Raw genomic sequence first — 135814 nt, forward strand, 5'->3', positions numbered from 1 at the left:
TCAAGGAATCATGATAACCTTGAAAGGAAAAAAATGAAAAAAAATGATAAGAGAGCAAGGACTTTTACCTGCATAAATTTCCTTCCCGGGCAAGAGGACAAAAGAAAGGGTCAGGAGGTAGTGAAAATGGCCATGAGGTGGAGTCAAACCAAAGGTTGGAACAACCCAAAACCAAGTGTCAGTGTGTACCCGAGGCAGTAGCAGTAGCAGGAGCGTCCTGGAAACCGCGTCAGCAAAGGTTAATGGGCTTCCCTGAACCTCCTTGTCCCCTCTCCGAGAGACGAAGGCCTTGGGACCAGTGTGGTACTAAGGGCCTTCTGCTATTTTTTCTAAAATCGTCAGTACTAAGAACAACAAAAGCAGAATCTTAACGCAGTTGCTCCGTTCATCACTGTTCTCATCTCGATCAACTTCCTCAACCACAGAATCGTGAAGAAACATAATACATCGTAGGGTGAGAGGAAGAAGACCCCGAATACTCCCTCCCTGAAACTCTGCACAGGCTCTGTGACTGCATATGGGAACTCATTCATGTCAGGAGCTAATTTGCAAAGAGAAAAGATGTAGAGTTTTTCCTCATAGCACGGGGATCCTTACAGCAGAGCGAAGTCTAAAAAAGTGATGGAAGTGTGATATTTTTATATTTTTCGGGCAAATAATAATACTAAATTTGTGAAGGAAAAGCAGGCCAAATAAGTAACTGGACTAGGCAGTAAGTTCTAGGAACGTTACTCAGAGATGGGTGAGGAGGGTTAGAGGCTGGGGGAAGATAAGGGCCACTTCAGAGCTTGTTTATTTATATCTGTTGCCGTCCCAGTCATAATCTCCGGTGCTCACAGCCATTTTTCACCCTGGCTGTGGGAAGGACATCTCATGCAAAAGAATTTTTATGGTTACTACCACAGGGAAAGTCAGGCCAAATAACCTTGCCTGAAGTTATAACAGCATAGGGGATACCAGCTGGGAAAAAAATCAATTTGGCAATTTCATCTATTTTGTCCTAATGTTGCCAATCCTTTATACATAAATACATACCCATGTATGCACTCCTATGCATGTACATATCACAGCATGTCTCTGGAAAATATAAAGGTTAATATAGTAGCATTTATATAGATAGGAACTGCTACATATAGCAAAAAGAAAAAGCAATATATACTCCCTCACATTGTTATTTTATACAAATGCAAAATTATATGCCTTATTTTTCCCTTAAGCTAGCTTTTAAAAATTATTTTTTAGTAATACCTATAAAATGACTTAGTTAATTGGCTGCATAGTGGTCAACTGAAAAGATGTCCCATAAATTAACTAGTTCTTTTTTGCTAGTCACTTGAGAGGGCCTGAACCTCCATCATAACTATACTGTTGTGATGATTGCTTAACAGGTTTCTGTTTCCTTAGCCAAGGGAAACAGAGCTGGGGAGATGACTCTCTTAATAAAATGCTCTGACTTGAAGTGATGTCAGAACTAGGTCTTAAAAGAAATAGAAACCTATAGGTTTAGGAGAAGAATGGGCCATTTTAGTCTGGTATAGTAGCATGAAAACTTTAATCTAAAGAATCCCCAAGAGACAAGGGATGCTGGTTTAGAGAAGGAGCTAAAGAGATAGAGACGGGATCAGTTACTACTCTCATTGGGTTGATAGATACCTGTCAACTGTAACTTAAGGAAGGAAGGGTTTAACTGAGCTCTGGTGCAGGAGAATTATCTGTATTCTGTCAATCATGTATTTTAATAAAACACTGATTGGTGAGTCAGGAAGTATAGGCAGGTAAACCAGACAGGAAGTAGAACAGGAGAATGCTGGAAAGGAGGAGGCCCATTGCTCCCATTCCAGCCCGACCACCGAGAAGCAAGATGTAACTTGCCCTACTGAAAGGTACCGAGAGCCATGTGGCTAACATAGATAAGGTACAAGAGCTAATAAGAAGACTGAGCTAATGGGCCAATCAGTTTATAATCTTATGGAGATCTCTGTGTGATTTTCTTTGGGGCTTGCCGGTTGCAAGGTACCGGGCAGGACTGAAACCCCAACAAGCAGGCTGTCATGTTACAGAGCTTACAGTTTGAGGGTGCAGTCCATCATGTTTCATGTAGGAAGCATGGCAGTAGGAGCTGGAGACAGCTGGTCACACTGTTTCTACAGTCAGGGGGCAGAGACATGAATGTTCAAGCCAAGCTCTCTTACTTGGTTTTATGCCTTCTAGCACCCCAACCCACAAAGTAGAGTCACGTACATTTAGAGTAAGTCTTCCCAATTCAATTAATCCAATATAGATAATCTATCATAGACAAGCCCAGAGGTTTGTCTCCTAGGGAGTCTGGATCTAGTCAAGTTGATAATTGGTACTAAGTATCACAGGGTTTAAGATTATGTTTTCTAGAACTACACTGTAGAGCTTGGATAACAATTGAGAAGTGATGAAAACATTTACTGAGGGCATAAATGTGCCAGATACAAAAGTTTCATAAGAACAGAGGGTACTCTTTTGAGTCCTTCTTGGAGCCAGAACGCTTTGTCTCCAAACACTTAGATTTTTTTTCTTGTAAGACCCAGCTCAAATATCACAGCATATTGATATTATTGTGGCATGATTTAATGCCAGGTAGTTTTAAAATTCTGTTCCAAAGAACATTTTACTATAGTGAATTTCTACAATAGTAAGAAATATTTTCCCAAGGTGTAATCATCATTATCATTAGCTTTATAAATTATGGCACCCACCAAGTTTTTAAGAGGAAAACTTTTGACCCTAAAATAAATAAATAAATAAATAATTTTATTAAAATAAGCTTATATTTTCATTTAGTCTTTCCTTGAAAAAAAAGGGACAATTATTTTTCTATGTAAAATTATATACATCTTAAAAATCAAACTTTGGAAAGCATAATAAATATAAAATTCTAAATTTTAGTCATCAGTAGGTAGTTATAATTAATACTTTATTGATATCAAATTACTTGGCCATAAAAGATTTAATATAGCTATGATTTATATAACATTATATGTAAATATTTTTTAGTGTTTTTGAGGTAATTTTTAAGTGCGTTCTTACTATATATCCCAGATTGACCTTGAACTTTCATCCTCCTGTCTCAGTCTTCCTCCCAAGGGCTGAGATTACAGGTATGCATTACCAAGCTCCAGGACATTACACATAGAGGTCAAAAGTAAAAAAAATTATATCTAATAGTTCCTCAGGTACTGGAAGCATCCCAGCTTACACTATGACTAAATCTAGTGAAGAATAAGCTTTGAACGACTTACTTGGTAGCATACTCATCAATGCTGTTAACTTAATTAGCATAGTGTTGAATCACTTTTTCTTAGCAATATTTGAACTTGAACTTTTAAAAAGTATTTTTATTTTGAATGCTATTTAAATGGCAAAAATTTTAATGTAAGCTACATGATCAGATATATTCATTAATCAATTTAAAACTCTTAAAAGAATAAAGAATTCTATTTTTTAAGAACATTGTACAAATGGCAATACTTTTTGTTTGAGAAATAAAGTCATGTTTGGTTATATTAGTCTTTTTTATTGCTATGAAATGCCTGAGGCAGGCTAAATTTGTATGTAAAATGTTTATCTAGATCATAGTTCTGGAGGTTCAAAGTTGGAGACAAAGTGGGCCGCTCTGGTTCAGCCTTTAGGGAGGACTTGGCTGTAGAAGGCATTACAGAGAAGGATTATCTCAGAACAAGAAGCAGAGAGATATCTCTCTAACTCAAGAGAGACTTGCAAAAGGGTGTGAAGTGTGGGATAATTTATAATTTTAGGATCAAACAAGTAAGATTAATTTTTTAAAGAAGAAAACAGCTCCAATGTTTTACATGATTATTAAGATTCTGAATAAATAAAAAGGTTAAATCTATCTTTTGTTGATATTTGAAGCTAATCTGGGGAATTTAAAAATGGGTAAAGTTGGAAGATGGTCAAGAGATGATGTAAATGCCATCTTCTTCATAACCCCAAAAGGGCTATGGATAACAAAAATGCTCTTTTGGATGTTGCATTAGCTTATAACTTCTTACCATTCTGTGCTTGGTAAGTTATGGTCCTAGGTATCTTGGTAAGCTAGACCATATAGTATCCCATCAAGTGTCAGTGGGACCAGTGATTCATCTTTAACTGATACGGTGTAGACATTACTCCAATTAGATTCCATCATATGCTAACACTCGTGTGAGCTTGAAAGGGGACCCCCATTTAGGCAAGTCTTAAAAAATAAGCACAGCTCTGGCTGAAAACATTACAACTTGTGACATATTCTGAAGCAAAGGATTCCTGACCCACATGGCAAGGTAAGTCATGCATCTTGTGAATTGTTTCAGGTTAATTTGTCATACAGAAACTCAGAACAGGCCTTGTTTAGATAGAGACTCATTCCTAGTGACTCAGAGTGTAGCTGTGAAATTGAAGGCACCCACTACTTCTCCTAATTTAGTTTTCTGTTTTTATTAGTTTCTCCCTTGATAATGTTTCTTGAAGAAACAGCATTGTAAAAAGAGGGAACGACATATTTTTCTGAACATATCAAGCTGAACTTAGGTTGATATTTGACTCAAATCAGTGAAAAACCTGAAAGTGCTTTCACAGAAATGGGATTTTGTTGATCTTACCATAAACCCAAAAGATGACAGACAGCAACTTAATGAGTGACAAAAATAGTGTATTTTATTTCAATTTTCTGAGAAGTAAACTTTCAGGATGACAAATATGTATCTTACAAGATAAAGCAGATACAAGTCTAACAAGATTGATATGATTCTGTAGATAAACAGTGAACTCATAAATAGATATATAATAGAAATTACATTAAAAGAATAAAGAGTGAATGTAGGGTAAAAAGGACCAGTGAAAGAACACCCTGGCCCTGAGACCAGACCCAAGAAAACACACCTTGATTCTAACCAATTCAAAACTTGAAATCTAACCATAAAAGCCAATCAGTCCCTGAAAACAAAATAACAACCAATCCCTGAGTATGAAATCTAACCAATCTCTGAGCTTATACCAAGCTCAGGATTTGAGATCCTACCAACCCCCACCCTGAAAATCTTCACTCTGGAAAACTCCATCCCTTAGAAACCCTATATAAGTTCTATACCTGTTCAGTTTTGGTTGGTTTTTTTTTCCACCCTTGCAGAGGCAGCCACTCTGCCTGGATTCCTCCCTCTCAATAAATCTCTTGAGTGAGGTTTGTTGTAACAACTTTCTTTCGCTGGAATGGAACGAAGCTATAACAACTTTCACTGAAACAGAGCTGTAATGGCTCTTGCCAAAGCAGAGCAGAACTGATAGCTACACATCCATCGGGAAGCTTTCCCTTAGCGGAGAAGAATTGGAGCAGAGCTGGAGCAGAGAAGAGCTGCAACATTTTGGAAGAGGAAACTTTTTGTTGTTGGAGCAGAGTTGTTGCACTTTGGGAGAGCTGAGCAGAGCTGTAACACTTCTCTGCAGCAGAGCAGAGCTGTTAGCAACCTCACCGGGAAACCCTCTCCCGCTGGGACAGAGTTGTTATATGATGGGGGAGAGTCTTTTGGCTTGTGTTAATTCATTGGTTAAATAAAGAGACTGCCTTGGCCCTTTAATAGGACATAAAATTAGGTAGGCGGAGTAAACAGAACAGAATGCTGGGAGAAAGAAGCTGAGTCAAGGAGTCGCCATGATTCTCCTACCGGACACAGACGCAAGTTAAGATCTTCCCTAGTAAGACACCTCGTGGTGTTATAGGGATATAGAAATGGGTTAGATCAATATGTAAGAGCTAGCCAATAAGAGGCTGGAACTAATGGGCCAGGCAGTGTTTAAAAGAATACAGTTTCCGTGTAATTATTTTGCGTAAAGCTAGCCTGGTGGCAGGATGCAGCCCAGCCCTGCTGCTCCTATTACAACAGTTATACTTGCATTAGGGAAACCTTTCCTGAAGCTTGCTGGGGAAACTCTTCCCTGATGGAACAGAGCTGTAACACTTTTGTTGGAATAACTTTCCCTTTGAAGACTGCCAGGATACCTTTCTATCAGAGCTGCAGCACTTACAGTGAGAACCCAAACTATTGAAGATAATATCTTTTATCTTTATTTTTATCTTTGTCGAATAATTGATGGTTTTAACCTACTCATTTTTTTTTTAGAAATTTTAATTTGTAACCATGCTAATTTCTACATGACAAAGAAACACTGTTGGAAGGTCACATATAAAATCCATAGCTTTATAATTTACTATCAGCTTTGAAAGGAAATGCAATTCACAAGGCAAAATTCAATATATCTTGATGTGTTTCTAAGTATTGGAAATACTATAACTTTACAATGTCACAGAGAAGTATATGTGACTGGTCCCTACCTATGGGCACTTTCTGTTTGGATAGTCCACCACTCCATTATAGCCTGGAATGGTTATAAAGTTTCCTAAGAAGGCATGGTTCACAGCTGACAGTACCAATGAGATGTAACTGGGTGATGAATATGCTAACCTCATCAGTGGATTGTTCTATTGGGTTCATGGCTGGGTAGGGCTATCAGGAAGTAGAGCTGGCTGGCAAAAGTAGGTAAATAAAGGTGTGTCTTTAGAGGGTATATTTTGTATTCTCTCTCTTCCTCTTCCTTCCTTCTTCCTGTGCACCATGATGTAAGCTGCTTTCCATGCTTCCTGTTGCAATGTTCTACCTTGCTACTTGCAGGCCCAGAAACAGTGGAGCCAAGATAACCATGGACCAAGATCTCTGAAACTGTGAGATAAAATAAACCTTTTATCTCTTTTTTAAAAAATATTTATTTGCTTATTATGTATACAATATTCTGTCTGTGTGTCTACTCTTGATTATGGTATTTGTTTGTTCAACTCTTTAAAAATGGAATGTATAATGAAGAAATACAGGTTAATAGATAATCATCTATAATAGTTAAACTTGTAGTCATATTAGTTATGTTTTCTAGATATACAGAGATGTATTTCAGATAGGTATACTTCAAATCTTTCAGAGACCTTCAGAATATGGCATTTAAAATGTTTTAATGACTTAGGACTTTTTATGACAATGAGACACATCTGCTCCTGGCAGCACCAATCTACTTCAAGGGGAAGAGGCACTAACGTGGCTTCTTATGGAGTTTGCTAGCCCTTTTGGCAAGAAATTGATCTTGTCTGGACTGCTTGATGCTATGCCATATGAGCTGGACATGCAGGACTCAGAGAAATGACTGATGAACTTGCCTAAAGGTGAGATGGTTCTTCGGGGTTCCTGCTACAGAAAAGAGTCTGCCAGACATTCTCCAGGACACAGAAAAATGTTACAGACAAACTGCCAATATAGGTGCAACTGTATTTGAAATTCCCTGCCTTATGGAAAAGTCTGCTAGATACTATGGACCTGCAGGCTGAAGATGGATGCCCCAACAGAACAGAAGAACTTTGGGTGACCGTCCAGACAGCGAGATGTCTCTGTCAATTCTAGAATTTCAGAAGTTGTTTACAATGTACTTTGTGTTTACTTAGGCAATATTACATCCTTCTGGAGTCTTTGGTGGAGTTGAAGAATAGATAGATAGTTATAGTTTCCTTAGTATGACAAAAGATAAAGTAAATATAAATATTGTAACTGTAATTCTTACTTGATACCTGTTTTGTTATATGTAATTTTACTATGTTAAAGTTAAAACCTTCCTTTTTATTTAAACAGAAAAGGGGAGGTGATGTGGGATTCCCCTCTGTATTCTTGAATACCATTGGTTAATAAAGTAACTGCCTTGGCCTGTTGCTATGGTAGAGAATGACTAGGTGGGGAAAACTAAACTGAGTGCTGGAAGAAAGGAGGTAGAGTGAGGGAGAAGCCATGTAGTCCCCACCAGAGACAGGTGCTGGAAACTTTACCCAGTAAGCCACAGCCACGAGACAATACACAGATTAATAAAAATGGGTTATATTAAGAAGCTAGAGCCAATGGGCCAAACAGTGATTTAAACAATATAGTTTCTATGTGATTATTTCAGGAGTCTGAGCTTCCAGGCAGCTGAGAAACAAACAAGTGGCCCCCTTACAACATCTTAGCATTTTTGATGCTGTGAAGAAACACCATGATCATGCCAATTCTTGGAAAGAAAACATTATTTAGGGTGGCTCACTTACAGTTTCAGAGTTTCAGTTAATTTTTATTATGATGGGGAACATGGCAGCATGAAGGCAGATAACTATCCATAACTCCAGTTCCAGGGGATCTGATTCCTGTTGTGGAACAATCTTTGTACATTATAAATATGTATTGCTCCCATTGGTTAATAAAGAACTGGCTGGCCTATACCTGGGCAAGAGAGATTGGACAAAAGAGACAGACTAGGAGAATTCTTGGAAGATGAAGGGTAGAGTCAGAGGAGTCATCAGGAGATACAGAGGGAACAAGACATGCTGGAGGACAGTAAAGCCATGAACCATGTGGCAGCACATAGATTAATAAAACTGAGTTAACTTAAGGTGTAGGAGCTAATTAGTAATACGCCTGAAATTTTGGCTGAGCAATTTATAAATAATATGTTTTCATGTGGTTATTTGGGAACAACTGCGGAGACCCAGAGAGACTCCACCTACAAATGATGTTCCAATGTGGGGCTATAGTTTCCACATCAGACCTGACAAAGCTTAAAAAATTATTCTAAGCACACAAAAAATGGAGTCAAGCTTGGCTTCTTGGTGACTACCCTTTCTCAGGTGGGATCTGTTTGCTGACTGCAAGCAGAGGCATGGGTCCTCTAAGAGACAGCTTCCAGCTTCCAGGCTCAATGCTAGCAGCATAAACAGGCCTGACTCTTTGAAGAGGCCCTGCTTCTGAACACTTAAATGGGATTTATAAGTATCAGGCAGTGCCTTACTTGGTGGCCCTTGACAGCATGTACTCAAAACTCCCCAGAGTTGGGACAGTAGTGAAGCTAGGCGCTCAGGAAACCAAGCAGGATAGAGTAAGCCACCAAAACAGAGACAGAGGTTTTAAGTATATTGCTTAGCAGTTTAAAGGCTGATGCAATCAGAAAAAGATTACAGATATGCAATAAAGACAGATTTAAAAGGAAAAATCTTTAAATGTATTACAATGTATTTATAAATATACATAGGTTTTGGAGAACAAAGAAAAATGATATAGACAGTCATAGATTAAAAATAGTTTAAAATATTAAAATAAAGTTTTTAAAAAGAATATGGTAAAAAATAGAATAAGTTGTGTAAAAATGGAAAATACATAAATGGCCTGGATTCTGTATGTTATTGTGTTGTCTTTAGATTTTCTGATTGCTAATGAAGGAACAACAACTGCTAAAATACACTGGATTATGACAACTGCTGATTAAGCCAACTCATATATTTTTAAAATGTCTTGACTTCAAAATGGAAGTCAAAAATATGTTTCTTTGGAGACGAGGTTATACCTTTATTTCCACAGGATATAAGCCTGTGGATTCATTCTCGAATAAAGAAAACTAGGTGTGATTGGGAAAGACCCATGAAATCCTAGCTACAGACATAAAAATAAACCTCGAAAAGCTGAAAATATATGTGTTAAACAGGTTTATTTTGATAGGTAGATAATCTTCAAATATTTCAAAGGCCTACAAAATATGGCATTTAAAATGTTTTATTAGCATAAGACTTTTCTTGACAGTGAGATATATCTGCTCTTTGCAGCACCAATCTACTTCAAAGAAGATGATAGGCATCAGAGAAACTCCATATAGAGTTTACAATTTTTTGCAAATGTTAACTATAGGCAAGAAACTGCCCTTGCCTCAACTGCTGACAGTATGCTGTCCAAATTGGACAAGCAGGCACAGAAGAAAGAGACTGCAAAACTTTGCCAAGACAAGGTAGGAACTCCTTCAAAATTCCTGCTTTGTTGTAAATTGTGTCAAATATACTAGGCCTGGCAGGACAAAGTTGAATGCCCAATATTACAGAACTTGGAGTGACTGTCCAGACAGCCAGATGTCCCTTTTCTCTAATTTTGCCAAATATAAATGGACTGGATATTGTAACTGTAATTCTTACTTGATAACTGTTTTTTGTTTTATATAATTTTGCTGTGTTAAAGTTAAAACCTTTCTTTTTAACTAGACAAAGGGGGGAATGCTGTGGAACAATCTTTGTACTCTGTAAATATATATTACTCTCCTTTGATTGATAAAGAGCTGTCTGGCCTATAGCTGTGCAGGAGAGCCACACTAGAACTCTGGGAAGAAGAAGGATGGAGTCAAAGGAGTTACCAGGAGAAACAGAGGGAGCAAGACATGCTGGAAGACAGATAAAGCCATGAGTCACTTGGTAGCACATAGAAATGAGTTAATTTAAGTTGTAAGAGCTAGTTAGTAATATGCCTGAGATAGTAGCTGAGCATTTATAAATAATAATAGCTTACCATGTGCCTACTTGGGAGTGACTGCCAAGACTCTGACTACAGATGCCCTCTTCTGGCCTCTATGGCATCTGCACACACGTGGTTCACATACATATCATCAGGTAGGCACACACACACACAAATGAATCTTAAAAAAACAAACAAGCCATGGGTCACATGACAACCAGTAGTTGCTTGGCAGGGCATGGACTAACTCTGGTGCAGACAGGTTTAGAATTCTGGCAACTCAAGCTAAATGTGTGACCCTGAGCGTTCTCGAATAGTATAGTGAGGATTTTTGAACATTTATCATATTTTCATGATGAAAGTACTGGTGTGATACTTAAACACAAATGGATGCTTAAAAAAGTCAAGAGACACTGTTACAAATGACATCTAGAAGGGATAGAATTTTAGAAAAAAGGAAGGAGTCAGCACAGGAATATGGGGGGAAATGCCAGAGATACCTCTGTAGGGACAACTGAGTGCCCAGGAAGAGAAACGTCTTCTGCCACAGCATTAAATCAAAATGTACAATGCGTGAATTATCAGAAGGCTCAAGACATTTACATGTCTTAAAAATCTGTCATAATGCATACAGAAATTCAGGATTATTATGGAAGTGAGACTCAATCCCTAGAGTGGCTTACAAGGATGACTACATGGTACCTCAGGATTGTACCTCCAGGATGTCTCAAGTCTTGTTTGAGTCTCATCTTAAATCACCATTCTTTTACATTTTAAGAGGTCCCTTTAAGTCCTATCTTGTTTACAGAACATGTGTAAATACACTGTATGGCAGAATTTGAAGTTCAGGACAGATGAATAAGCAAAGAACTGAGTGAAAGAAAACTAGTCAGCAAGACTCAGCCCCCGCTCCACTGCAGCTTCCTATGTCAGCACAAACAAGCTCCTCTAAGTTAGGAAATACCGCATCAGATACTGCATGGGTGAGATGTGTCACAAATGTGAGCCAAATATCTCACATTTTTCAATCAAAAGTAAAACATCTCCTTTATGTAGCTAATAAACACATGAAGTTAACTTCTTGGAAATTATTCTGGATTCCCCCCCCCAAAAAAAAACAAAAACAAAACACCTTTAAGCCAAGTAGTGGTGGCATACACCTTTAGACAGAGGCAAGCGGATCTCTGTGATTTCAAGACCAGTCTTGTCTATAGAGTGAGTTCCAGAACAACCAAGGTGACACAGAGAATCTCTGACTCAAAGAAAAAAATTAAAAATAAATAAAAACCAAACAAGAACAAAACAAACAAACCCCAAAAACAAACAAAAAGGAAAATCAAAACACATTTAAGAAAGATTAACTTCAAGTTTGCCGGGAAAACGGGAAGGGTGAACATAATGGCTGTCAACTACAGCCTGAGTCAGAGAACCAGAGACCATGCATGACTTTCAGTATGTATGACTGTCAACTATAGCCCTGAGTCAGAGAACCAGAGACCATGCATGACTTTCAGTATGTATGACTGTCAACTACAGCCCTGAGTCAGAGAACCAGAGACCATGCATGACTTTCAGTATGTATGACTGTCAACTACAGCCCTGAGTCAGAGAACCAGAGACCATGTATGACTTTCAGTATGTATGACTGTCAACTACAGCCCTGAGTCAGAGAACCAGAGACCATGTATGACTTTCAGTATGTATGACTGTCAACTACAGCCCTGAGTCAGAGAACCAGAGACCATGCATGACTTTCAGTATGTATGACTGTCAACTACAGCCCTGAGTCAGAGAACCAGAGACCATGTATGACTTTCAGTATGTATGACTGTCAACTACAGCCCTGAGTCAGAGAACCAGAGACCATGCATGACTTTCAGGCCGGACAATGGCAAAAAGGAACTAGGGAGCAGGTGAAAATGCTCTAGAGAGGCCAGAGTCTTGAGAGTACTCGTCAGAACAAAGCAGAAACTAGTCTTGGAGCAATGGGAGTTGGTGTACTTGTGGTTCTGTTCCTTATAACTTAATTAATGAGGAGATTAAGACCAGCTAATTTATTGCGTAAGTAGTAAACTATTATTTTTTTAGTGGCTTTTTCTTTTCTTTTTTTACAGGCTTTTGAGAGTCGGTAGACCAAGACTTTACAGGGTGGTTCCTCCTGCCGGGACAGCCCTCTAGAGGTGAGCATATGATGTTAGGGAGTTTTGGTCCAATGCTCTGTAGTCTGAAGCCCACAGCCTGCCAGTTCTTCAGCCCTTTCTGGACCCTCAGATTGAAAGTCTTTGGCCTAACTCCTTGTTTCTTGGCTGAGTCCAGCCTTTAATTCCAGTTAATACCACTATGGTGCTCATGAGAAAAAGGCCAGGTCCTTTCTTTGACATTTGAGACAAAACCATGTACACAGTGGATAGCTTAACAGAACCGTCATGTTTTCTGAGCCGTTCATGCCAAGTCCATCGCCCCACAAACTTTCTTTTGTGAACATCTCACATCCATGTGCCCAGTTTTCATATTCAATGAGTAATTAGAATGAGTTCCCCATTTGTAAGACTAACACTGCTTTTGAAGTCCTAACATCGTGTAAACATTTGCAGCTTGTGAACTGAAGTTTTAAAGGGCCAGTCTTTCCGGCAACTTTTGGTTTAAGCAAAAGTGAAAGAGCGATCAGCTGGACAGACTACCTTATCGAACACTAATCTCTTTCACTTTGCAGTGTGGAAGTTTTTGACCTAGATTCTGTCCCTTGAAAGGCAAATGACTGTAGATAATTCTAAAACACTGTGCTAACTGTTAATATAAAAGGTTATTTCCCTAACCACATTTTGTCAGCCCGAAACTGTCCGCTTTTATCCACCTTCGTTTTTACCTTCTGAGCAGCCCTCTCCATAGCAACTAGAAATGTCTCTGGGCTGAAATAATCCTCTCCAGCTCCCAGTGCACAGTCAAAGAATTTTAAAAACAGAACTTGGGAACCGCAAAAGGCTCTCCGAGATTTAAAGGCCCAGGGAGCTCAAGATAAATATCCATTTCTCTTTCTTGAGGTAAGTGCTGGGGTTACAAAGTTTTGTGTCACCCTCTAACTTTATTTTAAATACTAACATAAGAGTCTGAAACTGTTTTGTAAACCATGAAAATAATTTCAGAATCTTGTTCTTACCCTCAAGGTCATTATTGGCTCATTTCTGGATCCTACAGGAGCTGCTGCTAACATGTTGTACTCCTTGAACAGTCAACTGAGTGGTTTTTTCTCCATAAATTCTGATTGATTCGGAAATCTCTTCCCTTGCTCTCAGAGACTCTTGCTTGCACAGATTTATCATTCTCCTGGAGTCTTGAAATGCTCTCGTTTTTTTCTAAGATACTTCATTCTCCAGAGTCTTGGTTTCTATTAGGCTAGAAACTAACAAGTGGTTCCCAAATGTAACTTGTTTTTTCTAGTAAATTGTCCTCTTGAAAGATTCTAATTCGGTGTGAGACTGGAAATTTATTGGAAGTCATTTTCTCTTGAATTTTCTTCACCGACTTCACAGGACTTGTTTCACAGTGGTGTGTCTCTCTCCAGGTCCTGTGCCGGGCACTGCCTGCAGACAAAGGAAATGCGCCTCTTCTCAGCATTTGCCTCTTTGTGTATTTAGTTCAGTCCAGTTTCCTGGCTGGTCTTTGGGGTTACATGCTATATACAGACCCCTGTTGCTGCCACTGCAAATCAGCTTAGCCTTCAAATGTGTTTCAGGCACAATAATTGAAGGTTTTTCTTCTCCTTTCCACCACAGAAATTCCTCTGGTTGTAAGGTCTCCTATGCACAGCCCTCACCGCAGGCCAGCTCAAGCCAAAGGAAGAGTGGACATGTGTACCCCGACAGATCTTTCAGTGGTGATGGTGCTACTACTGTCCTACCTCCTCGGCCTTGTTTCCTCTACTGAGGCGGACAAGGCCCTCACTCAGGATACCAGCAGTACTGGGAGTCAAGGCCTGCTAGAAGTCCTAAGGGGCCTCTCTGTTGGTGCCAACCAGTCCCTCAACCATCCACGAAGCCTCATCAAAATTCTGCTTGAGAAGACTGGGTGTCCACAGAGGACAAATGGAAAACAAGTCTGCAAGCTGGTTAGTAAAATAAAGTGGGATTGGGTGCTAAGAATGGCCAGAATGGGAACAATGGATTTCACAGAGATTCTTTATCACAGTGAATGGCAGGCATGCAAATCTCTTCATATGCACGAGGGAAGTTCAGCCTGGTATGATAATGTCTGGGTTACTACAACTCATTCAGCATCCCGCAGGGAGCTCATCAAGAAGAGGGCTTGTTTTATCTTTGGGAGAATAATTTGTAGGCTGTCTACACCCGATCTCCTTCTTTAGAGCTGCTAACTTGCTGGCACGCATGCTCAGTCCTTCCTCCTTTCTGCTTTGCTGAGATCGTTTTTGTTTTTATTTTGTAAGCTTGCAGTGAACATGCACAGATGTTAGGCAGAGGCAATTGCCTCTTCCACGAGATAACCACAGCATTCTGACATCTGTCTAACATTCAGTTCCTGGGTGCCCTCTCCTAGGTGCCAATGGTGTTTTCTGACTTTGTGCGTGCGTGTGTGTGTGTGTGTGCGTGTGTGTGTGTGTGTGTGTGTGTGAGTGTGTGTGTGTGTGTGTATGTGTGTGTGTGTGTGTATGTGTGTGTGTGTGTGTGTGTGTGTGTATGTGTGTGTGTGTGTGTGTGTGTGTATGTGTGTGTGTGTGTGTGCGTGCGTGCGTGCGTGCGTGCGTGCATGCGTGTGTGTGTGTGTGTCTGTGGAAGGTAGTCAACACCTCGATAATCACTAGCAGTAAGGATCAGCTGCGGGAGAGCAATGCTGCAGCCAGAGTTGAAACTGGACCACGCCTCCGGAAGCCTGGTCCACATCCTCTCAGGCAGCCTTTCATTCTTCTCATCTGTCAAGTGAACCGGACCTGTCTACTCACAGAGGCGGTGGTGCAGGCCTCATGGCTACTCCATCAAGACTTCCCTCTCCCCAGACTGAATCTTGACTTGCCTAGGATGGGTTTTTGTTGTTGCTTGCCCCCCCCCCCCGCCCCAGACAAGGTTTTCTGTGTAGCTCTTACTGTCTTACTCTCGGTTGGCCTTGAGCTCACAGAGAACTACCTGCCTCTGTTTCCCAAATGCTGGGATTAAAAGTGTGTACCACCTCCCCGCCCCCACTCCCAAGGATATTTTTAAAAAATCTCCAGATTGCTGTAGCATGAAGTTGGTGGAAATTGGTGGGGACTGAGTCTGTCCCCCATTAAGGTGTTTGGGGGGTCATGGGAGAAGACCCATCAGATTGCACTGTGGGTCTGTGCATGTCACAGGAGAAGGTCCATCAAGTCCCACTGTGGAGGAGAAGCTGGGTTTTAAAAAACTGCTAACAAAATCCCTTTTTGTCTCCCCATTCTAGACCAATAAATTTTTTTAATTTTTATTTTTTTAAAAGAAAACAAACTATATTTTTTCATTATACATACCCAATCCAAGTTCCCACTCTCTCTTCTCCTCCCATTCACTCCACTTACCCCACCCCCACCCATATCCACTCAGAGAAGGTAAGGCACATTGCTTTGGGGAAGGTCCAAGGCCCTCCCTACTGTATCTAGGCTGAGCAAGGTATCCATCCAAAGAGAATGGGTTCCCAAAAAGCCAGTACAAGCAGTTGGGATAAATCCTGGTGCCAATTCCAATGGCCCCTCAGCCTGCCCCAGCCTTGCAACTGTCAACCACATTCAGAGGGACGAGTTTCATCTCATGCTTGTTCCTTCCCAGTCTGGCTGGTGTTGGTGACCTCCCATTCAAATACATGGATAAGTAAAACCATAAACAAGTAAAAAAAGAAGCACATAACTTCTTTCAAAGTAAGTTTTGACTGGGTTTCTCAATCCACCAGAGTTCCTGGCTAAGGGTGGGGTGAGGCAACGCATTTCCCAGCCAAATGTTTTCTGGTTTTGCCCCTCTTGTGACAGAAAGGGTCTTGCACAGATGGAATTTTCCCTCTGCTCTTTGCAAATGATAAATAACTCTATAATTATGAAAATGCCCAATGGCTCCCAGAGGAGATGTGTTATAATAATAGGCAGCTCGTCTGTGATGACATTAATAGATATAGATAGTAACAACAGACATCCCACTGGAAATAACCAGGAGCCATATCTTATTAATGTCCTCTGAGAATCTGCTCTAGGGCCATGTTCTCCTCTAATAATATGACACGCGCCTTATTAAGGTGGTGGAATATTAATTTTGCTGGGTGAAGATAAACAGGCAAGACTGTTCTCCATGTTTGAGGCTGAGGAGCGAGTGGTTGTTTTATGTTGTATTTTAGTAATATTATCAAGGGTTTGGCTAGTTTTCCTCCACTTGAATTTTATCTGTTCCCAGGCTCAGTCCAAGAGGATTGTGTGCTCATAGCTGCTTTTCTTCGCCCCTGGGAAACTAAGGGGAAGGGAATGTGATAGGAGGGGTTTGATCCCCCTGAATGTTGCTTCTGTAAGGAGCCTAAGAAATGTTTTCTTGTCCTTCATGAGAAGCCAGAGGAAAAAAAATCATCCACAGACACTCATGTTCTTGCCCCAACTGCAGGGTCTGGCTTGTTGTTGAGACTCTTCACTAATTTTAGATGTATTCTTTAGATTTAGATATTAGGTGTGGCTTGCGTTAGATGCTCTGTGGTGATGCATAGGAGCAAGAGGGTTGGTTTGAATCTCTCAGTGTCTAGGAAAAGAAAGACGGAAGTTGGTGGTGCTGTTGAATATGTGAGGAGGAAAAATGTAAACTAAAACTAGAAAAATCACTATGAGGTATCTGAGAACTGAGGCATTTAACACTAAATTCATTTCCATTGTATTCTTTAAAAATGAATTTTGGTCCTGATCCTGGATTTCTTTCTTTTTTTTTAAATGAGAAAAGTTGCAATGTTTTTGCTGGGAAGAATTGAACCTAGGACTTCATGCATGCTAGGCAAGAGCTCTGCCAACTACCATATATTCCCAGCCCCTAGGATGGAATTTTAGGAGACTAACAGAGTGGTTAAGTAGCCCCCATAGAACAAGCCCTCTCACAGTGGAAATCAGAGCCCTGCATACCTTCTTGGAGGGGAAATATCTCTATTCTGGAAACTTCTGGCTATTGAAACATATTGAACTTCCTTTCCTAATCCTTAGTCAAAGGTAATGAGTCTCCTCTGGGATACCACTATAGCCGTGGTTCTCAACCTTGCTAATGCTGCAGCCTTTAATACAGTGACCCCAACCAGAAACTATTTTCACTGCTACTTCATAACTGTAATTTTGCTACTGATATGACTCATAATGTAAATATCCATGTTTTCCGATGATCTTTGGCAATTCCTGTGAAAGGGTTGTGGCCTCCAAAGGGGTTGTGACCCAGAGGCTGCTAACTACAGCTCTATAGGATCACATGGACGCAGATGTATGTGCTGATACATAGAGCTTCCAATGCCTTCAGGCCCTTACAGTTTCTAGTTCCCAAGGCAATGAATGCCCCTTTTCCAGAGACTGTGGAACAGAGCCATTCCTCATAAACTCCCTCCTGTCTATTCCAGATATTCCCCTCATCTGTTTCAGATGCTTAGGGTTTTAACTCGATTTGTCAGGCAGTTTTCCAGCCTTAGCTAGGTTATATCCTGAGGAACATCTGAGTGTGTGAAGTGCTTAGCATGGTGTTAGACACAGAGTTGTCCCTCAGTTATAAGTGTGCGTGGGCAACTATTTAGTACACAGATTAGTTTTATCATGATAGTTTCAGTCCAGCTACTTTGATGTCTTGCTTTCAGCCCTATCATCAGTCACCGATGCGCACACTCACTGTGGGACACGGGCTACTTACGCTGTGCAAAACGGCTGCTGTGGATTCACATAGAACGTTGATTTTTCATGTGAACTCCGTGTATCCCCAGAAGTTGAGCTGGTGAGGAAGTAGACTACAGTGTATGAGGCTTTGGGAAGAACACCTTTGTGCTCTGCTTTGAAGATGGATGTCTGTAGGTTTTTCCTGATGTGTATGGCATATACCATCTGTTACCCAGCCTGTCACGTGAGTCATGTCATTAGACCCTCCCATTCTTACAGTTCAGAGAACATATTAAAAGATCCTAGGGTAATTATTCCCACAGTAGGCTGAGCCTCCCTGAAATTTGAGACTGTCTCCAATGCTTCAGCCTGGGGTTGTTGCTAGGCAACAGAGTTGCTTCTCAGATACTGAAAGAACTCCCTAGCTATCCCTGACTGTAGTTTTTCTCTTATTGAGAAAACCTTCTAGCCACAATTTCTGTCATTTTTTCCCACTATCCAGTGATGTTACGTTGAACTCCTCGCGTCACGTGACTTTCTCAATGAGAGGATCTGCATCTCTCTATGGCTTGTGGCACAGTGCACCGGAGTGTTGGGTCTTTCCAACCAGTATTGAAGTGTTCTGAAACCAAGTGACTTTAACAGAAAAAAGAGAAATTATTAGGAGAAAAGTGTGTAAGTTTTATTCATATTGATAATTTATATGGTGAAGGCAGCTGCCACAAAAGACAAGGATGCCCTCAAATAAGTAGGGCACATATACTGTTGTATCAACATAACAACAACAACAACAACCCAAAACAATGAATTGTGGGGATGTGACAAGAGGAAGGAAAATGGCTTAGGGGTAGTAAACTGTGAGGACTTATTAGGAAATATAAAAAGGAAGCTAAAAGATGCTAGGGATAATTTAGAAAGCCCATGAAGTTTAATAGGATTGTATCAGTTCCCTGGGATAGGGATGTTCTGTTCTTGGTACAGGAAGGACACGCTTCTCAATGGAATTTTCATCCTCGCTTTTAGGAAGAAAGGAAGAGGGCAGAGTGCACTTCCATACTTACTGTTTCCCATTTGCCCTTAGCTCAAAATTGTCAACACGCCACTGTGATATGTTTGGGGATGATATGTTCTGATTCCTTCCAATGGGCACATTTTTGGCAACTCAGAATAGAGGAGGGCCAGGGGATCATTGAATTTTTAATACCTCCTAAGTACCAGGTTTTGTGCCAAGTGCTGAATGTAAGGCCAAAAAAACTTGGCCAAATAAACACTTGTTCTTGTTGTTGAAAGACAAAACACGCGGGCCAACAAAAGAGTTTTATAATAGAGCGCTGTGAAGAAAATGCGATTCTAGAGGTATGTGGCCCAACACTGTATCTTTAGCTACATGTAACTGCTGAGTACTTGGTAAGGGGCTGTATGAAGTAAGATGTGCTAGCAATTGTTCTCTAGACTTCAAAAACCTGGGCTTACAATAAAACCTCATAAAGTATCTCATTAGTCATTTTTGGCTTTTTGATTGCATGCTCAAATAATTATATCTGTAATATGTAAAATTTTTATAAAGTATTAAAATTAATCTCATGTGTTTATTTTATCTATTGAAAATGTGGCTGTCTAGAAAATTTCAAAGTCATATGTGTCTTGCAAGCTGTTTCTACAGGCCAACACTGTGAGGGACAATACAGGTTGAGAGCCTTGTGCAAGGCCTCCAGAAGAGTGACATTTCTGTCTCTATGCTTCCTTTTTTTGTCTTTTGATTTTTCCTGTGTATTCCTGGATGTCCTGGAACTCACTTTGTGGAGCAGGCTGGCCTTGAACTCACAGAGATCAGCCTGCCTCTGCTTTCTGCATGCTGGGCTTAAAGGCATGTGCCATCACATCTGACTAAGAGTGACATTTTAAGATCTGAAAAATGAGGGCAACAAGGAGACCTCTAAGTCAGTGGAAAGAGATTGGTGTAATGTCGCAGAAATGAAATCACAAGAGCAGAGTTTAGAGAGATAGCAGAGAAAGAAGAAAACAAGGTAGAAGGGACAGTATAGGTGGAGAGTCAGTCCAGGAGAAATCGGAGGGTTTGGGTTGAATGCTATGGAGAATGGGGCCTCTCTCTCTCTCTCTCTCTCTCTCTCTCTCTCTCTCTCTCTCTCTCTCTCCCTCCCTCCCTCCCTCCCCCTCTCTCTTTCTTTTTCTTTTTTCTTCTTTTTTTCATTGTTTTTCAGACAGGGTTTTTCTGTATGGCCCTGACTGTCCTGTAACTCACTTTGTAGACCATGCTGGCCTCGAACTCATAGATCCACCTGCCTCTGCTTTCCAAGTGTTGGGAATAAAGGTGTGCACCACCATGCCTGGCCAAGAAGTTGATTGGTTTAATGCAAAAGAGTAAATCAACAGCTTGAGGACCCAAAGGCCACTTGTACAAAAGGAGTCCTTAGGAAGAGATGATGGTCAGATAAAAGTCTCACCACGACTCAATCTTTGAGTGAAGCTGCTAGGACTGCCCGCCTTGCCCTGTATTCACACAGCACAAGCGCTTGATCATTTATGTGGTGGTAATGCTATGGAACTGTGTGTAAAACTCGCCTTTGTCTTCCTTACTGTCCCCAACAGTGCTTGGAGCCGGATGAACTGTTACTCACGGCTGGAGGAGATTTTGAGGATGAGCTTAGAGAGGAAGAGATCCAGAGAGTTTCTCTCCTCCTCCTCTATTACATCGTTCACCAGGAAGAGAACTGTTCATCAAAGTTCAACATGAGCGAGAGAGAGTATGCATTTTACCTTCATAGCCTCCTGGGCCTCCGGCAGGATGAAGACTCCCATTTCCTTTCACAGAAGGAAACTGATGACATCTTGGCGCGCACTAGGAAGTATTTTGGCACTTCTGGTGGCCAGGTAAGAGGCAAGGAACTGCTGTCTGTGCTTGTGTTGAGGTGTGGGCTTGACCTTGCTTAAATCACTTAGTCCTAGGACATGAGTGAACTTCTAAGAGAGATAGGTATTTCTGGTTTGAACTACAGGATAGTAGATAGTAAGTGACGTAATTTAAAATTACACGTGGAAATGAGATGATTAAATGGAGGATGACTTTTAGACAGAAGTTGGGTGGGTGGACAGGTAGGTAGGCAGGCCAGGTGACAGGGCAGTTTTCATCTCCTGAATAACTATGAGTCAAAAATTTGATCAGCATCCAAGAGATGAACTATCGTGGTGGAAGGCCATGTGTCTGCCTTGGCTTCTGGCCAGGGAAGAAGGCAGAAACAATTATGAGATGCATTTATCATCAGTGATTTGATTGATAAAAACACTACTTGCAATAGTCAACCCTAAACAGCAGCCACTCTGCTGCTTAGCGTTTTGTTCCAATGCATATACTTCTTAGCGCCCTCAGCTCCCCATCTCAGCTAATTGGCCCCTGATCTTCTCTCGCCTTCATTATTGTTCTCGGAAATCTGCCTTCCAAGCATGCTTTATGAATCAGTAGACAAAGGTGTCTGAACGTAAAGTTTATTCTTATTGTTCTCATCCTATGGAGCAGGTACACAGCTCACGGGTGAAGCACTTAAAGCACAAACAAGGACACCTGGGTTTGGATCTCTAGCATCTCTGTAAAAGCCAACTGTCTCAATCACTCTTGCAATCCTTGGAGTTAGAGGAAAATAGGCAGCTACCTGGGACTTGTTGTCAGCCAGTCTAGTCAAAATGGCAAGCTGCAGTTCAGTATCAGACACGGTCTCAACAAATAAAGGTAGAGAGTGACAGAGGATTACAACTGACATTGACCTCTGGCCTCCACATGAGTACACACAGGCCACATACAAATTACATACCTATGCATACACCACACACGCACATGCCCATCATCACCACCATCATCACTGTCATCATCATCATCGTATTAGGGACTGAACCTAGGCCTTTGTGCATGCTAGGTAAGCACTCTACCACTGAGCTATACTCTCCAACTCATAAATCTTGAGCCATATTTCAAGAAGAGTTGACTGAGGATTCATTCCACACCTTGAAGAGGTGTGAATATTATTTATGAAATAATGGCCATGACATTTCTATTTTTTGAATTATTCATTGATTTATGAAAACAAGCTTAATTCTTAGTCTCAATTCTGTTGTTCAAGAGCCAATGGTCTCTGCTGTCCTGTTCCAGCAAGCACCCTTTCAAAATGCTGCAAATGGGCTTACTATCTCTTCTTATTGGTACGCAATGAAGAACATATTTACTAAGCACCTTGCAAAGATCTTTATGGCACCTCCAATCCTGTGAATATCAATCTTCAGCCCATTGTTTCTGTTTCTATAAAGGTTCCTTGGTGGAATTCAATTTTTATCTTGAGTTAGGAGGTATCCCTATATGTAACAACTTCATTGCAAATTCTCTATGACATAATATTGACTTACATTACCCACTAGGATTTTAGGCATCTTTCACATTTTCTGTCTTTTGAGGCAGATGAAACAGAAATGGAAATCTAGTCCTTAAAGTCAGATGATGGGTAGCAGTGGGTTTCTGGTTTGCCGTTCATACGGTCAATGCTCAGACTTGCAGCGTTTGTAAGATCAAGTATTTTTAGAATATTACATAGAAAACTACTTTTACCATGGAGTTATCAAAAAGTAAACTACTTCATGAACCTTTTCTAGGTTTTAAGGCAGTCGTTTTCCAGAGATGCCAGTGTCTGTGACTCCTAGAAGGGTCCAATTTACCTACATCATCCAGGAAGTCAGTCAGTCCAGATTTGGCAGAAGGCTGATGACATCTTTCTGCAGGCTGCTGCTTTGTCCTAGACAGCATAGGAGCTACACACCACTCACTTTTCCAGCTCTTAATCTGCACAATCCTTGGCTCCCACAGGTCAGCCCCCCCTAGTGGCCATTTTAGTGGTCCTCCACACACTGGTAGGGGAGGTCTTTCCATTCCAGTCACACTCAAAGATCCGAATATAAACATCACCCTGTTCCTTCCCTCTCGTGTGCGTGAGAAACTGTGTCCTATCATCTTTAATAATAATATAAACATCACCCTGTTCCTTCCCTCTCGTGTGCATGAGAAACTGTGTCCTATCATCTTTAATCAGTTCCTAGGGCACTCATCACAGCAGTTCTTTTTGCTGTTTTCTGGGTTTATGGTAAATGTACCTGGATCTGCTCAGAGCTCATCCTAGCCCGAGTATCTCCTCATGAAATATAGGTATTCACTATAATCCTAAGGACTCCTTGGGTCAAAACAATGGCTGAAATTCTCCTCTATCCTCAATAAAACCTCATGACTATAATGTTTTCTTTTTTTAATAATCTCTCCAAAAATTCATTATAAGGATCATACTCAACTTGTTATATCTCAACTTGTTCCCTTCACTCACAGTACTTCCCAAATGCGTCAAAAATGAGGTAACACTGCTGGGGATGTAGCCCGGAGAAGAACTGCTGCTTAGCCTATAAAAGGTCTAATTTCCATCCCCATATTTTCACTCTGGCTATAAACAGACTCCTGTCTAGAGGCTACCACTAGACCTCAGAGAGAATAACCCCAATAGACTGTTTTATGCCTTCTCCAACATCACAAGAAATGAATGTTGGCACAATAATTTATGCTTGCATCCTCTTTATTGGACCAGATCACCCCAGTTCATTGACAGGGGACTTATTAGCATACATGGCACATAGCAGATATTTTAACCAATGAGAGAGAGTAACAATAGGTTTTAAAGCAAAATTCTGCCTTTCCATTTGTACACAATTTAATCAAAAAAAAAAACTAACACACACACACACACACACAAAAGGTCACATATCCTACATTCTGTAGAAATTCTAAGAACACAGGCACGATGCTCAAGGGTACCACACACTCACTATAGTGAACACATACTGAGCTTGGGACTCAAGGCGATGTAGATGTCAAGGTGGGGTCTTAGTTACTTCTCTGCTGATGTAACAAAACACCTCAACAATATCAACGTAAAGAAGAGTGGGTTTGTTTTGGCTTATAGTTCAAAGGGCAGCCATCATGACAGGAAAGTCAGAGTAGCAGGAGCTTGAATCACTTGGCCATACTGAGCCCAACAGTCAGAAAGAAGACAGCAATAAATACTTGTGATCAGGCTTTCTTCTCCTTTTTGTGCAGTGCAGAATCTCAGCCCCCAGAAGGGGTGCTGCCTTTAGTGGATGGATCTTTCTACTGAAGTTAACCCAATCAAGAAAATCTCCCACAAGCACACTTAGAAACCCTTCTCCTAGGTGATGGTAAACCATTTCAAGTTGACATTAAAATTAATCATTACAGGTTCCAGTGTGCCATCAAGGCTAGGATGCAGAGTTGAAAATCATACAAGAGTCCTTGAATCTGGGAGAAAATTCACCAAAGGAAAGAATTCAAGATGTAAGAGCAGGGGATCCCCTTGAAAACAATGTATTTTTAAGACAGCCATCAGGAAGTGTAGGCGACTGAGACCCAGGAGGGTGGGATTAGATTTGAAAAGGTCAGCTATTTCACAAATTGAGTTCCTTCTGGGATAGTAGAATGGCGACTGCCATTCCTACAACTAATTTTCTTTTAGATGAACAATTCCTCATGCATTGTGGGAAATTTTAGAGGAGACTTATACAGTGTAACTCCAGAAGCTAACATTTTCTCTGTGTCTTTGGCTTTAGTGTGTGGACACTAAGACTCTGCAGAGGCAATCCGGCATTCAGGGCAGCGATGGCGCCGATGAAAAGACACTTCCCCAGCTGGCTGCAGCCATCCTTGCCCTGTCACTCCAAGGAGTTTGCCTGGGGAGAAGAGACTTGCCTTCCCCAGATGACTTCACGGACTATATTTTCAGTTTCTTGAATAGGACCAGTTCCCTCCACCTATCCGGTAAGGTTGTTTTTCATGAATTTCATTTCCACCTCACATCTGTCTAATTAATTGTGTCAAAACACAAAGGCTAGAGCATTGTGTTGCCTGAATTTGCTCAGGTCTGTTTTAAACACTGTTTATCTTGGCATGTGAAGAGAGGACAGATGACTTCTCAGGGCAGAAGTCTATCGGCTGATGAAGCATAAACGTGAACTTGGCTCACTTGTGTCCGGATGGAAATCAGGGAAATAGAGTCAAATGGACAGATTTTAAACCTGCCTTGAGAACTAACTAAATAAAAACACTTTCTTATTGGATACATAACATTGGGCCTGAGATGGCAGAATAATGAAATGGTATTCAAAATGGTTCATGAGAGTCCATAGCAGCTTGAGTATAACCATAAAAGTAAACCGTTCGTGTTTAAACATTAGTAGCTTATGAACTATTCATTTAATTTATTTATGATAAGCAATATTTGGAGGCTCTGAGGTGAAATGATGTCAGGAAGGAAATGTGAATATTAATTTTTGTATGTTTCTTTGTATTTAGTATGGAAAATGGCTTGATAAGCGTCAGAAATGGTTTGACAGTTTCTATATCTGAATCCAAGTATCTGTCAGTAGATTTTCTTTCTAATCTCATTATATAATATCAACCAAAAATAATCACTTCTCAGTTTTGAAGAATGTTGGATCACATTTTCCTGAATTTTAAAAATATTTTTATTTTTTTAATTGAATCCGGATCCAGAAAAGATCCACAAAATGAGTAGGAAGTAGGATCAGTAGGTAACGTGCTTTCCATGAAAGCATGAGAAGCTGAGATCCCAGTATCCAAACAAAGCCAGGCACTGTATTGATCTGTGAGCCCAATGTTTCTATGGAAAGATACACAAACAGAAGAATCCCCCAGAAGCTCATGGGCCAGCTAGTCTGCCATACATAGTGAGAACAAGAGACCCGGTTTCTACCAAGGCAGAGAGCAAGGACTGGCACCTTAGACTTCCTCATGTATAACATGTATGTGTGTGCCTATACTGAAACAGACACACACACATGCATGCACACACATACACACAAACTAAAATCCATAAAATGTAAAATGTTGGTAGATTTCTTATTTCCTTTAAAAGTGGCATATCTCTCCCAGTCTGTCCATTTTATCACAAATAATTTTGTTGTAGGGAGTACAGGGTGTTTACCCTGGGGAATGCTGATTGCATTCAGAGTTAACTTGCACTTCTATGCATCACCTGTATGTTGGTGGTTTATGTGGTGGAGATTGTATTTATTTTCAGTTATTTAGTGAAGAGCACCTTTTTATGGTTGGTGACCACCATCCGAAGACTTGGAACATTTGCTTCTCTTTTGTATGAGATTCATAAGCTTCTGATGGATGTATAAATTGGCTATTTGAAGCTTATAAAATGATATTCTAATGCTCTCATTATGGCCTCCCCCTGCTCTCTTGTCTTTTGATCTCCAATGGAAGAATTTATAGGAGAAACACATAGTATAGAAGATAAGCAGAGTTCATTTTAGAGTAGAAGAAGGTACATCCTCAAGTGATGACAATAGACAGTAGACAAAGGAGCCATTGTGAACAGAACACCCACAGGGTGAGAGTAGATGATAACCAAAGATCATTGATGCAACCTACATTGTAGGTAGATTTTACATTATTATTTTTGCAATTCTTTTTATTATTGTTTTTATTGAGCTATATATTTTCTCTTCTTCGTTCCTTTCCTCACTTCCCTTCTACCCTCTTCCATGATCCCCATACTCCCAATTTACTCAGGGAATCTTGTCTTTTTCTACTTGTCATGTAGATTAGATCCATGTATGTCTCTCCTAGGGTTATCATTGTTGTCCAGGTTCTCTGGGCTTGTGAATTGTAGGCTTGTTTTCTTTGTTTTATATATAAAAGTCACTTTCTTTCCATTGTATACTTTTAGCTCCTTTATCGAAAATCAGGTGTTTATAGGTTTGTGGATTAAAGTCAGGGTCTTCTATTCGATTCCATTGGTCGACTTCTCTGTTTTTATGCCAATATCAAGCTGTTTTCAATACTGTAGCTCTGTAATAGAGTTTGAAGTCAGAGATGGTAATGCCTCCAGATGATCCTTTATTGTATAAGATTGTTTTGGCTATCCTGGGTTTTTTGTTTTTCCATATAAAGTTGATTATTGTCTTCTCCACATCTGTGAAGAATTTTGATGTGATTTTGATAGGGATTGCATTGAATCTATAGATTGCTTTTGGTAGAATTGCCATTTTTACTATGTTGATCCTCCTAATCCAAGAGCAAGGGAGATCCTTCCATTTTCTGGTGTCCTCTTCAATTTCTTTCTTCAAAGACTTAAAGTTCAATGGAAAAAAGAGAGCATCTTCAACAAATTGTGCTGGCAAAACTGGATGTCAATCTGTGGAAGAATGAAAATAGATCCATATCTATCACCATGCACAAAACTCAAGTCCAAGTGGATGAAAGACCTCAATATCAGTCCTAACACACTGAACCTGATAGAAGAGAAAGTGGGAAGTACTCTACAACACGTAGGCACAGGAGACCACTTCCTACGTATAACCCCAGCAGCACAGACATTAAGGACCTCATTGAATAAATGGGACCTCCTGAGACTGAGAAGCTTCTGTAAAGCAAAGGACACTGTCACTAAGACAGAAAGGCAACCCACTGACTGGGAGAAGTTCTTCACCAACCCCACAACTGACAAAGGTCTGATCTCCAAAATATATAAAGAACTCAAGAAACTAGACCGTAAAAGGCTAATCAACCCAATTATAAAATGGGGCACTGAACTAAGCAGAGAACTCTCAACAGAACTTCAAATGGCCAAAAGACACTTAAGGTCATGCTCAACTTCCTTAGCGATCAGGGAAATGCAAATCAAGACAACTTTAAGATACCATCTTACACCTGTCAGAATGGCTAAAATAAAAACACCAATGATAGCCTATGCTGGAGAGGCTATGGAGAAAGGGTACACTCATCCATTTTCGGTGGGAATGCAAACTTGTGCAACCACTTTGGAAAGCAGTGTGGTGGTTTCTCAGGAAATTTGGGATCAACCTACCCCGGGACCCAGCAATACCACTCTTGGGAATATACTCAAGAGAGGCCTTATCATACAACAAAAGTATATGCTTTACTATGTTCATAGCAGCATTGTTTGTAATAGCCAGAACCTGGAAACAACCTAGATGCCCTTCAATAGAAGAATGGATGAAGAAAGTATGGAATATATACATATTAGAGTACTACTCAGCAGTAAAAATCAAGGACTTCTTGAATTTTGCATGCAAATGGATGGAAATAGAAAACACTATCCTGAGTGAGGTAAGCCAGAACCAAAAAGAGGAATATGGGATGTACTCACTCATATTTGGTTTTTAGCCATAAAGAAAGGACATTGAGCCTATAATTCGTGATCCTAGAGAAGCTAAGGAGAACCCAAAGAAAAACATATAGGCATTCTCCTGAATATTAACCTTCATCAGGCGATGAAAGGAGACAGAGACAGAGACCCACATTGGAGCACCAGACAGAAATCTCAAGGTCAAAATCAGGAGCAGAAGGAGAGAGAGCACGAGCAACGAATTCAGGACCGCGAGGGTTGCACCCACACACTGAGACAATGGGGACGTTCTATGGAAAACTCACCAAGGCCAGCTGGCCTCGGTCTGAAAAAGCCTGGGATAAAACTGGACTCGCTGAACATAGCAGACAATGAGGACCACTGAGAACTCAAGAACAATGGCAATGGGTTTTTGATCCTACTGCATGTACTGGCTTTGTGGGAGTCTAGGCAGTTTGGATGCTCACCTTACTAGACCTGGATGGAGGTGGGTGGTCCTTGGACTTCCCACAGGGCAGGGAACCCTGATTGCTCTTTGGGCTGAAGAGGGAAGGTGACTTTATTGGGGGAGGGGGAGGGAAATGGGAGGCGGCGGTGGGGAAGAGACAGAAATCTTTAATAAATAAATAAATTTTTAAAAACTCACTTATGAGTGAGTAAATATGATATTTGTCCTGGGTCTGGGTTACCTCACTTAATATGATCTTTTCTAGATCCACCCATTTGCCTTAAAATTTTAAGATGTCAATATTTTTTCGTTTGTATAGTACTCCACTGTGTAAATGTGCCACCTCTTCATTATCCATTCTTTGGTTGAGGGGCAACTAGGTTGTTATTTCCTGCCATCTAGTTCTCTGGGTGAGTTTGCTTCTTTTTGTTCTAGAGTTTTCAGGTGTTCTGTTAACTCGAGTGGAATTTTTCCATTTCTTTTTGTAGGCATGTAGTGCTATGAACTTTCCTCTTAACACTGCTTTCATTGTATCCCATAAATTTGGGTATGCTGTGTGGTCATTTTCATTAAATTTTAGGAAGTCTTTAATTTCTTCTTTAATTTCTTCCTTGACCCATTGGTGACTCAGTTGAGCATTGCTTAATTTTCATGTGTTTATGGGCTTTCTGAAATTAGTATTGCTGTCAAATTCTAATTTTAGGCCATGATGATCTAATATATACATATATAACATGAGGTTATTCCAGTTTTTTGTATTTGTTGAGGTTTGCTTTGTTACCTAGTATGTGGTCATTTTTTTAGAAGGTTCCATGAGGTGCTGGGAAGAAGGTATATTCTTTTATGGTTATATCGAATGTTCTATAGATGTTTATTAAGTCCATTTGAGTCAAGACATCTGTTAATTCCCTTATTTCTTTGTTAAGTTTCTGTCTGGCAGACCTGTAGTGATTGTGGGTTGTTGACATCTCCTACTATTAGTGTGTGGGGTTTAATGTGTGATTTAAGCTTTAGAAGTGTTTCTTTTACATATGAAAGTGCTGTTGTATTTGGGATTTCCTCTTGATGAATTAATTTTTCCTGTAATTGATACAAAATATTCTTTTTTTGATTGATTTTAGTGTGAAGTGTATTTTGTTAGATATTAGGATGACTACACCAGCTTGTTTCTTAAGTCCATTTGATTGGAAATTTTTTCCCAACTCTTTACTCTGAGGCAATGTCTGTCTTTGAGTTTGAGGGTGGTAATCTAGCCTTGTTCTTTATCAGAATGCTTCCTGCCAGATGGTAAATTTAGGAGGTTTGGAGTTCATAGAATCAGTTATAGACTGTTATCAACTCATGACCTTCTCGGACCTTTGGAATGTCACACTCTTCTCCCAAGAATGACTCAGATTCATTCTTCTGGCCATGAATGAGAGTCTGTAGTTTTAAACCTTTCTGTTGGAAGCTGTTGTTTACAAGTGAGGCATACACCTATGGTATCCTTCAAGTCTGATTATATCTAGCTACCTATTTCTTGATATTATAATTCTATAATGAAAATATTTCCTTCCACATTAATTTTGTTTTGCTTGGGATCTTTATATTGCAATGTGTATCTGTGAGTGAAATGTGCATACATTCATGTTCACATGTGTATATACATATATGTGATATATATGTATATGTATATATACATACACACACACACACACACACACACACACACACACACACACACATATATATATAATGTTGAAGTCAGAGGTTGATGTTCGGTACCTTCCTTGATGACTTTCCATCTTAAATGTTGAGTCAGAGTCTGTTGCTTGAACCCAATATTCACAGATTCAGCTAGTCTACTTAGCTTGCTCTGGAGATTCCTTGAGTACTGGGATAATAGGTGAGCTACTACCCTGACTGGCATTTTCTTGGGTGCTGAGGATCTGAACTCTAGTCCTTATGCTTGCATGCACTGAACAATCTCTGCAGCTCTTTGCTGATGTTCTCAAAGGAAAACAACAAATTATTTTCAAGATTTTCCTGGCTTGTTTGTTGATCATAACTAACATGATTAAATTGTTGAGCCCCTCTTCAAAAAAAAGAAAACACTGTCATGCATGCATACTTATATGTGTGTGTTTATATAAATACTTAGAGAAAATGATATTTATAAAATGTTACACATTATATCCCATAATGAAACATATTTTTCAACTAGTTTGTGTTCTCATGTGTGTTTTATTATTTGTATGATAGAAGTTTCCAGATATCCCTTTTTGTGTTTATGTTTAGGCAGCTCACTTTCTTCCTGCCATCTTAAATGAGGTTTTCTTTTATGTATCTTCTGGTTGGTTCTTATATAAGTGAGAGCTACTGACTTTTAATAGATTAACTTTGTAACCTGCTCCATTAAGACTATTGTTTTTACATCACTTTTCTGAGGAGTGTCAGATATATATTTGCATCATTTCCAAGTAGTTATGGCTTTGCCTCTTTCCAGTTCCTGTAACTTTGCTTGCTCTCTTACATATGTGTTTTAGTTAATAACTGAGATACAATATTAAGTAGTATTGTGGGTAACTTGTGTTCCTATGGTTCTGAGTTTGAAAGAAAAGACTACAGTGTGTTCTCATTAAATATATATTTATAAATATAACTACAGAATTTCTTGTATTAATGTACAATTTCATGTTCTAAAGCTCTCCATTCCTTATAATAAAGTTGAATAACCTGAAATTTTTATCAAAAGGAAACTTTGAGTCATTTCTTTACTTCTGGTGTTGCCAAGATGGCTCAGTGGTAAATAGGTCTTGCTTGTTTTTCAGAAGACTGGAATTCTGACCCCAGCATCCATATCAGGAGGCTTGTAGCTTGCTTGAAAAACCAGCTTCAGGGAACTCAATGCCATCTTCTGACCTCTGTAGGCAACTGTATACACATATACATACTTAGACACACAGACACATATATGCATACAGATAAAAAAAACCACATTTAATTCTGTATTTTTTGTCATATATGGATATTAGCAAAAAATTTTATCATTCACTGTTTACCAGGATTTTAGTGGTTTTTTTTTTCTGATTCATTGTGAGGGACTGTTTTGCTGGGTATAAAACCATTGATTGACAACTGATTCTTTCAGTTCTTTGAATATGTCATCCTACTATTTGGAGGGGGGTGGAGCCTCCATTGTTCAGATAGGAAGTCAGCCGTCTGCTGCCACATATATATGAATCATTTTAGCTTGATGAAAATTTTGGATTTTCATCAGTTTGACTATAATGTGTCTGAACATGAATGTTGGCTTATTTAAATTGGTTGGTGTTTAATACGTTTCCTGAAATGCTAATGAAGATTCTTATGACACACTTGAGAAGTTCTTGGCCAGTCTTTTCATCAGTTTTTCATCATTATTCTTTGTCTCTCTTTCTGTGACTGTCAATCCATGTCTGTTGATAATAACTGTTCTTTTCTAAGCCTCTGAAACTTATTCCAGTTTTTCTTTCTCTATTCTTCAGGAAGGATTATTTCTGTTACCCACTTTAGATTATCAGTGAATTTTTTACCTTCTGCTTTCTCACATATATTGTTTAGTGCTTTTTGTGATTGTTTATCTTAAAACAATGTATTTTTTTATCTACTTATTGAAATTTTTTTTACTTATTGCCATTCTTCACTTTTATTATTTAAATATGATTTTCTTTAGTTCCTTAAACATACTTTTGCTAACTTCCTTGAGGACTTTGAAACTAAATCCAACATCTGGGATTACCCGCAGATGTATTTATCATTTGCTATTTCTCTTTAATACCTTTCACTCTTTTCCAGTTATTGAAAGCTCATATTATTTTTTGTCACTGAAAACTGGTCATTTATAATAAAATTGCTTGGTGTATTTTTATATAACTAATTATACTGTTTAAGAAAATTACAAAGCTATTTTATTCACAGATAAGAAGAAGAGTAATGCCATATAGACTGACTATTTTATTTAATCATTCTTTGTATATATAATTTTAAAAGTGTAGAAATGAATTGATGGAACTGAACTGCAATATATGTGTGCCATCAAGAGCAGAATTTTAAAAAATTAGAATCTAGTGAACCTCTCTAACCTTAGCTTGATTTCATTTATTTTATTTGTTCTGCATATACCTCTAAAAGGAAAGTATTTTCATTGGTTTATGTACAACAAAGAAATATATAATCTGATGAGGATGTAGAGTGCCTTCAGGGTGTAAATGTTCTGAAGATCAGGCCAGTTTCTACTTTACATTTTCTAGTTTGAGTTTTTAATTTCATTGTAGTTATTTTATGTGTATGTGTGTGCGAGTGTATGAGTATGTTTACATGTATATGGTTGTGCACATGAGTGTGCCACAGTTCATAAATGAAGGTCACAAGAAATCTTTCTAGAGTTGGTTCTCTCTTTTCACCATGTGGGACCTGGGAATCAAAGTGAATCATCAGGCTTGGCAGCAAATATCTTTATCCCTGAGACATTTCTCTCTCCCCTTCATTATATGATTTATAGCAAATAAAATACATGTGTCAATGAAATGTATGTTCTCTGGATGCTCACTTTTGTTATTTCTAGGGTATAAAAATGTAGGATTTTTCTGGAATGATTCACTTTTCATCCAAGTTTAATCAAGGTCTTTAGAGGGAATCAGCACCCATGTGAAGTACAAATACTCTTTAGCTTTGTTCCATTATAAACATAAACCAAGTTTACTTCGTAAAAAGTCTGAGCTGTGGACTTGGAAATTGTGACTACTCAAAATGTGACCTGTATATTTCATGTGACACCAGATTTTATTTGAAATTTCTAGAACTAGAACAACTCCTCAACACACTCTCAACCAGAAGGGCCTGTGCCAAAAAGGATGCCCTCCATCAACACCAAAGGAAAGAAAACATGACAATACACAGTTGGGGAAATCCTAAGTCAACTATAGCAATGGAAAAAGAGTCTGATGACCGTTCTGTTTCCTGGGATCAGGTATTTTCATTTTTTATGTTATCATTCTATATTGTTGAAGGACATTGATAGTTCTGTTACAATTATTGAAATCCTATGAAGATAATAAATATTTTTCTTTGTGGTATGTTTATAGTTTTCTTTTTCTGTACATTGATTTCTAAAGACATAGTAATAGACCTAAAATATTTAGGGTTTCTCTTAGGTCCATATTAAACATATGAATAATTAATTTAGAAAAGATACACTAAACATATATTAAGAGCTAGTAGTTACCTTGGCAGAAAGAATGCCATACTGGTTGAAGATAGGCCTAGCCCTTACAAATCATACAAATCAGTGAGGGATTTAAATATTACACAAGTGAAAATAATGATAAGCAGTCTAAATTTAAGATGGATTAGTACAAGATTCCTCTGTGCTTTGACTAATGGAAGCATATGTGTATAATAGATTGGTCCTTTCATATAGTTTTCGGGTTTGAACCTAGGCCTAGGTAAATACATCCTTTGGACTACATCCTTAGCCCTATTAAAATATTTATCTTTTTCCTTGACATATGTGTGCATGCATGCTTGTGTGTACACATGTGTACCCATGTGTGTAGAGGCCTGAGGGGGTAGTAGAGTCACCCTGATTGATTGGTACTTTATGTATTGGCATAGGGTCTTTGATTTGAACCCAGAACTCACTGATTCTGCCAGTCTAGCAAACCAGTTTGATCTTGCAATGCCCTCTGTTCTTGCAGTACACCAAGAGTACAAGCGGGTTGCCACAGCTGCTCAGATTTTATGTGTGTTCTGGGGATCCAAACTCTGTTTTTACACTTGACCTGAAATCCACTTAATATGCTGGGCCCTCTCTCCAACCCTAAATTTTTGTTTTGAGTGTCAGAGTGTCACTAATTTCCCCAGTCTGGTCTGAATTCTTTATCTAGTTCTGAAAGGCCTTGCCCTTCCAAGGCTCCTGTCACTGCCTCCTTAGTAACTGGGATCAAAGGCATTACTGCTCTTTGTAGTGACATGCCATGGTCAGCTCACAACTCTTCTTTAATATTTTGTTGATTTTATTGAGCTATACATTTTTCTTTGCTCCCGTATTTTCCTCTCCCCTCCTTCAACCCTCTCCCATCATCCCCATGCTCCCAATTTACTCAGGAGATCTTGTCTTTTTTTATTTCCCATGTAGATTAGAACCATGTATGTCTCTCTTAGGGTCTTCTTTGTTGTGTAGGTTCTCTGGGATTGTAAATTGTAGGCTAGTTTACTTTGATTTATGTCTAGAAGTCACTTATGAGTGAGTACATATAATATTTGTCTTTCTGAGTCTGGATTACCTCACTCAATATGATGTTTTCTAGTTCCATCCATTTGCCTGAAAATTTTAAGATGTCTTTTTTTTTTCTGCTGTGTAGAACTTCATTGTGTAAATGTACCACATTTTCTTTTGTTGAGGGACATTTAGGTTGTTTCCTGGTTCTGGCTATGACAAGCAAAGCTGATATGAACATAGTTGAGCACATGTCCTTGTGGTACAATTGAACATTTTGGGGGCATATACCCAAAAGTGGTATTGCTGGGTCTTGAGGAAGGTTATTTCCTAATTTTCTGAGAAATTACTGTACTGATATCCCAAAGGGGCTATACCAGTTTTCATTCCAACCAGCAATGGAGGAGTGTTCCCTTTACCCTACATCATCTCCAGAAGAAGGTATAATCAGTATTTTTGATGCTGGCCATTCTTAGAGGTGTAAAATGGAATCTTGGAGTAATTTTCGTTTGCATTTCTCTGATGGCTGAGGATGTTGAGCATTTCCTTAAGTGTCTTTCAGCCATTTTAGATTCCTCTGTTGAGAGTTCTCTGTTTAGGTCTGTACCCCATTTTTTATTGGATTATTTGTTGTTTTGATGACCAATTTCTTGACTTCTTTATAGATTTTGGAGATCAGACCTCTGTTTGATGTGGGGTTGGTGAAAATCTTTTCCCATTCAGTAGGCTGCCATTTTGTCTTGTTGACCATGTCCTCTGTTTTACAGAAACTTTTCAGTTTCAGGAGGTCTTATTTATTAATTGTTTCTCTCAGTGTCTGTGCTACTGGGGTTATATTTAAGAAGTGGTCTCCTGCCAGTGTATCCAAGTGTACTTCCCACTTTCTCTTCTATAAGGTTCAGTGTGGCTGGCTTTATGTTGAGGTCTTTGATTCATTTGGACATGGTGACAGATAGGGATCTATTTTCATATTTCTACATATTGATATCCAGTTATACCAGCACCATTTGTTGAACATGTTTTCTTTTTTCCATTTTATATTTTTTGCTTCTTTGTCAAATCAGGTGTTTGTAGGTCTGTGGTCTGATAGCTGTATCTTCAATTTGGTTCCATTGGTCATCCTGTCTGTTTTTATGCCGATACTAGACTGTTTTCAGTACTGTAGCTCTGTAGTAGAGTTTGAAGTCAGGGATTGTGATATTTCCACTTCATTTATTGTACAGGATTGTTTTGGCTATTCTGAGTTTTTTGCTTTTCCATATGAAGTTGAGTACTGTTTTTTCAAGGTCTGTGAAGAATTTTGCTGGGATTTTGATGGGCATTGGCTGCTCTGTTATTTCCCAGCTGCTCAGACCTGAATAACTACAGAAACAGTATTAATTACAACACTGCTTTGTCTAGTACCTTAGGATTCTTATTAACTAAGTCTTACATCTTAAATTAACTCATTTCTATTATTCTGTGTATTGCCACAAGATTGTGGCTTACCAGGTAAAGTTCTGGTGTCTCTCTCCTTCAACAGCTACATGTCATCTCTTTGACTCCTATTCTCTCTCTACGTCTCTTCCAGCCTGATTATATTCTGCCCTGCCATAGGCCAAAGCAGTTTCTTTATTAACCAATGGTAATAAAACATATTCACAACATACAGAGGGGAATCCCACATCATTGTCCTTTATGAGTTGACATGATCGGTGGTGTCTCTTCTCAGCAATAGAGACCCTAACTAAGACACGCTTAAAAGCTACTTCTGTGTCAGTGCAACACAGCACTGGTTCCCAACCAGAACAATAGCACCAGCTGTATTTCCTTGCAAAGCATGATCAGCACTATTGATCATTACTCTTGGCATTCTCACACAGAACGGGATTGTTTGGAGGGTGACTGGGCCCACACCTGAGTGTCTATCACCACTCTTCCCAGGCATCTGTGTGCTATGTTTCCATAACTGGATGTGTTCTGTGGCTTGGGGAAGGGGATAAAGCAAATAGGCTTTGGAAAATTAGGGGAAGGGCAAGGGCACTCCATCAGGTTATCCATGGGATAGTCATCGTCCAGGCAGGGTGCTATCATAGCCTTTTCCAAATCTTCTGACTTGTCACCATTTATTGTTTGTATTATAGTGCATATCAAAGCCCAAGTCACCTAAAATTGTACCTGAATATTGTTCTCGTCTATGGACTTTAACTAGATTTTCTTTCATTTGATACCATATTCTGGGAACTAGAGTACCCTTTTCAGGAAACTAAGGAACATATTCCATTATTAAATCTTAGTATTCTTGCAGCTGGGCTTTAGGCACTGTGGCACCACTCTTTTTTATGAAATGATATCAACTCAATACATGGTGATGGTTTTCCTGCTTTTAGCCACACAGTGATCCCTGATTATCTCCTTTTTCAGAGGTCCTTGCATCCTCTCTTAGCTTTTCATTCAGGTTCCCAATTCAGACTCCACTTGTTGACTTCTCGGACCTAAGTAGATCTGTCTGTGAGACCTGGGATTTGAAGACCTTAAAGAATGGGATGGAATACAGTCTAATGCTTTAGACAATGACTTCAGTTTCAGTGTACTGAATACACTAATGGAACAAGGAAATCAATGAGCCAAGAAGGTTGATTGAGTTTAGAAAAACATGATCAGAAAAACATGTAAATGTCAATAAGCACATACTAAATAATTACAGAGCAGCCCTTTCTCAGAACATTCTCAGGATTGATCAATTTAAACACAACTGTCTGGCATATACTAGAGATTATATCTGGGAAAGCATGAACGAAAGGCAGAGCCCATATCCAGATTCAGGGTACACTGAGAACAGCATTAAGCACATCCTTTCACCAGATTAGATTCTATAGCTGTGTTCTGACATCCAACAAGAATAAACATGTTTTATAAATTGAATGCAAATACTTGTCACAGAAGGCACGGAAACACATCCAAGAACAATCCTGGGAACAGAATGCACTGAGGTAAAATATCCTCTGCCTTTTTTCCTGGAGCCTCTCTCACAGTCCCCCAAGGCATTGCTCACCATGTGTCATCCTTGTGACTGTGTTTTATAGTGCTCTCCTAAAAGGTCACTTTGAAGTGGGCACTTACATGGCTATGTGTTTATAGACTAGGAGGACCATACTGGGAAAAGAAATACACACACACATTCACACATGTACATACACACACACGCACACACACACACATGCATACACGTACACACACACAAATGCACACACACAGAGAAGCATAAAGAAGAAGATCCTGGCATCCAGGGGCAGGCATGTGTGTACATCTTAATATTTTGGGATGCAGGGGCAGGCATGAATGTGCTTCTTTGGTTCTGAGTTTTCAGTTTAGACTTTGGATTTTTCTTTACACTCTAGGCTTTCCTTTTTGTATGCATAGGTGATATTTTGTCTCATTCTATTGTAGGCTCCTCTTGGTTTTCTTGTTTGTGTGGCTTTTCTTCCATGAAACCAAATATTTCCTGGCCATAGTAAAACTTTATTACCCACAAAGTCACCAGTAAAGATTTTAATATGGGGAGAAAAACACTAAGTGTTTCTTCATAATTTCTTGATTAACATGCTTTTACTGAAAACTTCCTATATCCTACACCATAGAAAAATCAGGCCAGACTTGTAAATCATTGATTTGCTTCCCTAAAAATCCTGTACTGGTTGTAATTAAAGTCCACAAGGGCACTGGTTTGTTATTTGAATAAAAGTTACTCATATCAGAACTATATTCTATCCTCATTAAAAGTTTTAGGGCATGAGAAGATGTACTATTGTGTAACACACCTATCCCACAAATCTGTGGACTCGTGCTCAGATACCCAGAACCCATGTAAAGCCTGTCGGCATGGTAACCCACCTGTAGTGTTGGAGAGATGGAGGTGAGGGATTCCCTGGCTATGCTGTCTGCTAGACTAAAATGAGGAGTTCAAGGTCAGAGAGAGATGAGAGACCCTGACTCAGTACTAAAGAAGAGCAATAGAGAAAAATACCCAATGTCAGCCTCAGGCATCCATATGTGCATGCATACAACATGTATACGCTCCCACATACGGACACGTGTCCCCACATTTAAACACAAATGCATTCATGCACAGCACACACATATAAATAGAAGCCCCAACTCTTTAAGTTGTGATTTTTGATGCATACAACCCTAGTTTTTACTTTTAAAGTGGACAGACACCTTATGACAGATTTTAAAGGCATGTTACATTTATTTGAGTTTTGTCTAAGCATGCCTATGTAACATAAAAAAAAACATAAAATTGTAGATAAGCCAGGTAAGGTCGAACAAAAACTAACAGTTATTGCTGCTATTTTTTGTAGAGAATGTTAATAGAGGTAAGTTACCCTACTGTTTAATATGCATACTGGCTACCTGGCTATCTGATATTGCATTCCCTTCTAAATTTAAATTTTTATTTTTTTGAAAAAAAAAAGCGTGTTTCTGGTTCAGGCTTGTTAAGTGAGATGGTACTAAAGCCAGAGATTTCATTACTCCCAGGCTCCTTTCCATCATGAAAAGTCACAGGTTTACACATATAAAGCTCCCCCATTTTTCAGTAGGAGAAAAGGAAGTTATGAAAACTTCTGAGGGATTGCTGGTTAGAACACCATACAACACGTTGAAAATAGTCTCTAGATACCAGAAAGAAAAGATGCATGCCAGGAATATGAAATGATTCTCGGAATAAAATAGACGTACTTCATATTTTTAAATAAACCTTGGAAGGTAGCAAAGAGTTAACAATGGACACGTAGCAAGGAAACTCGCGATAATGTTTCCATGAGCTGTTGCAGTCCTGTGCAGTTTGGACTCCTTGAGTGGCTGTTGTGTCTGTTTGAAGGCTAAGGTTTGTAACTGCGTATTTTCTTCATACAGGCTTGCTTCTCTGCTAGGCAGCTGGTGGAGATATTTCTACAGAACCGTAGTAGTCCATTGATTTCTAAGGAGGACTTTAAGCAGCTAAGTCCAGGGATTGTCCAGCAACTACTCAGCTGCTCTTGCCAAACACCCAAGGACCAGCAAGAAAAGCCCCCACCCACCACTCTGGAGAGTAAGTCTGGATTCCTCACCAGTGTGCACAGTGCATGTGGTAAGAGCAGGAAATGCAGAACACTTACTATGTAGAAAGAGCGGTCCTAAGCACTATGCATTTCCCAACTTGTTTAGTTCTCTATGTAGTGAGGAGGGATGATTGCTTTCTTTCTCATTTTACAGATGAAGAAGCACAGATATGCACATGCTAGGCCACAGCTTAGAATTTACAGACATGATCACATTGGAAGTCAAACCTGAGCAAGTCAGTCCTGGAGTCCTTGATTCTGTTTGCTCTGATGTTTTCCAGTGAATTTTTTTTGTCACCTTTGAGACAAAGTTTTTCTTTATAACCCAGGTGGGATTCCCCCTGCTTTGTTCTCCCAAATGCTTGCTGGAATTATAGATATGTACCAACATGTGAAACTGTTTTCGAAGAATATTTTGTATATAATTCATGTAAATTGTTTCTGTCCTTCATATTTGACTAAATCGTGAAGCAACTTAAAATTCAATGATTCTTAAGGGGCCTGAAGAAAGATGAACCAGTAAAGTTCTTACGAGGGAAGTAAGGGAACCTGACTTGGGTTCCTAGCACCCAAGCAAAAAAGCTGGTGTAGTGGCATGTGTCTGCAGCCCCAGTTCTGGGGAAGCAGAGACATGAGTATCCCAGGGGCTTGTAAGCTAGGCAGATTGATACATTCTAGATTTGGTGAGAAACTGCTTTAAAAAGTAATACAGAGCGGTTGAGGAAGACACTATGTTGATATCAGCCTCCACACTCATGAATGTACACACACACACACACACACACACACACACCTCTATAGTTCCTTCAGAGTTGAGAAGTGGCAGGGTAAAAGAGAAAACATATCACTATTGGAATTGGAAATGTATACCTGAGACAATTCCTTTATTCTCAGGAACTGTGTGATCTTAAGCAATTTCTACTTCGACTTCTCGGGATTGGCTCTTTTCAACTCACTGGGAAGTAGGTGATGCCTTACAGGGCTTTCAGCAATTCACACATCCTGGAACCTGTAAAACATTAAGGCATATTGGGGTAAATAAAGGCACATGAGCTGGTCTGTGTTGGAGGTGCCCAATTCAGGGAGATGGCCTTCTAGGAATGGTTGGTGGCCTTAGAAGTGCAGGGATCAATAACTACACTCCTGGCTCCCACTGAGTTACTATAGCAATGACTCATTGATTTTTATAAGGAACCTACAGGTTCAGATTGGATAGAGTTAAAAAATGTGTGAAATACCTTGAAGCGCTATATGTTTATGACCTTTCCCCAAAATGGTGACGGAGAATAGTTATGATATAGTGAAAATATAAACCTTCAATCACTTTTCATTAATATGATCGTACATTTGATATATATGAATATATATGAGTATACATATTTAGAAAATGGTCTCTGTGATAGACTGTAATGCCTACCATTTAAAAATTTAATTATTCAACTACTCATCTGTAAGCTACAGTGGATTCTTGAGCAGTAGTAGTTCATTTTGAAGGTTTATTGTGAACAAAACATGATATGTTTAAATACATAAAACTTCATAGTTACTAGGAGGAAAAACACTTCATGAAGGTGAGAAGCCCAGAAACTCAGCATGTGTACTCACTGAGGCTACTCAAGTGATGGGGACAGTAGTGTGATACTTATGAGCACCTGTGGGCATGTTCATACTCCCACCACCTGGCAGGGTGCCTGGTGTATACAAACCCCTTATAGAAAAGCTGTTTGAACCTAAGATCTATGAAAAATAAGGTGAATGATTTATGCTTTCTTTTTGAACTTCTAGGCTCTTCTAGGGAAATCTTCTTTAAAAATATACCATTGATAGCATACAGTAAAGAACACATTTTAATAGCTGTCTCTGCAATTTAAAATGTGGCCTTATGTAATTAACGAAGGCTTTAAAACTTAGAGCAATGTAAGATGCTGCATTAAAGTGGGAGGGACACAGGGAGTCATTAATAAGGAAACAGAGTTCAGTGAGTTTTAACGTATGCCTTTAAGTGCTACCCTCAACCTCATTTCTAGAAAGGACACTTGCTGCTCAGGCAAGGCCAATAATTTAGTGTGTAGTTCAAGTTCTGTCACAATGGGAAATGTTGAGCGAGAAACTATTGTTAAATTATCAGTCACCAATCAAGATACCATGCTTGGCCTGGTGCTGAGGATAACAGCAACCCTTTCACAACACATCAGAAAGTTTATCATTTCCAAGATATCCCACCTGCAAGAAAGAAGGCAAAATCTAACTCACTGAGGAACTAAACAGACTTTAAAAGCTCCAAAGTTATGGAAATGTCCACTTTCCCGGCAGCATCCCTTTGTTGCTGCCCACAAGACAAAGAGAAGAACAGGGGGATAGGATGTGAGATCCATCCAGACTCTAACATGCCTTATGAGGTTTTCTTGACACTTTAAGGTCTTTTTAAGGTACTATTAGAAACCTTGAGTTGCCCATGTCAAAATTCTAATAACTTTGTGTATTTAGGTGAGAACCATGGCACTTGCGAATAAAGTCCAATTGGAAATGGATGCTCTATGAAAATCTTCAAAGATGTTTTAATAGCATGGGAGTCCTTGTGTTCTTAATAAATTAAAAGAAATAAAACAGCTGTGTAGGTATATGACCATCCCAGCCATCCTTAAAGTTATTAAAATTAATTGTTGTAAAATATGCACATCATAAAATTTATCTCCACTCCTTTCTTAAGATACAGAGGAAGGGAGCCAGGCCCCATGAGTCCTCAGCACACGCTGTACTGCTTGGACTGTAATTCCAGCTCCTAATTGCTTTGCTTTGTATAATTCAGCAATGTTCTGTATATTCACATAATGATGAAACAACTAAGTTTTTGTATTTCCAAATCGAGAAAACCGGCTCTTCATAGTCCCCTAGGCCACTATGGAGAGGCTCCACAGTGAAGAGGTAGCAGAGGAGGTAAGAAGATTGATAACTGACAATTTCTTTCCTCTTCTTGGTATACTACCAACTCCCTTGATCCTGGTAAAGTGAGAACTAGAAATAAATAAAGCTCCCTCTTAAAACCTCAAGCTTATTGCTGTGTGCCCCTTTGCATCATTAAAATGATCTGATGTGAAGGGTGAGCCTCCTAGAAAACCTGAGTGTGATGGGAAAAGAACATTACTTTCTTAATAAATTTATATTTGTTCTTTGACAATTTCATGCTTATATGTAGAATGTATTTTGTTTAAAGTTACCTCTAATTCTCCTCTTCCACTAACCTGAATCCCCAACTTTTTGATTTCTTCTTTAAAAAAAAAACAACAACAAACAAACAAAACACAACCAGGGAGTTAAGTTAGTGGTGCCCACATGCTGATGAGCCATTCAGATGAGCTTGGGAAACCTACCAGCAGTCACATCCCTGATAGAAATGACTACCTCTCCATCCCCTCAGCTAGGAGTGGGGCCTCATGGACGCCTCCCACAAGATTCTTCTAATATAATAAACTTGAAGAGAATATTTTCTTTGAGAATACATTTGAGGGGGTAGAGATAGCTAGGCAGGAAGGACCATGCACAGCTCTTAGAGAGGAACCATATTTGGTTCCTCACATTCACATCACATGACTTACAACTGCCTGTAACAACAGCTCAGATAATCTAACACCTTTGACCTCTGTAGGCAACTACATAGTGACATGCACAAACATAGATGTAGTCACAGACTGCTCGTTCATTTCTTGGCCACCCAGACCTAAAATAATAACACAGAAGCTATATTAATTGCAATTCTGCTTGGTCAGCTAACTTAGGCATCTTATTAACTAACTCTAACATCTTAAATTAACCCATTTCTATTATTTTGTGTATCGCCGCAAGGCTGTGGCTTACCAGGTATAATTCTGGTGTCTGTCTACTTCGGCAGCTACATGGCGGTGACTACATGGCATCTCCTCGACTGCACCTACTCTCTCTATATATATCTGCTGTAGGCCCAAGGCAGATTCTTTATTACCAAAGGTAATAAAATATATTCAATGCATATAGAGGGGAATCCCACATCACTTCCCTTTTTATGTCTAAAAAAAGGTTTTAACTTTAACAGCAAAATTGCATACAATGAAACAGTTATCAAGCAAGAATTATAGTTACAACCTGGGACAATGAAACTCAGGGCAGTACAATAGCTATGGGGACTGGTTAAGACCCCTTAAAGACTGACCTCTTGGCTCTTTTTCTTACGTATTTAAATGTCGTAGAACTTGGGACCTGAGACCTTTACAATAAGAATGTATTCTATTGGCTGATGAACAGAGTTCAGGGCTAGGGCCTAGAGGAAAGATCTGTGATTAGCACAAGGAAAGATTGATTCTACTCTTGATCTTAGCAAAAGGCAGAGAAGCCATACAAGGATAGAGTCTCTTGGTGGGGGAGCAGAGTTCACTTACACAACGCTCAGGGTACTGGGGAATTCAGGTGGAGGCTGGCTGCTAATAGAATAGCAGAGAATCACCAAGTAGATTGATCACTTTTCGCTCTGGCATTCCAGGGGACTAGGAGTCATTCACTTGTTGAAGAAAACAGGCCCGTGTGGTTGACAATCTGGTTTCTTCAATGCTAAGCTGTACTTCCTACACATATGTGCACCACTAAAAACAATAAAAATAAAATCTTTAAAACTGCAATCAGTTTTAAGCACTATGATAGCTGAAGTATTCCATTTTTTTCTTGATTTTTTTCAAACACATATATTAATTTTTTAAAAAATAATCTTAGAATCTTACTGTATCGACTACTTTTATAGTTGCTGTGAGAAAATTCCCAAGGGTAGCATTTTAAAGAAGAAAGAGCTTGCTTTGACTCACAGATCCAGGGAACAGGCTGTCATGGAGGAGTCTGAGGCTCTGATCACATTACAGATGAAGTCAGAAATCAGGGAGCTCAGCTCACGGTCTCCTTTTTAATCAGTCTGGGATTTCATTCCATAAGATGGTGCTGTCTACACTTAAGATGGCTCTTTCCACCATGATTCACTTAAGCTAGAAAATCACTCAGAGTGTTGTTGCTTCTCAATGATTCAAGGTTCTGCAGGTGGATAACCAATTCAAACCACCACATTTACTTTGCTGATTATTAAAACAATATTTGGAGGCCTAAATACATGAAACAAATTTTAGAGGTTATAAGAATTCTTGTAAGAGTCTAAAACACAGATTGTTAAAATGTATATTATCAATTGTTCATATTGATGGGTCAGTTTTAAGCTATAAAACCATTCATTTTAGTTACTGAAAGTATCATTTTTTCCATATGCAATAGCTTTGGAAGCTTTAGGAGAAAGTTCTGCTGAAGGGTGTGCTCAATTTGTTCATAAACGCTGGTCCACAATGGAGCAACACTTCATGCTCCCTTGTCACAACTTCTTTGTCTCTGGAGTGTGTAAAATGAGATAGGAGCCAGTACTGTGTCTCTCTGGGATGTTGCACTGGGCAGCAGGAGACATGCCTTTCTCTGTGGGTGGTGGGAAAACTGGGAATTTGCTTGCTTTGGAGATTTGAAATAAAATATTGGGTAACTCTGCATGAACACCTGCATCCCAGAAGAGGGAATCAGATCCTCTATCAGATCACAACAGATGGTTATGACCAGCATGTAGTCGTTGGCGATTGCACGGCAGCACCTCTGGAAAAGCAGCTGCTAGTGCTCCCAACTGCTGAGCCATCTATAGGATCTCCATGGCTTGAGGCAACAGCAGGATGTCCAAGAGGAGTTTTGGTGAGGGTCTGGTGATGATGGTGTGCCAGAGGCCTTGAACCAGACCAGTAACTCATTGCAATCAGCGGGTGGGGTTGATTGGTCACAAGGGTACACTGTGTGACACCCTGCAGCTCCTGAAGCCATTAGATGAATGAAGAGATGTTGGAAAGAAAGAGGAGTGAGGTGGGTTTTTTGTTTGTTTTGTTTTGTTTTGAATTAACTTGGGGGGGATCGTGCTACGGGCAGATACAGAGGGACTGGGAGGTGAGTGGAGTTGGGGTACATGATATGAAGTTCCCAAAGAATCAATATAGAGTTATATTAAAATAAAACAAAGAAACATGGGGTAGCTTCAAAGCCACAGTGATAACTTAGTCTTTGTTGTAACGAAATAATCTTTTGACTCTTAAACAACAGAAATGTATCTCTCCCAGTTCTGAGAGGCCCAAGATCAATGTGTTGGTAAATTCTGTTTAGCCGTGGTGGTGATGGGGTCTAATTTCTGGTTTATACAATGGGACCACCTCACTGTCTCCCCCTGCTGGAAGTTAGTTATAAAGCACTTTACTCATTCTCTAGGACAGATTCCTCATGACCTAATGACCTCCCAAAGGCATCTCACTTACTTCATATTGTCACCTTTGGGGGCTGGGCTGAAAAAGGAAAGTAATCCTTTACTCCACACAAAACGTATAAAATCATTGTATGTCCCAGCAAGCTGTTATCGCAGGAAAGCGGATTTGGAATTTCTGCTAGTTGAGGCCCAAGTGGACAACAATGCACACTGACAGCCTTTGTCACCTCCTTTGACTAGAATATGGCTACAGCACGGTGGCTGTGACGATCCTCACGTTGGGCTCGATGCTTGGGACGGCGCTGGTCCTTTTTCACAGCTGCGAGAACTACGGCCTTGTTTTACAGCTGTTCGTGGGCTTGGCTGTGGGCACCCTCTCTGGAGATGCCCTGCTCCACCTCATCCCTCAGGTAATCTTCTCCTTTCTGTGGCAGATGGGTGCTGTCTGCTGTCTGGCTTTTCTTTCCATTCCACAACTTGAGATATGTATGCAAATTTTTGGTGTGAACCTCAGTGAACAAATACAATGGCTGGTTTTTTCTTGGAAAGAACACCTCTTGCCCCGAGTGACTTTGCACCCAGGGAAGAGAAGAGAGAGACAAGCAGATGTCGAGTCCAGTCCATTATCTTTGTTTTCGAAATGAAGGTGGTCAGATTACTGGTTTGGATTAAGAAAGACTCAGGAAGCAACTATCTCAGGAAGGACACACAAACGTGCGCGCAGTCTACAAGAGCAATGCTGGCTTTCTCAGATCCTTTCTTCCACCCGCATGCATCAGATCCGTTTTTCTCTGCTCTTGGGTTCTGACACAAAGTTTGCTTCTTCGCAGATTTCTCGCCGGTTGGATTTTTGCTCAGTTTCTGCCAAGGGGAAGCACCAGGGGAAAATCAGGAATGAAGGAAGAGGGGCAGTAGCTTTTCTTTCAGCTGGTCCTGACTGACTCTCACAGCTGCTTCAGAAGTAGTGGATATACTGTCAGGTTGTATCTGGAGGCTTCCTCCATAGCATCTCCTCTCTTGAGGTTTCAGCAATGTCATTTTGTACCTTTGCCTCGTTAGAGCTATGGTGGAAATGGGTTCTTGGATGGCGGGGATCTGGGTCCCTTGTTCCTTGGCGCTGCATGAGTCTCTGCCATAGTGTGTCATCGTTAGCATCATTGTCTTTGTGATTGAGCCCCCAGAATAAACTTCTTTTCTTCACTGTAATAATGGTATTTGGATTTCTTCTTCCTCTTTCTTCTTCTTCTTCTTCTTCTTCTTCTTCTTCTTCTTCTTCTTCTTCTTCTTCTTCTTCTTCTTCTTCTTCTTCTTCTTCTTCTCCTCCTCCTCCTCCTCCTCCTCCTCCTCCTCCTCCTCCTCCTCCCCTCCTCCTCCTCTTCTCCTACTTCTCCTTCTCTCTCTGTCTCTCTGTTTCTCTCTCTCTCCCTCTGGTGTGTGTGTGTGTGTGTGTGTGTGTGTGTGTGTGTGCGCGCGCGCGCACGCACGCACACGCATGCACCCACGTCACTTACATATATGAGTATGCATGCATGTGTTTGGGCATGACTGTGGTTGCTAGATATTACTACTAGTGTCTTCCTCAGCCAGTCCTCACCTCACTGTTTGAGGCAGGGTCTCTCACAGAACCTGGAGCTCATCATTTGGTCACACTGGCTGGCTGCTGAGTTCCAGGTATCCCCCTGCCTCAGCTGCCCCAGGCCTGGGATCGCAGATACATGCTGTGACACTCAGCTTTTCATGTGAATGCTAGAGATCTGAGGTCCGGCCCTTGCTTTTGTGAGATGAATCATTTACTGATAACCCCTGGAATTCTTTCCTTAAGAACTCAGAAGCAGCAGGCACATGGCTGTCTGTTAAAGTCTTCTGAGGCTTCTTTATGAGAAATGAAAGGACAATGACTTGAGATGGGATCCAGGTGAGGCAGGAGGCACTGCAAAGGAGGTCGGCTATTTGTTCTTAATAGAAATGGTGATGGCGGACTAATGATCATGCCTCCTGAGAAGTAGGAAATGGTAAAAAAAAAAAATCTACAGCTGCTGGCAATTTCCTTGGGATCACTGCTGTTGCTTAGAGATTCAACAATTATTTGATATTCAAAAAATTGTAAAGTGAGCTTTGGAGAAATTAAACAAGCCCCTATTGGTTTAATTTCCCTCATAATCTAATTTTCTGGAACTATTTCAAGACTCATGTGCTGGCTCTAGGCAATGGCCACAGCCGTTTTCTAGGTCACTGCAGCAGATATAGAGATGTTTGTTGCCTGGGATCCTGGGAAACAGCAGGAGGTTGCCTGGGTTTCCTCCAAGGAGTAGTGCACAGCTGGGGAGCAAGCCTGGACTTGGGGTGCATAGGAAATCCTGCATATCTGTGCAAAAAAGTTAGCTTGTATCTATGACAGTTGAAGGCCACAGTTTTGCCTTGAGGAAAGATATTAGGGCAGAGTTACTGAAAAGTGAATCTAGTGTAAAATGTGATAGAGTTAGAGAAATCTGTGGTCTCTGGATGCGATCTGCATTTTCAACCATCTTTACTCAAGTTAGAAAATACCACTGCTTGACTGACTTTAAAACTGATAAATTTGTTCACTGTGAAGTTCTATATTTTCACCTGAGATTGTATTGTTCTTTTATTTACTTGTATGGTATTATAATGCTCCTCACCTTATGAAATGTTGATCATATGAGTATGATACATACATCAGTGTTATTACCAAACACGTCAGTACAAGGAGATCAGCATATTCTGGTTTTTAGTTGTAACTACACATATGTGCTTACACATGTATACATGGTATCCACTGGGGATTGGTTCTAGGACTCCTGTGGATACAAAAGCCCACACACATTCAAGTCCCTTTGTAAAAAATTGTATAGAACTTGCATACATCCTATGTATAGCTTGTTACTTTAAGTCATTTATATCACTCACAATATGTAAAATAACTGCAATACTATAGTACTAAGAGAATAATTTAGTGAGGAGAAGTTTAGTTATTTTTTCCCTAATATTTTCATTCTATATTTGGTGGATATATATACCAAGACTATATTACATAAACATAAATGATCTATATGCATTTATAATTTCTATTTTCTTTATTTGACTCAGAAATATCCTGCTTCTACAAACCACTGAGCTATTTCACAAACTGATATCTTTTGGGAAAGGAATATACTAGGCGATAGTTACAAGCAGTCATAAAGTCATTCACAGACTGAGTGAATGGGATGAGTGAGTTAACCATAAGGAAGCTAACAATGCCTTTCAGAAGCTGATAGCATTCTTGGTCACACTGTAGGTGCAATTTCTCTGTGTTCAGGCAATTCTCTGTCCCTCCAGAAGGCTCCCAAATAACTACAGAGACGTTTTATTAATTATAACTGCTTGGTCGATGGCTTAGGCTTGTTTTTAGCTGGGTCTTATAACCTAAATTAACCTATTTCTATTAATCTACATGCTGCCCTGAGGCTCGTTTACCTCCTCTGCATCTTGCTCGCTCTGTGGCTTATGGTGTCTCCCTCAAGTCTCCACCTTCTTCTCCCCAGTATTCTCTCTGCCCCGAAAATACTGCCTAGCTACTGATAGTTTTTTTTTTAATTAAGCCAACCACAGTGACATATATTCACACAGTATAAAGGACTATTCCGCACATACGCAACATATACTCCGTGATGTGTTGACTTTCAGGTAGATTTTTCTATTCAGGTAGAATAGAATTAAAAGTTTAATTGTAGTGGGGTATTAGAACACATTGGCATGGGGCACACCTTGCTTGTGTTCCATGCAGAAAGCATATAGACATCTTATGAAACATTAATAGACACACACACACACAGAGAGAGAGAGAGAGAGAGAGAGAGAGAGAGAGAGAGAGAGAGAGAAAATAATGACGTCTTGAAATTTGTAGGCAAATGGATGAATCTAGAAAACATCATGTTGAGTGAGGTAACCAAGACCCAGAAAGACAAATATCATCTTTACTCTCTAATAAGTGACTTTTAGATATAAATCAAAGAAAAACCAGCCTACAAATCACAATCCCAGAGAACATAGACAACAAAGAGGAACCTAAGAGAGACATACATGGATCTAATCTACATGGAAAGTAGAAAAAGACAAGATCTCTTGAGTAAATTGGGAGCATGGGGACCATGGAAGAGGGTTGAAGGGGAGGGGAGAAGACGGGAAGAGAGGGGAGTGGAGAAAAATATATGGCTCAATAAAAAGAATTAAAAATGCATTATTAATAGTAAAGTATAATGATTAAAAACAGAAATGAACACATTTGAATTGAACAAAGCAAACAGAAGAAAAAGAACTAAAGAGAAGGCACAAGAAACAGACCTGATCATTTGTATACTTGGGAATCCCAAAAAAACACTAAACTGAAAGCCATATATGCAAACTAATGTAGGATAAAAAGAGAGAGGCAAATAAAAATAATAAGATAAAATTATATAAGACATGACATTATAAGACAAGGAACCTCAAAATGCCATTGAGTTCATTTTCAATTGACAATCTATTGCTAGGCATGTAGTCTTCTCTTAAGAGTAGTTTGCTTCTCCAGTGAGACATCCTTGGAGAAAACTAAATTTTTATTTGCAAGTGGTTATCAATTGGAGAAGCTTCTGGGTTGGGCCGTGTGACCACTTCTCCATTCAGCTCTAGGAACCCAAATGGTACAGACTTGAGTAAACCCTGTGCATCTGCTGCAGTCTCTGTGAGTTCATATGACATTGATCACGATGATTTAGAGAGCTTTGTTTTCTAGGTGTCCTCCATACCTCCTCCTAGCTCTTACACTTCTTCTGCCTCCTCTTCCAGAGGGTTTCCTGACCTTGAGAGGCGAGACTTGATGGAGACATCCAATTTAGAGCTCAGTGTTCTGAGGTCCCTCACTGCATAATGTCTGGCCATGGGTCTCTTGCATTTGCTCCCATCTGCTGCAGGTGGGAGCTTCTCTGATGATGGCTGAGTAGGGTTACTGATCTATGATATAGCACAACGTCAGTAGGAGTCAGTTTATTGCTACTCTTTTTCTTTTCTTTTCTTTTTTTCTTTCAGAACAATAGTATTTGGTTTTGCTTAAGGTCAATCCTGGGCTATCTAGTGTCAGGTTCTTTCTCACACAAGCACTATTGGGTGTGGGTTTCAGCTTATGGAGTGAGTGAGTCTTCTGTCAAATCAGATGGTGGTTGGTTCATCTCACAAGATTTGTGCCACCGCTGTTCTAGCATATCTTCCAGACAGAACATCATTGTAGATCAAAGCATTTGGGGATGGTTTGATGTTTACATTTCTCTCTTGTGGCATGGAAAGTACTTTCTTGTACCGAAGATGGTAGAACATAGAGATGAAGACTCTACAGAGGCACCATCTTGATTTCTCCATGTTCAATGAGTTATATAGGTATTGTCTTCAGCAATGGGGACTTGATATTTCTGTGTGGAGAGCAACCTACAGTCTAGGTAACATTGTTTGAGGATTCCCATGGGACATCTTTAGCCAACAACTCAATTAGATGTAACCCAATTCCAGCACTGGAAGCTTCATTTGGTGACAGAAGATGGCCAGTTGGGGCTATATCTCTCCCATTATTTGACAGATTCATTTAGATCACCTTCATATATGTATATGTTTTAGGAAGCTTCTTGTGTATTAGGTGTCCATTCTACCCTCAAACGACTCTTACTATTAGCTGTATCTTCACATATTTCCTCCTTTATTTCCTCTTAACCCCTTTCCACTTGATCCACCCATTCCAATTCCCTACATCCATCCATAACTATCTATTTTATTTCCCTTTCCTAGCCCGATCTATCTGCCTACCTTACCCCAACCAGTCCCTTACTCTATGGTTCCTAACTCTGTGGTTCTATAGATTATAGTTTGGTTATCTTGAGTTAATAGCTAATATCTACATATTGTGAATACAAACCATATTTGTCTTTCTGGATATAAATTACCTCACTTAGGATGATTTTTTTTATAGTTCCATCTACTTACCAGTCAATTTTATGTTTTTTTTAAATGGCTGAATGATGGTCCATTGTGTAAATGATGAACCATACTATATTTTCTTTATCCATTCTTCTGTTGAGGGACATATAGGTTGTTTCTACTTTCTGGCTATTATGAATAGGCCAGCAGTGATCATGGCTGAACAAGTATCTCTGTGATAGGATGAAGCATCCTTTGGGTATATGTCTGAGAGTGGTTGTGTTAGTCAGGGTTCTCAAGGGTAATAGCACTTATAGAATAAATCTCTCTATATAGAAAGAAGATTTAGTGGAATGACTTACAGGTTGCAATCCAACAGTGGCTGGCTGCAATCAGAAAGGTTAAGAATTTAGTAGTTTTTCCATCCAAAAGGCTGGATGTCTCAGCTGGTTTTCAGTATACACTGGAATTACAAAGAAGTAGGCTCTAATGCCAGTAAAGGAATGGAATTGCTAGCAAGATGAGGGCAAGAAGGCAAAGAACAAATTCTTTCTTCTTCCATGTCCTTATATAGTCTTCCTGATTAAAGGTTTGTCTTCCCTCCTCAAGATCCAGATTAAAGGCAAACCTTTTCCAGGCTCAAAAGATCTGGATTAAAAGTGTATCTCACTGTATTATATGTCTAATCAGATCCTAACATGCTGTAACTGTCCTTTGTATAACCATAACGCCTTATAAATTTAGAACAAGTGGCAGTGTCTCTTCGGGGATATTCTTTTAGTACCTTACACTTAAATATGGTAGCCATTGATATTTTCTTAATTGATATTATAGCACATGATAAAGAAATTGAGGGTAAAACACAAATATCTGCATGTAGTAGTAGGAGCGACAGGGCTGCGTCCCTGGCACCCAGCTGCCCACATGGCTAGCTTTAGCTTATGCCCCGAAATAATTACATGGAAACTGTATTCTTTTAAACACCGCTTGGCCCATTTCTATCTAGCCTCTTCTAGGCTAGCTCTCGCACCTGGACTAGCCCATTTCTAATAATCTGCTGTAGCCCACGAGCTGGCTTACCAGGAATGATCTTAACCTGCATCTGCCTGAAGTGGGAGAACCATGGCGACTCCCTGACTCAGCTTCTTTCTCCCAGCCTTCCGTTCTGTTTACTCCACCCACCTAAGGGTGGCCCTATCAAATGGGCCTAGCAGTTTCTTTATTGCTTAACCAATGAAATCAACAGATTGATATATGACACTCCCACATCATCTGCACAAACATATTCTTAAAAAAATAGAACAAACACACATGTCAACTATAACCCTCATTTCTGTAACTGTTTACATGGACTTAGCTGATATGTACAGCTACTTTCCTCTACTGCCCGCTGTGTATTTCTTCCACAATCTACAAACACCTCAGTATATCTTGGCTCTTTTCCTGGAGAAGGGACCCAGCTTTATTCCTCATGGGTCTGTGTCCTTGGTCATCCTGCTTGGGTTAGGCTGTCGTAGTTTCCTATTGATTTTAGTCATTGAACATGGTAGCACTAAGAGATGCCCTAAAACGTCTCCTGCACATGAGAAATAATTCCTTACCTCATTGTGAAAGGAAATCCAATTTCTCCATGGTAATCTGGATCAATCACCCTTCCTAAAACTGGTATTCCATTGTTAACTGTTGACAGAAGGGCTTCAGAAGCCCAAATCCAGGGGAAAGTCTGAGCTTCCAGTTCAGTGGAATGTTTGTTGTGGCCCCTGGAAGAAGTGTTCTCCTCTCTGGAACCCAAATCTAGGGCAACAGGATTTAGCATCCAGGAAACAGGAAATAAATATTTTCATAGTCGGCCACTAGGGGTGATAGTGAGTAAAATTATTCCCTTTTCCAGGCCTTCATTCCTGGATCCTTGGATCCCAGGAACCTATGCTAGAACTCATACCATGTATTGATGCTGATCCAATGCACAGACTGCTTCTGAAGAACCCTGTCCCAGACTCCTGAGCTGCTGCCACCTAATTGGTACTGTAATTGTGACTTCAAGAGTCCATTTCCTCTTTCTGTCAGGCCAGCTCCTTCAGAATGGTGAGGAACGTGATAAGACCAGTGGATTCCACGATCCTGGGCTCATCATTGCCCTTCTCTGTGTGTCAAGTGAGTTCCTTGATGAGGAGCAATACTTTGTGGAATACCATCATGGTGGATAAGGCTTTCTCTAAACTCACAGATGGTGGTTTTTAGCAGAAGCATCACATGAAGGAAGGGAACTCCACAACCAGAATAAGAATCTATTCTAGTAAGGACAAAATGTTATCCTTTCCATGGAGGAAGTGATCCAATACAGTCAGCCTGCTACCAAGTCTCTGGCTGACCACCCTGGGGAATGGTGCCATATCTGGGGCTCAGTGTTGGTCTCTGCTATTAGCAGATCTGGCATTGAACAGCAACTGTAGGCAGGTCATCCTTGGTGAGTGGAATACCATGCTGTTGGGCCCATGCATAACCTCCATCTCTACCACCATGGCCTCTTTGTTCATGAACCCATTGAGTAATGATAGGAATGACTGAGGAAAGAGACTGACTGCCCTCAGAACATCTTATCTATTTGATTTTTAAACTCCTCCTTAGCCGAAGTCACCTTTGGATGAGCACTGGTCATAAGCATCGTATCTTCATGTTCTTCACTCATTTGGAGAGATCTACCATGCACTTCTTCCCCAAATGTCTTTCTCATCAATTTTCCAATCATGCTCTTTCCAAGTTTCTGACCATCCAGCCAACCATTGACTTGAGCCCATGAATCAATGACCAATTGTGTGTCTGGTCATTTCTCCTTCCATACAAACTGTGACCATGTGTACCACTGGAAGTTCTGCCCAATGTGAAGATTTCACTTGACCAGTGTCTTTCAGCCATGTCTCCAGAAAAGGGTTGAAAGGCTGTAACTTTCCACATCTGAGTGATTCTTGCCTAATGTGTAGAACCATCAGTAAATCAGTCTTTTTCTCTGTCAGTAGATCATAGGGAACACTCCACGACACTATCAGTGTTTACTTGGCAGCAGATAACATTGTAGTGGGAGTAGAATCCATAGGCATTTGAGTGACTTCATGTAACTTATTTGTGCCTTTAGCACCTGCTCAGGACCAGTCATGTATACACCACTCACATTTATTAATAGATGGTTGCTGTGCATATCCTATTTTACAGCTTTGTGGGCCAGATAACACCTAGCTTATGATGTGTATCAGGTTGCATGATAACTTTTGGCTCATTGTGAAAGGATAAGTTTTCACTGTGTCCCAATACTAGACCAAGAGATGTCTCTTTCCAGGAGAGAAGAGCTGTCTGCAGATGATGGTAGAGCCTTACACCAAAATCCCAAATCTGGGTTGAGGTACATCAATTCTCATCTTCCTGAGGTACCAACACATTGATTTTCATAGTGCTGTACAACTTTGCAGTCCCACCAGCAATGGATAAGAGTTCCCTTTACTCCACATCTTTCCCATCATGGGCTGTCTTTGGTTTTATTGATCTTAGCCATTCTGACAGGTATTAGATGAAATCTCAACGTAGTTTTGATTTGCATTCAAGATAGCTAAGGACATCTTTAAGCATTCATTTAAACATTCTCTAAATGTTTCTTGGACATTTGAGTTTCCTTATTAAGACTCCTCTGTTTAGATATATATCCCATTTTTAAACTGGATTATTTGTTTTCTTTATATCTAGTGCTTTGAGTACTTTCTATATTTTAGATATTAACCCTCTCTCAAATTTGTAGTTGATAAAAAATTCTTTTTCCATTTTGTAGGCTGTTACTTTTTCCAAATGATGCTGTCCTTTCCTGTACAGAAGCTTTTCATTTTCATGACGTCCCATTAATTAATTGTTTATCTTAGTGCCTGTGTTAAAATGTTCTGTTTATAAAGTCTATTCAAGGCTATTTTCCACTTTCCCTTCTATCACATTCTATACATACAATTTTATGTTGAGGTGATCAATTGGGAGTTGAGTTTTGTGCAACATCATAAGTATGAGTCTATTTGGGTTCTTCAACATGTAGTCCTACAGTTTGGCCAGCATCATTTGTTGAAGATGCTGTCTTTTTTCCATTGTGTGTTTCTGGCTTCTTTATCAAAAATTAGGTGTCCATGGCTATGTAAATTTATGACCGGGTCTTCAGTTTGATTTTGTTATTTGACATGTTTGTTTTTGTGTTATGTTGTTTTACTGATATCATGCTTTATTTTTTCAAGACAGGGTTTCTATGTGGTTTTGGAGCCTGTCCTGGAACTAGCTCTTGTAGACCAGGCTGGTCTTGAACTCACAGAGATCCGCCTGCCTCTGCCTCCCAAGTGCTGGGATTAAAGACGTGCGCCACCACCGCCCGGCTTCATGCTTTTTATTGATATTACTTATAGTACTACTTGAAGTCTGGGATGGTGATACCTTCCATAGTTCTTTTATTATTCAAAATTGTTTTTAGCTATCCTGGTTTTCTTATGTTTCCACATGACACTGAAAATTGTCCTTTTAAGATCTGTGAAGACTTTTGTTGGAATTTTGATGGGGTTGCATTGAATCTGTACATTGTTTTTGGTAGAATGGCCATTTTTACTATGTTAATCTTACTGACTAATAAAGCATGGAGATATTTCCATTTTCTGATAGCTTCTTCAATTTCTTAAGGTTTTTATTATACCTGTCTTTCATTTGCCTGGTTAGAGTTACCCTAAGATATTTTATATTATTTGAGGCTGTTGTAAAAAGTGTTGATTCCCTGATTTCTTTCTCAGTCTATTTATCATTCGTATTTATGAGGGCTACTGATTTTTATGAGTTAATTTTGTATCCAGTTACTTTGCTGAAAGTGTTCATCAGCTGTAAGAGTTTTCCAGTGGAATTTCTAGGGTCACTTAGGTATAGTATCACGTCATCTACAAATAAAGATACTTTGACTTCTTCATTTCTAAGTTATATGCCCTTGATCTTCTTCAGTTGTCTTATTGTTCTAGCTAACAAACTCATTCTGAGGATTCCTGGAGGCAGGATCACTATTTCAGTCTGAGGCAGAGGTAAAGAGCCAGTAGCTGGCTGTTTCGCTTTCCTGACCTTTAGGTTGAACTACAATATCAGTCTCTGGGTTTTTATTAATTGTACTACACTTTAATTACTATATTAAATAGGTATGGGGAGAGAGTGGGCAACCTTCTCATGTGCCTAGTTTTAGTGGAATTGCTTTTAATTTCTGTCTATTTAAGTGGATATTGATTATGGGCCTGCTTTAAACTGCCTTTATAATTTAAGGTATGTCCATTGTATCCCTAATGTTTTACCATGAAGGGGCATTGGGTTTTATCAAAGGCTTTTTCTCTACCAAATGAGAATATCATGTTGGTTTTTTTTTCAGTTTTTTTTAATGTGGTGGATTACATTTATATGACATATGTTGAACCATCTGTGCACCTCTGCAATGAAGTCTACTTGGTCATGGCGAATGATCCTTTTGATCTGTTCTTGGATTCAATTTGCAAGTGTTATATTGAGAATATTTGCATTTATGTTCATAAGCGAAACTGGTCTGTAGTTCTTTCTTTCTTGGGTCTTTAAGTGGTCTGGTTATTGGGGTTACTGTGTTCTCATAAAATGAGATTTTATGCCAAAACATTGGCAATGTTCCTTCTGTTTCTGTTTTGTGGTATAATTTGAAGAGTATTGGCATTAACTCTTTGAAAGTTTGGTAAAATTCTGCACTGAAATCATCTGGATTTGGCTTTGGGGACTGAATAGGAGACTTTTAATTACTACTTCTATATCAATAGGGGTTATAGGTCTGTTTAAATTGCTTATCTGATCTTGATTTAACTTTGGCACCGTTGTGTTTGGTGCATAGATGTTAAGAATTTCAATGTCCTCCTGGTGGATTTTTCCTGAGTATGTGGTGTTATTTTTATAATAACAAATAATGAAAGTTTAACTTCTTCCTTTCCAATTTGAATCTCCTTGATATCCTTTGTTGTCTTATTGCTATTTCTAAAATTTTAAGAACTATGTTGAAGTGATATGGAGAGAATGGACAGCCTTGTCTTGTCCCTGATTTTAGTGAAATCATTTCTTTTTATTTAATTTGATGTTGGCTGTTGGCTTGCTGTATATTGCTTTTATTATATTTAGATATGTTCCTTGTATCCCTGATATCTCCAAGACCTTTATCATGAAGGAATGTTAGATTTTGTCAAATGCTTTCTCAATATCTAATGAAATGATCATATGTTTTTTTCTTTCAGTTTATTTATATGATGGATACATTGGTAGATTTTCCTATGTTGAACCAGCCCTGCATTTCTGGGATGAAGCCGACTTGATCATGGTGGATGATTTTTTGGTGTGTTCTTGGATTCAGTTTGCCAGAATTTTATTGAGTATTTTTGCATTCATGTTCATGAGTGAGACTGGTCCGTAATTCTCTTTCTTGGTTGAGTCTTGTGTAGTTTTTTTTTTTATCAAGGTAACTGTACCCTCATAAAAAGAGTTTGGAAATGTTCCTTTAGTTTCTATTATATGGAACACTTTGAGGAGTATAGGTATTAGCTCTTCCTTGAAGTTCTGGTAGAATTCTGCACAAAAACCATCTGGCCACGGGCTTTTATTGGTTGGGAGGTTTTTGATGACAACTTCTATTTCCTTACATTTTATAGGTCAATTTAAATTGCTCACCTGGTCTTGATTTAATTTTGGCATATGGTATCTAGCTAAAAAATTATCCATTTCTTTCACATTTTTCAATTTGTGGAGTACAGGTTTTTGTAGTATGACCTAATGATTCTCTGAATATCCTCAGGTTGTTATATCCCCCTTTTCATTTCTGATTTTGTTTATTCGGATGTTGTCTCTCTGCCTTTTGATTAGTTTGGATAAGTGTTTGTCTATCTTGCTGATTTTCTCAAAGAACACCTTTGTTTCATTGATTCTTTGTATTGTTTTCTTTGTTTCTATTTTGTTGTTCTCAGCTCTCAATTTGATTATTTCCCATCTTCTACTCCTCCTTGGTGAGTCTGCTTCATTTTGTTTTAGAGCTTTCAGGTGTACTGTTAAGTCACTAATGTGAGATTTCTCTGTTTTCTTTATGTGGGTACTTAGTGCTATGAATTTTCCTCTTAGCTTTCATAGTGTCCCATACTTTGGGTCCCTTCATTTTCATTGAATTCAAGAAATTCTTTAATTAGTCTTTAATTTCTTTCTTTATTTCTTTCTTGATCCGTGGGTGGTTCAGAAGTTCACTGTTCAATTTCCATGAGTTTATAGAATTTCTGAGAGTAGTAATGTTGTTAAATTCTAACTTTAATCCATGGTTATCTGATAAGACACAGGGTGTTACTCCAATTTTTTTTGTACCTGTGGAGGTTTGTTTTGTTACTAAGTATGTGATCAATTTTCGAGAAGGTTCCATGATGTGCTGAGAAGAAGGTATATTATTTTGTGTTTGGGTGGAATGTTCTATAGATGTCTATTAAGTCCATTTGGTTCATGACATCTGTTAGTTTTCTTATTTCTATGTTAAGTTACTGTTTGGTTGACCTGTCCATTGGCAAGAGTAGAGTGTTGAAGTCTCTTACTATTAGTGTGTGGGGTTTGATGTGTGACTTAAGTTTTAATAATGTTTCTTTTACATATGTGGGTGCTCTTGTATTAGGGGCATACATGTTCAGGACTGAGACTACATCTTGATGCATAGTTCCTGTTATGAGTATAAAGTGTCCTCTATCTCTTCAGACTGATTTTAGTTTGAAACCAATTGTGTTAGATATTATGATATCTATACCCACTTGTTGTTTAGGTCCATTTGATTGTGAAACCTTTTCCTTACCTTTTACTCTGATGTAGTATCAATCATGGAGGTTTAGATAGATATGTTTCTTGTATACGGCAGAAGGCTGGATCCTTTTTCATATCCATTTTCTTAGCCTGTGTCTTTTTATAGGTGAATTGAGTCTATTGATATTAAGCAATATTAATCATCGGTGGTTGTTAATTCCCATTATTTTTCAGTAGTAGTGTTTGTGTGTTTCCCTTCTTTGGGTTATGCTGGTGGGGGGGCATTATCTGTTGCCTGTGTTTTTCTGGGTGCAGTTAGCTTCCTTGGGTTGGGGTTTTTCTTCTAGAACTTTCTGTAGGCCTGAGTTTGTGGATACTTATTGTTTAAATCTGTTTTTGTCATGAAATGTCTTGTTTTCTCCATCTCCATTGAAAAATTTTCTGGGTATAGTAGTCTGTATAGTAGTATGGGCTTGCATCAGTGGTCTCTTAGTGTCTGTAGCACATCTATCTAGGACCTTCTGGCTTTCATGGCTTCCATTCAGAAGTGTAAGTGTAATTCTGATAGGTTTACTTTTATATGCCATTTGATTTTTTTCTTTGCAGCTCTTAATATTCTTTCTTTATTCTGTACGTTTTGTGTTTGGGTTATCATACAGTGAGGGCATTTTTTTTTTTTGATCTAGTCTGTTTGGTGTTCTGCAAGCTTTTTGTACCTTCATACAAATATCCTTCTTTAGATTGGGAGAGTTTTCTTCTATGATTTTGTTGAATATATTTTCTGTTCCTTTGAGCTGGCATTCGTCTCCCTCTTCTACCCCTATTATTCTTAGGTTTAGGGTTTGTATTTTCTTTCTTTTTTCTTTCTTTCTTTTTTTTTTTTTTTTTTTTGGTTTTTCGAGACAGGGTTTCTCTGTGGCTTTGGAGCCTGTCCTGGAACTAGCTCTGTAGACCAGGCTGGTCTTGAACTCACAGAGATCCGTCTGCCTCTGCCTCCCAAGTGCTGGGATTAAAGGCATGTGCCACCATCGCCCGGCCTAGGTTTTGTATTTTCATGGTGTCCCAGATTTCCTGAATGTTTTGTGTTAAGAATTTGTTGAATTTAATGTTTTCTTTGATTTAATGAGTCTATTTCCTCTATAGTATCTTCATCACCAGAGATTCTTTCTTTTATTTCTTGTATTCTGTTGGTTATACTTGTCTCTGTAGTTCCTGTTCATTTACTCAGAGTTTCCATATCTAGAATTGCCTTGGTTTGCATTTGCTTTATTATTTCTATTTCAGTCTTCAAGTCTTGAACTGTTTGCTTCACCTGTTTGATTGTTTTTTTTTTCTTCTTAGTTTTCTCAGTTTCTTTGAGGGATTTATTAATTTCTTCAGTTTTTGTTTGTCTTTTCCTCCATTTCTTTAAGGGAGTTTTTTATTTCTTCTTTAAAGGTCTCCATCATTTTCATAAAGTTACATTTAAAGTTGTTTTCTTTTACTTCTTCTGGGTTAGGATGATCAAGTCTTCCTGTTGTGTGACCACTGGGTTTTGGTGTTACCATGTTGCTTTTTAGGTTGTTGGAAGAATTCTTGAATTGGTGCCTACCCATCTCTTCCTTCAAATGAGGCCAGCAGTGTCTTTACATCTTGGCCCAATCCTTGCAGTGGCTGTCTGAGTGTTTGAGAGTTTTTCTTGGTATCTAAACATCTGGATTTTGAAGACTGTAATTCTAGGTGCTGATAGCTGGTTTTTGTTGGTTGAGTATTTTGTTCCTTGGTTTCTGTTGCCCTCTCTTTTTAAATTGTGGTGCTGTATGTTGCCTGGTAAGAAATCCTTCTGGGATATGACATGTGTGGCTTCTGTGGAATCTTGGTAAAATGTGTATTAGGAGGCAACACTTGGACAGGGAACTAGGGGGATTCACAGGAGAAAGGCAGGGTATTTCACCAGGATTTGCTTAGTCCCCTGGCAATGGGGATAGAGGGTAATTGAGGAGATGCTAAAAACAGCTAAGGATCTGAAGATGAGGTGGGGGACTGGATATGAAGGAGAAGATGGGGATAAAGATCTGAATCTTGCCTACCTGATTCTTTGGTAGGTTTGACTGGTGGATTCCTAGAGAAAGCCTGCTGGAGTCGGGGCTGGAATGACAGAACGAGTGGTGAGGAAGGTTAGAGGAAAAGATGATTTATCAGAGAGAGGAGGGACAGCAGATGGTTGACTACAGAGGTGGCAATGAAATTAAGAGTCCAGGGCATTGGGTTTGGAGGAGAGGATGAAACCATGAAGAGCTGCAGTTAGGTTACCTGCATTCCTGGCTGGAGGGAGGACTGGGATAAAGTGATAACTGGAATGAATAAAGGTTGGAGGAAAAGATCTGTGTGTTCAGGTGAAGATGGGGGCAGGGAGAAATGTAAGGATATGGCATGAGGTCTATTACAAAGCTGGGGGTGAAGAAGGAGGGTCGAATTTGGAGGAATGGGGAGAGAATAGAGATGTGCAGTTAGTCTACCTGCTTCCCTGGATGGAGCAGCTGTGGGTTCCCAGGTACTGTGTGCTGGAGTTGGGGGCTATGATAAAATAATGAGTAGGAGAGGGAAATTTGGAGTGGGAGATCTGCGTGGCCCATTGGAGATTGGGACAGGGGGAAAAGTGAGGCCATAAATGCCCTGCCATGAAGCTGTGGATAAGGCTGGTGGTTAGATTTGGAGGAGTAGAGAGAGAGGTGAAGCTCTGCTGTTAGCCTACCTGCTTTCCTGGCCTGAATCTTCTCTCAATTTTCTTTTTCTTTTTTTTAAGGTTCTTGGTTTACATAAGAAGGAAGCCCTAGATATTGGACATTTCCATGAAAGCCAAGGTCCTATTTGGAAACTGTTGGGATTGCTTGGAGGCATCCATGGGTTTTTCTTAATAGAAAAATGTTTTCTCCTCCTCATGTCACCAAATACCAAGGTATATGTCTCCTTTATCCTCTGTTTGAAGCTTTATTATATTCATATTGATTTTATAAATACTCAAATAACTTAAAAGTAAGCAGTACGTTGTAGTGCCTGCCTTTCGTCCCAGGTACTGGAGAGGCTCACCAAAAGGATCACAGTTTCAAAGCCAGCCTGGGCTGTAGAACAATACTCTTTCTCAAAATACAAACAAATAAATAAAAAAAGGGGACTAGGGATGTAGTTCAGCTTAAAGCGCTTGCAAAGCTTTGAGAGTCTAAGCATCAGTGTAGATAAAGTGGGCATGATGGTACAGGCCTGCAGTTCCAGCACTTGGAGACTGGAGGATAGAAGATCAGTTCAAGGTCATCCTCAGCTGTAGAGTTCAAAGCCAGCTTCAGATATCTATAACTAACTAAATTAATTCACTCTCTAATTAATTTAAGGATACAAAATTTTAAAAATGGCGATCAGTTTGGGGTTAATGTGTTTATCCTACATGTGCAAGAATCAGGATTCAGTCCCAGTACTGGGAAAAAATTCTTTCCAAAACTTTGATAAACAAAATAATGAATAGAGCATGGAGCTGGAAAAGTCTACGTATGTATGTTTCTGGATTCTGACTACTTTTGCACTGTACCCATCCTGCAGGGCCTGCCATTGGTTAATGGACATGTGGGACATGCCCACCATCTTGCACTCAACCCTGAATTAAATGACCAGTCAAGTGGAGGCAAGTCTATCTCGACCATCCAGCTGGTAGGTCTCAGGTCTAAAATGGTCTACAGTCTCAGCTGCTTTTACTTTACTCTTCCATGCACAGAGGACTCTCAGTGGGGGGAATGAGAAGGACTTACTCCCAATTTGCTTGCTCTTGACCACGAGAAACACTGTTTGGAAAAGTTTGTCAAGCACCTCAAATCTATTTTTCCTTTCCTTTCCTTTCCTTTCCTTTCCTTTCCTTTCCTTTCCTTTCCTTTCCTTTCCTTTCCTTTCCTTTCCTTTTCCTTCCTTCCTTCCTTCCTTCCTTCCTTCCTTCCTTCCTTCCTTCCTTCCTTTTTTGTACAAAACACATTATGGACAGATTTAAGTCACCACTGTCTGCATTGTTAAAGCCCAGTGATCAGACTGACATAATAATTTCCATCATTTCAGTTATTTGTTTTCACAATCCAGTTGCCCTATGGGTTTTCCATTTTGTTTAACCCTCAGTTATTTCTTGTTTAATGCAAATAAATGGTGGGCAAAAGATTTGTTAGTCTGTCTAGGTTGAGAATGTTTATTTTATAATCCAGGAGAGAACCAATTTTTTTCTAGTGCTGTGTGCCATAGTAACTACCTTTGATGCAAATGGATTTCTCACAGCATTTTCCATATTAATTTTTAAAATAAAATTCCAATCAGGTAAAAAAAAATTCCCATTTCTAGTTCTTAAACAAAAGCATGTAGGGACAGACCAAATGGGAAATAGCACACGAGTGTAAACTTGTGAGCATGACTTTCATATGGGGATGACGCTGAAGGAGAAGACCTAGGGAAAGAGATGTTACAACATGTGTAACAGACACACAGCATGAGAAATGCAGCAGGAGGCTGCAGATCTAATGTTAACTCCATGATAAGAAAATAAAAGAGTTCCCTTAAAAACGATTTTAATTCCCTCTGCGATTGTGTAGACAGCTGTGTAGCTTGGTCTATTTGTGGAACTCCTGGTAATTGGAGCAGGGAAAGTCCCTGGTGTTTTGGCTGGCTCTTGGGAATCTTGTCCTCATGCTGGATTGCCTTGCCCAGACTGAATACAGGGAGAGGTGCTGGTCTTTATGGTAGCTTGATAGGTCATGCTTTACTGATGCACAGGGGAGGACTGCCCCTTTCTGAGTAAGTATGGAGTGGATGGGGAGAGGGGAGGAGGGAGGAAGGAGTGAGAGAAGCAAGGGGGAGGCTGCGTTGGGATATAAAACTAATGAATGAATGAATAAAATAAAATTATTTTAAAGCTGGTCATGGTGGTGCACACCTAGCACTGGAGAGGTAGAAGCAGGTGGATCTCCTTGAGTTCAAGGCCAGTCTGGTCTACATAGCTATTCAATATAATACTTGAAGTTCTAGCCAGAGCAATCAAACAACAAAAGGAGATCAATGGGATCCAAATTAGAAAGGAAGAAGACAAACTTTCGTATTTGCAGATAATATGATAGTATACATAAGTGACTCAAAAATTCTGCTAGGGAACTCCTACAGTGGATAAACACCTTCATTAATGTGATGGGATATAAGATTAGCTCAAAAAATCAGCATCCCTCCTATATACAAGTGATAAATTGCCTGAGAAAGAAATCTGAAGAACATCACCCCTCATAATACTCACAAGTGTTATAAAACACCCTAGGGTAATTCTGGCCAAATAATGAAAGACCTGTATGGCAAGAACCTTAAGTCCTTGAAGAAATAAATTGAAGAAGATAGAGAACAGAAATATTTCCTACGCTCTTGGTTAGGTAGGATCAACATAATAAAAATGGCAATCTTACCTAAAATAGTCTACAGATTCAGTGTAATCCCTTTCAAAATACCAACACAATTTCACAGATCTCAAAAGAATAATAATCAACTTCATATGGGAAAACAAAACACAGGATAGCCAAAACAATCCTGTACAATAAAGAAACAATTTCTGACTTCAAACTCTACTATGCAACTATAGTAGTAAAAACAGTTTGTTCTGGCATAAAAACAGGTGCATGGATCAATGGAATCAAATTGAAGACCATCACATTATTCCACACATCTATTAACACCTATTTTTTGAAAAAGAAGCCAAAATTGCACAATGGAAAAAAAGAAAACATCTTCAACAAATGGTGCTGGCATAACTGAGTGTCGACATGTGGAAGAATGCAAATAGATCCACACTTATTGCTGTGCACAAAACTCCAGGTGAATCAAAACCTCAACATAAATCAAAACCTCAAATTCAATTACACTGAACCTAATAGAAGAGAAAGTTGGAAGTAGCCTTGAATGTTTTGGAACAGAAGACCACTTCCTAAATATAGCACCAGTAGCATGGACACTGAGAGTAACAATTAATAAATTGGAACTCCTGCAACTCAAAAGCTGTAAGGCTAAGGACACCATAAATAAGACAAAAATAGCGGATTAAAGAATGGGAAAGGATCTTTACCAACCCCAAATCTGACAGATGGCGGATCTCCAAAATATATAAAGAACTCCAGAACTAGATATCAAAATACAAAATAATTTAATTTAAAAATGAAGTAGAGATCCAAACAGAATTCTCAACAAAGGAATCTCTAATGGCTGAAAAACACTCAATATCCTTAGTCATCAAGCAAATGCAAATCAAAATGACTTTGAGATACCATCTTTTACCTATCAGAATGTCTAAGATCAAAAACACTGATGACACTCTATGTTGGAGAGGATGTGGAGTAAGAGGTACCACTCCTCCAGTGCTGGTTGGATTGCAAACTTGGACAGTCCCTTTGGAAATCAGTATGGTATTTTCTCAGAAAATTGAGAATCAGTCTACCTCAAGACCCAGTAATACCACTCTTGGGCTTATATCCAAAGGTTTCTTAATCATACCACAAGAACACTTGCTCAACTATGTTTATAGCAGCATTATTTATAATAGCCAGAACCTGGAATAAAACTAGATGCCCCTCACCTGAATAGTGGATAATGAAAATGTGGTACATCTACACAATGGAGTATAACTCAGTTGAAAAAAAATGACATTATAACATTTACAGGCAAATGGATAGAACTAAAGAAAAATCATCCTGAGGGAGGTAACCCAGACCCTGAAAGACAAACATGTATGTACTTACTCTTAAGTGGATACTAGATGTAAAGCAAAAAATAACCAGACTACAACCCATAGTTCCAAAGAGGCTTGGTAACAAGGAGGATCCTACGAGGAACATACATGGGGGGCCCTAGGAAGGGAAAATAGGTAAGATCTCCTGGGAAAATTGGGGGGGGAGGATTGGGGAAGGGGGAAGAACATGAGTGAACAGGATGGTTGAGTTGGGGGAGGGATGAAGAGGGAGAGCTATGAAAGAAATATCTTGACTGAGGAAGCTATTATGAGGTTAGTGAAAAAGCTGGCACTAGGGAAGTTCCCAGGAATCCACAAGGATGACCCCAGTTAAGACCCTAAGCAATGGTGGAGAGGGTGCCTGAACTGACCATCCCCTGCTATCATATTGGTGACTACCCTAATTGTCATCATAGAATTTCCATCCAGTAGCTGATAAAAGCAGATGCAGAGATCCACAGCCAAGCACTGGGCTGAACTCCTAGAGTACAGTTGAGGAGAGGGAAGAGGGATTAGATGAGCAAGGGCGGTAAAAATCACGATGGGGAAACTCACTCACAGAGACTGCTGACCTGAACTAGGGGAAGCTCGTGAACTCTGGACTGACAGCTGGGGACCCTGTTTGGATCTGAACTAGGCCTTCTGAATGTGGGTAACAGTTGTGTGGTGTGGTCTGTTTGTGGGGCCCTTGGCAGTGGGACCAGAATTTATGCCTGGTTTATGAGCTGTCTTTTTGAGCCCATTCCCAATGGTAGAATTCCATGATTAGCCTTGATACAAGGGGGAGGAGTTTTTCCTGTCTTAACTTGATATGCCAGGCTTTGTAGACTCCCCAAGGGAGTCCTTACCTTCTCTGAGGAATGGATGGGGGTGGGGAAAGGCAGAGAGGAGTGGGAGGAGGGGAGGGAGAGTGGAACTGTGGTTGGTACATAAACTGAATAAATTTTTTTAAATTTTATTTTTAAAACAATCTTTTTCTCATTTTACATATCAATCCCAGTTCCCACTCCCTTCCCTCCTCCTGATCCTCCACCTTCTCCCGACTCCACCCCCTATCAACTCCTCAGAGAGGGTAAGGCTTTTCATTGGAGCCAACAATGTCTGACACATCACTTTGAGGCAGGACCAAAGCCCTATCTAGGCCAAGCAAAGTATCCAGGCAAAGAGAATGGGCTCCAAAAAGCCTGTTCAAGTGCTGGGGATAAATCTTGGTACTACTTCCCGTGGTCCCACAGACTGCCCCAGCTACATTCAGAGTGCCTAGTTTGGTCCTATGCAGGGTTCCCCACCGTCAGTCCAAAGTCAGTGAGCTCCCACCAGCCCAGGTCAGTTGTTTCTGTGGGTATCCCCATGGTAGTCTTGACCTCTTTGCTCACATGTCCACTCCCCCCTCTCTTCGACTGGACTCTGGAAGCTCTGCCTAGTGCTTAGCTGTGGATCTCTATATCTGTTTCTATCAGTTGCTAGAAGAAGGCTCTATGATGACAATTAAGGTAGTCATTAATCTGATTACAGGGTAAAGCCATTTCAGGCACCCTCTTCGCTATTGCTTAGGGGCTTAGCAAAGGCCATCCTTGTGGATTCATGGGAATTTCCCTGGTGCTAGGTTTCTTACTAACCCTATAATGGCTCCCTCAATCAAGTAATCTTTTTTTTTTTTTTTTGCTCTCCCTCTTTGTCCTCCCCCAGTCTCAGCCATTCCTTTCCCTTATGATCTCCTTTTCCCTCTCTCAATATTATCAACTCCCAATTTTCTCAGGAGATCTTGTCTATTTCCCCTTCTCAGGGGGATCTATGCATGTCTTTCTTAGGGTTCTCCTTGTTACCTAGCTTCTCTGGGGTCATTGACTATAGGCTGGTTATTCTTTGCTTTGTGTCTAATACCCACTTTTGAGTGAGTGCATAGCTTTTTACTTTGTCTTTCTTGGTCTGGGTTACCTCCCTCAGGATGGTTTTTCCTATTTCATTCCATTTGCCTTCAATTTTTAAGATGTCATTGTATTCTACTGCTGAGTAGTACTTCACTGTAAAATGTATCACATTTTCTTTATCCGTTCTTTGATTGAGGGGCATCTAGGTTGTTTCCAGGTTTTGGCTATCATGAATAAAGAGGCTATGAACACATTTGAGCAAATGTCCTTGTGGTATGAGTGCGCGTACCTTGGGTAAAGAGTGATATTGTGATTTTGCTGGTCTTGAGGTAGATTGAGTCTTGAGGGGGAAACTGTGGTTGGTATGTAAAATGAATAAAAAAGTAAAAAAGAGAGAGAGAGAGAGAGAGAGAGAGAGAGAGAGAGAGAGAGAGAGAGAGCTGTCAGAGTCTCCTGTAACTCAGACCCTAACACACACACACACACACACACACACACAGAGAGAGAGAGAGAGAGAGAGAGAGAGAGAGAGAGAGAGAGAGAGATAAGGCATTGGGTTTGTTTGGGTTTTTCTCTTCTAGCCAAAGCACACCATTCACTTATGGACTGAGAGATGAATTCAAGGACAGCCTTCAGTAGATGTGCCAAATTAGGTCAAGGACCATTTTCTAAACCTTTGTCTTTAGTAAAGGCTTATGTAACTTAAAGGGTTTGAATGAATTACAGGCTAGCTCAGAAGGCTAGCTCTGTGAAGGATACGGTTTTCCTTTACTACAAAGAATATGTTCTCCTCATAGACTTTGTTCTACTTTGTATATTGTATATGTAAGCTGTAGTAGCAAAATATCTTCCAAATGTCAATGTAACTCTTTAGATGTTTCAGGTTCCAACCAAATGCGACAGTTACTCACTTTTCATTAATTATATTTTAATCTGACATAGAAAGGCCCAGAAGATTCACAGACAGCTGAGCTACCCATTGGCGATGTGCCAACCTCCAACAGAAAATGTGAGTCTCAATTTTACAGTTAAAATTTAAATATAAAAAGTGAAACAGAAAGTTATATCTGTTTTTAAACAAATATGTCAAAACGAGCATGATTGAATAGTGCATCTCTATTTCACGATGAAAAGGTTTGCAATAAGTTCTTGGCAAATATCCATTCTTGTCTCCCTTTTAAGAATACCACATGCCAATATTAACTCTATTCCATTCTTTACAATTGATTTCTTCAATTATTTAATGTCACTTTCTGAAATCTTCAATTAGTATATATACATTTGTATTTTCTATGGTTCTTCGAAAATCAGGCTTCGATGGTCTTCCAGACCTTTCATTCACTATTACTTTTGGAGTTACATTTTTATTTTCTCTTGTGATTCATCTCATTTGTTGCACTGTCAATGAAATGGCAGCATCCCAGTCAGTGGCTTTGTGCACATCTTATTTATTTGCCTGATAGTTAACTATCAATGCTTATTTCTATGATTTTTCCAGTTAACTAATTTTTGTTATTGGAAGAAAGATTTTATGTGAGATGGGGTCTCACCACTAGTCAAACTGTCCTGGAACTCTTTATGTAGGCCGGTTGACCTGTCACTCATGACAACCCTCCTGCCTCGGCCTCCCAAGTTCTGGGCATACAGTCATGAGCCATCATGCTTGGTTTGTTTCTGTTATTTCTGAATTTCAGTTATGTACTTTATAAGTTCATTTTTCTTTCCTTAGTTTATGGATAATTGAAGTTTGTGTTTGGTGTGATTTTCATCAGCTGCTTTTATACCTGCCCTTTTCTAATTTTTGTTACTTTTCTGTAACAAAAGTGTCATAATGTTTAAATGCTAGCCAGTCTTGACTAGCTAGTCCAATTCTACCATAGTAAATTAGGTGAGCAAGTATAAAAGTTATCATGAAACCCTTCTTATGTGCCAGGTACTGTGGTAAACATTTGGTATGGATTACTTCACTTGATTCTCCCCTAGCACAATAAAGTTAAGAGTAAGTATTCCTAAGTTATACAAAGGAAGAAACCAGTTGTTGGAGAGGTTACACGGCTAGTGAGGCTCTAGCATCCACAAGCAAAGAAAACGCTATTGTATCAAAATTTCCTTGTGGTCATTCATGCATACATAGATGGATTCTCTCAAGTTTTTATTCAAGATGTACTTTGGGGAGCTGAAGCTGCAGCTCAGTGGTAAAACATTTTCTTAGCATGTTTATAACCCTGAATGTGATCACCAGCATGAACAAAATAGTCTGAAGCTGTGCTATGATTGAGGCTGTGTGTATGTACTGGAGAATAGAACAGGCATGTGTTCACTGTCTGTAGTTTGCCATGTAGCTTGGAATCTAATAAGAATAAATACGTATTGCTACTATCAATATTACTATAACAGTACTTGCTTTGTTCTAGCTATACTGTCTTGTAATTTGCTAATTTGATTTAAAAATATGTAATTTCATACTCTTTACAATTCTGCTTCCAAGATGTTGTTTAATTCTTTTGTAAATATATTTTTAACTTTTTTTATATATGTGAATATATTTTCTGCATGTATGTCTGTGCTCCTCATGAGTGAGGTGCTCTTAGTGGTCAGAGGAGGGTATCAGATCCCCTAGACCTGGAGTTAAAGATGGTTATGAGCCACCATATAGGACCTGGGAAACAAAGTTGGGTCCTCTGGAAGAGTAGCTAGTGTTTGTAACTGCAGAGCCATCTCTACAAGAGGTCAAGGATACTATTTAATCTTTGTATAAATTTTAGTTCCAGTATGAATTTGGAATATTTGGCACCTAGCAGGTCTATGTCAGACTTTGTTGGTTTTACTTTTGAAATAAAAGGGGAGAGGGATATGCCAAGTCAAATTAGGAGCAGAATGTGGAAACCACACCAGGGAGCAACAGCCTTTTCATGCAAATAATCCTCCCACTGCAGGTATCATGCATAACATACAAATGAACAGCGAACAAATCCAAATTAAAACACTCAGCTGCTGTTTGCCGGGAAAATACTGAGTTAGCTTTGACTTTGTGATCCGTTCTTTCATATTGCCTCATTGGTAGGGCTCAACTTTTCTTTCAAAAGACAGGATGTGAAAATCCTCTCCACAATCTGATTTAAATAAACAAAACCACTAATCAGATTAGTTCTAGCCCACGCTTCATGGTGGAAAATCTCAGTTCAGACATGTGTGACTCTGTGCCAGGAACACGAAAAAAGGTGAAATATTACATTTTGGTGTCAAGTATATTAAACCATCAGCAAATGCTATCTTCCATTAAATGCATGAATGATCTTGCTAAACATGCATAGGCGCATGGTGTGTAGCTTGTGGTTTGCATGCAAATGTTTATTTGCTTTGTGTCTTCTTACACTGTGACATTTATAAACCTGTAACCAGAGATAATAAAGTAATAAACAATGAAAATAGGCCACACAGTTTTCTAGAAAGGGTTAGAGCACAGAAAATCTTGCATTTGTATGCATTCTATTAGGATCAAACCTGCATGTAGGCAAAAGGAAAACATAAGGCTTTATTTGTAGGCAGCTGTGCCTTAATATACCACTTTAAATTATATTATAAAAAGGAATTTGTTGTTGAAAACTGCAGGAGCATCAAAGTGACATAGTGTCGTTAGAGGCTGAGACCTTTCAGGCAGTGTTGGAGTGAACCTCCTGAATCCAAAAATTTGGTATTTATCCTGTGTGTTTATGATCACTTCCGGAACTTTCTCCAGTTTTAACAAAGGATTAAAAAAGTTAGTAAACCCTGAAAAAGGTGAAAATTTGTTCTATACTCTTCTTTTTCATATGGGAGATTAAACCTAGTCCCTCATACAGCCAGACAAGAACTCTACCACTGAAATTATATAACCTGACACATTAACTCAATTCTTGATATTTACAAACATGTATGGGCTTTAGAAGTAAATTACATAGGCCATCTTTGTAGCACAGTTAATGCAGCTATCTCCTGCTTGAAAACAGGAACTTTGTTCATCACTTGTTTAAGTATACAGTGTTTCGTCTCACTCACTGTCCTACTGCAAAGTACAGCACAATTGGTCAATATCTGAGAAACTAACCTCTGCCTGTTTCCACCACTTATTCAGAAAACATTCACAGTGATAGTGGCAGCAGCTTCTGCTTACACCACTTCCACAGCATGTTTGAAGCAGAGGAATAAAGCTTTAATCTGCGGTTATTGGTAAATGTCTATTGTTATTGACTAAAATAACCCAGGGAGCTTACTGTTAGAACATGTATTATTCTCAAAGTACTTTTTTGGTTAGTTGCTCAAATCTGTAACTAGGTTGAGTTATGAAATTTTTAATAGAATTTTTTCTATTAAAATGCAAGCCCATTATGATAATTTTTAACAACTACTAAGCAGATACTGAGCACAATAGAACATAACCCTATGTAAAAAAAACGTCTCTTTATTTTGTTCAGTGTTTAGCTGGTCTGGTACTAAAAGTTATTTTGCAAAAAGACAGTACAGTGAGTAAAGCTGCAAAGATAATTTGGGAGCCAGAAAAGTTGATTGTGATTCCGTTTGCAGACACGGTTGGGGGGTAAAGAAGGCAGTTTAGGAGGGTCGTTAATCACAGTCAGGTCAGGCAGCGCAGTGATCTCATGATGACAGAAATTACACTGAGCAGACCGGTGCAGGAGCATCAGGGTCAGAGCAGCAGCTCTGGATGCTCATCAGCACGCCAGTGGTACCCCACGGGGAGAGTTAACTCAGTCCACGAACAGTGCTATGCTCTAACACATTTCCTTATGTGGGTAATTTATAGATGATAAAAATTTCTTTTCCAATGTCTGTAACATGAAAAGCCAAAGTCAAGGAGAGGCAAGGTCCCCCATTCTGGCTCACTGATAGTGTTTTCTCACTGTGCCCTCTCATGGCAAGCAGGATAGAGCAGAAGCCCCAGCTCAACACCTAACAACTTCCCTAAGGCTGTACTGCCCCATAGCATCACATCAGAAAGTCAAGTTCCAACATATGAATGATGTGAGGGTCATCAGCATCGTGCATGCAGCAGGCTTCTTAGGTTATCTTAGAATGCTTACAAAGACCATGGCAGGAAAGGCACTGGGAGCATTTTAGGGGTTTGTAGCACTGCTTTAGGGTTCATCTTTGACATGTGCATTAGTTCCTTTTCTATTCCTGCAATAAAATGCCATGACCAAGGCAACTTATAAAAGAAGACATTTAGTTGTACTTATGACTTCGGAGAGTTAGAGTCCATGATGGTGGAAGAAGAACATGATGGCAGGAACAGCAGAAAGCTCATATCTCAAATCACAGTAGAAGGTAGAGGGGAGCACCCAGAATAAAACAAAGACTGTCCCCAGTGACACCTCCTCTAGAGGAGTCATGTCTTCCAACTGTTACCAGGGAATTTCACCAACTGGGGACCAAACATTCAAACATACGAGCCTGTGGGGTCCATTCTCATCCAAATCATGCTAGCTTAATTCAATTAAATGAAGAAACCAAATATCAGCACATAATTTATTTTATGATTGGTCAAAGCACTTAAAAAATATAGTGATCATTTTGAGTTTATTGGGTACCACATTTCATTTCCGGTTCTGGCTTATCTTTAATTCTGAATATGACAGGGCTGTTTGATGAGGTGCAATGTAAGAATGTCAGGGCGAATGGGAAAGGTGTTGGGAGGGGAAGGAACCCATGATATCTGTAGCTCTTTATTAATACTTCTCATTCCTTCTTTAGGCAAAACTGTCAGTTTATTGGCAATCATGATACTGGTTGGGGACAGCCTGCACAATTTTGCAGATGGCCTAGTAATAGGGACAGCCTTCTCCTCTTCATTGGAGTCAGGAATAACCACAACAATTGCTATTTTGTGTCATGAAATTCCACATGAAATGGGTAAGTGTTCCCGCTTCTTGAGGGTGTCCAAGTTTATCCCCACCAATAGTTTGCTTGGCTTCTTCTCTAGACTTTAAAACAGAGAAACATTATATTTCAATCACTTTCAATTTTTAGTTTATTTAATTCATAAGCAAATCAAATCAAAACAAAAACCAACCAACTAGGCAAGCAAATGCATTGACCTTTAGATAAAGCTTAAGAGGGTTCCTTATCTTCTTTCCCAGGGTCGAGAATTGTGCCTCACATATTCCAGCTAATTCAATATAGAAGAGAGTCATCCAGAGAAGTCTTATTCTAAAGAACTTTGGCAAAGTTCACAAAATCTTGCATGTTAATCATAGTAAACATGTTAAGAGAGAAATCATTGTGTCAGAAAACGGGCCTGTGAGATAAAACATCATTCAAATTAAAATGAGAACATGAGTTAACCCGATTAATACAGAATAATTAAAGCTCAGCATAAAATTGAAGCAACAGGTATATGGTATCAGATACACAGAGGACTTTTATTATATAAATTTAGTATCCAACCTTGTACACCAATCCCTAGGAACCAAGACTGAATAAAATAGAGATTTCAGAAACAGGGCTAGGATTAGTGCAGGGGGTGCTGCTTACATAGGTGGTCTATAGAGAGGGAGACCTCTACCCAATTAGCCTTTAATTGTCATTTTGACACAGCCTACAGCCACCTCAGAAGGGTGCATACATTGATGGCTTGGCTAGAGGAGGTTGGTGTCCTCTAGACATGGCTATGAGGGACTGTCTTCATTGACGGGCTAGGAGAGCCTAGCCCATGGTGGGCAGCACCATTCCCTGACAAGGTGGTCCTAAGCTGTATAAGAAAGCTAGCTAAGTATGAATGGAGTGCGTCAGCAAGCAGCATCCTTCCAAGGTCTTGATTGAATTGCTGCTCTGACTTCCTCAGTGATGTACTGTGGCATGAAAATATAATACAAAATAAATCCTTTCCTCCCATAGGTTTTCAGCCAGAGTGTTTAATCAGAGCAAGAACGAAGAAAGTAGGACAGGCTCATTCTTTCTGCTTTCAATTTCAAGTTTGCGTTGTCCCATGGGTCAGCCATGCCCTCTTGTGATCAATCTCCATTCCCCAAAGTCCCATTTCCAAGTTATTACTGACCCACTTTAGCTAAGGTCCTTTCTGAGTCCAGCGAAATTGAAACGCTATGGCCATGTGTTAACTGCACTAGTGGTGTGGTACTTGACCTTCAACCTCAACTCATGGGGCCGTGTAGCAGTATGCAGCAGGCCAGTATGGTGCCATCGTGAGCTATTTCTGGGACCGGTTATGCAATGGAATTTGTGAATAGAGCCCCACATGTAATCTCTATTCAATTTCAGCCTCTATTTGGTGATGAGACTGAACACTAGACCGTCTAGATTTGCAGGTAAAATCTTCTGGCACAGAGGTATGGAAAGAAGGGTATGCTCTGACTCTGATCATTGCATAAAAGCGTTTTCTAAAGAAAGGGCTCAATTCTCAAATCAACATTTGAAGGATTTAAAAATCTCTAATTCAGCTGTCTTTCTCTTTCCTTACATTACACTCCAAGAAAGTAAGCCATAAAAGCCTGTATAGCATCACAATTCTCCCAGCAAGGATCCAGACCAAAGCAACAACAGAAATGAACTAAGAAACTCCAGGCTAGAGGATACCTTCACTTTGCATTTTTCTGAGCTGAAAATGCTGCAGGGTATCAGAGACTGGAGAATGTGTCACAGACCTCTCTGGAAGGGCTATATTTAGAAAAAGAAATACATTGATTTTGAGCCTCAAATCAACGGGGCTGCGAGCCTCAGAGGTGTAGGGGGTTGTGTTTTACTAACTGATCATTCATCTTTACTTTCCAAATCAGTTCTGTTTGCCCAATTCAGAACCAACTAATAGTACATTAATTTGTCAAAAGCATCTTCAAATAAGTGATGGTGACTTCCCTCTCCCTGCCCAAACTCCAGGAGACTTCGCTGTACTCTTAAGCTCAGGACTCTCCATCAGGACTGCCATCCTAATGAACTTTCTAAGTGCCCTGACCGCCTTCATAGGACTGTACATCGGTCTCTCTGTGTCTGCTGATCCATGTGTCCAAGACTGGATCTTAACAGTGACTGCTGGAATGTTCTTATATTTATCCTTGGTGGAGATGGTAAGATTTCTGGGTTTTCTATTTTGTTTTGCTAACACCAAAAATGTAAAAACCAATGAAAAACAAGAGAAAAAAATCAACTAAAGGGAAGAGTGGTAGGAGCTGAAGAATGTAGATAGATAGATAGATAGATAGATAGATAGATAGATAGATAGATAGATAGATAAGTAAATACTCCGTGGAAGCCAAGAAAGCAAGTTGTAGGCAGAGGACACATCACTCAAGACTCAGAAAATGCTGATGTTCTGACGGTGAGCTGAGAGGAAGGTGCCCTCTGTCATAGTCCTCAACTGGGCAACAGATCAGTGTCGCAATGTTCCATCTGTACAAAATGCCTAGACTTGTAGCTAAAATGGAACGTTCTCTCACACAGCCATCCTGCCTATATAATGCACAACGGTTGAACCAACATTTGTCAGTAGATTCATAAATGTTGGACTTAGTTAACCAACCATATGCTCTAAAAGTATGATTTTATTTTTGAATATGGAAGGACTTATGAAGTAAGAAAGATTATGATAGCTTTTGCTGTGTAAAACTGCAATATAATTCCTTAAGAGATCTTTGTTAATAATAATAAAAACTTGCTCACTAATTTTCATTCTCTATAATATTATTTTTTTAAAAAAATAGACCCTGGAAAAATTTCCTCACTCTTCCCCTGCCCACTTCCTTGCTTGTTTTTTGTGTTCCCTCCTTCTATCCTCTTCTCTTTATTTTCTTGGTGGCTAGCATGCACAGAGCCCCAAAGTCAGTGCTCAGTACTACAAAAGCTGGGCATGGTGGTGCACACCTGTTATCCCAGCACTTAGGAGATGGAGGCAAATGATGAGGAGTTAAAATTTATCCTTGATGCATAAGCCTAAACTACAGGCTTTGTCTCAAAAACCAAAGCAAAAGTTTTTAGAGTAAAACATTAATTATCAACCCATATTGTGAGTTAGAAGGCAGCAAAAAGAAAAAAAAGAAAATAAATGAATGGTTAAGTCAGCCTGAACAAAAGCAACTTCTGTTATTCCCTGTATCCTGGAGAAGATAAAGCAAAATAAACAGCCTTGAAGGTGATTTGTGGAGCAGATCCTTAGGGATTGACTAGCGAAGCGGCAGAACCAAGTTATTTACTGTCTAGGAAGTAAGTACAGAGAGCTGTTTCATGAGAAAAAATAAGGGAACAAGAAGTGGAGCGTCTACAACCAGAGGACCAGAGCATCCTGAAGGCAGATTTCAGAGAGGTTCCCATGGCAAGTGCCAAATTGAAGCCTGTGCTTCTGAACTCGGGCAGCTTTTCTGAATGACTGAGAGTTAACTGGACAAAGCCAACACCGGGCATGCTCTGTGTTTACAGATGTTTAAAAACATTATTTGCCATGCTAAGCAAACATTTTCATTTTGATAATGAAGCTAAAAGTGGATCAAATGGTACCTCTGACCTCTGTCTCCCAACCCAAGGTCACCGTCGCTCCCGTGTTCCTTCTGAGATAAGGAATCCAGATTTCTAACCTTTTCTAAGTTGGAAAACACACCACCACTTCCCATCAAATGATGTGAGCTCCCCATTGTTCAAATGTTCTGTCGGTCTTCAAGTTCACTTCTAAGCCTCCAGCTTCAGTGTTCTCTTTTGTCCTCTATGGGTCAGTACAGTATTCCTTTGAAGGTCATTTTGTTTTTTCACCTAGATTGAATTGCTCTTGAAAGTATGATGTGTGTGTGTGTGTGTGTGTGTGTGCGAAGTCAATCCCTTTTCTTTGTTGGTTATATATTCCTCCAATCAAGATCTGGGAAGATTATTTGTCCCATCTGTCGTGTGGCAGCCTAAGCTAATGCTGTCATTTTCTTGCCTCTGTTTTTGCTGTATATACATAAGGGTAAGGAGAGAGCAAGGTGGCTGAGAGCTTAGGCGAGCCCAGCTAGCATAAATTTTGACCTTACTGCAACTCACCATTGGCCAAAGAGAAGCCAGCTTCCTGGCAAGAAGACAGGAAAGAAAATCCTGTGAATTTCCTGGGGCGGCTTCTAAAATCCAGGTCGCTTGCTCTCACGGCCCTCAGAGTAAATTCTAAACAAATACAGCTCTTTCACATAGCGGCGACTTTAACTGTTGCTGTTCTCTGGAGCTGTGCCAAAGAAAATAGTCTGTCATTTAAAAAGAGGAGCGCATGGCTCCGAGACTGTGTAACAACAAAGAAAAGAAATGAGAGAAACAGAAGGGTTGAGGGATTATCTTAGGGTAGCGTAGTTCGCTAATCACCAGGCACCTTCCTGGGAAAGTTAATGTGAAAAGAGAAGCTATGTGTTTGGCTTTTTGTTTCAAAGAAATGGAACTCCTAAAGAGAAGGGACTGTGGGCAAGAAGGGGCCATTAGCAATGGGGTCAAGTTAGAAGAACGTCTTCCCTAGGGAAAACTGCCAGCCTTCATTCTCCCAAGAGGGGTGGCCTTATACAAATACATGGACTGCAAGTTGTGTTCAGTCCTTTCTAAAAGACATGAAGAGCTCTGTGTGGCCAGGGAAGAATCAACATTCTGGTATGAAGCCTGGTGTCCCAACTGGATTTTCCTCAAAGAAAGGACAAAAAAATTACATGAGAATAATTCATTTAGGACGAGACCCAAAGCAAAGAGCAGGAGGAGGGAGCCAGAGAATGAGACAATTCATCAGAACAGGGCTTCTATTAAGTTGATGGCTGCATGTTCCACCACCCAGAACCTTCTGAAGCTTAAAGCGTGCCTCATAGGTCTTTTTACCTGAGACAGGAAGGAGGCTCTCTGTCTGTCTCTGTCTCTCTATCTCTCTGTCTCTCCATCTCTCTGTCTCTTTATCTCACTTTCTTTCTCTTCTCTTTCTGTCTCTGTCTCTCCATCTCTGTGTGTGTGTTGGAGGTCAGAAGTCAACTGCAGGTGTTATTCCTCAGAAAGAGTCTATCTTGTTTTTGTGGCAGGGTCACTCACTGTAAGTTGGGGCTCACTGATTAGGCTAAGTTGGCTGGATAGCAAGGCCCAGGGCTGTACTTCTCTATGCCTCCCAGTGCTTGGATCACAAGTGCACACCTCTGAACCTGTCTTCTATATGGGTACTAGGGATGGCCCTTAGGTGCTAGGCTTGGGCGGCAAGCATTTCACCAATGGGATTTCCCCTCAGCTTTGAAAGAAGGTGTGATTTATGGGCCTTTCTCCCATTGCCCAGAGATATTTATATTGGCCTTCTTTCTCTACACTTCTGCACTTGAATGACAAAGTTGTTTCTACAGAAAGCCCAAAGCCATGACATCAAGAACCCAGGACAGAGGGAGGGATGAGTGTGGGAGCAGAGCAAGGAACCGTGCTCTGGGATCTCAGCTGCAGTGCTTGGACAGGAGATGGGGCTGGGGGAGGATGAAGTGTGACAAGTAAAATCCATCAACAGGGTCCCCATCTCCTCAGAAGCACTCATGTCCTCATTGTCCTCATTTTAACTTCAAGTTCCATCTATCTCAAGGTTTCTCTCTGGTAGCAGCCAGCCAAGGCGTCCACTAAGACTTAACACACACACACACACACACACACACACACACACACACACACACACAGTCACAAAAAGCGCAAGACGCTGCTCTTGAGGTCCTGTGTGCTACTTACCTTTTTATTCCTCCAGAATACACGCTTCTTTCTCCTTACTTCCATACAGCGTGTGGGCCAGTTTGGGTTCCCTTCTGGGTAAAAGGCACAATCCAGGTGTCACTGAGCGGTCTGAGCCGTTATCATTACCCTAATGTTTCCTTTTGTGGCCTGCTCACTACTGGTGGGCAGAGATGGCCAAGGGAGGCTCCAAGGAGTCTCCCAGTTTCTGGGTAGATTATTTCTAGCAGAAGCCCAGGCTGCTTACAGTGGTCAGCAATGAGTACTCCCATCACCATAGTAACTTCGAGCTACTTTATGAATTCCCCAGATGTTCAAATTGTAGTCATAGCTTCCAGTTCATTGGGATCTGCTACCCTGCTTTCAGAAACAGTCTCTGGCTTGGTGCTAAGTTTGTAGGAGCAGGAAACACAAACCTAACAAACGAAGAAACCAACAGTAACAGAGGTATTAGAAGTTGTGATTGGTTGTTGCTGCGTCTGTGATAATTTCTAGTATTTTCTTCTTTATGCTTTGAATGTATTTTATTTTCTTTATTTTCTTATTTTATGAGGTAGAGTGTAATATCTACCATGGGTTTTAACTTTTCTTTTCTAACACTAGCATGTAAAGCTATCAATTTGCCCATGAAGTTTCTCTCCAGACTCCCATGTATTGTATACTTTCAGTGTGCTCCTTTGGAATTTTCCGTGTAATTTGTTTTCTTTTTGTCACACGGATTATGTAAAGATATATTGTCTAAGCAATATTTAGAATTAAATGTCTTTCAGTTGCCCTTTTAATGAAGTGCCTTTTTAGGACAGGCATGTTTTCTTATGTTAGTGCAGAGGACTGTTTGGAGACTTGTATATCACACAGTCCATTTTGGTGAGTTAGTTATTAGATACAGGGTTCTGTGAGCATCACTTAAGTTGACTTGATTAGTAGTATGGGTCATATTTTCAAATTAATTCCTGATTTCTCTCACTGGCTTCATGCTTGATTCTCAGTTCCTGTCTGTAGGTTTGCCTGCTTCTTCTCTTAGTTTTGTTGATGTTGCTTTATGTGTCTGGGCTTCTGCCATTTGCTACCTATATATCTGAATATTTTCTGTGTCACTTTAGGCTGCTATGACAAAATGCCTCAGTCTAGGTGGGCTGAGAAATAGAAATGTAACTATTACAGCTGGACATCCTGGTTAGTCTGAGATCAATTTTTTGGCCTATTTGGTCCCCAAGAAAGCATTCTTCTTGGTTTTCAGACCAATGTCTTCTTGCTATGTCCTCATGTGGGGATGGGACATTGAATGGGAATTGGAGAATTTCAATCTCTCATCTCATACAGTGGTTCGAATTCTACCACGATGAGCTCACACTCGTCACCTAATTAATTTTTGATGTGGTTTTAACATGGTGTGTGTGCCTCAGGTTCATATATTAACTGCTTGGTTCACAGCTAAGCTGCATGATATGAGCGGTGCCAGGACTTTTAAGAGATGAATCTTGACTCTAGGAAGTAAGATACTCAGGCATGTCTTTGAAAGGTTCTTGCCCCATCCCCTTTCTATCCCCCTTCCCCTCTCTCCCATAGTTCTGTCTATCGTGAGGTGAAAAACTCCATATATTGCCCACTCCATGATGTTTGCCTCAGCATGGACCCAGAATCACAGAACCAAGTGTCCATGGGATTAACCCTTTAAACTCTGAGCTAAAACAGGTCTTTCCTCTCTAGAAGTTTTCAGTGTTGGATATTTTGTTTACAGTTGTAGAAAAGCCGATGATAGGCATCTCAAACTTGATCTTCAAATACTGGTTTTTTTTTTTTTTTGGTTTTTCGAGACAGGGTTTCTCTGTGGCTTTGGAGCCTGTCCTGGAACTAACTCTTGTAGACCAGGCTGGTCTCGAACTCACAGAGATCTGCCTGCCTCTGCCTCCCAAGTGCTGGGATTAAAGGCGTGCGCCACCACTGCCCGGCTTCAAATACTTTTATAGTATGTATTGGGATGTTGACCAATAAGTTCTTGGGAGACTACACCTAATTCACTCATATCTCTGGTGAATTGACATTTCCATCACCTCTATCTGGGAAAATCCTTGGCTTGATGCCTATTTTCCTTAACTGTTTCTGGGGTGTCCTTTCTGTCTTTGTAACTTTTCCCCACCTTAAGTGAGATAAGTGGTACAGCTCAGGTAGCATGTTTGATGGGGAGGACCTAGCACAAGAGTCTGACATAAGCAACAATATTTGATTATTATCCATTATCTTGATTATTAAAGTTCTCCAAAACATTAAAACAATTGTGCTTTGACAATTTCATAAATATATATGTGACAGTTTTATATATGATATATGGAAGTTTTAACAAATGTACATAATACATAATTTATACAAGTATATTTGACAATTTCACACATATATAATTGTATTAGTCAGATTTCTCTAGGGGAACAGAGCCTATAGAATGAATTTATGTACTCTGCATCTATCTATCTATCTATCTATCTATCTATCTATCTATCTATCTATCATCTATCTATCTATCTATCTATCTATCTATCTATCTATCATCTATCTATCAGATTTGTTAGAATGGTTTACAGGGGTGATCAGCTTATCTAAAAGTCTAACAATGGCTATCTACCAATGGAAGAGTCAAGAATCCAATAGTTGTTAAGTTCATAAGGCTGATGTCTCAGCTGGTGTTCTATATAGACTGGACTTCTAAAGAAGTAGGCTCTAATGCCAGTGAAGACTTGCTCATGACAACAAGCAGGCAGAGTGAAAGCCTCCTTCTTCCATGTCCTTTAAGTAGGCTAACACAAGACGATGTGGTCTACATTAAAAGTGGATCTTCCCACCTCAAAAGATCCAGATAAAAATAGATCTTCCCACTTAAATTGATTTAATTAATGAAAACATCCCTTGCAGGTGTACTCAGTCACTTGAGTTTTAGTTAATTCCAGATGTAGTCCAGTTGACAACCAAGAGTAGCCATCAAAATAATATTCGACAATTTTTTACATATATAATAGTTGATACTTTTAAGGATGTTTATATGACTCTCTCTCTCTCTCTCTCTCTCTCTCTCTCTCTATATATATATATATATATATATATATATATATATATATATATATATGTTACATTATAGTCGTACTATTTTTCTACCTTCTCATCTTTCTCCTACCTCCACTACTTTCCTCCCACATTGTACCCATGCCACTTTCATTTCTTTTTGTTTTGTTTTTCCTTTGTGACCCGTTAGTTTTAATCAAGAGCATTCATGTAGGCATGTTATGAAGCCATCCACTGGAGGACTCATTAGTGGCTATATCACTGAAGACAATGACTTTTTTCCCCCCAACAAGGTTGGATAGTCATTAGGTCCCTTGGGTAGTATGGGGGCCCCATGACCCCCTCCCCCATTTCTGGTTGAGTGCTTGCTGGCTTTGTTTTATGTATGTCCTATGTGGGCAACCACAGCTAACCTGAGTTTATGAGTGCCACAGCCATGCCATACTCATAAGACAGCATTTCATAGCCTCTTCCTATCATGCAGATCTTTTATTCTTTCTGCCCTTTTTCTTAATGCTCCCTGAATCTTGGAGGAGGGATATGATGTTGACTAAAGTTTTTATCCTGCCCCGTTCCCGCAGTTGTTAAGTCCCAAAGAAACCACAAAGAGATCTACATTAGTTATAAACAGATTGACCCATTAGCTCAGGCTTCTTATTAACTCTTATAACTTATATTAGCCTTTTATTTTTGTCTATGTTTGTCACATGGCTCAGTACCTTATTCAGCGAGGCAGTTACAATATGGGTGTCCAGTTTAATCATGAGCAGTCAGTAGTGGGCAGTTCTCAGCATTCTGACCAGTCATGAATTTTTGCATTAGATCCCATTTTATACAACTTTTATTTTTTTTAATTAAATTTTTTTAATTAAAAATTTCAAAAAAAATTTTTCACCTCCTCCCCACCTCCCTTTTCCTTCCCCCTCCCCCCACTCCCCACACCCCACTCCTCTCCCCCTCCCTCTCCAGTCCAAAGAGCAGTCAGGGTTCCCTGTCCTGTGGGCAATCCAAGGTCCTCCCCTCTCGATCCAGGTTTAGGAAGGTGAGCATCCAAACGGCTAGGCTCCCACAAAGCCAGTAAATATAGTAGGGTCAAAACTCAGTGCCATTGTCCTTGGCTTCTCAGCAGCCCTCGTTGTCCGCCATATTCAGTGAGTCCGGTTTTATTCCATGCATTTTCAGTCCCTGTCCAGCTGGTCTTGGTGATCGCCTAATAGATCAGCCCCACTGTCTCAGTGGGTTGGTGCCCCCCTCGCGGTCTTGACTTCCTTGCTCATGTTCTCCCTCCTTCTGTTCCTCATTTGGACCTTCGGAGCTCAGTCCATTGCTCCAATGTGGGTCTCTGTCTCTATCTCCATCCATTGCCAGATGAAGGTTCTATGGTAGTATGCAAGATATTCATTAGTATGGCTATAGGATCGGGCCATTTCAGGCTCTCTCTCCTCAGCTGCCCAAGGACCTAGTTGGGTACATATCTCTGAATCCCTGGGAACCCCTTTAGAGTTAAGGCTCTTGCCAACCCTAAAATGGCTCCCTTAATTAAGATATATACTTCCCTGCTCCCATATCCATTCTTCCATTATCCCAACCATCCCATTCCCCCAAGTTCTCCCTATCCTCCCCTTCACACTTTTCTCTCCCCATCTCTCCTTTCCCCCATCCCACCCCACCCCCTAGTTCCCAAATTTTTGCCCAGCAATCTTGACTGCTTCCAATATCCAGGAGGATAACTATATGTTTTTCTTTGGGTTCAGCTTCTTATTTAGCTTCTCTAGGATCACGAATTATAGGCTCAATGTCCTATATTTATGGCTAAAAACCGATTATGAGTGAGTACATCCCATGTCCATCTTTTTGGGTCTGGGTTACCTCACTCAGGATAATTTTTTCTATTTCCATTCATTTGCATGCAAAATTCAGGAAGTCATTGTTTTTTACCGCTGAGTAGTACTCTAATATGTATATATACAACTTTTTAAAATGATTTTTTTAAAAAAATTATATACATTGTTGTTTTACCTGTATGTGTGACAGTCATTGAACCCCCTGGAACTGGAGTTACAGACAATTGTGAGCTGCCATGTGGGGATTGAATCCATGTTCTCTGGAAGAGCAGCCAATACTCTTAAACACTGAGCCATCTGTCCAACCGCGATCTGTTTGCTGTAAATAGAAGGTTTTTTTTTTTAATTAATACCTAGGATAGCTCAGGTCTATTGATATACAGACAATTTGACAACAAATCCTTATAGTAAACAATCATAGTAGGTTCACTCCTAGTGCTGATAAATTTTCCCAGCTATGAGTCTTTGTGATCAGGTGTTCTGTACTACACGTGAACTCCTATGGAGCGGTCAGTACTCAGATCTAACCAGAAATACATTGGTTTCCTCTATATTGATCATGCTATTATTGCACCAATAAGAAGTTCTTGCTTTGCAATTTGGTATTGTAGCACACAAGGGCTAATATTGGGGAAGACCATTGCTAGCTCTTCTTCCCCACATGTCCACATAACAATGTTTATCACTTATAGAGGTTAGCCATAAGACAGAAAGCTTCTAGTTCAGTTCTGCAACCATGATGTGGGATACCTTCAGAGATAGACTATAATCTTCTACTTCCGGTGGACAACTAATGATAATAACCATATCCCATAGAACTTTTTGTGAACAGGGGGTTCTGTGCCCTTCCTAGCCAGCTACTCCTAGGGAAGTATCCTATATCTGGCACTGGGATTTTCATTTCATAAATCATGGATTCTGGAATCAGTACTATCCATACATGCATGGTACTTTCACACAAAGTCTTTCTTTTAAGCCAATTGTTTTAAACTATCTTATAAAGTACGAGTTTCCATATGGCTTCTTCATGCATTTTTAGTTTCTCTTCACTACCTTTCCATGCTCCATATTTTTCTCCTTTCTGTTTATACCTAACCATCCCCAGTATTCTTTTCCTCTATTTTCATAGTACATGTGCTCCAAATATTAATTATAATTAGAAATTAGATCTATTGATCTGATGACTTTTTCACAGTCCTGTGTTTGCCACAAATATTTTATGAAGTTATATATATATATATATATATATATATATATATATATATATAAAATATTCTATGAAAGTTATATACATATAACTCCTCCTAATCTGGGGGAGCCTTGACTATGTTAACTAATGTCAAAAGGGACTTGGAAATGCTATTGAACTTTAAACATTTGAAAAGGAGTCTTGGAAATAGGAATCCATGATCTGGCTATGATCAGGGGAAAAAAAAGCTAAAATGATGAAATGAAGGTCAGAGATATGTAGCCCTGCTGGCTTTAAAGATAGAGAAGAAGCCAGGAGCCCAGGAACATGGGTGCTTCCTAGTCTAGAAGATGGAAAGGACAAGAAAATTGACTCTCCTCCAAAGTTTTAGAAAGGAGTCCAGCCCTGAGGGCACAGGAATTTTAGCCTGGCAATACTCACGCTTAAATTGGGAGTCACAGAACCATATGATAGTACATTCTTACTGTGTCAAGGCACCCAGTTTGTGGTCATCTGTTAGTAGCAGCTGTTGAAAACTAATCCATCCCTTAATATCAATTCATGTTTGAATGTAATTGGAAATGGAGACAGCTTTGTAAATGCATCTTTTTCTGTCTGAGAAACTAAAATCCCTCTGAGAAAATTCTCAGAATTGAAAGTGCACTGATTTCTCAGACTCAGCATCTCTCAGTTTAATAAATTGCTTGAATGTGAGGAAGAACGAACATTCGAAGTATCTCCTTCAGTAGTTTGGATAGAGAGGCTTCATTTTTAGCAAATATCATGTATTCTATATTGCATAAATTAGTGAATTTTTAAAGACATACATGGTTATGCCAGGGAAAGTTTATTTCTGGAGCTGAGGCAAAGTCTCAAACCTTCAGGCATTTTTCCTAAGGTTTTTAGATCCTGCAGGCAGTTTCTATAGCAACAAGTGAGTAGAATCCTCAAGGGACTGCCTGCACTGTAACTGGAGATGTCCCTGGAATTGGGGGAGCTGGACCACTGCCCAGGGTCCACTGTGTTAATAGAACTCTAGTGGCTGTTGGAAAGCTCAAACTCTCTGAGGTGGCAGGGCAGAAGGAAGTAAAAATAAGAGTTTAGATACCATTTCCATGAAAATCCTTGGCAAATCAGTCAAGGATGGAGGCAGTTCTTCATAGCTGTAGTGTCAGTAGTTAGGAGTCAGTTAACCACAGACCAGGGATCCCAGGAAAGAATTCCATCTGCACTGGACATAGGTATCTCTCTTGTCATTGTTCTCCAAAGAGTGCAAAATAACAGTTATTTGTATGTTGTCTGCTCTGTCAGTTCTCTCTCTATCTGCTTTCTACACAGTTGATTTACAGTATAGAGGAGGATATATATCGATAACACGCAGTTATTGAGTTACTTAATGTAAGGGGCATGAGCATCTTCAAGTTCTGGCATTAGAGAGAATTCCTGGCATAAGTGTCTCCTGGATGCTGAAGAATAACTATATGCCCAGTTTTCTATCCCAACCCCTTACACACCCACCACCCATCAATCACTATACCACAGTTTTTTAAATCATTTTCTCTGCCCTCACCACACAATTTTTTGGATGTTTCTTTTCAATAGCTCATCCTTTTCAAGACTATCAACAGTTTTCCATTAAAAGTATGTCTCACATAATAATAGATGAAGAAAAGCCACAGGGAAGGGCATTGTTTAAAGGAATTTACTGGGTTACTACTAACAAACTCAAGAAAGTGACATCACAGTCAGAGTTTGTCTTGCAACATTTTCCAGTTTCCAGGGAATGTTCTCTGTGAAAGGAAGGGACAGAATATTTTGAATTTGAATCTTTAAACCAATGCAAAAATGTGAAAAAGGAAGACTGGCTATTACACTCAGCTAGTAACCCGACTGCTGGTAATTTTCTAGGCTGCTTCATGACTGCAACAGCTCAGCAAATGTCGCACTTATGGTTACGGTACAAATGTTACACTTAGAGTTACTGCCACACCATTTCAACATAGGGAATCTGATGAGAGGAATATGAAGTAGACACGTGTCTGGTCTGCACTTCTAATCATGTGACTACAAAAATGAACTGGATTCTATGTTTTTAGGCTTTTCATTTAATTGTATCCTTAACATTATTTTATTTTACTTTATTTGTGTGTGTATTAGGTTCATGCTTATTTGTGCAGGTATCATATACTTTATATATATGCATGCACATATAGAGACCAGAGATCAACTTTGAATATGTCTTCTTTTGTTATCTTCACACACATACGCATGTGCGCATGCACACACACACATACACGCAAATATATACAACTTTCCCAGTTTATTTAGTATTACTTGTCTATATATGATTTCAGGACTGATCCCATGGGATTGGATAACCAATTAGAGACCTCTTCTTGGGGAACTCAATTTCTCCTGCTCTAAGCAGTTGTTTTGTCTATAGCTCTTTGTCACTTTACTTTTTGATACAGTCTCTCTCCCTGGAGCCTGGGGCTCTCTGATAGGCTTGGCTGACTGGCTAGGGAACCCCAGGAATCTGCCTGCCTTTGATTCACTAATGCTGACAGTATACACATGTATCAGTACATAAAGTTGTTTATCTGAGTGCTGGGGATAGAACTGTGGTCCTCAAACTTGACTGGTGGCCGCTTTGCCAGCTGAGCCATCTTTCAACCTACCATCCCTTCCTTACCTTTTATTTCATTGAGCTTTATTACTTAAGAGAAATGCAATGAAATTCATTATCTATCACCACCAGGTTGTCTGATACTATGAACCCTTTCAGATCTGTAAGAAATAGTAATTTTTTTTCCTAGAAGTTTGACAATATGTAAGCGTAATCCTATTGGCTGTTATCCATCCATAGGAAGCGAAATTTTAAGGGAGTGTAAGGTAGCTTTTATGTTGCCAGAGGTTTCTGTCTTGCCAAGTCCCACAGCCATTCAGTCCCAAAGAAAACACACAGAGGCCCACATTATTTATAAACTGATTGGCCTATGAGCCCAGGCTTCTTATTAACTCTTTCTTGCATCTTAAATTAGCCCATAATTCTTGTCTGTTTTAGCCACGTGGCTTGGTACCTTTTATCAGTGAGGCATTCTCATTTTCCTTCCTCTGCATCTGGCTTCCTCTGGGATGACTGCAGACTGACCCTTTCCTCTTCCCGGAATTCTCTTGTTCCTGTTGCCCAGCTTCTCCTTTCTGTCTGACTTCTGGCCAATCAATGTTTTATTAAAATAATACAATATAAGTGACAGGGTATAATCCAATTGTCCCACAGCAGTATCCACCACCACCACGTTGTCTGATACAACAAGCCCTTTCAGATCTGAAAGAAATAGTAAATTTTATCTTTTTCTAGAAGTTTGACAAAATGTAAGTGTAATCACATTGGCTGTTATCCATCCACAGGAAGGGAAAATTTAAAGGCATGTGAAGTGGTCTTTATGTGCATGTTTGTTTTTAAACAAATGTTAGACAGTAAGCATTGCTTTCGGAACTCCTTTAGCCAGTAGACTTTTAGATACCAGCCCACCTGGGCATGGGCTCTTATACTATTAATGCTGATGTAACGTGTGCACTCGCTCTCCCTTCTGGATGCTGGTTACAGTTCTTGTTTCCCTGTTGTGCAGAGGACTGTGATCTGTGAGTCTACTCCTAAATAAATAACCCTTTATTATACTCAATTCTGAGCTAGTGTCTTTATAGCGTCATCTTCGAAGCATCCCTGTCATTGTATTGGGAACTCACCGAGAACGTGTACCCAGCATTCATAACCCATTTCGGAAGCAAAATTAAGATTATTTTATGTTGATAGTTCTTTTCAGAAGAAAGAAGTACGAATCCGTTCTGCCAACAACTTTGAAAGACTTCTGATCTTTCTGTAAACCAACAACAAATCAATTAAATATACTTTCTACATTTTCTACTGAGATACTAATATATCAAACCCACTCTGTAATGTAGGAAAACCAGGTCCTGGAAATGTTGATATTTTCTTGCTTACAACATGTCTTAGTTGCACTTTTAAACCACATTGTGAATGTCTGAACACACTCACATGTGCACGCTTTCCAGAGTATCCCTTTAAAAATAATTTTAATTAATAGATTGCTAAGTTACTATGAATAGTTTATTCTGGTCATCTTAAACTATCAACTTGACTCAGACTACTGATGGCAATGTCTTAACTGAAGAATAGTGTGGATCAGATTTGTCTATGGGCATGTCTGTGAAGGATTGCTCATTAATGTAGACTGTCCTCACCCACTGTGGTTGGCACCATTCCTTTGGTAGTAGTTCTGAACTGTATAGTTAGCTAAAAGTGCAAAAATTAATGTTCAACCCCCAAGCTCCTGCTTGAGCACTATACCTTGACTTCCCTCAAGGATAGACTGTGACCTGGAAGTGTTAGTCAAATAAACCACCTCCTACCCTACGCTGCTTTTGGAAAGAATGTTTTATCACAGCAGCAGAGATAAAACCAGAATGGTAATTCTTTTAATATTATGAGATAAATCATTTTAGCTAAATCTACCTGAGACTAGATGGCAACATATGACTTAAATCATTACATGTAGACTGGACATATTTCTAGGAGTGGAATTGCTAGGCAGTATGGCAACTTGATAGTTAGTATGTATAGCACATGTATTCACACCCTCGCAGGTTGGAGGGTAGCTAGAGTTGATGGGATCAGATGTATGGAGCCTGCATAACAGGCTTGGACTGAATGTCTCATAAGGAGAGAGGGAAGTGGTGCTCTCTAACCTATGTGAACATACAAGAGAAGGTAGAATTTCATAAATCAGGAGATTCTATAGGTGACCTGGTTTTGGATTTCCAAGGTTCCAGAGCTTCATGAAATACTGTTGAAGATGCCCAACCAGTTAGTATACTAGAGCTGCCCTAGCTGACCCACAGAGAGACAGTTTGCAGATGTTCATCTGTCTCCCTGCAGTTTTCACATGCCTTTCCCTAGAGAGGAGTGACTCTAGGGAGCATTTCCTGTGCTTATTAGCCATCTGCATATCTTCTTTGACAAGCTTCTATTCAAGTTGTCTGCATGTTCCTGCTATTGAATTCTGAGCTCGTTACATATTCTGAGTACTGTCTTTTCTGAACACGTGGTTTGCAAATATTTTCCCATTCCATTGACTGCCTTTTAAGTCTGTACAAAGATTATTTTTTAATTTATAAAGACTACATTTTAATTTAATGTTTTTGAGAATTTCATATAGTAGTACAATTTTTACATCATTTCCACACATTCTTTTTTTCTCTCCAACTCTTCCACATACCCCCAACTACCTCTTAAATTATTGACCTTTCTTCTTTAGCTATCGTTTTTTCACACACACGTACACGTACACATGCACATATATGTATCCTAATACATCTATTCAGTATGGTTCACATGTGTATGTATTTAGAGTTGACCACTTGTGATTGGAAAACCTTAAAGGGGTTAACCCCTAGAGACTGGTTTTTCTTCTCCTAGCAGTCACTAACTGTCTATAGCTTTCCTTCTAGGGGTGGGACTGATAAGATTTCTTTATTTGTATTCCATGTCAACTGGTCTCGTTTTATAGGGGATCTTTAGGGAACAGATTTTTCAGATTGCCTTTCATATGTAGGATTTTGTAGCAGTTATTCTGTTCCTCTGGCTCTTTCAGTCTCTGTGTCTCCCTTCTAGGGTGCACCTGAGCCCTGAGAGGAGGAGATTCACTGTAGATGTACTGGTTGGGTTTGGACACACCCTGATCTCTTCTCTGTGTTTTAACCAATTGTGGATTTCTTCAATAGTCTCTCCCTGCTGCAAAATGAAGCTTCTTTGCTGAAAGTGAGAGCTATAATTCCCTGTGAGTACAAGGATAAATTTTGATTTTGTTCACTTTACCTACTTATCTCTTCTTGGAGTTTTATATTTATATATATATTTTTTAAAAATCAGTGATAAATCAGTTTTCATGGATCTTTCAAACTTGCTTTTAAGAATTTTGTAATTCTGAATCTCATATGCTTAGGTCTTTGTTCAATTTTGATTTAATATTTTGACTCAAAGTCTAAAGTTTATATTAGTTTTCACTGTGAGTCTTCTGTGTCCATGGATCTTGTAAATACATATGATGAGATGTATCCATCAATGCCATGTTCTATAGGAAACTTTCACCTCCCTAAATATATTCATGCTCTCTCTGCTTATCTTTTCTTTTATTCTAACGTACAGAAACCACTTTTATCTTTTACTCTCTCTCTCTGTACTGCTGCCTTTTCCACATCATTATGTAGTTTTCTTAGTTGCTGCCTTGTTAGCTTGTCTTCACAGATTCAGAAATGCACACCTAAGACACTGTTTTGCTAACTGATAAAGCTGCGTCTATGGAACTTCACTGTCTGGGTCCAGCTAAGGAAAACAGACTCAGGTGCCCAGGGGAGTTGCTTTTGGAAGTAGGCATTATGAGCCTTTTTCCCTATAGAGAACGGCACAGGAGGATGGGAAGGACATAATATTTATAACACAGTCACCATTTGAGATGCATTCAAGAAACTTCTTGCATAAGCATGGACGTACAGTGCATGTATGTGTACATGTGTATGGAAGCATATGTGTATCATGTACACATGCATGTGGAGACATGAAGTTGATGTTTGTTGTCTTCCTCTATCACACTCTATTTTACAAGAGTATAGTTTCTCTTTGAACCCAGAGCATAGCAACTGGATAGTCTAACTGGTTGTCTTACTGTGGGAATCCCCTGTCTTTGCTCCGTGAATTTCAAGATACAGGTAACAGCTACACCTACCCAGGTATTATGGGAGATCTGGGGAGCTGAACTCCAGTTCTTACACTTGCATGGCAAGAACATTATCCACTGAGTCAGATTCCCAGTCTCCTATTGGTTTTCTTGTTGTTAGTTATCCTGATTAGCATGGAATGAACTTTATCTCCAAAATAAATCAATAGATAAATGCAGGTAGTTCCAATTTGTACTTCTATGATAGCTAAGGATATCACATACTATTTCATATAGCCATTTACACACACACACACACACACACACACACACACACACACACACACACACTGAGAACTGTCTGTTCAGTTAACTTACCCACTTATGGACTGAATGATTTAGAGCGTTCATCTTTGAGTTCTCTCTCTTTTGCTCTCTCTTTTTCTGTATGCTTGTGTGTATGTTTGTATATATATGCGCTCGTGTGTGATGTGTGCATGTTTGCATAGGTGTGTCTGTGCACTCATGTACATACACCTGCTCTACATTATTTCCTAGAAGCAGAGTCTCTCGCTGAACTAGAACTATGCTGGCAGTCAGCAAGTACCACTGTACTCCATACAGTGCTAGGGTTGTGGTGTTTTAATGTAGGTGCTGGAAATTCAAACGTAAGTGTTCATGCTTACGTAGCAAGTATTCTTAACCACAGTTCTTTGTGGATTCTGGTGACTAAGTCTCCATCAATGTGTACGGTTGGCAATGACTTACTATTCGGTTGACTGTTTCTCCACAGTCAGCTTCCTTGCTGTGCATAAGCTTTTTCATTTACACAGCTTCACTTATCAATTCTTACCATTGTTTCCTAGGTTATTTGAGCCTTTTCAGCAAGTCTTTACTGATACTTGTGTTCTGACGTGTTTTCTCTTAGCAGTTACATTAAAGTCTTTAATCCGTTTGAATAGATAGATTCTTTATATACAGTGATAGATCAGAACCTAGTTTCATTCTTCTACAGGTGGATACAGTTTTCCTAGCACCATTTGTTAAAGAGGCCATCTTTTTTCTATTTATTTTTGGCATCACTGTTGAAAATTATTTGAGTTTATTTTGGGGGCCTTTTTTATATTTCATTTTTCATAAAGTTTTTATTTTGCCACTAACATACTCTTCTGTAACTGTAGGTCTACAGTATAATTTGCAACCAAATATTGTGTTACTTCCAGTGCTGTTCTTTCTGCTGCTGACTGATCTGGTTATTTGTGTGATCATTTATATTTTCATACACATTTTAGCTTTTTCCTAGTTCTGTGAAAAAGTCATTGGAAATTTTACAGAGATTGTATTTAATTTGTAGATCAGTTTTCATATTAAAGACATTATTTGTCTTGCCAATCCGTAGGTTTGAGAAATGTTTTGGTATCTCTTTCAGTTTTTTTCTTTATTGTTTTTAAAGTGTTCATTGTAAAGGTCCTTTATTTCCTTGTTTAGGCTTATTTAAAATTTAAGTTATTGTCAATGGGAATATTTCTCCGATTTCTTTTTTTATAAGTTTGGTGTTTAGAAAAGTTACTAATTTTTTATGTAGACTTTGTATTTTGCTATTTTACTGTGTTCATCAGACCTAAGAGTTTTCTGGTTGAGACTATTGTATCTTTCAGTATATTATCACATCACCTTCTTTTCCTGTTTGTGTCATTTTGTATTTCTTAGCTCTAGCTACAATTTCAAACATTATATTAGGTGACTAGAAAGTGGATACCGCTGTCTCAGTCTTGATTTTAGACTTAACACATTCATTTTTCCTAGTATAATGTTGGAAGAGACGGCACTTTAGGAATTGTTATGTTAGGTAATATTCTTTTATTCAATCCTTGTTTTCATTGCTATGATAAAGTACTGACCAAAACCAACTTGAAAGAGAAAAGAGTTTATTTGGTTTATACTTTCATGTCACTGATGTGGGATGTCTTTCTTTATATGTGTTGCTTTTATTGGTTGATGAAAAAAGCTGTTTTGTCCAATGGACAGGCAGACTATAACTTGGTGGGGAATCTGAAAGAAGAGACAGAGAAGGAAGACAGAATGAGAAGATGCCATGTAGCTGCTAAAGGAGTAACATGAATCGCTGGTAAGCCACAACTTTGTGGCAATACGCAGATTAGTAGAAATGGGCACATTTAATAATTAGAGCTAGCCAGTAAGAAACCTAAGACATTGGTCAGACAAATGTGACTGATAGTAAGTCTTAGAGTGGTTATTTCATAAGCGGTTGCAGGAGCTAGTGAGCTGGACCTGGAGAGAAACCGGTCCAGGGAGCCAGCGGGATGGAGAGTACTGATAGTTGTATCTCACAGTCCAACTTTAAGGGAAAACAGGACAGGAACTCAGCAGGAGCAGAAGCAGAGACCATGGAAGAATGCTGCTTACTGGCTTGCTCAGTTTGCTTCCTTAGACAACCCAGGCCTTACCTAGAGGTAGCACTACCCACAGTGGTCTGGGCCCTCCCACACCAATCATCAATCAAGAAAATGCCTGAAATACATGCTTGTGGGCCAATCTAATGGAGGGAATTTCTCACTTTTCCTAGATGACTCTAGAGAATCTAACTTGCATCAAGTTGATAAATTTAAAAAGCAAACTAACTAACAAATACAAAAAGCCATCTAGCACATATTCCTAGTATCATGTATCATAAAAGGATATTGAACATTGTCACAGGTCTTTTCTGCATCCATTTGAGATAATTATGTGATTTCAACACATAAATATATGCATTACTATATTACACTTAATGATTTGCATACGTTGAAACATCCTTGCATTTTGGGGATGAAGCTAATTTAATCATGGTATATGATTTTTTTAAATGTGTTGCTAAATTTGACTTACAAGTATTTTGTTGAGAATTTTGAATCTTACATCCATCAGGAAAATGATGTATATGCTTCTTTTTCATCCATCATTTGTTAATTATTTTAGAAATACATAGAGCTACTTTGGTAGTGTTCCTTCCTTCTCAACTGTATGGGACTTCCTTTAAATTAAAATTTTATACATACACATTAGAATTTCATACATGAGTACTATATTTATATCATTTCCAGTGTTCTCACTGCCTTTTTTCTCTCATTCCAATTCCTCCCAGGTCTTCTCCTCAAATTCATGAACTTTTTCTTAACAATTGCTATAGACATATATATAAATACACATCTAAATACATCCACACTCACACATCCTGCTGAGCCCAGTTAATGTTGTTTGTATGTTTATGTGTTTATGGCTGACCACTTGGGATTGGATAAGCTGTCAGGGGCCTCATCCTTTGAGAAGAGTGATTGATTCTCTTTCCTCAGCAACCATGAACTGCCCGTAGCTCTTCATTTAGGGATGGGACTTGTGAGACTTCTCCCCCTCATGCTGGCATGCAGTGAAGGTCTCATTTAGGTGACCATATACTTGAGATTTCACTGGTGAAGCTTTCCTATCATTTGTAGATAACATGATGTCCCAATAAACCAGATGGTCCTCTGTCTCTTACAGTCTCTGTGCCCCCTCTACCACGGTGTTCCCCAACCCTAGTCTAGGGGTTGTATTATTTTTTTTTGTTTATTTTTATTTTTATTTTTTTAATTTTTTATTGAGAAAAAGAAAAAAAAGTTTCTGCCTCCTCCCAGCCTCTCATTTCCCTCCCCCTCCTCCCAGCCTTCTCCCCCTCCCCCCACTCCTCTCCCCTTCCCTCTCCAGTCCAAAGAGCAGTCAGGGTTCCCTGCCCTGTGGAAAGTCCAAGGTCCTCCCCACTCCGTCCATGTCTAGGAAGGTGAACATCCAAACTGGCTAGGCTCCCACAAAGCCAGAACATGAAGTAGGATCAAAACCTCATGCCATTGTCCTTGGCTTCTCATCAGCCCTCATTGTTCGCCATGTTCAGAGAGTCCAGTTTTATCCCATGCTTTTTCAGTCACAGTCCAGCTGGCCTTGGTGAGCTCCCAATAGATCAGCCCCACTGTCTCAGTGAGTGGGTGCACCTCTCACGGTCCTGACTTCCTTGCTCATGTTCTCCCTCCTTCTGCTCCTCATTGGGACCTTGGGAGCCCAGCCCGGTGCTCCAGTGTGGGTCTCTGTCTCTATCTCCATCCATCACCAGATGAAGGTTCTATGGTGATATGCAAGATATTCATCTTGAGAGGACAATAATCAACTTTATATGGAAAAACAAAAAACCCAGGATAGCCAAAACAATCTTATACAATAAAGGATCTTCTGGTGGCATTACCATCCCTGACTTCAAACTCTATTACAGAGCTACAGTAATGAAAACAGTGTGATACTGGCATAAAAACAGAGAAGCCGACCAGTAGGGGTTGTATTATATATTTACCAGTTGGGGTTGATGCCCACAGCTGCCTATTATTCTCTGCACATAGCCAGCTGTGGATTTCTTTGACAGCCTTTGTTGCAAAAGCAAGTTTGTTTGATGAGGAGGGGGGAGCACCTTTTAACTTTGTTATTTCCAGCCTTTTGCTCTAATTATACAGGAGGAATTTTCACAACAGGCAAGGGTGAATTGCAAACAGAGCTGGCCTTTGTACTCCTGAAGGAGCGGACTTGGCTCTGCCCTGGATCTAGTCTCATATCTGTAGCGACGCTGATTCTACATACAGGGGCTAAACAATTTATCTCTCAGACGATTGTGAGGAGTAAGGGAGGCAAAGGAAACACAGGAACGGTATATGAATGAGGGTGTATGCAAATCAAATAGAATGTACATCATATTTTGTCGTGTAAGCACTTTAAAAATATATTCTATGAGGACGTTCTTGGAGAATGCAGTATTTGTGATGTTTGCTTGAGCAGAATGCCATCTGCATCGAATACAGGACTCATGAACGTCTCACTGGCGGAGGTTCTGTGGCTGCTACACACAGGTGCATTCTTCTCTGCCATCTGCTAGACACTCCAAGTAAGCAGCAGGACCATAGGCCTAGGTTAATAAAGAACAGTAAGAAATTAAACAACTGCTTGAATTTTTGTGACTTAGTTTTTGAGACAGAGTCTGACGTATCCCACGCTGGCCGCAAACTTTCTATATAGTTGAAGATGATTTCTGATTCTACTTCCTCCACCTCCCACATCCTGGGACTACAGGCACATGTCACTAGGCCTGGGGTGTGCTGCTAATTCAGCCACATACAGTAAATGACAACTATCTGATTTGCAAACTAAGGAAGAAAAGGAATCTTAGTTCAGTATTTGGAAATAAGTTTATCCAAAATAAGTTTATTCAAAATTAAGTGACCACAGGTGATATAATTGAAATATAATTATATTGCCTAGCTTTGGAGTTAACTGCCAAAACTGTTTTAAACTATTGACATTTAAAGAAGTTGGGTAAATTCAGTTGGTATTGTTAATTCTTTAAGAATACCACCAAATTTAAGCTCTTAAGAATAAATAATGTCCACTATACATATAAACTAATATAATCTGGATGTATATTAATTACCAAAGTACCAGAAAAATAGTTATCTATTTCTGGTTGTCATTACAAGGGGCCCGAGGTGCCCATGACATCTAGACTAACTGCCATCTAGTGGAAGCCAAGGACACAACTATGCATCCAGCAGTGGCTCTCAGTGATGCCAACATTAAGTTAGATGAGTGAATACGCTGACCTGAGACTATGCATTCCAAGGGAAACAATCTGGCTTGTTACTCTTTATGACCTTGTTAGGGTAAGGAATTTGAACTAATACAAGCCCAAACCACACTGGGCTCTTTCTCCAGAAGCCTGGATGCACCTTTTCTTCCGAATGGCACTGTGACATTTGATAGGCATGAAGCTATTTCCACTTGTCTCTTTGAGGATTAAATACAGTCCTAGGAAATGATGTCTTTGTTGTTCTAAAGGTCATGGGGACCTTGGTCTTCTCTTTGACGGTAAATAAACACGAGCGCTTTGCAGAAGCTGGTCCATTTAGATGTTTCATAAGCCTAATGGAGCAATCCGAAATTGTACCTTTCATGCCTTGTTTATCTCACATTTAAACATATCCTGAAAACAAAGGGAAAGTTGGCTTCCGTTGACAGCTGTGTCATTTTAAGACTTCTGCCAATGCGAGAGTCCTTCCAGTCACCAGCAAGTGGCTCCATTTAGCTTACATTTCAAACTAATGGCAGGAGTAGGTACTAAACACTGGGGAACTATTTGGGGAATTTTGAAGATTATTAAGTCCTGAATAACAGAGTACCTCGTGCTTTCCCACCAAGCTTTTCTCAGCAGTTGAATATATCTGGATCTTATTCTGGTTTTTCGTTCTTTTTTTAGCTTCCTGAAATGACTCATGTTCAAACACAACGACCCTGGATGACGTTTCTGCTGCAGAACGTTGGATTGATCCTAGGCTGGCTTTCTCTTTTGCTCTTAGCTGCATATGAACAGAATATTAGAATATAAGTTAAGCTGCTTCAATGTCTTCCAAAATTATATCTTATTTCCTATGTGGTCTCTATGCTGATTACTAAATTTCAGTATTTTTATTCTAGGCAAAGAATGTATTTTATCTTAACTTATTAATTACATGTTATAATATTTTTAGAAATGTATAAAGGTAAATCTGTCTCGCACTGAATTGTTTACTTTTGTTTCTGACCCTATAATGAACCACAGTAATGGTCAGTGTTGTCTGTAAATTCTGAATTCTATTCAACTGTAAAAAACGTCATTTCCCTAAAAAGAATGTTTATTTGTTGGATTTGAAACAGACAGGTGCCGGTTGGCATAAAAATCAGCTGCAATAGTTCTGTGGGTTTTTATGTTAACAATACATTTGTTTTCTATGTAATCTATAAACCATAAGCAAATAGGATAATAGAAGTATAATAAAGGCTAATTTGAAAGTGGTACTTTTAAGCACCTTCTGTTACTTTATATACAGATCCTCTCTTCCAAGCTGGTGTAGCCTGGTCATCTGGAAGAATCAAGCCCTGCTTTAGCACTATACATGAATAGACAAATTGAGAAGCCCAAAAGATATGTCAGAGCATCTGTCTGTCCCTCTGTAAATGTCAGCATGTCTGTCCTAGGCAAGAAGAAGGGGTGATGTTCCCAGATTAGTAAGGTAACAAAGAATCAGGCAGGAATCTAATGACTCAGCTCTCATAGATTATATAATAGGCTCTGTCTCTGTCTCTCTGTCTGTCTCTCTCTGTGTCTCTCTCTCTCTCTCTCTCTCTCTCTCTCTCTCTCTCTCTCTCTCTCTCTGTGTGTGTGTGTGTGTGTGTGTGTGTATGTGTGTATGATCTTACTAATAAGATATGTTTGCATTATTTCTTGGGTCATTTTAAATGGAAAATCAGCAAGTGAATTCATGAACAAGAAATATTACTGGTAACCTAGAATATTATTAAAAGAGAAAACAACCCCGGCTTTAATCATTTGTCCTTGGAACATGGATGCCTACTATTTTTCTTCGCTTTTAATGATGGGCCCTGACAAGGAAAAGGTCATTTGCTCTGACTGTGACTCACGGCACTCTGTTACGTATCTCTCCCACCTCTTACTTGCCAGCTGGTAAACGCTCTTCGTCATGCCCCAACCCAAACATAATCTTTTAAAGCTACTTTGCTTTGATCTCAAAATGAAGTGGACCTCTCTAGTTCTCTTTTGTGCTTGCTTGGAGACTTTGGGCCCTTGTGTGTGAGAACTCGGTGTACACCAGGAACAGCTAAAGCCTTAACCACAGAGAACAAATGACTGCTTTCACCAGAACCTCTGACTCTGTGGGTCTGAGAGCGTCCTGAGATCTTGACTGAGAACTTTAAGGTGTTGCTAAGGCAGCTGGCTGTGGCCGGACTCCGAATGCCACTGAGGAAAGAAGTCAATAGGCCTGGCTTTGAGAAAAAGCAGAGCACAGGTCTGTGACCCAAGAGCCATGTGCTTTTGACTATGTTGGTTAACACTTCTGTACTTTGATATTTTTCCTGAGAAGAAAGTCGACTGGACACATAGAGCTTCAGCCTTCTGATTGCGGAGAGTGAGCTAAACGGAACAAACACTCCCTTTGTCCAGGCCATCCTGGAGTGGAGGATGCATACAAGAAGTACCAGACACTATCTCTGTGTGTGTTTCAATGCCCAGGTTCTGGTTTTGACATTTAGCCGTCATTAATGCTAACTTAATTGGAATAGCTCTGATGGATGACTATGGCTCTGGTTCAAGGTTAGACAAGTCTTGGCTAAATCACATTTGAGCTGTGAGCTGTGTACTCTATAACCTTCAAAGCAGAGTGATTTTGATACTAGTGGAGCTGGGAATGGTGTGCAGAGGGGCTTGGATGGAGCCAGCTCTCAGGACACTTTCTGAGTACTTTGCAAGCTTGTCACTAGTGTTCTCTGATAGAAAGCAGAAACCTAGCCACTCAGAGGGCAATGGATAGTGGGATAGTAGCTTCCGAGGGCATCTTTCTGGGTTCTCCCTTTCTCCCCTTCACCTTATCATTGATTTGTTGATAATCAGAATTGTGTTCCAGACAACATAACCCCAGTAATCTCAGCAGGGAGATGACTAAGTGCAAAAGGAACTTGCTACTTGAGCCTGATAACCTGAATTGGATCCCAAATCACACATGAAAGGCCAGAAATGGTGGCATGCATCTGTAATCTCAGCCCTGACACAGCAAGATAGGAGACAGAGACAGGAGAATTGATTTCGCCTTCATGAGCCATCCAACCTGGAGTGACAGACGAGTGAGACCTGTCTTCAAAGCAAAGTGGAAGAAAAACAACTCCTAAAATTTGTGTTCTGGTTTCCTTATGTGTAGTGTGGCAACTGCATACTAATATTCACGCTCACTTTTTACTTTACTGAAATGTTTCTATTCCTCAAAATTGAGTGATAATAATAAAAATATGATGACAATTGTGTGCCCTCTGAAAATGAACTCAATCTAAATTTGGGGTGGGCTGACAGTAGTTTCTCTTTAAGCTAAACTGTATTTTCCTTAAAAGCAGGTTTTTCAATAGTGTTAGAGGGTCTGTTTCCTAGGACTCAATTTAGGGTTCTACTGTAAGTGTGCTCAGAGATTCATTTATTTCCTCTTCCTCCTCCTTTTCTTCTCTTTTCTTAAATCGCTGAACTAGAAATGTTGCTGGAGAAAACTCAGAGTGGACCATGCAGTTTTCTTATTTAAGCATCTATCATCTACTGACAGGTCTGTTTTTAGAGACAGAGGAATTGGCGGCCCATGGTGCTGTGATACTCTCTGGGAAAAATGGCTTCATCACTATTGAAGGGTGAACAGTCCCAGAGTCTTAGGCAAATGTCCCTGTGAACAGGGCCACTCCCAACTCCTCTGCCCTCTTCTGCCCTCTTGTATCTCAAGACACAGCACAGTTACATTGTTTCCTCTTTGAAGATAAAGGTCATGGTTACAGGATGCCAATTACGAATGTTATTTGGGGCTCTTCAGTTGAGTCACTAAGAATTCAGATGTCAAAGTTACATCTAAGTTCAAATGCTAGCCATACAATGATTTTCTTTTTTCCCATAAAATAATGTTATGGTGATGTCATATAGAATATATCTTGTGGAACACTTTGCACAGAGCCTGAAAAATATTAATAATAATAAAATGTATTAAGCACCCCTCCTCCTTGATATTTTTCTAATAGTTTTTACTCTTTCTTGGTTTTGTAACCTTCATCAAGAAAGTTTTTTTTGTTGGTGTAGAATGGGGATTGAACATTTCTATACACCTGTACTCCTGGGCTTGAGGCTCCACAGTACAGAGCTTGTTTGCTTAGCATATAGAAGGCCTTAAGTTCAATTCTCAGCATTGAGAGAAAAGTATTAAAAATCTGTATCCATCTATAATCTCTCTTTAAAGCCTCCAAGATGACATGCCCTACAGAATCAATACCATCCTGTGTGTGTTTCACTTTGACTCACTTCCGGAGAGTGAGAGACAGGGCCTCCTTTGGCTTGCCCTATTGTGCACATTCTCTCAGGCAGACTCCATCTTGTGTCCTAATACTTAGACTCAGCAGGCATCCTCTTCACATATTCTGTCTCCCTCACAGTAAGTGAGAAACTACTATGTTCACTGGATTTAGTTTTCTGAGGATGAACAATGTAAGCTGCCCGAGAAGAACCTGTCTGAGATCATGGCTGTTGTCACAACTTAACTTTGACTCAAGGAAAACAAAACAAAACAAAAAGATGGGTTGAACCTCGCTGTTCCAACACATTTGTGGATGGAAGGAAGATAACTCCCAAAAGAAACAGGAAAGCAGGGCATTGACTTGATGGAGCCCTGGTCTGTTTAGATAAGGCAGTGTCCTCGAGCTGAGAGTACAGCCTCACTCCTAAGAAAGGAACCCTGGACTACAGGAGCTGAACATACTCCAACCCAATGTCCTCCACTGTGGGGAAATAAGCTTTTAGGTTGTCATGTATCTTTTAAAATGCAAATGGATTATAGAAGTTTTGAAAGGCTAAGAAATGACCCTACGACAGGAGGGGTCTTATCCCCCCCCACACACTCCATCCCTAAATGATCTATTCAATATATCCAGGTCAGTGTTCATGCTTCCAAGATGGATTATGTGCTTCACAAGATCTTCCTCACAAGCTGCTCAGTCCACACTGCAAATCTATAAACTTCTGTTGCTTCTCTGTCTTTGTCGTATAAACTTCTCCACCTTCCTAATCATGCTGAAGTGTGTGTTGTGTGTGTGTGTGTGTGTGTGTGTGTGTGTGTGTGTGTGATATAAGAGGGCAAAATAAAACAAAGCAGAGATGTAGTTATGATGGCCAAGGTACAGACTCCAGGCTAAACACTGAGATTTAATCCTGGGATTAAACCGTCTCCCCTGCACAGTATTGTCAGTGCAGCCCCCGGGAAATCAGAAGAGAATGCAGCTGAAAATCTCACAGTTCAGAAGACTCTCCAGAGAAAGGCATAATGTGGGAGACAGGAATAACAGAGGAAATGCTCTGATTACAGAGATGGTAGGCAGTACACAAGGCATAACTCTTGGCTGGATAATTTTAAAACCCTTTTAAAGGCCTTATCCACGTCACTTCCTTTCATTCTGTATGACATGTTGGCTCTCGTCACAAATTACAAGACGGTCAGCAGGACAAAGAGAACATAGGTAGAAAGACAGTGCAAGCATCACAACCAGACTCAGACTGGAGACTTAAACAAGTGGACTTAATATGACTAAAGTTTATGGTGGGGAAATGTACCATCAGTAATGCAGAGAGGAGTGTGCATTAAAGGTGGCGGCGCACACCTTTAATCCCAGCACTCAAAAGGCAGAGGCAGATGGATCTCTGAGTTTGAGGTCAGCCTGGTCTTCAGAGAGAGGTCCAGGACAGCCAAAGCTACACAGAGAAACCCCTTTTTTTGAAAAACCAAAAATAAAAAAAATAAAAATAAAAAAGGAGAGAAGAGTAATGTGAGCAGAAATGACGCTGTGAAGAATAAATAACCAGACACAGAGGACAGAGGTTCAGTTCTGGAATATTACTAGCACTAAGGAAGGAGAGATAGCAAGATCACCATGAGTTCAGTCCAGTCTGGGCTACACAGTAGTAGAACAGCCAACGTCAGTGTGTGACTATCAGAAATGTTTAGTGGGTAACTCTTTCTCAAAAATGAGAAGGGGGGGCTGGTTATAAATTCTTAAGGGAGAAACCAGAAGTGTGAAGCATATCTTGAGTAGTCCTTTAAATCAACAAACGTGTCCAATTAATGAATCAGTCATCTCGAAGGAGTGTCCCTGTAAACATCTAGACCTAAATACAGAGAAAACTGGAAAATGCCAAAGAGAATGTCCCAGAGTTGTGGATCAATTAGGGAAGATGTGACATGCAGGTAAAATCAGATGATGCAGGGGAGGGGAGAACGAGAAGAAATGCAGAGGTATTTGAAACAATGATGGTCTAGAAATAATAACATCCCAAGCAATGTACTCAGGAAGTTGCAGGAAACCAGAGACAGAAAAAACATTAAAAAAAAAAAAAAACCCAGAAGCAAACTTTGAAAAAAAAAAGAAGAGCAGACTGACTCTGGACTGACAGCTGGGGAGCCTGCACAGGACTGAACTAGGCACTCTGAATGTGAGTGACAGTTGTGTGACTTGAGCAGCTTGTAGGGCCACCGGCAATGGGACCAGTATTTATCCCTAATACATGAACTGGCTCTTTGGGGCCCATTCCCTATAGAGGGATACCTTGCTCAGCCTAGATAGGGCTCCAGAGAGTTGGTCCTGCCTCAAGTGAGCTAACAGACTTCGTTGACTCCCCATGGGAGGCCTCACTCTCTCTGAGAAGTGGATGGTGGTGGGGTGGGGAGAAGGAGGAGAGAGTAGGAGAATGGGAAGGAGAGGGAACTTGGATGTGTATGTAAAATAAAAAGACCATTTAAATAAAATAAAGAAAATAGAAAAAAACTTTAAAAAACATCAAAAAATAGAATAGGAATTATCAGATTCTCTTCAAAATCCACGTGAAATATTGGATAAGCCAGGGTTTAACTCAGTGGTAGAGTTCTTAGGATACACTACACCACTGCTTCAACCCTCAGTGATACAAATGAGAAAGAATTCAGTAAAATATTTTATTGTTTTTATGTAACGAAACAAGGTTTCTTTATGGCCCTGGTTGGCCTTGAACTCACAGACATCTGCCTGTAAAGGCATGCAACATCATGCCCTATGCCACATATTATGTTATAAAGGACAAAAATCCTCAGCATTTGCTACTTCATTCAATGAAACTATTCTTAGAAGTAAAGGAGAAGTAAAAAAATCTCCAAAACAGGCATTGAGAGGATTCATTTTTCATACACTCCTCTTGTAAGAAATCTTCCAAAGAGACTTTCAGAAAGAAACTGTAGTTTTCAACAAAGAAAAATGTAAAAATGTAATGAATGAAAGCACAGTTGAATCTTTATTGCATTTTTAATTGAACTTTAACATCTCCTTAAATGATTTTCCAAGCTTACATGTAAATATATATATACAGGAGGCTAGATCAATTTTACCAAAGCTTAAAAGCAGTGAGATGTTTTCAGCTGGCAAATGAATAAATAGACCCTGAGATGGCCATCAGATTGAGTATAGCTTAGCAGTAATAAAGAATGAGTTATAGGGCTGGAGAGATAGGTTTGTTGATAAAGTTCTTGCTGTGTATGCATGATGGCCTAAGTTTAGATCTCCAGTGCCCATGTCAATGTCAGGTGGATGTGCGGGTCCACCTGCCATCCTAGTAGTCAAGAGACAAGGGATACCTGGGATAAGCTGGTCCCAAATATAAAAATAGCCAATCAATGAGCTCTTGATTCAAGTGACTTTCAGTAAATATGATTCAGCTTAATGCAATTGGCAAAATAATTTGAAGAGACCACATGAAATAAAGTCTTTTTGGTTGTAATTTTGCTGTTTTTGCAAAGACGTGTTTGTAAAAGCATATGTAGAAGTTGGGTTTAAATAATAAATGCTAATAAAGATTATTTATTAAATATTTGTAAGGCACTCACTAAGCACTCTGTCTTTGTTATCCCACTGATTACTTAAGTCTCACACAGCATACTTTTGAAATGAGGAGCTTGAGTCAGAACACGTCAGAAACTTTCCAAGGACCACACAGGATACCATAGGGCCACTATGATTCTGTTGCCGCTGATGTCTCCCACCTGACATCAGGTAAGAGTGAAGGAAACAGAAAGTTTGTATCTGCTTCCTAAGAGGGGTACAAGCTGCTATAGTATGGGAGGGTCCCCCAGATGGGGAGGTTATTAAAGAGAAGGGAACTGGGAAACTTCTAATGCATCAAAGTCTGGGAACAGACACAGCTGAAAAGGCAAACTGGAGAATGAAAATCTATTTGCCCTATGAAGACATAAACTTTGTTCTACATACAGTTCAGAAAAGAAAAGTATTTTCCCATGTATTTTTGGAGCTTTTTGGGGTTTGCCAACTGTATGTGAATATGCTCTTCTGAAATATTCACACTACTGTCTTAGCACTCAGCAGAGACTCCAGTTAACTCTTGCTTGTCTTTGTCCCTAGACTAAACTTCTTCTTGTAAACATAAGAATAACATAACAAACATGCCAACTCCCATGCATCTGTGTTGTCTTGGTAGTGAATGCAAAATTAAGATAATCTACTAGAAAACAACCAAGTCCCATGATTCTCCTAATCAAAACTGTGGTCCCATATTTCATATAAGATAATATACAGGCAGGCTCACTGGCCACTAGACAGCTGCAATCCTGCCAAACAAGCAAGTTAGCCACTTAACAAAGGCCAGGATGTATTGCTCCTTTCTCCTTTATTAAAAGGTAGATCGCCTGGGGAGAGGTGTTTTCCAAAGCTGGTGACTAAGTTGCAGGTGTTTTCCTAGCCCCACATTGCCCCCCCCCCACCCGGGAAAGAGAACATTAATGAGTATCTATCTTGGTTTACCTGGGGGATAAAAGGTGTTTTGTATAATAAACGTGGGTAGAAATTCAGGATGGAGGAAACCTGAGATGCCGTTCCGTGATGACTGTGTGAACTGTGTCTCATTATTTTCTTGCACCTCCGTACTGGTCAAGTAAGGGAAAGATAGTTTCTATGTTGGGGCCTTCGGGCCCTGACACAAAATATCTCATTTCTCTCTGCTGCCTTCCATACATAACTTTGTTGATTATTAACATGAAATCGTATGAGTTGTCTTCCAAATTCTCCTGTTGCATGTCCCATCATCTTCCATGTGTTTTGGGATCTCATGAAATTGCATGCCTGTGTGTTTCAACCTTGTGGCTTCTCACCCCTGTGAGAGAAGCCAAGGGGGCTTCTTGTCTGACATGATTTAGGCACATCCTCCGTAAGTTGTCTGAAGTCTGTAGAGATCACCAAATCTAGTAGGTTCATCCCTCATGAGAACCTCCATCACGCCTTCTTTGTCTGCTATATATCACTTTTTACACAGAAAATACACAGAACAACTGATAGCCTCCAGCTGCCAGCATTTTATTAATGTGGGAATTCAATAAAATTTCTCAACACTGTATCATAAAATTGGTTTTGTGCCATATGATTTTGCCTACCTACAGGCCGATTACCAGTTGTTTGAGGGAGAACTGCTTGATTTATGAAGTTTGGTATGTGAGATGTGTTTTACGTACTTTTAACACATGATATTTTCAATTTATGGAGTTATTAGTGCATAAACCTATTAAGTCAAGAAGAACTCATAGTCCATTTACCAGTACTGTATTTCAATTATCAGTCCCAACCTTCATAGACTGAAGTAGTGAGAGAATATAAGTTTTGAATTGTGCCTCTGATATTGCCTGTGTTGATTTGGGTAAATCTTTTAAGTTATTGGAGCCTCAGTACTCATTTTAAATATAAAACTTCTAATTTGCAAAATTTATATATGTAAGGAACATATGTTAGTCACTTTTCCACTGCTGTATCAAAATAATCAGAAGGACAACTTCAAGGAAGAAAGAATTCTTTTGACTCACGGTTTCAGAGGCATTAGTCCAGGGCTGGCTCCATTGCATGGGCACAACGAGGCAGAGTGCAGTGGAAACGTGTGGTTGTAGAGAACTCACTGGGAGGCAGCCAGGAAGCAGGAGAGTGAGGAAAGGGGCTCCCTTCCAAGGTAAGCCCCAGGGACCCACTTCCTTCAACCCAGCTCCACCTCCTAATTTCCATCACCAACAAATAATGCCGCTGGATTATGAATGTGCACGTGGATTAGTTCATTGATTATCTTAGAGCTATCACGGTCCTATCAGGTCCCAGTGCTCTGTCTCTGAACCTCCTCCTGGGAGGGGTCTTCAACCCCTGAACTTTTGGAAGTCATGTCATATCCATATTCTAACAGAACCTATCATGACTCTTGCCATATATTGAGCAGTTGATAAGTTCTAACGATCGTCATTGTAAACAGCAGTGACTAAATAATTATCTGGGGTAGTTTCAGCCACATAGCATGGCTGTGTGTATTTATTAAAACAGACAGAGATGAATCCGTTTTACCTCATTCCTCAGTAGGAAAAAGCAGCTCACGTGGGCCAAGTTGGTCAAAGGCATGGGGCTGGAACATCCCTCAGAACTTGTTCTGATGTTTTCCCAGAAGGCCGTGATGGTAACGGGGACTGTGACTCACCTGTTGAAGGGTTACTTCTTTCCTCATATAGTACTTTTCAAGCCTCTAACATCCCATTATGTCTGTGCATCAACCTGGGCTTCTACTGAGATGAACACAACTACACGGACCTCTTTTTCTGATCATTTTGAGACTGTACCTTGTCAACCTAACTGTAGTTTAGATAGATGCCATTTCTACCTCCATTGGGAGTTTCAGATCACCTAGATTTGTCCCTCTTCTTTGAGTTTCTTGAAACAGCCCTGATTCTCACTTTGCAAAGATCTGTGCCTTCCTCTGGTGTCCCTGGGACCACATATCAGAGAGTGTGCAATTCTGTTACATAACCACACAAGAGAAACACAGCACACAGCTTATCTTTCAGTCCCCTGTGTCCAGAGTGCCAGGTCTCGTGACAGATTGTGCTCATCTCATTAGGACGGTGCTTTTTCTTTTCATCCCAACAGCCTATGTTTAGCACATTTGCACAGAGAGTGTTTCTGTTCAGAGTCTATTGCTTTGATCCATCTGATAAGAAGCTCACTATCAGTTGAGTACACAGCTTGGGGGCCTGCTTCGCTTTTTCAAGTACGGTACGTTCTTAAACACAAGTGAGATGAGAAACATATTGCACATCCCTTGGGGACTATTTAAAATGTAAAATATAAATATTTCTCCTTTGAATGTACTTAACTTGGTGAGGCTGTCTCTGGTTTGTGTTCTCTCAGGCATCGCATTGACACTGTGTTTGCTAGGCCTTCATTTAGCAGAGTTGAAATGAGCTGGGCAGCGGGCATAAGCACCACAGCCATCGGCTCCGCAGCCCTTCCCTCCCAGCAGGGTCTGTGTAGGTTGCCAAGTCTCCTCTGATCACATAAGGCCATTCGGAGAAGGTCAACACTGCAGTAGGCCTGGCCTCGTCTTAGTGCTTTATGCTGACAGATATGCTGGCTCCAAGTTGCCTGAATTCTACTGGGAAAACTGACAGCAAAGCAAACAACCAAGGGCCCCACATGTCCCCTCTCTTGGGCAGAACCTGGGGACTTGGGTACAAGAACTTTGTTGAGCTGACTCGACACCACTTCATACTGCTTTCCGTACAAGCTGGGGGTTTAAAGAGGCTCTAAAGACCTGAGAAAGCATCCTTCTCCTGCCATCTTCCTCCTTCATCCTTCTAATGCCATCTTCCTCCTGCATCCTTCTCCTGCCATCTTCCTCCTGCATCCTTCTCCTGCCATCTTCCTCCTGCATCCTTCTCCTGCCATCTTCCTCCTGCATCCTTCTCCTGCCATCTTCCTCCTGCATCCTTCTCCTGCCATCTTCCTCCTGCATCCTTCTCCTGCCATCTTTTTCCTGCATCCTTCTGCCATCTTTTTCCTGCATCCTTCTCCTGCCATCTTCCTCCTGCATCCTTCTAATGCCATCTTTTTCCTGCATCCTTCTGCCATCTTTTTCCTGCATCCTTCTCCTGCCATCTTCCTCCTGCATCCTTCTCCTGCCATTTTCTACCTGCATGGATGCAGTTATTTTCAGCGCCTCTCATCTTTCAGAAGCCACTTTTTCTGTCTTAGGATTTAGGACAAAGACCATGAGAACTCAAGGTTAAGACCTTAGTATTCATTTTCTGTGGGTGAAGCATTAGATAATGGGTGCTTCTGATCTAAAACGATGAGATTTTCCAAATGTCCTTTCCTTCTCTCAAATTGCCATGTATGTGTATGTGTGTTTGTGTGCTCATGTGTATATACACACATTTGTATAAAGGGTGTTCATGTACCTGTGTGTACATGCATGAATGCCAGGCATCCATATCAGGCATCTATCTCCGCTCATCTCCACATTATTTTTTAAGACGTGGTCTCAAACTGACCGTGGAGCTCATAGCATGTGCCAGACTGGCTGCTCAATGAGCTTCAAGGAGATGCCTGTCTCTGCTTCATAGCACTGGAGTTGTAGACACATGCCATTATACCTGGTTATTTTATATGACTGCCAAGACTCTAAACTGAGGTTCCTTCTCATGCTTGCACAGCAAAAATTTTACCAACAGACACTACCCTAACCCTCATCTTTTGTTAGAAAAAGTGAATTAGTTATAGAAATTCCATTGGATAAAGAAAATTTTTCATTGCTATAGACTCGAAAGACAGGGTTATTTGGGAAGGTGGTCTTCATCTCCTGGATACAGTGTCCTTTTCTCAAACAGAGGCTCATGAGGAAGCCCCATTGTTAAAGTGATTTTTCTAGGTAGCAGGCAAGGAGGCCAGTGTGCCTATGAGTAGCATCTATAAAAACCATCTGAGGCTTCTAGAAACAAATCACAAAGTTTAGCATATCCTGGCTCCAGCTCTGCTAAACCTTCCTTGGTGCTGGATAAATCATATCATATTTCTGGACTTGAGTTTGGACTTGGAATAGAGGATTGTGAATGAATGCAGTAGCTGCAGAGTTACTTGTTGACTAAAAATGCAGGTGTGTTAGCTTTTGCATACATATGACCAAAATATCTGAAAGACCAACAAAAAAGACAAAACATTCGCTTAGGATTGTAGATTCCAATGGTTTGGTCCATGGTGGCTTGAATCCCATGTTCTTGGGAAGATCATCATGAGAGTGGGAATATGTGGCAGAGGAGAGCCACAGAAAATTCAGAGAGGAGAGAGCCAAGGGCAAGCCAACCCCAAGGACCTGCTTCCAGTCACTGAAATCCTCCAGCTAGGAAGTACCTCCTTGTAGCACAAATAATAAAAACCCAGAGACTGATATTGGGGTTCAAGCTTAAGATCAGAAAAGTAAAGCAGCCAAGCCCCTAGAAAGATCTTATCTCTACCAAGTCTCAGACAAAACAAACAGGAGATCCACCAATGCTCTCCACCAACCCCAGACTCCACTTCCACTGAGTTCCTGTCTCTTCCCCTTTATATTCTTGTCTCTGCCTAGCTATATCTCTCCTGTCTCCACCTCCCTAGTGCTGGGATTAAAGGCATGTGATCCCAACTGTTGGGACCACCTTCTTGTGAGATATTTCTCTTCTAGACAGATTCAATCTTGAGTAGTACAGGGTGGTCTTGAACTCACAGAGATCCATCTGCTTCTGTTTCCTGAGTTCTGGGATTAAAGGAGTATGCCACCACTCCATGGCCTGTATTGCTGACTGGTATGACTGCTTTGCCCTCTGATCTTCAGGCAAGGTTTATTTATTAAAACATAAATAATATACTACTTTATTTCCCCTTGTTGTCTAAAATAAAAAGAAGACTATAATATAAGCAAAACTATATACAATAAGTACAATAAATACAATATACAGGCAATAAATAAATACATCAACAATGTCTAGCCCATTTGCATTTGACAAATTCAGAGAAAATACTCCTTATCTATCCTATCTTGGGGAGTCCAAAGTCTTGTAACTAATTTACTTTCTGTCATAACTTACTTTCTGCACCTGGTAAACAAGGAAGGCAATAACTATAACTATCTAGTCTTCAACTCCTTCAGAGACTCAAGAAGGAAATAATATTAACTGAGTAAACAGAAAGTGTGAGCAAGTGACTTCCAAAAAAATGTGAGAAATGACAGAAACAGCTGACTGGCTGCCTGGGCAGTCACCCAAAGTTCCTCTGCAACATTAGGACATCTGTCTTCAGCCTATAGGCTTAGTATTTCTGACAGACTTTTCTGTGAAGCAGGATACTCTGAAGGGCTGTCACTTCTTGTCTTGACAATGTTTGGCAATCACTTTTTTTGTGTCCTGCCTGTCCAATTAGGACAGCTTATTGTCAGCAGTCAAGGCAGGGGCATTTTCTTGACCAGTGGCTTACATTTGCCACAAAGAAAGCAAACTCCATATGGAGTTTCTTCAATGCATCATCTTCACTGAAGTAGATTAGTGCTTCCAGGAGACATTATAGCATGTCTCATTGTTATAAAAACAAAGAAGCTATGATATTAAAACATCTTAAATGCCATATTCTATAGGTCTCTGAAGTGTTTGAAGATGACCTTCTATCTAAAATATATAAAATATATTATTTTTGAGCCTGAAAACATACCTAATGTGACTACAAGTTTGATTACAATAGGTGATTAACTACTTATTACTTCCTTATCCTAAATAGTTGGTAATAATAATTTTCAAGGACTAGTAACTTGCATTACATTGTTAAATGAGTTACAGAGGGACAGTACCTTGAACAAAAGTAGAAATGTATGTACAATATATTCTAATAAATTTTTATAAATATAAAAAATCCAATGTGAAACATTTAAAACTAGTAGTTGCTTTTTAAAAGTAGATTCAATAATCTACCTTTTTATTTTACCATATCTATATCCTCCTTTCTTTTCTTTCCAGAGTAAAGTCAATAATTTACCTTTTTACCCTATCATGTCTATATTTCCCCCCCTTTTTTTTCAAAACAAGTACTCTGAATCTAATCTCCTCTGTTCAACTTTCCTCCTGGCTGTAACCAATAACAACTTGTAACCAACCCTTTAAGCAATGACGGATAACCATAAACCCACTTAATGACCAAAAACTGCCTACCTCACTTCTTGGAAATGTGGGCATTGTATTCTTAAATTTATTTCCTACTGTCTGAGGGTGATGGCATCTTTGGGGATTTTGAAAAGAAAAATTTGGGTTAATTGCCAAGTCCTTGGAGAGGTAGCTATATCATTTATTGTCCAATCTTTGTGTAATAGGAAAATGCAGGACTTGTCTTAAGTCCTGGCTATAGTAGTCTGTTGGGCTGAATCATCTCAGTTAGCCACCTGGAAAGTTTTCTGAGTATTTTGTAGTCCAAAGTCAATATTTAGGTAGTGTTTTCAAGCTTAGTGGTATTATCACAGTCTTTGAGGAATTGTGGTTGTGGGGCCCCATGCTCCTTTTGGAGACTTCAAAGGTCACTTTTAGGTGTGCTCATGGTTCACTGTAGAAAACTGACAGAGGATCAAACTAAAAATTCTATAAAAGAAAGCAGATGAAAGCTTTTTATAGAATTAGTTAGTACTCTATATGACCATTAATATCATGACAAAAATGTAATATATATATATATATATTTGTATTAATCTTATAAAATTTATACCTTAAGAAAAGCTGTTAAAGAGTCAATATAAAATGAGAAGATTGTGAGGTTAGTGCCAATAAAACAGTTTTTAAATATTTGTTTTTCTTCTGACATAAGACAGAGATTGTAGATTTCACTTTAATAAGCATGCTTGAGTTCAGAGAAGGATGGAGCCACACTCCATCTCCAAGAAAGCCTTAATCTTTAATTGGACTGGTACTACAAAAAGATCACTTGCATTATATATGTCTGTAGGGAGTATCAGAAGCAAACATTTATGAAGATTTATGAAATTTTATCCTGTTGGAAATGTAACATACCAATGGGCCAATTTACTCTTTTACTTTAGACCTTTTCTCTGAATTATTTGTCCTTTTTCTTTAGATGTCCCATTTTCCCAGTGGTCTTCAGATTTCTTAGCAGGATACCTTTATTCTCCTGAAAAGACAGAAACAAAACCCTTCCCCAACCATAATTTTAGGGGTATTCTCTTATGGCAAGTTATATATAATCAAATTAAAAGCATTAGTTAGTTTTATAGGTTGGTTTAGAATAAATGGTGTCTCTTGTTCAAATCGAATCTTTATCAGTTTGATGGTATCTATAGCTCTTCTTCTCCTATGGAAACAAAAACAAATCCTTTTCCCTCGCATAACACATGTTTTGGTTTCTATTCTGATGTTAGTACATCTTTAAAATATACCAACTGATCTAGTTCTATAGTTTTTTCTATGATCCAATTTCTCCCTGATGCTGTCGTTTCTTTCTCATTAGAATTGAGAAAATTCAAAGTTAATTAAGCATTATTTAATCTATTTCTGGGGTAAATTATCACTTCTTTCTGTTTATTTAATATATCCTTTAGAATTCAATTTGATCTTTCTATAACTGCCTGCCCTGTAGGATTATGTGGTATACCTACCTGTAATATGCTTAATATTATAATAAGCAAAAAACTGTTTCATTTTCTTAGATACATATGCTGGAACAATTGTCTGTCTTTATCTGTACAGTTATAACACGATGGTCATAAATTCTAGCAAATGTGTGATTACCAAGTCATCCTTTCCAAACTCAAAGCAGTTGCCCATTGAAAACCTGAATGAATGGTATGGATGGGTATAAATTGTATGGTGTACATTAACATATTTTAATTTTCTAAATTCTAGAAAATAGAACACATTCATCTGCAAGATTTCATTCCTTTGAGTACTCTGTGGGTTACTTGCAGGTAGTGGTGCTTGGCTGCATAAAGAACAAGTAGGACATTTCCTTGGCTTCTTGCCACATGGTAGAAAACTCTTTTTAAGCCGTTGGTATTGACATGATGTTTTTTATGAATTTATGAGGCCTTCTGCACACTTTTAATAAATAATACATTGATTTCTGCATTACCTTGTGCTAGAAGACCTGGCAGACCCATATGGGATCAGATGTATATTATGTATATGAGATGATGCCTATTTCTGATTGTATCTTGCAACTGAATAAATAATAAAGTCAATTTTGTATCATCTGTTACAAATTCAACAGCTTATTTTTTTAATTTTTGTTGTAAATTTTTATTTTTTATTAGATTTTTAAATAAAATACCAATCCCAAATTCCCACTTCCTCCCCTACTCCCATTCCCTCATACACCCTCCCTTCGCATCCCCCCTTCAATCCTAAGAGAGGGTAAGGCACTTTGCTTTGTGGAAAGCTCAAGGCCCTCCCTACTACATCTAGGCTGAGCAAGGTACATATCCAAAGAGAATAGGATTCCAAAAAGCCAATACATGCAGTAGAGATAAATCCCAGTACCACTGCCAGTGGCCCCTCAGTCTGTCTCAGCCATACAACTGTCAGCCACTTTCAGAGGGACTAGTTTCATCATAGGCTTGTTCCTTCCCATTCCAGCTAGAGTTGGAGAGTTCCTGTTAGCTCAGGCAAACTGTTTCAGTGGATGAACCCTTCATGGTCTTGACCTCTTTGCTCATATTCTCATTCTTTCCACTCTTCAACTGTACCTTGGGAGCTCAGTCCAGTCTCCAATGTGGGTTTCAACAGCTTCTATATGCAAAACAACTCTTTCTACATATTGTGAATCAGTAACTGTGTTGACAGATTTTTTAAAATCCCGTAGTACCATAAGCATAGCATATAGTTCTGACTTTTAGACAAAATCATAAAGACGTTTGATCCACTTTACTTAAATTTTCTGATTTGTAACCTGTCTTTCCTGATTTATCTGCATCAGTATAGAATATAGGGCTCCAGTTATTGTTGTGTCCATACAATGCTATGAAGGAACAAATTAGTTCTCTTTTTTAAGGTTAATACTATTACTTAGGAGATAGTTATTGTTAATCTCTTCCAAAAATTTACTACAAGCTCTTTGCCAGGGTTCATTTCTTCCCATAATTTGTCAATTTTATTATTATTAAAAGGTATTATAATTTCTGCTGGGTCTATTCCTACTAATTGACAAAGTGTCAATTTTCTTTTTAGAATTAACTCAGGGTCATTTTCCACTTAAGTTTTTAATTTCTATTCAGTTAATGTGGCAAAAAGATCATTCTAAGATAATGTCTTCCCTCTGTATTAAATGTCCTGTAGGGGAATATTTGGAGGCAATATGACCAGAATGCAGTTAAGATTCTGATTCACATTATCCATATATGCCTTCTGTAATTTCTCTCAATCAAAACCAATTCTCTCTCAGCTTCAGCTGATAACTCCCTGGGACTTTTTAGTTTTGTCATCATCCAAGATTTCCTTTAAATTAATCAGTTCATCAGTTTTCATCCAAATAGTGTGCCATAAATGGGAATTGTCTCCTAGAAACCTTTGAAAATCATTAATCAATCGATTTACACCTTTTTGGGGTCAATTTTTTATAAACTTATTTTATAGCCTAAATAATTAATAGAATCTCCGCTTTGCATTTTTCAGGAGCAATTAGTAATCCCCAACAAGGAAAATTTTTCTTCTTCAATCATTCTTCCTAGAGTACTTACATTTGAATCAGATAGTAAAATGTCATCCATGTAATAATCAACTATAGATTCAGTAAATAGCTTATGTATCATTTTCAATGGCTGACTTACAAAATATTGGCACAGACTGAGGTCATTTAACATTTCCTGTTGAAGAACCTTCCATCAATATCTCTTATCAGGCTGAAAATTATAAGTAGGTACTGTGAAGGTGATTTTTTCTTTGTCTTTTTCTTATAAAAGTATAATGAAGAAACAGACTCATAAATCAATAACTTTAAGAGGTCAGAGATCATCCTTTAGGCAACAGAAAAGACAAAGGAATGTCAGACTATAGAGATCCCATTGGTTGAATCACCTTATAAACAGCTGTTAGATCTGTTACTATTCTCCATTTTCCCAATTTCTTTTTAACAACAAATACAGGAGAATTCCAAGGACTGGTTGATTCTTCAATATGCTGAGCATTTAGTTGCTGCTGTACTAGCTATTCTAAAGCCTGAAGTTTCTCTGTTGTTAAAGACCAATGACAACCAATACAGGTTTGTCTGTAAGCCACTTTAAAGGTAGGGTTGCTGGTGTCTTTGAAATATCAGCGGCTGTTTTGCCCTGTTTTTGTACAACCTGAATGTTCAGTGACTGTTCTTTAAGATATCTTGTAATTTTTTTTCCAGAAACATATTAATTTATGGCTTGTTTATAAGATTTGGGGAATGTTAATCAGAGTATTCCACTACTTTAGCAAATCATATACCCACAAATTCATTTCTATGTTAGCTACATATGGTTTTAATATTCCTCTCTGTCCTTCTAGCCCTATATAATTGACCCAATTCATGTTCTTCTTTATCTGAGATAAAGTTCTGATCCCTAAAGCCTGAGCATTTATGTCCTGTAGAGACCAATTTGGATGCCAAGGTTCTGATGAAATAATTGTCGCATCTGTACCTGCGTCTATCAGACTTTCTATGACAATGTCATTTATTCATATTTTTAATTTGGTCTTTCTTAATTTATAGAAGTTTGTCAATATACTCACTTTATGATTTCTCCTGAATTTTTTGTTCTCTCTTCTATAGCTCTTCTACTATCCAAAGCAGTATGGTCTCTCACAACAGGCATTAGGTTTTTTAATTGCTCTGGGAAGGAACTTCCTCTACGATGGTAGAAAATTATTGAAACATATTTGGTTCAGGGGCCTGCTTGAGGCCCTTCATGGAGTTTCCTGACAGCAAAGGATTACCTGGTCTATTTCTTAATGACCTTCATTCATTAATCCAATATCTGCCTTTGCCATACCTACTGCATAATCCAGAAGGTAGGGACATTCTGAATAGATTATGCTTAGAAAACATTGTTTCTAGGAATGCCCTATATATGATTTCTTTTAAGGTGACCTTGGTTGCTACAACTGAAAGACATGACATTTCAATTTTTCTTCAAACCTCTGGAAACCACCTCTCCTATCCAAGTATCATCAAGGTCATAGGATTCAATATTAATTTTATCTTTGATCTATTCCTCCAAAGGTGCTGACATTGCCTTTAAGAGCCTAATTATTATTTTGCATTGAGAGTTAGCATTTTCAAAAGCCAGAAATTCAATTATTATTTATCTAGCTTCTGAATTTACTATCGTTCTATTTACTGCTGAAGTCAATCTTTGTAAAGGCTTCCTTTGGACCCTGTATAACTTTAGTAAGTGACTCAATTTTCTTTCCTATTTCTCCAATTCTGTCTCAAACATTCACAGCTGCTGCATGGCATAAATCCAGGGTGTGGTCATCATATACAGATTTACTTTCTATAGTAACATATTCTCTTTCTCCAAGAAGTAGATATTGGAAATTTCCATTCTCCATTGTTCAATAATCTTGGCCTCTTTTCTGAACCAGGGACTCCATTGTAATTGTGAACCAGGCTCTAAAACATCTTTAACTAATTCTATCCAGTCTTTAGGAATAATTCTATTACAAACTGACTACAAGTTTAACATTTACTTCATAGAAGGTGAATGCATTCCATATGAGGCTATTGCTTCATTGAATCTCCTTAAATCTAATGGGACAGAATCCTGTTAGCTGTAACAGAGCCTCTACAATTGACAATTACTGTAAGGCTGCTGGATATATTAAGTTCGGTTGTTTGAAAACCTTAGACTGTTCCTCTCTAAGCTTATAATGCAGTGCTGAAATTGGTTCTTCATTAAATTCCTTTGTCTGGTTTTGAATGTCTCTGTGGTCTGTTTTATGAAGTTTTTCTAAGGACTGTATCTTAGCACTCAAATGAACCAACTTTCAGTGATGAAGCAAAATGATAATGCTGATAATGTTTACAATTGACATTATATAAGTCTAATTTAAATTAGTTATCCTTTCATTTAATTGTTTTATTTGCAAACTGTCTAGCATATTATCTATCATAAAGTGACCCAAATCCCTCCATTGTAATGGTTTTTCCCATTTTTAATGTGAGAAAAACTCTCTCTTAAATAATTCATCTCTTTAAGAATTCTCAATTGTCTAAAGTGATTGCACAAGATTGCATTCCCACCAGCAATGGGTGAGTGTACCCCTTCCTCCACAGCCTCTCTAGCAAAGGCTATCATTGGTGTTTTTGATTTTAGCCATTCTGACAGGTGTAAAATGATATCTCAAAGTTGTTTTGATTTGCATTTCCCTGATTGCTAAGGAGGTTGAGCATGACCTTAAGTGTCTTTTGGCCATTTGTACTTCTTCTTTTGAGAATTCTCTGTTCAGTTCAGTGCCCCATTTTTTTAATTGGGTTAATTAGCATTTTAAAGTCTAGTTTCTTGAGTTCTCTATATATTTTGGAGATCAGACCTTTGTCTGTTGCGGGGTTGGTGAAGATCTTCTCCCAGTCAATAGGTTGCCTTTTTATCTTAGTGACAGTGTCCTTTGCTTTACAGAAGCTTCTCAGTTTCAGGAGTTCCCATTTAGTCAATGTTGCCCTTAATGTCTATGCTGCTGGGGTTATACATAGGAAGCGATCTCCTGTGCCCATCTGTTGTAGGGTACTTCCCACTTTCTCTTCTATCAGGTTCAGTGTGTTCGAACTGATATTGAGGTCTTTAATCCATTTGGACTTGAGTTTTGTGCATGGTGATAGATATGGGTCTATTTTCATTCTTCTACAGAAGGGGTACCCTCGTCCATTGCTGGTGGGAATGCAATCTTGTGCAATCACTTTGGAAATCAGTGTTTCGGTTTCTCAGAAAATTCGGGATCAACCTACCCCTGGACCCAGCAATACCACTCTTGGGAATATACCCAAGAGATGCCCTATCATATGACAAAAGCATTTGTTCAACTATGTTCATAGCAGCATTGTTTGTAATAGCCAGAACCTGGAAACAACCTAGATGCCCTTCAATGGAAGAATGGATGAAGAAAGTGTGGAATATATACACATTAGAGTACTATGCTGCGGTAAAAAACAATGACTTCTCGAATTTTGCATGCAAATGGATGGAAATAGAAAACACTATCCTGAGTGAGGTAACCCAGACCCAAAAAGATGAACATGGGATGTACTCACTCATAATTGGTTTCTAGCCATAAATAATGGTCACGAAGTTTACAATTGGTGAACCTAAAGAAGCTAAATAAGAAGGTGAACCCAAGGAAAAACAGATAATTATCCTCTTGGCTATGGGAAGTAGACAAAATTGCCGGGGAGAAAATTGGGATCTTGGGGGTGGGGTGGGATGGGGGTAAGGGGAGATGGGGAGAGAAAAGTGAGAAGGGGAGGATAGGGGGAACTTAGGGAAACAGGATGATTGGGATAAAGGAAGGTTGGATAGGAGAGCAGGGAAGCACAATTCTTAGTTAAGGGAGCCACCTTAGGGTTGGCAAGAGACTTGAACCTAGAGTGGCTCCCAGGAGCCCAAGGCGATGTCCCCAGTTAGTTCCTTGGGCAGCTGAGGATAGGGAACCTGAAATGACCCTATCCTATAGCAATACTGATAATATCTTGCATATCACCATAGAACCTTCATCTGGTGATGGATGGAGAAAGAGACAGAGACCCACACTGGAGCACTGGACTGAGCTCCCAAGGTCCCAATGAGGAGTGGAAGGAGGGAGAAGATGAGCAAGGAAGTCAAGACCACGAGGGGTGTACCCACTCACTGAGACAGTGGGGCTGATCTATTGGGATCTCACCAAGGCCAGCTGGACTGTGACTGAAAAAGCATGGGATAAAACCGGACTCTCTGAACATGGTGAACAATGAGGGCTGATGAGAAGCCAAAGACAATGGCACGGGGTTTTGATCCTACTACATGTTCTTGCTTTGTGGGAGCCTAGCCAGTTTGGATGTTCACCTTCCTAGACATGGACGGAGTGGGGAGGACCTTGAACTTTCCACAGGGCAGGGAAACCTGACTGCTGTTTGGACTGGAGAGGGAGGGGGAGAGGAGTGGGGGGAGGGGGAGAAGGGTGGGAGGAGAGGGAGGGAAATGGGAGGCTGAGAGGAGGCGGAAACTTTTTTCTTTTTTTTTCCTTTTCTCAATAGAAAAAAAAAGGATTCTTTCAAAAAAAAAGAATTCTCAATTGTCTTACTAAATCTGCTGGTAATGTTGATGAAAATGTGAGGCTTATTGCTTCTGCATAGAACAGTAAAAGCCTGACTGAATTTCAAGGCACCAACCTTGTTTGGGAGCAGCCTGAGAAGGGAGTTTAGGAAGAACTACCAGGAGAGAAAAAAGAAAAACCTCACCAATAGGGCTGTGATTCTGACTGCTTATAGCTTGTTGGCTTATGCCAATGGCCGTAAAGCTACAGACAAATGTTTTTTTGTGGATTTGTACCCCAATCATTGGGTGCCAGATTTAGAATGAATAATAAAAACCCAGACACAGTCATTAGAGTTCAACCTGAAGATCAGAAAAGCAGAACAGTCAAGCCACTAGCGAGATCTTGCCTTGACCAATGCTCAGACAAAACAAACAGGAGATGTAACAGTGCTCTCCACCAACCTCAGACTCCACTTCCACTGAGTTTCTGTCTTTTCCCCTTTACATTTCTGTCACTGCCCAGCCATATCACTCCTGTCTCCACCTCCCTAGTGATGGGATTAAAGGCATGTGATCCCAAGTGCTGGTATCACCTTTGTGTGAGCTCTGTTTCTCAGACAGATTCAATCTTGTGTAGCCCAGAGAAGCCTTGAACTCACAGAGGTCTGTCTGCCTCTGTTTCCTGAGTCCTGGGATTAAAAGAGTGTGCTACCATTCCCTGACCTGTATCAATGACTTTTATGGATCTTTTCCCTCTGATCTTCATGCAAATTTTATTTATTAAAACACAAATAATATACCACTATACCTCCTAAAGTTTCCAGATTCTCCCCCAAGTAAAACCACCAGTATTCACAAGTCTTTGAAATTTGACTCTTTGGGTAAGGGACATTTCGTATTTAAACTTTAATAACAGAGTAATACTGGTGCCTTACATAATGAAGCTGTGGTTGACAAATCTGTGTGTATCCCTTCCAGGTCCATGTCATTTTTAGAAAACACTGTTAAAATTATTAATTGTTATGCAATATACAGGATATAGAGTAAAGTGTCAATATATCTATGCAGGTGTAATGATTTTATCAACTTAATTGACAGAGCCATCTCTTCAAACATGTATCACTACTTTGTGTTCGGAATATTAAGAACCCTCTATGCTACCTATTTTGAAATGTGCAATTAAGTATTGTCATCCAATAGTTTTCCTATCCTGCTACAGAACATTATCAGTTATTTCTTTTTTTCTAACTGCAACTGTATAGATATCTCCCAGAGATTTTGTATAAGATAGAGGAAAAAATAAGTATCCAGAGCCCCACATTGTACCCCACCAAGCCATAAATAAGTTAAACCCATCAATTAACACATGTCTACTGATCTTCATTTTTGAAAAACTGTTTACTGTGTGGAAGAAACATTGATAGTCATCCTAGAGTTTATCATCTGCCAGGGAGGTGGAGCAAGTGTGTGAGGAGCTAACACAGTGATGCCAGATTTACTGAGCAGTGTGATCAGTCCTGGGACTCTGTGAAGGGAGCAGGAGATTCTAGCTCCAAGATTCAGTTCCAGTTGGCATACACATCAACATCAACCTGCTCTTTAGCTTCCTGTCTTATCTCACCCATCTGGGTTCTTTGTCAAGATGCTTTTTTGCTGTTTTCCTGCTCTTAGTTTAACTTTCTTGTTTTAGAATCCAACTTTAAGTTGCTTTTTCATGTCTTCCCTGTGTTCTGCCAAAACTGACCTCTGAGCTTTGACACATAATATACACAAAGAGTCCATTCTGTATGGGCCCTGATCCAGGACATTTGTGTGGCTATACTTGACTCAGTCCTTCCAGACAGTGTGGTCACTTGGGATATGTGGAAGAAAAGGGATTTTATCAACTTCTTTGAAGGTAAATGGTTTGCCAGACAAGGATGGATTTTCAGGTAATGGAAATGACCTTGGAAAACATAGGACAGAAGAGAGGTGTAAGTTTGGAGTGTGTTGAGTAGTGAGGTAGTGTAGGCGGTCCTTCTGTCTATGTGTTGCTTTCATTGGTTGAATAAAGAAACTGCCTTGGCCTTTTGATAGGGCAGAAATTAGGTAGGCGGAGAAGACAGAACTGAATTCTGGGAGAAAGAAATCATGTGTTCTAGATATTTCTTGTAAGTGGAACATACACTCTTTGTTCTTTGGTGTCCGTTCAGTTCACTTACTATTCCATTTTCAAGGATCTCTATGTGATGGGTTAAATTAGAGCTGAATTTATTTGTATAGATAGATAACATTCTATTCATGTCTCTATTTTTTCCCATTTACCTCTTCTTGGAAAATTGGGCATCTGGTTTGTTTTTGTTATTGTTATTATAATGGCTACAAGCATAGAAGTAAGTTCTAAATTTTTACATTTAATGTTTGGGGTATTTATTGGGGCTGGAGTTCCTAGTCAATTTACAAATGCCATTTTCAAGTGTTTGGCTCTACTGGTTTCCACAGCAACCATACCATGTTACTATATAACCAATAGAGTAGACATGGTCCAATTTCCTGACATCATCAGCACTTGGTATTTTCCATTTGTTTATTATTCTCAATCATTGCAGTTTTGAAATGATATTGTGATTGTAACTGACCTTTCTGGAATGATGGAGGATATTTAATATCTTTTCATGTGCACACTGACTTTTTGTTTATCTTCTTTGTAGAAATGTCTATTCAAGACTTGCTTATTTTCTAGAGACACTCAGATTTAAAAATAAAGAAGTTTCATATTTACAGCAAAATAAAGCAGGAGGGATAGATACATTCCCCATATACCCCATCCACGTGCAGCCTTCCTTGTTATTAGGATCCCTTCAGAGAGGAGCATTTGTTACAGCTAAGATTGCACATCACTGTCATCTAAGCCCATTATGCATTGGGACTATATAGAGTGAATATTGGTGTTGATACTATAGCATTCTTGGGTTTGGAATATGTATACTAACATGCATCACATATCTTCACTGTCCTAAAAATCTCCTTTGGCTTATTCATCCCCCTTTCTCCTATAACCTCTAGAAATAACAGGTGTTTTTATTGGCTTTATAGCATTGCTTTTTCTAGAATGCCATGTGTCAGAATCATGCAGTAAGTAGACCTTTCTGATTGGTGTTTTTTTCACTGACCAACACAGTTTTACCCTTCCTCTGCATCTTTCAATGCACCACAGCTCATGGCTTTTTATTATTAATACATACCACTGTCTGAATGCACCAGAGATTATGTGTCCATACTTACTGGGGAACATCTTACTTTCTCCCAGTTTTTGCCAACTATAGATCAACTGTTACATATATCTGAGCGCAGGGTTTTTGTGAGAATACATGTTTCAAAGGCCTTTGGGCAAAGGTTCAGAAGCACGAATGCTGGCTTATATGCTTAGCCTTACAGGAAACTAGCTAACTTCCCAAGCAGTTGTGCTACTGTGTTTTTAGCTGTATAAATAGCTGGTGTTGCTGCTTGCCCCCACCAGCATCTGGATGGATTTTGGTCATTGCATTGGCATTGTGTATCCATATGTATATCAATGTGTTTTCTCTAAGGAAATGTGATGGAGATTCTCTTTTTCTTTATTTGCCATGTGAGTATCTTCTTAAGAGAGGTGTTCCTAGTCTTTGGTCCATTTCCTAATCTTGCTATTACTGCTAACTTTTTTTTGTGTGTGTGTATTTTGGGTAACAGTCCACTAACAGGTCCTTTTTTGTTTTTGGCCAGTAGTTTATCTTTTGTTCTCTTGACAGTGTCTTTCACAGAGCAGAACAATTTAATTCTAGTAGAGGTAAGCATATCAATTGTTTCTTTCATAGGCAGTGCCTTTGCTATCATAGAATGCTATCACCAAACACAAGAATCACGTGGATTTTCTTGCATGCTATTTTCTATGTAATTTTATTGTTTTCCATTTTGTAATTAAATGTGTAATCTATTTTTATTAGTTTTAAATCTAAATTGTATTATTGTATTAGGGATGCTTCCCACTGGCAGAGAACTCGACTGCTTTGCAGAAGGCTCTGGGTTCAATGCCCAGAATTATATAAAAAAAATTGTAACTGATTCATAAAATTTGGTCATATTAATGGTGTATCATGTAATATTTAAATACATTGACCTTATTAAGGTAGAGCATAAATTACTATATCTAGATTATTTTATCTTTTTTTTTCATATAGCCCAGGTTGGACTCAATATACAGCAAGACTGGTCTTGAATCCTGCCTCCATCTCTTGAGTTCTGGAAGTACTTGTTAGTGTAAGAGATGGCACAATGGTTTTCTCCTTCTCCTCTGATTTTTCTCTTTCCTCTTCTTTTTTTCTCCCCTTTCCCTCCTCTTCCTTTTCTTTCGCTTGTTTGTACTGTCCTCATGATTGGACCTTGGGTCTCAATGGGCAGACAATTTATCACTAAATTATAGCTCCCATTTTTATGTGAATCCCGAGTTCTATTATTATTTCTTAAAAACTGACTTTGCATGAATGGCCTGCCATTTTTCTTTATCTCAGATCATTGGCTGTACTGATGTTGTCTCTGTTTCTGGGCATTCTGTTGCTCTGTGCATTCTTTTGCCTGTATCACGCTCTCTGAATTACTATTGCTTTGTAAGAAATCTCTAACTTTTGGTCATTTCCTTCAAACAAAATTAAGTCTAAGTCTTTGGTCACTTATATACATTTTAGAATAAGTTTGATCAGTGCCCACTAATTAATTTTCTAGTAAATGCATCAAAATTATGCAGCAAGTAGAAGACAGTAGACATGTTGAGGAACATGTCTCTCTATACACGAACACGAAATATCGTTCCATTTATCTTGAGAGCTTTTATCAGAGTTTTGAAGATTTCTGTTTGTGTTTCATTTTTGAGGGCTATATATAGATTACAATATTGTGCTACTTCATTAATAATATAGAAGAAGCAGGGCAGTGGTAGAGCATGCCTTTAATCCCAGCACTCAGGAGGCAGAGGCAGGCAGAGCTCTGTGAGTGCAGCCTGGTCTAGAAGAGCTAGTTCCAGGACAGGCTCTAAAGCTACAGGTGAAACCCTGTCTCAAAAAAACCCACTATATATATATATATATATATATATATATATATATATATATATATATAATTAACTTTCACTTATTAATCTGAAATCTTGTTATAACTGATTGTTAATTCCAGGGACCTCTTTTATTAATTTCTTGGATTTTTTCTATAAATGGTCATGCTGTCTATTAAGGAAAAAATGTATCATTTCTTCTGCCCAAATCTGTATTCCTTCTAATTTTCTTTCCTGACTTAATTCATTAGCTTATACTTTCACTGTTTATAAAAGGGATATCTTTACCATGTTCATGATATTAGTGAGTTTCCAGTTTTTCACTATTAAGTTGATGCTGTAGGGGCTTTGAGGGGAAAGTCAAATAGCTTTTTTCTTCAATTATTTGAAGAAGTTCCCTCAATTTCTAGTTTGCTGAACATTGCTTTTGATGGGTGCTGCCTTTTGTTTAAAAAATGATTCATAAGTGTGAATTGTTTATTTTATTTTAATTGCTGGTGTGAAATCCAGAGATTAACATTAGATGTCTTCCTCAGTAACTTTCTACCTAGTTTTTTGAGACAGTATTCTTTACTAGACACGGAGTTCATAAATACAGCAACACTGGCTACCCACAAGATGTGGAGATTTTGTTTCTGCCCCCAGTGCCTGGGTTACCCATGTGTACAACCACACCAGGCCTTAAAAGTAGGTGCTAGAGAGCTGAGCTCAATGATTCACATTTGTGCAACATTTTACTGAACCATCTCCTGATCCCTTGATTTTAGATTTTTTGTATTTATTAATTTAATAATACTAACTTTACATTGAATTCCTTTTCTTACTCAACTTTACTGTTTTTTCATTTTTCTGAAAAGTATTTCATCTAGAGAGAAGTACATTGCTTAATCTCCAACTATTTAGGGACTTTCCTGGTAGCTTTCCCCCTTGCTTGTAGGTTAATTCCATCATAGCCTGAGAGAAAACATTGTATAGCTCTTAGCTTTAAAATTTATTCATGCATATTTTATGAATATAACATGCCTGTCTTTGTGACTATTCTACATGAGAATAAAACATATATTTTATGAATATAACATGCCTGTCTTTGTGACTATTCTACATGAGAATAAAACAATGTGCCTTGTACTGTTAGATAAAGGTCTCTTTAGATGTTGATGGCTGACACTGAATTCACATTAATGATTTTCTGCCAATTGGATCTATTTCTTTTTTCCTTTTTGTTCCAACTCTTTTTTTAAATTATTTTTTTTAAAAGCTATCTTTTCTCATTTTATATCCAATCCCAGTTCCTACTCCCTCTTCTCCTCCTGCTCCCTCCAAATTCCTCCCCACTCCCCCACCATCTACTCCTCAGAGAGGGTAAGGCTTCCCATGGGAAGTCCACAAAGTCTAGCACATTGTTTTGAAGCAGGACCAAGCCTTTCCACTATGTCTAGACTGAACAAGGTATCCCTCCGAAAGAATGGATTCCAAAAGCCAGTACAATCAGTAGTTATAAACCCTGGTCTCACTTCTAGTGGCCCCACAGTCTGTCCCAGCCATACAACTGTCACTCACATTCATAGGGCCTAGCTTGATCCTATGCTGATGTGGGATTCCCCTCTGTATGCTGTGAATTTCATTGGTTAAGAAAGAAACTGGCTTAGGCCTGTGATAGGGTAGAGTTGAACTGAGCAGGGAAAACTAAACTGAATGCTTGGAGAAAAAAGGTGAAGTTTAGAAAAGCCATGAAGCCGCCACCAGAGACAGACATGCTGGAACCTTGCCAGTAGGCCATGAGCCTCATGGAAAAATATAAAATAATGGAAATGGGTCAAATTAAGATGTAAAAGCTAGCCAATAAGATGTTAGAGATAATAAGCCAAGCAGTGATTTAATTAATATAGTTTCTGTGTGGTTTTTTTGGGAGTCTGGGCACCCAGGAAATGAACAGGCCTCCTTCTAAAACAATTTGGCATGCCAACATCGCCAACTGAAATCCACTTAAAATCTGAGAGAATTTGGGAGGGAATTCTAGACACAAAAACAACACAAACAAACAAACTAACTAAAACAAAAACGCAGAGTTAAGCATGTCTTAACACCAAATCTTTTTTAAGAGAGGTTTTCCTGATTCAGTAGTAGCAGAAAAAGTTGTGCAGTTTTAAAACAGTGGCTTTCTTGGCCATGGTACCAGCTCTAACTCTGGCTCTTTCTGGAGGTCAAGCATTTAAATGGGATTTGTGACCAGCATGCTGCAAGGTACTTGGTAGAAGCATGGGCCAACTGGTTATCATCATTGAGGTGGTGAAGATGGCTCCTACCCAGCGGTCTCAGGCACTAATGGACTTCTGCCATGTTGGACTGAGCAAGCAGGCAGGGACATATTACCTCTAGCAATGATGCCACACAGGTTTTTAAGAAGAACTTAGGATTTTAAGAAATTGTCCTGGTCAGCAAAGGATTACAGACACAAAATAAAGACAAATTCAGTTCAAAAAGACATCTAAATGGGTCACAGTGTTGGATAAATGTACTTAGGCTTAGAAGAGAGAAGAAAATGAATATAGACAGTTATAAAAAGAAGTAATTTGGGTTCACCTTCTTATTTAGCTTCTCTAGAATCACGAATTATAAGCTCAATGTCCTATATTTACGGCTAAAAACCAATTATGAGTGAATACATCCCATGTTCATCTTTTTTGGGTCTGGGTTACCTCACTCAGGATAGTGTTTTCTATTTCCATCCATTTGCATGCAAAATTCGAGAAGTCATTGTTTTTTACCGCTGAGCAGTACTCTAATATGTATAAATTCCACACTTTCTTCATCCATTCTTCCGTGGAAGGGCATCTCAGTTGTTTCCAGGTCGGCTATTACAAATAATGCTGCTATGAACATAGTTGAACAAATGCTTTTGTAGTATGATAGGGCCTCTCTTGGGTATATTCCCAAGAGTGGTATTGCTGGGTCCAGGGGTAGGTTGATCCCAAATTTCCTGAGAAACTGCCACACTGCTTTCCATAGTAGTTGCACAAGTTTGTATTCCCACCAGCAATGGATGAGTGTACCCCTTACTCCACATCCTCTCCAGCAAAGGCTTTATCCTCCTGGATATTGGAAGTAGTCAAGATTGCTGGGCAAAAATTTGGGAACTGGGGGGTGGAGTGGGATGGCAGAAAGGGGAGATGGGGAGAGAAAAGTGAGAAGGGGAGGATAGGGAGAACTTGGGGGAATGGGATGGTTGGGATAATGGAAGGATGGATATGGGAGCAGGGAAGTATATATCTTAACTAAGGGAGCCATTTTAGGGTTGGCAAGAGCCTTGACTCTAGAGGGGTTCCCAGGGATTCAGAGAGATATACCCAACTAGGTCCTTGGGCAGCTGAGGAGAGAGAGCCTGAAATGGCCCGATCCTATAGCCATACTAAAGAATATCTTGCATATCACCATAGAACCTTCATCTGGCAATGGATGGAGATAGAGACAGAGACCCACATTGGAGCAATGGACTGAGCTCCCAAGGTCCAAATGAGGACCAGAAGGAGGGAGAACGAGAGCAAGGAAGTCAGGACCACGAGGGGGGCACCCACCCACTGAGACGGTGGGGCTGATCTATTAGGAGATCACCAAGATCAGTTGGACTGGGCCTGAAAATGCATGGGATAAAACCAGACTCTCTGAATATGGTGGACAATGAGGGCTGCTGAGAAGCCAAGGACAATGGCACTGAGTTTTGATCCTACTGCATGTACTGGCTTTGTGGGAGCCTAGCCAGTTTGGATGCTCACCTTTCTAAACCTGGATGGAGAGGGGAGGACCTTGGAATATGGAGATGTTACTGAGTTGCCCATTTCTGCCCCATGTAAACAAGAAATTTTTTTCTTTCTTTTTTTTTTGTTTTTTTTTTTTTTTGTTTTTCGAGACAGGGTTTCTCTGCGGCTTTGGAGCCTGTCCTGGAACTAGGTCTGTAGACCAGGCTGGTCTCGAACTCACAGAGTGAGCTCTCTGCCTCCCGAGTGCTGGGATTAAAGGCGTGTGCCACCAACACCTGGCTAACAAGAAATTTCTTAAGAAATGAAAAGGGATAGAGGAAGAAATGTAAGGAGGAGTTTGTATGAGAACTTTATCTTCCAGAGCCAACATTGGAAAGGGAAGAAGAGGCCATGGAACATGGATGGCCTCTAGAGGCTGCTAGAAAATGGCATTTCCCTGAAGCCTCTGGAAAGAAACCATAGTCCAAATTCCACTTTCAGCGGGAAATGTGTCAGAATTGTAATTTACAGAATTCCTAGATATTAGAGTTATGCTCTTCCAAGCCAGAAGGCCAGTACTTGCTGCATATTATCAGAATTGGTGCAGTCTGAGAGACCCCAATCAAGTCCGGACACAGTGAATTATGGACAAACATGTGGTGCTTGCCACATATGTTGCACCATAACTAGGGAATGGGGATGCTGAATACTTGCAGAACTTTTAGTAACTCGGTTTTATCTAGGGTTGCAAAGACCTTGTAGTGTCCAGAACTGAGCTTCAAACCTAAGATTGTTTCTTAAATATCTACAGTCAGATCCAGGGTTGTCCTATCTCTTTTACCCCTAGTCATACTGCCTGAGGAGAACAGTGGTACATTATACATATGCAAAATATATATTCTATATATGTATTATATATATATATATATATATATATATATATATATATATATATATGTGTGTGATAAACCAATCCTAAGTCGCAGTGATTCCACAGAGAAAGGTTAGCTGTCTCACTGGTTGCCACATTTGAAGGCAGACTCCCATTCCTTTGATCACCAATGGATGGTTGCTCTCAGCTCTCTGACAGGTCTCCTAAATACCTGGGACCACTGCCTTCTGAAAACCTTGTACAATGTTCTATGGTGACTTTGGTGTTGCTATTGCTATTCTTTTTTAATTCCAATTTTAACAAAATTTCAGAATTTCACACATTAGTACTATATGTACACTATTTCTACCCGTTAGTCTCCCCCTCCACCTTTCTCTCACATTTTACCTCTTCTTTATTATTGTTACATATAGGTGTGTGTGTGTGTGTGTGTAGCCAGCTGAGTCCCTTTAGTTTTACTCCTATGTATATGTTTATCCTGGCCACCTACGATAGATAACCTGTCCAGGAGCTTGTCCCCATAGTCTGAGTAGAAAACTGATTCCTTCTCTTTCAGCAACCATTTATTGCCTAGAGCACTACATCAAGGGTTGGGGACTTGTGAGAGTCCACCCCTCACTCACATTGGCTTGGCAACCAGTATAGTCATTCGATAGGTCGTGTTAGGTGACCATTGTGACTTCATGGGTGTAACTTCCCTGTCAGATACTGAAGATACTACCTCACAGCCTGGGTGTAGGAGTCGGTTGTTCATGTGTCAGCTGGGGTTGGGAACCCTGCAGTCTGTGCTCTTATCTGCCTTTTGATTTGTTGTGTATTTCTGTAATAATATCCCTCTTCTAAAAAACAAACAAACAAAAGAGAAAGCAAGCTTCATAGGCAAGCAAGATACATCTTCCTGTGGGTAGAAGGATAAGGATTTCAAATGCAGTTAGAAATTATACTTGTTAAAAAAAAATGACTATAGTAGCTTCTCCTCTAGGGTTGATGACCTCACCATTCACAGGTTGTTGGCTAGGTTTACAGTACCAAGCATGAATTCCCTTCTCTTGAGCAAGCCTTAAGTCTAATTAGACAGCTGTTGGTAACCCCCAAGATGAGTCACTATTGCATCATTGGGGATATCTTGCCATACTAGTCAATGTTGTGGTTTGTAGACTTTACAGCTGGGTAGAACTACTGGTTTTGGTTCTCTCTTGGCAGCTTGCATAGCACATTCCAATGTGATGCGAGCTGGTTCTCAAGGAGAAGGCTTCTAAGTCAGCTCCAGCTTGATTCATCCAAGTTCTGTGTCCCAAGTATATGGTGTCTTCAGCAATAGGGTCTTGCTATCAAGTTCTGGGAGGCAGCCAAGGGCAATGACAAGAGGATATACAGTTTTAGGGGTCTCTTGGTCCTTCCTAACCAATAACTTGAAGGGAAGATTCTTATACCTGGCCCTTGGGGTTTTGTTTCTGGCTCTTGGAGGGGACATTACTTCACCTTCCCTAGTTTTCTCAATTCTCCTGTTTCTACTATTTCCCCCTCTATGGTTCCTTTTCCCCTTTCCCATGGTTCCTTTGTACTGTCCTCATTTCTGTGGCTACTCTAGGCTGTATGCTTATTTCCAAAGATTTGGTGCTAAAACTTACAAGAGAGAACTTGTAGCATCTGGTACTTTAAAAAAAGAATATGTGGTCATGTTACCTTCATCACGAGGGCTTCAGTGATTTTCTAACACTTATAAGAAAAAGTGCCAATTTACAGGAGACTTTCAAAGGGTTCTGAACTGTCAAATACCTTCTTTCCTAGTTTGAGATGCCACATCTGCTGTTGAACTTTGTGCTCTAGCCCACCAGGACGAGTCCAGAATCTCTAAGTACAGCTTGTACTGACTTAAGAGTGCATCCTGCACTTACTGCCCCTTGCTTTTGATGACCTTTCTCCCATCATCTACCGTCACAAGTCTACGTCTTACTCATGCCCAGGCTGTGCAAACAGACCCCCGGCTAGGAGTAGTCTCTTCCGTGTTCACAGAACACATCACAGAGCTCAGGTGTGGCTATTCTCATCTTTGAAAAAAATAGCTGACTCACCAGCAATGATTTTGATTCCCTTTGGAAAATAGAGAACATCATGTTGTAGGTGGTATGGCATTGTGGCTTGGTAAGTAATAGCAAGACCTTCTGACTTGTTCACTTCATGGATAGCCAGGAAATAGAGAACTTGAGTGATCAGAACCAGAGTTAGTTGTAGCTTTAAAAGCTTACCTTCAGTGACCAACTTCTGCTATGTAGGTCACATGTACTAAAGATTCCATGACTTACCAAGACAATATCACCAGCTAGGAACCAATACTCAAACATATGAGCTTGTAGGGGCTACTTCACATCCAAACTGAAAATGCTACCTTCTAGACTGGTGATTCTTATCTATGTTTTGGCAATCTTGAGGATGTATTGCTTCTTGTTCATAAAAGGCCATCATGTTAAACCACATTTATTATACCAGTGGAATTTACTTGATTAGCTTGTTTGAAGATCTTTGTCAGATATTTGGTACCGAGGAATTAGTGACATTTATTTAACTCTCTAAAACATAGATTATCAACTGGGCCTCCACTAGCAAGTCTATATTCCCAGGTGCTTGGAGGATTGAGACAGGGAAATCACAAGTTCATGGTCTTTTTGGGGAACTTGGGCCATTTCAAGAGAAAAAGGTGAAAGAAAGTATAGGATGTAGTTCAGTGACAAAGTGCTTACCTAATGTGTGCAAGCCCTGGGTTCCATGACCCAACAACAACTGTACACACACAAACACATTCACACACACACACACACACAAACTCAGGCACACAGGCATAACACACAAGCATGGATATCACACACACACACACACACACACACACACACGGACACACACAGACATACAGATATACCACACTGGCACACAGACATAATACATACATGGACATACCACACACACACACCACAGACATACAGGACACAGAGACATAACACACACACAGACATACCACACACATACATACACGGACATACCACAGACACATCATGCAGACCACATGCACGCACGGACATACCACAAACACACACACACACACACACACACACACTGACTTCATGGTAAAACCCATTACACATGACAGACAGGTTCTTTGCGCAACCCCAGTTTTGAAATACTAGTCTCAGTATATTTATACAAGATCAGAATTTGAGACAGTTTGGCAAAAAGGAAAATTATCTTTCTAATCTAAGATAGTGTCACTTGATAGGAATCATATAAGTTAAAGTGAGTTTTTCAATCCCTGAATGTGGCAAACAAGAAACAAAGCTCAGATTGAAACACACACAGAGTGGATATTTGGAGTGAGATATTAATAAGATGAAAAACATCTTTTAAATGAGCTCCATGGGTCCAAGAGTTTTGTTGCTTTTATGTGACACTTTGAAATGTTTGAATAAAAGAATAAAATAAAGGATAAGACAACAAATATAGTCAGAATAAAGATTCCTTTGACATAAAAAAATAATAATAAATATAATGGTGTTGAAGAGAAAACATTCTTCTTCCATTGTCTTGTGCTTTCTGTCCACAAATAACAATTTGATAGCCACCCAGAAGAACTAACAGAAGATAAATGTTTCTTTGGTAATATGTCATCATAGAAATTTCTCTTGGTATTGACTCCAGTGGTCTCCAGAGAGCTCCACTGACATGAGCTGCTATTTTGTTTCTCATGTTGGCCTGGTTGAGAGGCAGTGGATACAGCAACAGAGAGGGACTTGTTTTCGAGTTCTCTGCAGAACAGGGAGAGAGGAAAACTTTTCCTGAACCTCTTGATTGTCAACTACCTTCAGTTGTAAGCAATACCTCTGCCACCTATGGCTTGATCTAGGGTTGTCATAATCAAATACCCTTTGATGACATATTAGGGCTTTACTTTTTGTTGTATGTCTACTGGTGGTTTCGGGGCTTGA

At 39.5% G+C, this 135814-nt stretch overlaps 1 protein-coding gene across 3 annotated transcripts; it reads left to right on the forward strand.

Annotated features, from left to right (window-relative positions):
* The first annotated feature begins 12884 nt into the window (after positions 1-12884).
* Positions 12885-100306, forward strand: Slc39a12 (solute carrier family 39 member 12). 3 transcript variants are annotated; one of them, XR_012910420.1, is made up of 14 exons: positions 12979-13399; positions 14132-14463; positions 20800-21081; positions 24856-25063; positions 33696-33865; positions 40013-40187; positions 46733-46902; positions 63042-63194; positions 63830-63937; positions 69836-69902; positions 74642-74800; positions 76781-76968; positions 92364-92529; positions 99731-100306. XR_012910420.1 is itself a non-coding variant. In XM_075970537.1 (14 exons), exons 2-13 carry the CDS (start codon positions 14158-14160, stop codon positions 92492-92494), a joined length of 2007 nt encoding a protein of 668 aa, XP_075826652.1. In that variant the 5' UTR covers positions 13011-13399; positions 14132-14157; the 3' UTR covers positions 92495-92529; positions 99731-100306. The 3 variants fall into 3 exon arrangements, 2 of the variants coding, with proteins under 2 accessions (XP_075826650.1, XP_075826652.1); XM_075970537.1 differs by having other exon boundaries at positions 13011-13399; positions 92474-92529; XM_075970535.1 differs by lacking the exon at positions 92364-92529 and having other exon boundaries at positions 12885-13399.
* Positions 100307-135814: the final 35508 nt, after the last annotated feature.

The sequence above is a fragment of the Microtus pennsylvanicus genome, chromosome 4, assembly GCF_037038515.1.
Source record: "Microtus pennsylvanicus isolate mMicPen1 chromosome 4, mMicPen1.hap1, whole genome shotgun sequence".
NCBI lineage: Eukaryota > Metazoa > Chordata > Mammalia > Rodentia > Cricetidae > Microtus > Microtus pennsylvanicus.

Bases quoted from the DNA above. Each gene is read 5' to 3' on its own strand.
- Slc39a12 (XM_075970535.1), top strand. From the start codon at position 14,158: ATGCACAGCCCTCACCGCAGGCCAGCTCAAGCCAAAGGAAGAGTGGAC. The intron at 25,064-33,695 runs GTAAGGTTGTTT...TGAAATTTCTAG, and splicing joins CAGTTCCCTCCACCTATCCG to AACTAGAACAACTCCTCAAC. The intron at 40,188-46,732 runs GTAAGTCTGGAT...TCCTTTGACTAG, and splicing joins CCCACCCACCACTCTGGAGA to AATATGGCTACAGCACGGTG.